Source organism: Melanerpes formicivorus, unplaced genomic scaffold (assembly GCF_026170545.1).
Source record: "Melanerpes formicivorus ecotype bairdi unplaced genomic scaffold, bMelFor1.0.p_v2 SCAF_4, whole genome shotgun sequence".
NCBI lineage: Eukaryota > Metazoa > Chordata > Aves > Piciformes > Picidae > Melanerpes > Melanerpes formicivorus.
The window spans coordinates 6,021,984-6,165,205 of NW_027142356.1; the positions used below are offsets into that span (position 1 = coordinate 6,021,984).

General features: G+C 45.2%; 4 protein-coding genes across 7 annotated transcripts; 1 reads left to right on the forward strand and 3 right to left on the reverse strand.

Moving 5' to 3' along the window:
* Positions 1-1,052: 1,052 nt before the first annotated feature.
* On the forward strand, positions 1,053-66,341 carry DAPP1 (dual adaptor of phosphotyrosine and 3-phosphoinositides 1). Of its 2 annotated transcripts, XM_068136813.1 has the most exons (11): positions 1,053-1,084; positions 2,921-3,049; positions 33,818-33,893; positions 50,698-50,820; positions 54,263-54,396; positions 57,320-57,450; positions 60,009-60,056; positions 60,200-60,262; positions 62,540-62,625; positions 63,191-63,278; positions 64,287-66,341. In XM_068136813.1, the coding sequence occupies exons 3-11, from the start codon at positions 33,844-33,846 to the stop codon at positions 64,335-64,337; spliced, it is 774 nt and encodes a 257-aa protein (XP_067992914.1). In that variant the 5' UTR covers positions 1,053-1,084; positions 2,921-3,049; positions 33,818-33,843; the 3' UTR covers positions 64,338-66,341. The 2 variants fall into 2 exon arrangements, with proteins under 2 accessions (XP_067992914.1, XP_067992913.1); XM_068136812.1 differs by lacking the exons at positions 1,053-1,084; positions 2,921-3,049; positions 33,818-33,893 and adding an exon at positions 42,079-42,178.
* Positions 66,342-66,820: 479 nt separating this feature from the next.
* Positions 66,821-73,396, reverse strand: LAMTOR3 (late endosomal/lysosomal adaptor, MAPK and MTOR activator 3). Of its 2 annotated transcripts, none has more exons than XM_068136816.1 (7): positions 73,304-73,396; positions 72,988-73,184; positions 72,704-72,738; positions 71,951-72,009; positions 70,473-70,606; positions 68,367-68,430; positions 66,821-67,694 (listed from the first exon to the last, which is right to left on the reverse strand). In XM_068136816.1, exons 2-7 carry the CDS (start codon positions 72,994-72,996, stop codon positions 67,621-67,623), a joined length of 375 nt encoding a protein of 124 aa, XP_067992917.1. In that variant the 5' UTR covers positions 72,997-73,184; positions 73,304-73,396; the 3' UTR covers positions 66,821-67,620. The 2 variants fall into 2 exon arrangements, with proteins under 2 accessions (XP_067992917.1, XP_067992916.1); XM_068136815.1 differs by having other exon boundaries at positions 72,988-73,032; positions 73,304-73,343.
* A 4,373-nt stretch (positions 73,397-77,769) lies between these two features.
* On the reverse strand, positions 77,770-109,921 carry DNAJB14 (DnaJ heat shock protein family (Hsp40) member B14). Of its 2 annotated transcripts, XM_068136811.1 has the most exons (8): positions 109,567-109,921; positions 103,174-103,348; positions 91,964-92,109; positions 88,109-88,294; positions 87,628-87,722; positions 86,862-86,971; positions 84,809-84,981; positions 77,770-79,970 (listed from the first exon to the last, which is right to left on the reverse strand). In XM_068136811.1, the coding sequence occupies exons 1-8, from the start codon at positions 109,697-109,699 to the stop codon at positions 79,846-79,848; spliced, it is 1,143 nt and encodes a 380-aa protein (XP_067992912.1). In that variant the 5' UTR covers positions 109,700-109,921; the 3' UTR covers positions 77,770-79,845. The 2 variants fall into 2 exon arrangements, 1 of the variants encoding a protein (XP_067992912.1); XR_010987180.1 differs by lacking the exons at positions 77,770-79,970; positions 84,809-84,981; positions 86,862-86,971; positions 87,628-87,722 and having other exon boundaries at positions 88,205-88,294; positions 90,583-92,109.
* A 1,277-nt stretch (positions 109,922-111,198) lies between these two features.
* On the reverse strand, positions 111,199-113,466 carry H2AZ1 (H2A.Z variant histone 1). Its single transcript, XM_068136817.1, has 5 exons — positions 113,278-113,466; positions 112,780-112,857; positions 112,280-112,393; positions 111,730-111,859; positions 111,199-111,595 (listed from the first exon to the last, which is right to left on the reverse strand). Exons 1-5 carry the CDS (start codon positions 113,278-113,280, stop codon positions 111,534-111,536), a joined length of 387 nt encoding a protein of 128 aa, XP_067992918.1. The 5' UTR covers positions 113,281-113,466; the 3' UTR covers positions 111,199-111,533.
* Between the last annotated feature and the right edge of the window lie 29,756 nt (positions 113,467-143,222).

A 143,222-nucleotide genomic window follows, 5' to 3' on the forward strand; every position in this document is an offset into this window, starting at 1 on the left:
ACAAACCTAAGTGGAAATAAAATGAGACTTCTGTAGCTTGCACTGAAATGGTCTTTCTTCTGGGATTAAGCAAGGGCCTGTCTGATAAGGTTCTAAGTAGAAAGCCACACTTGGATGGGTCAGTCCCTTCTTGCAGAGAGAAGACTATGCCAGCCAAGGGGATCTTTCCTTTTCTATCCTCTTGAGGAGATTGAAGGACTCTTCTGAACATTCAACCTGCAAATGTGAACCATATGCAGGCTACTTCCTGGCAAACCCCTCCCTTTTAGTGAACACCAGACCTTTCAAAGGAAAGAGTCTCTGGAGCTGGGTGGATTTCAAGACCCTAACCCAAGTGCTTGAGTTTGCAGGATTCAAAGGCTTTGGCATGGTTCGCTGAGTGGGAGGCCACCTTTCCTTCCAGGATAGGACAAGATCATCTGGCCATTGCCTCTCCCTCTACAGTGCATTCCCATGTAACTGAGCCCCTGCGAGAATCGATGGCTGAAATGTTTGTTAAATGACAAAAAAGAAAACAACTCGCAGCTCTCTCTGGCTCTCGCTATGAGCAGCTCTTGCTAGATGCCTTACAAGGTCTGCAGAAGATGCATATATTTTTAAAACAGACCCTCCCCCTTTCTACTACCCATCCTTCTCTTCCAGACCCCAAAATCTCATGCCAAAACAAACAGGCAGAAACATAATCTCAGAACGAGCTTAGATTTCTTTGGTACTTTTCAGTCGTGCTGCAAATGCAGTCCAGATATGAGTTCCTGTAGTTATCTGGGGAGTCTGCTGCTCAGATGAAATAAATGAAATACTTGTTGAATTTTGCTCATGTCAAATTAAACAGTGTCTACAATGTCAATGATACAAGGGAATACTCTGGTGGCTATTATAAATGTAGACAGCAATAGCACATGGAAACTGTGGGAACGTGTTGAATAAGACTATTTATAAACATTTTATTGCCTTTGTGAACATCCTGACAGGTGCTTGTCCAGCCTGCACTGACAAATTTCTGCTTGCAGAGACTTCATAGCATTCCCAAGCTGTCTCCCATGGTACCTGACAATCCATATACCATCAGAAACAGTGTCCTCAGGTCTATCTAACAACTCGTTGCTGTCACTGAATATGAGCCAGCAGTGTGCCCAGATGGCCAAGAAAGCCAATTGCATTTGGGCTTGTATTAGGAATGCTGTGTCCCAGCAGGAGTAGGGAGGTGATGGTCCCCTTGTACTCAGCTCTGGTGAGGCCACACCTCGAGTATTGTGTCCAGTTTTGGGCACCTGAATACAAGGGAGATGTGGAGGTGCTGGAGCCAGGGCAGAGGAGGACAGGGAAGCTGCGAAGGGCCTGGAGAATAAATCTTATGAAGAGCAACTGAAGGAGCTAGGGCTGTTTAGTTTGAAAAAGAGGAGGCTGAGGGGAGACTGCATTGTTATCTACAACTACCTGAAAGGACATTTTGGAGAGGCTGGTGCTGGTCTCTTCTCACAGGTAATTAGTGATAGAACAAGAGGGAACAGCCTCAAGCTGCAACTGGGTAGGATTAGACTGGACATTAGGAAACTTTTTCACAGAAAGATTGGTCAGGCATTGGAATGTGCTACCCAAGGAGGTGGTTGAGTCACCAACCCTGGATGTGTTTAAAGGTAGTTTGGATGTGGTGGTTGGGGACATAGTTTAAGGGTGACCCTTGTAGAGTAGGGTTCTGGGTTGGACTTGGTGATCCTGAGGGTCTTTTCCAACCTGAATGTTTCTGTAAGGACACTAGTTCTGCCAGAAATGGAAGAAGAGATGATTTCCCCTCTCTGTGCTGCAGATTTTCACATATCTAAGTGTGACCAGCATGTTCAGTTTGTTCTCTCTCTTTTCACTAGACCAACCAGCCCTAATTCACTTAACCCCTGGGACATACCTGGTAGAACTCCCATCACTGCTCTTCAGAATTCCTTTAGTACATCTGTATGTGCAGTGTGGCCACAAGACGGAAGGTGAAGCCTCATCTCTGGTGAGAGGAGAGGAGGTGTGACTGTCATGCTCATACACTTCTGAGTAACATTGGCCATTTCTGTGTTGGCATGACTGTGCCCTTCAGCTTGGGCCCTACTGTGAGCACACTTTCCATTCATGTTAGTTATTAATCTTTATTATCAGTTATTAATGAAAGTGCTACCCAAGCACAGCCATGCTAATCCCTACAAGTTCTCCACTAATATAGATCATGTGGTATATCTGTAACTGATCTTCTGAGCATGAGCCAAACAGTAATTTCTCACTCATAATTTCACCTGGACAGTGCTTCCCTAGCTGGCTCAAAGAGGAAAATCATGCTATAGCAGTACCAAATGCCATATCTGCTCTCTGCAAAGCCCATTGCCCTATTTTAGAAGGAATTTGGGTGGACTCATCAAGGATAGAGCTCATGTTGTCTGCTGTATGTTTGTTATCTTTGGGGCTGTACAGTCTGGAGAAGGCTCCAAGGAGACCTTGTGGCCTTCTGGTATCTGAAAGGGACCTACAAGAAAGCTGGGGAGAGACTTTTAGGGTGTCAGGTAGTGACAGAACTAGAGGGAATGGAACAAAAATAGAAATGGGTAGATTCAGATTGGATGTTAGGAAGAAGTACTTCACCATGAGGGTGGTGAGACACTGGAACAGGTTGCCCAGGGAGGTGGTGGAAGCCTCATCCCTGGAGGTTTTTAAGCCAGGCTGGATGTGGCGCTGGGCAACTTGATGTAGTGTGAGGTGTCCCTGCCCATGGCAGTGGGGTTGGAACTGGATGATCCTTGAGGTCCCTTCCAACCCTGACAATTCTATGATTCTATGATTCTATTCTATGATTCTGTTTTAAGGGCCTACAGATTTCACATTTATGCCCTCCAGGAAAGGAAGTTACACTAACTGATATCAACTTTATTGCTCCTTCCCCCAGGTCTCTCAAGATCTCTTCTCCACAGGCCACTTCTCCTAGGTTGCTGGGTCTGCTCAAGTCTCCTGTCACGGGCCTGCCTTTGGAAAGGAACTTTCCGTGGTGACCCTATTCTTTGTACAGTATTATCAGGTAACTTGAGAACCACAAATGTATCTGATTATTGGAACTGTGCAGATGATTGCCACAAAACCCGAAACCGTGACCTTTCCTTGAGATGCTATCAGCCAAGCTGGTGGGGGGACAAGAGAGCTGATTTATGACCATTCGTTAAAATCCCACGAAACGGATGATTTATAGAGGCAGGCTTGAGATGAAATTCCAATTACAAGAGGAGATTGGACGTGGCACTTGGGGCCATGGTCTAGTCATGGGGTCTGTGTTGATAGGTTGGACTCGATGATCCTCGAGGTCCTTTCCAACCTAAGTTATACTGTGATACTGTGATACTGTTCAGGCTTGAAAACTGCTGTCTTCACAATTCAGGGTGTTTGAACATGGGAAAACATCCCTTGAAGCAATGTGAATGTAACTGGATTGTATTTTATTATAAGAGATTCTTATTATGTTTTAAAATAAATTTCACAGTACATTAGAGGTTGGAAGGGACCTCAAGAGATCACTGAGTCCAAAGCCCCCCTGCCAAAGCAGGATCACCTAGGGTAGTCTGCACAGGAATGCATCCAGGTGGGTTTTGAAAGTCTTCAGAGAGGGACACTCCACAACCTCTCTGGGCAGCCTGTTCCAGTGCTCTGTCACCCTCACTGCAAAGAAGTTTCTCCTCATGTTGAGGTGAAACCTTCTATGTTCAAGTTTGTATCCATTGTTCCTTGTCTTATTAGTGTGCACCACTGAAAAGAGCTTGGCCCCCTCCACTTGACACCCACCCAGTTTAATTATTTCTGGTTATTCTAGTTAATAATTTTTATTAAGCTTTATATCTTGTTAGTTGATTAGTGCTGTGAATACATTTTGTTAAATCCATTTGTATTACTTTATTTAAAACAAATATTATCTATTTTTAACTGGCCAGTGGCTATCACACAAGAATAAAGTGGTACCAACGTTTCTCAGTTACTTTAGAATGTGAAAGACAAACAGCCAGGCTGGATAAATAGGATGATCCCACCCTTTTCCACAGCCAGCTGCTTCACAGAAGGGTTTTTGAATTCTGGCAACAATTTCTTGCTCCTACAGAGGAATAGAATAGAATAGAATAGAATAGAATAGACTAGAATAGAATAGAATAGAATAGAATAGAATAGAATAGAATAGACCAGGTTGGAAGAGACCTTTGAGATCATCGAGTCCAACCTATCATCCAACACTATCTAATCAACTAAACCATGGCACCAAGCACCCCATCAAGTCTCTTTCTAAACACCTCCAGTGATGGTGACTGCACCACCTCCCTGGGCAGCACATTCCAATGGCCAATCACTCTTTCTATGAAGAACTTCTTCCTAACATCCAGCCTAAAATGTGCACCCAAGCAGTAAACTGCAACTCTGGTAGTGTGAGACTGTAACATGAAATGGCCACGCTTTGGAGAGCGACTGCTGTTGGATTGGGACCCATTTGCTGGCAGCCTTCAATAAATAATGCTTGCAAGGCCGCATGAAAAGTGATCCCCTGCTTGTTATGCTCACCTCCCTGCCATGGGGCCTATGTTTAGTCACTGAGCTGAAGTTCGTGCAGCAAACGTCTTGGGGGTATTTCTCACTGGGCTTACAGTAAAAGCCAGCTAAAGTGCCTCCCACTGCCTGGCAGGGAGAAGGAGGATCAGGCAGCCCTCCAAGCGAAGCCTCTCTCTGGCTGGATCTGCTATATATAGGGGAGCTCAGTAAACACCATTATGAGCTGCCTGCCTGCAATTAAGGTCACACACATGTGCACTTCTGTCTGTGTTTCTCCACTGGCTTTGCTCAGCTTACAAATTTTAAGAATTACAGGTGTGAAGCTGGCTCCATATTGAGGAGTTACAAATCCAACCAGCTCCCATCCAACACATTAGTCAGTACCGGGGACAGCTGCGGCGGGGGGGAAAGTAAGAATGAGATTTTTAAACCCAGGTGTAAAATCCATTGTAAAGGTCAGGTTTATAAGAAGACCATCCCAAAATGCTAATGACATGACAGTTTTATGAGGCTGCAAAATGATAGCTTGGCTGAAGCTAAGCAATACTAGAGCAGGGGAGTTACTTAAATTGGGCCTTCTCTTTTAATTTTGAATTTTGTTCTTGAGCCTGCCCAACCTCACTGTGAGATGAGAAATCCCTGCTTGTGGAAGCAGCCCCCCACACTCAGCTGAACTGCTGAGATAAGGTTATTTATATAAGTATTTATTTATATTATATATATATATATATATATTTATATAAGGGGGGGGACCATGTGGCTCAGTTGGTAGCACATAAGACTCTTAATGGGAAGGTCATGAGTTCGAGCCTACAATGGGCAGCAGTGTCCTCCCTTTATTTTTTGGTGGACAAAAAGCTCAACATGAGCTCTCAGTGTGCACTTGCAGCCCGCAAAGCCAATCAGATCCTGGGCTGCATCAGGAGAAGTGTGGCTAGCAGGTCGAGGGAGGTGATCCTCCCCCTCTACTCAGCCCTGGTGAGACCCCACCTGGAGTACTGTGTCCAGTTCTGGAGCCCCTATTACAAGAGGGATGTGGAGGTGCTGGAACGTGTCCAGAGAAGGGCCACAAGGATGATCAGAGGGCTGGAGCACCTCTCCTATGAGGACAGACTGAAAGAGTTGGGGCTGTTCAGTCTGCAGAAGAGAAGGCTCCGAGGTGACCTAATTGTCGCCTTCCAGTATCTGAAAGGGGCCTACAGGAAGGCTGGGGAAGGACTTCTCAGGATCTCAGGTAGTGCTAGGACTAGGGGGAATGGAATGAAGCTGGAGGTGGGGAGATTCAGGCTGGATGTGAGGAGGAGGTTCTTCACCATGAGAGTGGTGAGACCCTGGAATGCGTTGTCCAGGGAGGTGGTCGAGGCGCCATCCCTGGGGGTGTTTAAGAGCAGGCTGGATGAGGCTCTGGCCAGCCTGATCTAGTGTGGGGTGTCCCTGCCCATGGCAGGGGTGTTGGAACTAGATGATCCTTGTGGTCCCTTCCAACCCTGAATGAAACTATGAAACTAAGTAAAGCATTATTCTGTAATTTTATCTTCCAAAAGTTTTTACATTTCTATAGTGTATATGTAATTGAAAGTTATGCAAATTTTCATGTCTGTACTTTGCAGGAAATAAATGAAACATCAATTGTTAACAGCTAGCCTCAGAAACAGAAAGAGCTGATACACAAACTTTAACTCAGTTTTAGATTTGAGAAACATAATTTCTTGATTCTTGTGCAGGAGGACAACCTGTCAAGAAGAGCTTACAGTCTGATCAACACTTCTAAAGAGATGCATACAAGCATAGCCTGCACAACCTCAGCGGTACACCCTAAGAACAGGTGCTTGTGCCTAACCAGAGCAAAAGTCCTTTCTCCTTTGTGACATAAAAATCTCATCTCAATACTGTTTCTTCAAAATCAATGTCAACACCTAGTCTAGTTTTTGTTTGTTTGTGTTCAACCTGGTCTAGTTTTGCTGGGTTTGTGGGGTTTTTTGCTTGTTTGGGTTTTGTTTGATTGTTTGTGGTTTGTTTTGTTTGCTGGCCTTTGTTTTTATTTTTCCCTCTGTGCAATTAATTTATTCAGCCTCTAGAAGACTGTAAGCCCCTGAACACATCCTTCATCAGCTGGGCAGTTCTTGTCATGCTGGAGCATAATGCAGTTTTCATTAAACTGCAGTTTCAAGCTTGGGCATAGCTATGTGAAATACAGCTATAGATATGCTATAGCATAATATCTCTAGTCATGTATAACTTAACATATTTAGCTATAGCTATGCTAAGTTTTTGCTTCTGAGTTTTCTACAGTTCCTTTTGCTTAGGAAAGAAAAGGAATGTTTTTAACATCAAAATTGTCTATTCTCTTTCCTTCAAACAGTTCAAGGCTCTCTGACTAGCTCTATCTACTATTTCCCCTTACCACAGCATTTTGAAAATGCAGGTAGTGTTTCCACAGCCAGGGTTGTGGGGTTTAGTAGGGCTTTCTGCATCAAGCATGCAGGCCTGCTCCTGCGAGGTGTTGAGGGCTTCCTAGGGAGTGATGAGCTCTCTGAAATCCCTGTGATTCAGATCCCTGGGCTAGGCAGGCACTGACCACGTCTTTCCCGATATCTTTCTGTGAGTCCTTCCCTCCACCAGGACATGCCGATATCTTCCAGTGTTGCCTCTGTGGAGGTTGTCAATTAATAAATTGCTCATCCCAGTAATGAGGCAAAGTGAATCTGGAGCAAATATTGGCTGCTATAGAGACCACTCTGCCAAAATGCTGTTTGTCCACTTTCCGACTAGAGTTCATTTGCACGTAGCTCCTGAGCAAAGAGGGTTGTCATGTAAACCCACTGGGGTGATGAGCTCCCTGACCAGCTCAGCTGGATGCTGCAGGGTGTTTTGCTTCCCCTAGCCCCAGAGCCCTAGGCCAAACAGATCTCTTCCTCCAAACAAGCCTCTTCTACTTAGAGGCTCTTGCAGTTCCCAGGGAGCTGCCTTTCACTTTTCTTGCACTGACACACCATGACCAGGGGAACACACAACTGAGAATGGATCATACTCTGCTTTGGGTAAGTCTCTAGGTTGAGAGAAATCAGAGGGAAGGACTTCTTACCACATTTGTGGGTGTTTTCCAAGCCTCACCATGAGTTGAGACAGAGAAAACAAAAGACCCCTCTGTTTCAGGAAATTTAAAATCTAACAACTGTTTCTCTTCCTCTTTCCCCAGTTTAAACTACTTGCCTAATTTAACCCAAATTGACTAATAGGACTGAAGCCTTCAGTAAATAAGTGACCAGCTGGGAATTTCATTTGCCCCTATTTTAGTAATTGTTTTCTTACCTATGCTATTAGTACAAGTCTAGGTGACAACAGATGGCCACACTGTGGCACAAGTAATGACTGCATGCATGATGCTTTACAAAGTTTTCAAACCAAAACTAAGACCAAAACTCCCCAACCAACTAACCAACAACAACAACAAAAAAACAACACAAAAGAGCCCCAAACAGCCTCTCTCTTTCTCTCTCTCTCTATATATATATAAAATTATTCCCCCCCCCAAAAAAAAAAGCTTTTTCTCACCTGCTGCTCTATGCTTTGGACAGTTTGAACACTGAGACTTAGATGAACTGAGTTTTATCCCTTTATGTATTTTCATTCTTGTTTCCTGAGCACACCAGCACTAGGCACAGATGGGAGAAGATGTTTCAAGAATAAATTTTTTCCCTAAACTTTAAAAAACAGAAACACCACCACCACCCCCAACCCAGAAACCTCTCCAATTCCCTAAATCCAAAACCACTTGATACAAACCAAACAGACAACATGCTCATAGAAATCTCCCAGCCTAAGTTTTAAGGCTGAAAAGACTCCATGGAGACTCCTTCACTTTAATGCTTCCCTGGCTAGATGCTGAGGTTCACCAATCTGTAATTCATCCTACTCCATACCAGGATCTTGGTCCAGATGTTCAGACCAGGAATGGAATCTGCTTGTATAGGCAGCAAAGGGGGCATTCAGTCCAGTTAAAGTCCCAGTTGCCCTGTCATTAGCCTGCAATAATTAACTTCTTACTACAGATGAGCCCATTTGAGGCATAAAAGCTTATAACACAAACTTCTCCATCTGGCCACAGCATAACTGCCTCCCTTTCCCTTTATGAGGAATAGCAAATGGACTGCTGCCTTGAGCTTTCTTTAGGTACATGATGTACAAGAAACCTGCTGGTGGGTTTCAGTGCAAAAGACCTGCTAGATAGGTAGCTCTAAACTGGGATCAATGGTCTTGCTGAGCCTATGCAGTTAATGGGACAGCAAATGGAAACCAGTTTGTGCTTTGGGCTGGTTTTGTGAGTGGTGTTAAACCATTTAAGCAAGATGGTGTGGGAAAAAGGTGCTGACACCTTGAATGGCACTGCAGTGACATATTTAGTTTAAATGAACTCCTCAGCCCTCCTTCAAATGCATTCAACTAGTGCGTGTTCCTCTCTGTGCTGGAAAAAAACAAAGATGGGTCCATGAAGGTCTTATTCTGATACACCAGCTAGTCGACTTTCCATTCACTGAGGCCTATGAAGTGAATATAAATCAGGCAGAGAACACAGACTAACAATTTGGTATCACTGACTGATACAAGAAGGCACATGCTGATTTTTTTGGACAAGTCACTGATCTCAGCTGAAACCTCCATACCTTCTGTGAATATGTTGAAGAGGGTGGGCACTTAAAGTGATCCAGGGTCAAGTCAAGCACCACTTAGCAATAAATCCCTAGTTAACATATATCCTGTGCAGGCTGCACAGTTGTTTTTAGTGATCAGATATTGTGAAAAGTGGCTATGGGGACACGATGGCAACTTGAGAAGAGCTGTGCAGTGATGCAGAGAGTAGAGCCCATCAGCTGAGCTGAGCAGACCAGTGCTGATCTCTACTGTACGTGGCCCTGCTCTCAGGTTACATGATTCAGCCTGTTGCTTACCAGAAGCGGTATAAACTTATCAGTTATGTTTAGGGCAAAGGCACAGTTTATCAGATCTTAACCAAGAGGTTCATGTTCTGTCTCTTTCCCTAGAAAAGATGGTCATCCAAGGTTACAGGAGTAATTAGCTGAGAGATCAGCATGCAAACCCTTCCATGGCAGCTGCCTTCGTCTGTTAGGCAGCCTTTCCTACCCTACAGCAGATGGCTTTGAAGCCAGCACAAAAGCCAAACAGGCAAGACGTAGATACACGTACAAAAGCTCTTGCACCCTTGCATGCATTAATGCCCTCTGAAGACAAGTCACACTGGGCTTTTGCAGAGAGGTCTCGGAGTGCCAGTGTGGAGAAAGTTCATTGCATTCTCCTTTATTAGCTAATCAGTTTGGATCCCAAGTTTTGTCACTGAGGAAACGATTGGGTAGCTGAGAGTTCAAGGCTGTCACAGCTGCTGCAGGAGATGAAGACATGCTTGTTCTCTAAGACATTCTGCAGAGGTTTTATTTTCAGATACCACGTTTATAAGTTTGAGTACTAGGAGTAGTGAGCAAATACTTAGTAGCAGCATATTGAAAATGCACCTGTGCTAAAACACAAAAAAAAAGGCATCTCAAAAAGGGAACACACAGAAAATCCAGGAAGCAGCTTTGTCTTTTGTGCTTTTCAGAGGATGATACCTGCGGTAGTTTTAGGCTGATGCCTAGGAAATTTTCCACAGATTGAGTAGGAAGTGGTAGAATATAAATAAATTGCCATTGGATGTAAAGGGAAAATAATTATAAGGTCTCAATAACAACCCCATTGGCCTGATACTGACCATAAAGCCAATTGTATAAGCTCTTTCCTTTTTTTTTGGCTTCTTCACTCTAGCAGATACTAGCTGGTGCTTTTGCTTAGCTGTTGCTGACCTTGGCTGTGTTCTTGTGGTGGCTATGTACTAACAAGCTCCTCAGCTTTTTCTTTTTTCCCTTTCTCTTTTGCCTTGTACAGAGGGGAAGGGTGGAGAAGGGGGAAGGGTGGAGAAGGGGGAAGCTGTTGGTAACCCCCTGCTTTTGTCCAGGGGGGTTCTTGTGTTGTTTATAAATTGTAAAAAGATGTAAATATTGTGTATTTTGTACATACTCATTGCATTTCATATTTTAGATTGTAGTTTTGCTTGTCAATATTTGCTTCTGTCTGAGCTGGTCTGGCAATTTTATTTTGGGGATAATTTTAACCCACCACAGTACCATATATGACCTAAGTCAAATAGTGTGGCTTTCTTTTAGGGGGGACCACCCCTCCTCTCATTAACAGTAAGTCAGGAGAGCTATTTGGATTCTTGATGATGCTTTACAAAGTTTTCAGCAACAGTTTGCTGCTGTTCCTGTGCAAAGTGTTAGAATAGAATAGAATAGAATAGACCAGGTTGGAAGAGACTTTCAAGATCATCGTGTCCAACCTATCATCCAACACCACCTAATCAACTAACCCATGTAACCAAGCACCCTCTCAAGTCTCCTCCTGAACACCTCCAGTGACGGCGACTCCACCACCTCCCCAGGCAGCCCATTCCAATGGGCAATCACTCTCTCTGTGTAAAATTTCCTCCTGATCTCCAGCCTGAACTTCCCCTGGCACAGCCTGAGACTGTGTCCTCTTGTTCTGGTGCTGGCTGCCTGCGAGAAGAGACCAACCTCTGCCTGTTTACAACCTCCCTTCAGGTAGTTGAAGGTAGTTCAGGTAGTGTTCCCCTGGATACAAGTATTGATATTCCCTGGATATCAGTACCCCTGAGAGAATAAGGCTATAATTTCCTGAATGATCAGCTGACCAGCAGCATATGGGTTATCTGATCTTCTTTAATACACATTAGTTGTCAGTCCTGTGTGGCTCTAACAGCCGGTCAGTGCAGCAGAACAGTAGAGCTGCTCATAAAAACGGGCATTTAGCATAACATACAATTGATTGTGTACACAGAAGTATAATGGAGAGAGAGAGAAGGCAATGTCCTTTTAGCAAAATGTTTGTCTCATTTTATATTTTCAGAACTAGAGAAATAAAACTAGGTCTTGGGCTCATATCAATGTCACTTGTTACTGACTGAGGGCCCCACCATCAGTATGAGGCGAACCTTCTCCCACTTTGACCAGAGGAGCAGCTGGACTGTTAACTTGACAGCATGCCTCCAGATTTACAACAGTGTGAAAGCAGAATCAAAGGCTCACTCTACCCGCTGAACAACCTCCAATGCTGCTGCAGTATTTTTACCAGGATGGAAATTCCTTCCCAGGTGGACACTATCTGACCTCCTTAAAGCATAAGAGGATTTCAACCTTCTAAACAAAAGACCACACCAGGCAGCATTTTAACAGCTTTCCTCAAGCTAATGTCTTGAACTGCAGCAATAACTCTCAGCAGCCCTGGTTAGCTGAACAGGACTAAAATGTGTCTCAGTAGAAGATAGGAAGGTGAAGTGAGACATTCTATTTTTTTTTTGCCTTAAGAACTTGCTGTCTTCTACAGACACAATTATATTTTTTTTTTAATTATTTTTTTTATCACACTAATGCTGACACAAGTGTTAAGGCTGCAATAGCTGCACTGGCTATTTATAGAGGCACTGTATAAAGACCAACAGATGTTTTCAGAATAGCCATGTCCTGCACTTCAGTGGTTACTTGCAAAAATTCAATGAGGCAAGCCAGAGTATTAAAAAAACAAACAAAAAACCATGCAAAACCTCAACAATAAAAGCCTTGAATTGTTGATGTTTTCAAGAGTATTTATCAGTCATTAGGCTAATCCATCATCTAGTCCAGCTGCTGTGGGCTGCTTTTGGTTTTGATCAGTACTGAGTTACAGAAACACAGAAATCATAGAAACATTTGGGCTGGAAAAGACCCTCAGGATCACCAAGTCCAACCATTAACCCTAGTCTACAAGGGTCACCCCTAAACCATATCCCCAAGCACCACATCCAAACTACCTTTAAACACATCCAGGGTTGGTGACTCAACCACCTCTTTGGGCAGCACATTCCAATGCCTGACCGCTCTTTCCCTGCATTTTTTTTCCCTAATGTCCAGTCACAGCTTGAGGCTGTTCCCTCTTGTTCGATCACTAATTACCTGGGAGAAGAGACCAGCACCAACTTCTCCACAATGTCCTTTCAGGTAGTTACCCAAGGTAACTTTCAGGTACTTACCCAAGGTAAGTTTCACTTAAGTCAGTGTGAAAGCATAATTATTTGGTTTATCTTTGAAGCTGGGTTTATTTTATCCAGTCCTGTTCAGCACCTACAGGTGCTAAAGGCACTTGCCCAATTTTCAAGGTGATTTGGCTAAGCAGTAAGTTCTTCCAGAGTGTTTTAAGCCACAGGGTAAGGCTATGCACAGTGTGTGTGAAAGCACAAGTAGTGCAGGCTGAGCAGTCACCAGGCATCTATAAGGGTCAAGGCTTTTTTGCAGCAACTAAGAGTGAAGAGTGAAAATTAACATCATTATCACTGCTAATGAAGGATGAGGAGCTCAAGCTAGCCATGTGGTAGAGCCATCAGGAAGGATGTCAAAAACTGGCTAATACAATCTAGTAAGTGTGAAGTTCATGTGACCTTTCCATATGGAAAGTGAGCTCTTTGCAGAGAGCATGCTCTCAGAGCTGCCAGATGGGAGGAAGTATTTGCTACAATACCTTCCCTGCTCTCAGTTTAGCATGTGGAGCAGAACAGAGCCTAATCTCTTGTTACATCTGACCAGCAGCTTAACCATCAGGGAGAATATTGTGACCTTCATGAGACATTCACAGAGCCCCAAGCTGGAATCGGCTAACTTCAGCATCTTGATAGAATTCACCTCCTGCACTTGAAGACAGCCTACAACATGATACTTGATTTCAGAATGTCAAGATTTCATTTGAAACACCTTCTAGGACTTGGGTAAGGAGTGGAATCTGAGAAGAGTTTTACTGCCACACTAAAGACACCCAACCAAAACCCTGGCTCCAAATAGCTCTGACTTTTGTGATGCCCAAAATGCAGATTTGGCATTTTGACAAACACCACATAGGCTTTTCTGTTCCTTTTTGTCCACACCTATTACAGGCTGTTGACCTGAATGGCAGTGCATCAAACTCATGTAGTGTCTCTGAACATCAGATAAGCAATTGGCAAGACAGCAGACCTTAAAAATTAAGCATCATAGCAGTTTTAAGCGGAATGGGTGCTCTGTTGTAGTTGTTCTTGCCCATACTGTGGTTCCTGCCAAAGGCTCCATTCAGCACAGGGTCCCAGCTGGGATAGCTGCTTTAAAGTCAGACTGCAAATCTCACAGAAGAGCTCCAGCAAAAGCTTTGAAGGGCTGAAACTGGGATAGCAAGGAGACAAAGTGGAGTGACTGGAGTAAACACATCCTGCTAGACTGCAGGTATCAAAGAGGTGGCTCTGAGGACATTTCACTTCAAATTTAGCTTCAATCTGTCTCACTCCATTCCTCCTTTTGTAATTTTTGATGAAGAAAGAAAGAAGTAGCACAGTTTTGTTTAAATCACAAAGGCCTGCAGTGACAGGACGAGGGGCAATGGCTTCAAACTAGAGAAGAGCAGATTTAGATTGGATGTTAGGAACAAGTTCTGCACCATGAGGGAGGTGGAACACTGGAACAGGTTGCCCAGGGAGGTGGTTGAGGCCCCATCTCTGGAGGTAGTCAAGGTGAGGGTCAACAAGGCTCTGGGCAGCCTGATATACTTGAGGATGTCCCTGCTTACTGCAGAGGGGTTTGGACTAGGTGACCTTTAGAGGTCTCTTCCAATTCCAACCATTCTATGATTCTGTGATCATCAAATCAAACCACTCACCCGGATCTTGCAGTCGCACCACTACTGCTAATCCACTACCACTTAACCATGGCCCTAAACACCACAATCACCTGTCTTTTAAATACCTCTGGGGAGGGTGGCTCCACTTCCCTGGGCAGCCCATTCCAACATTTGATAACCATTTCTGTGAGTAAATGTTTTCCTTATATCCAACCTGAACCTCCCTTGGCACAACTTGAAGTCATTTCCTTTTGTCCTGTCACTTATTACGTGTCAGAAGAGACTAACCCCTACTTCACTCCAACTTCCTTTGAGATAGTTTTAGAAGTTGGTTGGGGAGAAGGAGTCTTCTGCTTGTGCAGTAGCACAGAAGAGGGGTAGATGAAATGTTTCTAGCTGAAAGAGCTAGAGCTTTAATAACATCCATCAACCAGTGATTGCCCTTCTGCAGGGCTGGTCCTAAACTGGAGTAGTTTTCTTGTTTACTTTAAAACTTTCCATACAGTACAAAGAGACAGAAGACATAGTTTCCCACTGAAGAATTAGAACTGACTTTGACCAAAGTGTTGGCTTTTCTGGGTAAGGATGGCAGCTTTTCTGTTTTGCCTTTTCTGGGTAAGGATGGCAGCTTGCTTTATTTGATCTCTTTCAAACTGGTCTGATAACCCCATGGAAACTCACAGAGAAATTTGGGTTGTTGCCAATTTCTCCAACACCTTCTTCGCTCCCAGCTGTAACTTGCATCTTATGTTTGGTTTGCTTTTTACAGGCAAGTTCTTGCAATATTGCATGCTGTAACTAACCACAGATTTCTAGCTGTTCTTCAAGGTGGGGCCAGCGTCTTCAGGGAGCTTACAGAGTCCCTTGCTAAATGGCAACAAGGAAGATGTGCTTAGGGGCACCTAAGGGGCAATTGGCACCTGTGGGAGATCAGAGACATCTGTCGTGCCCATATTTTAGCAGCACTAATCCATGTCGGGAAGAGAAGGTTTGGAGTCCTTGGGGTTTAAGTCAGTCATATTGAAATGTGAAATGCCATGCACAAGAGGATCTGGGGCGGTAGGTATCTGATCGAGGCCTGGATGGGTCACGTTCATCCAGAGCAGGGGACATCTGGGAATTTTAAGGAGAGTTAAACCCTTGCCAGCCATGCCTTGCTGCCATAGGTGGCAAAGGGGAAGAGGCACAAGCTGCAGCTGTCTTGTCTCTGCACAGGAGCACAGGGTGCATGTACAGCTCTCAGGGAGCTATTTGAGAGGCTCTGGCTTTGCACATGGCAACAACGTGCATGACGAGAGGTGCTGAAGGACGCCCAGAACATGCCCATTCTATGCAAGGCACTCTAGGCTGGGACCCTCCCCCTTACAGATCCCTACATCTCATGACCTTGCTGTGCAGCAGCACAGACTTCAGAGGCAAGGACCCCAGCAGACTGCAACCACCTGTGTCTCAGCCAAGGCAGTTACACCCAGCACAGTGGTTTGGTGCAGTGGTTATATTGCTTCTGACTTCAGAGCCAGTTTATCTGGTGTTAACTTCAGTATCTCAACACCCTGCTCCTTTGCAAATGTGCTCTTCACTCATAGGAAACTGAATTTTCTGTCAGTGCAAACCAGCAGAGGCAGGCACACAAACACATCTAGTTAAGTAGCTTTTCTTCCTGCAGTCAGGAAACCATGCCACTTGCCTTCCACTTTCTTTCCTAAGGAACTCATAGTACCTGTATATTTCACAGAATCAACCAGGTTGGAAGAGACTTCCAAGATCATCAAGTCCAACCGATCACCCAACCCTATCTAATCAACCAGACCATGGCACTAAGTGCTTCATCCAGTCTCTTCTTAAGCACCTCTAGGGATGCTGACCCCACCACTTCCCTGGGCAGCCCATTCCAATGGGCTATCTCTCTTTCTATGAAGAATTTCTTTCTATTTCTTAACATGCCCCTGGTTGTTCACCAGGCCAGCCTAGCTGAGTAGATGCTACTATAATAACATTTAGTGCCTATTGTACAGAGTTGGTCACATGCGAGGGCACTTAGAAGCATTGAGTTTCTGCAGCTCTGGGGCAGGGACATTTATGAGGCTTTTAGCTCTGTGTCATAAGCAATTTTTGAATATGGTGAATTGTATGGTCAGAGGGCTGGAGCTCCTCTCCTGGGGAGACAGACTGAGAGAGTTGGGGCTATTCGGTCTGGAGAAGGGAAGGCTCTAAGGAGACCTTATTGTGGCCTTCAGGTATCTGAAAGGGGCCTACAAGAAAGCTGGGGAGGAACTTTTTAGTGTGTCAAGTAATGATAGGACTAGGGGGAATGGAACAAAACTAGAAGTGGGTAGATTCAGATTGGATGTTAGAAAGAAGCTCTTTACCATGAGGGTAGTGAGACACTGGAACAGGTTGCCCAGGGAGGTGGTAGAAGCCTCATCCCTGGAGGTTTTTAAGCCAGGCTGGATGTGGCTCTGAGCAACCTGCTGTAGTGTGAGGTGTCCCTGCCCATGGCAGGAGGGTTGGAACTGGATGATCCTTGTGGTCCCTTCTAACCCTGACAATTCTATGATTCTATGTAGAAAGGATTAAATACCAGGTTATGACTGCAAAGCCATTGGCACTGTGGGGAATGAGATAACACATAAAAGTCCTCTGAAAGTAACAGCACAGACCAGTTGTGACCATGATTTTGGGCAGAAGAGCTTGTATGTCTTTGTACGGACAAATCCTTCAGTGCTCTTAGAGAGGACAGATATGATCATGTTTCATTCATTTCCTTTATAGACCACTGGGTGGCAAAGATGGCTTAGTTCTCGGCTTCTGCACAGTGAGATGACAAGCTGGACAGCTAGGTCCTCAGCCTTGGATGTGCAGAGCCATAGGAAGCACTGACTGTGAGCAGAAACTGCAACTACAGCAACTTGTGCTCCATCCTTTGGCAGGTTATATCCCCGTCCTTTGGGAGGGGTGTGGAACAAGGAACAAAGATTCAGATGCTACAGCAGAAGGGCTCCAAGATCATATTGTGGCCTTCCAGTATCTGAAGGGAGCCTACAAGAAAGCTGGTTAGAGACTGTTTAGGGTGTCAGATAGTGAGGGGACTAGTGGGAGTGGAACAAAACTAGAAGTGGGTAGATTCAGAATAGATGTTGAGAAGAAATTCTTCATCATGAGGGTGGTGAGACACTGGAACAGGTTGCCCAGGGAGGTGGTGGCAGCCCCATCCCTGGAGGTTTGAAGGCCAGGCTGGATGTGGCTCTAAGCAACCTGATCTAGTGTGAGGAGTCCCTGCCCATGACAGGGGGTTGGGATTGGATGATCCTTGAGGTCCCTTCCAACCCTGACAATTCTATGATTTTAAGATGGGCTTCCAGATGGAGTCCATAAAAGGCCAGATCTTCATGTGTTGCAGAGCCTAACATGGACTGATGGCACTTCAAGGCCCCACTGATGATTCACGCTGCAAATGACCGTCAGCAGGCAGCAGGTGCCAGCACTCATCCGTGACCAGAGCACAATTGTTTTCTGGCAAAGAGAGTAATTTGAAAAGTATTTGTGCCCTCTTGCTAAAAACACAAACTGTGCCACGTTTATTTTTAGGTGCAGCTAGATATCCCTCTGGGATGAAAGCACAACCGGTTATGTCACCCATAATTCAGAGCTACCTGCTGATACCGTCACGGAGCTTATGACACTGCTGGTTTTTAATGGCTGGCTACCCGTATCCCAGGCTACATTCTGCTGGCCACACAGTGAGCTATGATGCACTGTTAGGTATCCAATACACATACAATATACATCCAGACTGCAATATACATCTCAACCAACCTGCTTTCTCAGGGAGCAAAATGCTCACTGGGATAGAGGTGCTGAGCTGCAGCCCCCTCCTCCTTGGCAAGTTTCTATGATGTGCTTTTGGGTCCCCAGGGAGTACATTGTGCTCCCTGATAGAATGTGACTTTTATTTATTTAAACATTTATCTTGTGAAGTGAACAGTACTGTGCAGAAGGAAGGGAAGTGATGTGCTGGCCCTGGGACTATCAAAGCATGCAATGCAGGGGCCATATTAGGGGTGTAGGTGGATGGATGCTTGCTCCTGATGCTGCAGCATTTCTGGGTAGTCACACAGCAGCTGGCCAAACAGGCAGCTCTTGTTAAATCTGCCACTGGAGTGGTACAAATGTCTTCACTGGGCTTGTCTGGATTACATCTTCTTGTTGCTCAGGTTAACTTTTCAGGTTTTGTTTTGCAGTCTGTTTTCAGGACAGCCCTGTGCTGAACCCTCTTCTGCTCCAATTGCCAGGCTCTGGCTCCTCAGCACACTGCATCAAACTGTGGACATTATTCATCCCTGGGACATGGATAGATTGGATCAATGGGCCAGTGTTAACAGGATGAGCTTCAGCAAGGCCAAATGGCAGGTCCGGCACTTGGATCACAACAACACCAAGCAACGCTACAGGCTTGGGGCAGTGTGGCTGGAAAGCTGTCTGGCAGAAAGGAACCTGGGGGTTCTAATGGACAAGCAGCTGAATATGAGCCAGCAGTGTGCCCACGTGGCCAAGAAAGCCAATAGCATCCTGGCTGGGTTTAGAAATACTGTGTCCCAGCAGGAGTAGGAAGGTGATTGTCTCCTTGTACTCAGCTCTGGTGAGGCCACACCTCGAGTATTGTGTCCAGTTTTAGGCACCTGAGTACAAGAGAGATGTGGAGGTGCTGGAGCCAGTGCAGAGGAGGGCAGGAAAGCTGGGAAGGGCCTGGAGAATAAATCTGATGAAGAGCAACTGAAGGAGCTGGGGATGGTTAGTTTGAAGAGGAGGCTGAGGAGGCTGTCTACAACTACCTGAAAGGACCTTTGGTTGGTGCTGGTCTCTTCTCACAGGTAATTAGTGATAAAACAAGAGAGACTGGCCTCAAGCTACAACTGGTTAGGCTTATACTGGACATTAGGAAACATTTTTTCACAGCAAGAGTGGTCAGGCATTGGAATGTGCTGCCCAAGGAGGTGGTGGAGTCACCAAGCCTGGATGTGTTTCAAAATGGTTTGGATGTGGTGCTTGGGGATATGGTTTAGGGATGAACCTTGTAGAGTAGGGTTCTGGGTTGGACTTGGTGATCCTGAGGGTCTTTCCCAACCTGAATATTTCTGTGATTCTGTGATCCTGCACAGCCCTGCTTCTCTACACACTAAGGCAACATGCTCCTTCAGGTATCAGCATCCCAGTCAGATTAATAGGATTCATAATGGATGGCAGAGTACAAGTCATAATACACACACAGAGACCCCCATACATTGCCTGTATCAGCATCAAAGCTGGTGCTACACAGCAAACACACAAGCCTTAGAAAAGGATGTGTGAATGTACTTACATAAAAATAGAGAAGGGTTATGTAAAAAAAAAAGAAGTTTCTGCCTGACTTCCTTAATAGTATTTTCTTGTTCTTCTTGTGCCAGACAGTACTGGTTATCCATTGTCTCACATTTCCTGTCTTTAAAGGTTGTTTGACCCTCACTGCTTTCCAAAGATAACCATATTATCCACAGTGCCAAGTTCTGCAATTGCACTTTCACTACTCTCACCAAAATAAAATGAAATTAATAAATAGCATTCTTCCACATCTTCTTCACTATTTGGAACATAAGGTCTGCAAATCCAGTGTGAACAAGCAGTATTTAACTCACTAAGGCAGTACATTTTCTGACTGCACAACTGATTTTGGATTATAGCATGTTTTGAATACTTAACCAAGAGATTAGATTCAAACCTGCACATCTCAGGGGCAATATAAGGGATTTGAAGTTCTGCTTTGATCCAAATGTTACTAGGAATTCAGAGTTAAGATCTCTGGTGTAAATTTGTCTTCTTGTTCCTCATAGTTTTTATCATCATTCTTGCTTTTTTTCTGGCTGCAGTAACTGCACTGATGAAAAGTGTTTTTCAAAACTCATATAAGAGCCCTTGATAGCTGCACAGATGGTGGACAAGAGCCTTATGGATGAAGGCTGGGCTAGATGATCTCCAGAGGCCTCTTGTGACTTTCTTTTCCTGCAATGTTTTAATGTGTATGCTTATATGCCAGCACTTAATACCACCCCTCTGTACTGCAGTTCATCCAAACAGAAATACCCACACAGAGCAGACAGACCTTGGAGGCTGAAATTCCTCTGCTAGATCACCTCCTGTGCCTTGCCAGACTGAGCTCTGAGGAAAGGTGATATGCTGCTCTCTGAATATCACACCAGCCCCATCCTTGGAGAGCTCAGCCGTAGTAGCTTCTGGGATAAGAGGCACATAGACCTGGGCAGCTATAGAATTGAAATGACCCATGGAGAGAGACAGTTCCTCCAGGCACTGAGCCTTACTTTCTCCTCACAGGACAAGGACCTTGGCTGAGGTGCTGCTGTGCATCATCACACCCATCTGCAATGGAATTCTCTGTTGTAGCTGAATGCTCAGGGTAAAAAGCATGGAGCAGGGTCTTGCCAGCCTGTTTTGTCCTCTTGTGCTCACCCTCTCTGCCTCTCTCACACCACAGCTGTCAGTGGCCTCCACACCATGCTTATAATAGAGCCTGAGTACCTCTGCCCCCCTCACATTTCTTTACCCTTAAATCAACAGAGACAAGCCATCTGTGCTTCATCTGCTGAGGAAAGTAAGAGCGCTGCTTCCATCTGTTAGGAGTGACTGTCCCTCTCTTACTTGCCCTTCTGTGGTGTGGCATGGAGAATGCTGAGCACCATTTCCTCATCCTGCCTCCCGGATGTGCAAGCAATAAAGCTTTGTGTAGTCCCTGTGTTTTCCCAAGGCATAATCCTTTTTGGACACAGAAACTCTAAAAATAGCAAATTCTCATGTTCCAAATGTCCACCAGCTTGCTACCCTGTGGCAGTTCTAGGCTGTGCCTGGAGAATTTTCCACTTGAACAGAAAGTGATAGAATGTAAATAAATCACTACTGGATGCAAATGGAAAATTATGATAAGGTCTAAAGTATCCCATTGGACAGATAGCTAACATGAAGTTAGTGTGTATAAATTAACTTTCTCTCTTTCTGCTTTCTCCGCTCTGGCTGGTGCTTCTGCTGGCTTTGCTGACCTTGGCTGCGTTGCTTTGTTGTGGCTAAGTACTAACAAATGACTCTCTCTGCTTCTCTCCTTTCCTCTCTTGTCCTGTGCACAAGGGGGATGGGAGCAGGGAGGGGAAAGCTATTAGTAGCCCCCTGTTTCTTGTGCTGTTTAAATTGTAAATATATTTATATGTTGTATATTTTGTACATAGTCATCACGTTCCATATCTCTAGATTGTAGTTTACCTTGTAAATACAGATTCATTTGCTTTCCAACTGAGCTGGTCAGGCAATTTTAGGTTGGCGGGGGGAATTTCAACACACCACATACCTGGGCAGGACTTAGGCACACCTTGCAGGCAGGCCTATACCTACATCAAACAGCTTCCACTGGCCTCTGCTTACTGGTGTTTCTCCACCACAGATTGTATACTGCTCTAGAGACTCAGTGTTAAGATTAAGGAGCTCTCTAATTTTAATTAAGCCTAAGATTTTTATTCTTATTCCAATAAAGAGATAACAGTCCTTACCACCATTCTGGAAATGGTAACACTAATTCCAACTCAAAACGAGAAGCAAATCCAGCTGATATTCTTAACATGTAGATTGCGTTAGGAACCCCTAGATTGACATGTGCTTACCAATTCCCATTTTGTTTTTCTCCTCAATGACACTAGGCTTGAGGAGGAGCAGGTGTTTATACCCTGACCCACAGATACTGAGAGCCATTTAAATATAGTCCACACAAAGTACTTGCTAGGACTACAACTAGGCTCCGGGCTTTCCTTTTTACTACCTGCCTGTCACCACTTCTGATTTTCTTCTTCTTCCATCACATCTTCAGTATTTTTAGTTCCTATCTACCCTTTCACTAGGTTGTCTGGCTCCTGCCCGTTTGCTTGCAAGTTTGACACTGCGTGTCCTATGCTGAAAGAAGACACCCAAGCCTTTCTTTGTCCCCATGTATCCAGGCTCCTCACAACCTGCTCCCAGCACCTGAGCCCAATAAGGGAGCTGGTGTGTCGCTTCAGTACCTGGGGCTGCTCTCATCTGTTTTCGTTCTGCTGGCATTACAGAAACACATCTCCAGAGCATCATTTCCACCTCTCACCTCAGAAAGCTTGAGTGACATAAAAGGCTCTTTCCCCATGTGGTATCTCCGTAGGCTTTTTACCCTAATGGTATCTCAAAGCACAAATCAATCACACATAATTTTTCTACCTAACAGTTTCAGAATTAGAGATATTTTATCTACCTTAAAGTAAGAAGGAACAAGATGCTTTTCTGATGCTTAGTTAAAGAAAACAAAAATCAAATGCCACTGCCTGCATGTCTTCTTTCAGCAACAATTTTTCTCCTTCACTAAGCCTTCAAATGAAAGTGGTAAAGGCATTTAAAGTACAGTGAAAGAGTTGGTTAAGAAGTTTAAAAAAGGTGGAAAAGGGAGTGTGTTTAGGAAACTATTATCTGTCCTCCACTCTTTCACTTCCTCTGATGCTGCTATTATTTTCTTAGTGCCACAGAAAGGCTTTGGTTTTGTTGTTTCATGCTTTGTATCTACAGAAGCTGAGGAGAACAGCTTATTCTTGGTTTCAAAAGGCCTGGACTGTCAAGAGGCAGTTGGTTTTTAAGACAGTGGAGCCCCATATGCAAGGCTGCAGACATCTGCAATGTTTGAATGAAGTGTGAACCCCCAGGGCAAAAGAACTAGTGGAAAAACATTTGGAATAAAGTATTTCAGTGTGAGAAGAATGTCTCCATATTTTTCAGCTGGGGGGAAACATTGCTTTTTAAAGCTAAAAGTAGAAGCTAGAAGAAGTAAGATGTTACCACCTTTTCAGAACATCAAAAAGATGTACTCTACTGGAAAATTGTGACTGAGCTAAAATGTCTTCTTGACTCCAGTTCCTCCTGCCCTTTCTCTCCAAACATGTGCTCCTTCAGCCAACTGACTCCACAGGACTGCAGGAGGAAACACTACTGGGTGCTATCTCTAGATGCCAACCTGTGCAGCCTTTAATGGGGAGCAAAGGCAGAGGGCTTCCATGAGCCTCTCTGACCCATGGGAAGCAATGTGGAGAATCCCACACTGGCACCCACTTGCTGCTTTTTCCTGGACACTCCTGAAATATCTGTCAGACACTTTCTTCTAAGAAAATAGCTGTCCCAGGAGGAAGGGAGGGGATTCAGAGCAATCACCTAGTGGAGCATCACCTGGAAAGCACAGAATCACAGAAATATTCAGGTTGGGAAAGACCCTCAGGATCACCAAGTCCAACCCAGAACCCTACTCTACAAGGGTCACCCCTAAACCATATCCTCAAGCACCACATCCAAACTACCTTGAAACACATCCAGGCTTGGTGACTCAACCACCTCCCTGGACAGAACATTGCAATTCCTGATCACTCTTGCTGTGGAAAAATTCTTCCTAATGCCCAGTCTAAACCTACTCAGTTGTAGCTTGAGGCCATTCCCTCTTGTTCTGTCACTAATTACATGTGAGAAGAGACCAGCACCAGCCTCTCCACAAAGTCCTTTCAGGTAGTTGTAGAGAGCAATGAGGTCTGCCCTCAGTCTCCTCTTTTCCAAACTAACCATCCCCAGCTCCTTCAGTTGCTCTTCATCAGATTTATTCTCCAGGCTCTTCCCCAGCTTCTTTGTCTTCCTCTGCACTGGCTCCAGCACCTCCACATCTCTCTTGTATTCAGGTGCCTAAAACTGGACACAATACTCGTGGTGTGGCCTCATCAGAGCTGAGTACAAGGGGACAATCACCTTCCTACTCCTGCTGGACACAGTATTTCTAAACCCAGCCAGGATGCCATTGGCTTTCTTGGCCACGTGGGCACACTGCTGGCTCATATTCAGCTGCTTGTCCATTAGAACCCCCAGGTTCCTTTCTGCTAGACAGCTTTCCAGCCACACTGCCCCAAGCCTGTAGCACTGCTTGGTGTTGTTGTGACCCAAGTGCAGGACTTGTTTCATGACTCTTTTATACTCTTCACAAAACCTGGAAACTGTTACTGCTACCTCTACTCCCATCTGCTCCTTCTAGACTTACTCTATTCCATACAACTATATTGAAATTATATTTACTCACCAAATTGTGCCTTCATTTGTACATACAGTGGTTGCCTTTCTCTTTAATGCTCAATTAAAAGGAACTCAGAGAGCAGAAATTGAAATACAGTTCTCTGGCTTGCCCCCACAGACACCTCAGTGCAAAACTAAATGGGTGGTCTACTCCTGCAGTTTTGCATTTGGCTTTGTGATTGTAGGACCAGGGAGAAAAAGTTGAGCTTTTTCAACACATAATCAGCTTCACTGAAAACTGCCTTGGTTTCTTTCTTGAACTGTGGAGTTCCTCAACTACATTAACAGAACCAATAAATTTTAGTGATGTTGGAGAGAAGAGTGTAAGACTTTTAGTCAATAAACCAGGAATCACCCTCCTGAATTCTTGTGTGTGACAGCTCTTCTATCCAAAATAGAACCAGTGTTTTATATCAGCCCTTCTTGGGGACACTTCTGGAGATCTAAAGCAGAACTGTGTGTTATTTCTTTTCCTCTAACTTTGTTATGTTTCACACATGTTTTCCTGTGTAGAGGAAGCCTCACATATATATCATCATGGAATAAGCTGGCACAGAAGTGGATGAGAAGCTCAGCACATGTGCAATGGGCCCATTACTCACTGAAACTTTCTTCTCATACTAATCTTTATATACCCTGAACCTATGAAGTACAAAAAACAGTGGACATGCAGCTAAAACCAGGGTACCCCTCTGTTTAAGCCACCTGCCCTGATCATCACTATCACCATTACCATCCAGCAGCCTGTGACATCCTTCCTGGGATGACTGTGACTAGATTCCCTGATAAACCCCAGATGTACACTTGCAAAAACAGAGGTGGATGGAGTAGGACTACCTCAAGCCTGCATTCTGCATCACCTGGAATGGAACAAATTTTGGCCAAGAAACAAAATAGCTATGTTACCAGGGCTATGAAACCCTGTGCCCTCCAGGAGTGCAAAGATGCTGTGGAAGCAGCAAGCCTTACAGTTCATGTCTACCATGACATAGCCCCAAATGATGCTGTCAGTCAGTAAGAAGAGATTTGCCCTAAGTTTATCCTAACTCCGCTCAGTGTAGATACAGACACAAAATCCCAAGGTGGGAATTCAGCAGTTCAAGGAGTTGTGTTGTCAGAAAGCAGCCCAAAACTCTCCCTTTTCCCCTTCACTGCTCTCCAACAGGTCAGTCCCCAACCTATGCTGATCCATGGGGTTGCTTTTTCCCAGGTGCAAGACTTTACACTTGCCTTTGCTGAACTTCATTAAACTTCTCCCTGCCCAACTCTCCAGCCTGTCTAGGTCCCACTGAATGGCAGCACAGCCCTCTGGTGTGTCAGACATTCCACCCAGTTTGGTGTCATTGGCAAACTTGCTGACAGTGCTCTATGTGACCTCATCCAGGTCATTGATGAATATATTGAAGAGCGCTGGTCCCAGTACTGACCCCTGAGGGACTCCACGAGATACAGAAACCCACTGCTAAATTGTATTTGTACTGTAGTCAGCCCTCTCAGTGATGAGAGTGGTATCCAGCTGTCCAGCAGTATTTATACCACGGCGACCACTGCAGTATCTGAGGAGCGCGGTATAAATACAGACCGAGCAATAGCCAGGGAAACCCAAAGAGTGGGCGAGGAGGGCGAGTGGCCAAAGCAGCTGAGAGACATGCTGATTCAGTGCATCTCCTTCAGCTGTCCTCAGCAATGCCTTGCCACGGAGTGGAGGTTGGGATGGTTAAAAGAACCATTTTTTCTGCCCCACTTTACCCCTTTAACAGCCTATATACACTTTGCTTGACCCCACGAGGTTCTTCATACGAGTATCCAACCACAGCATGGGGCATTATTGCATAAAGTATAATAAACCAGTAACTATATCTTCTAAAGTGATGATTTGGCTCATGCTTGCCAGCCTGTAGCACTTAGCAGATGAGGTCGGAGATGTCATCTGCCCTGGTTTAGGTCCAGCCAGGAACAAAGCCCCACACAGCTGCTCGCTCTCTCCTACCCCTCTGCCACAGGATGGGGAGGAGAAAATACAACAAAAGGCTTCAGGGTACAGTCAAAGAACAGAGAGAGATCATTCACCAGTTATGGGCATGGGCAGAAAATGGACTCGGGGAAACAAAATCAACTTGATTTAAACAAAGCTACCACCAATTCACTGGCTTGGTCAGAGTAGGACAGTGATAAATAGAAGTAGATCTTCAATACACCTTCTCCCTGATGTCCCTTCCTCATTCCTAAGCCTGGCTATGCTCACAATTTTCTACTTCCTCCCTGCAATCAGCACAGAGGTCAGGGGATGAGGGCTGCAGTCAGTTCCAGTTCATTCCATGTTGCTTCTGTTGCTTCTTCTACCTCACGGGCAAAACTGCTCATAGTACTCCTCTGCAGCAATGTGGCTCCCACAGAAGACAGCCTTCCACAAGCTTTCTCTACCAGTGTGGGTCACTTCTGCAGGCTGTGATCCTCCTAGCAATAGACTGCTCTAAAGCAGACCTCCTTCAGAGCCAAGGAAATCTTTCCTTGCTCCAGCGTGGGGTTCTCCACAGGCTGCAGATGGAGTTCTGACTCACCCTTGACCTCTAAGGCTTGCAAGGGCTCAGCCTGCCATCTCACCATGGCTGAAGGGGAAAGGTTGCTCTGGCTGCCTCCTTTGCTCCTTCTTCACTGATCTGAGTATCTGCACAGTTGTCTCTCATCCCACTTCTCTCAAAAAAACCAAAAGATCTCCCAAAACAGTTAAACTTTCCCAATAGACTTTCCCCTCTTAAACATGCTATCACAGGGGCACTGACTGGCTCAGCCTTGGCCAAAGGTGGGTCTGACTTGGAGCCATAGAAGCTTCTGGGAATTTCTTATAGGAGCCATGCCAGTAGCCCCCACTCCTGCTACCAAAACCCCATCAGGCACAAACCAAGATATCCTCTCTGTCTTATGGATGGGGAAATGCATGCCAAGAGAAACTGCTTTGCCCTAGCAGGCTCTTGGCTGTGCTGGAATTAGAGGTTCACATTCTCACCAAAAAGTCCAGTCACAGGTCTTCTAAGATGTCAGCTTGAAACATACTCCTGCTTAATGTGAGGGAAATGAAATAGTTGTTTAAGAAAAACTGCTGGATGTGCATCTCTCAGTTACATGTTTAGCTTCTCCATAACAGACATTACAGGACTGAACAGGACCTTTCAGCTGTGAAATCAGTAAGAATCTGAATTATCAGCTTTGCATGTTGACATCTTGCTTCTCTATAAATAAATGATAACTCTCTATGCCCAAATGAAATCTTTGAAACAGTGAATAAACCCTCATCCAAAGAGGGGCTTTGCAATCAGCTTTTGCAAGCACATTTAGGAATTAGGGTAGTCTAGAGCCTGGTCTAGCAATGTTTGAGTATCCCTCTTTTCTACAGAAGGAAGGGCACTTGGTCACTTTGTTCTGGTGGTTGTTTTTGACTTTGTTTAGTTTGGGTTTTTATTGTTGTTGTTGTTGTTGTGTTTGGTTGGGTTTGGTTTTGTTTTGTTTTGTTTTCTGCTCAGGAAAAGGGTAAGGGTGTAAAGGTGAGTGCCAAGAGGATGGAGTCAGGCTCTGCTCAGTGATGCCCAATGACAGGACAAGGGGCAATGAGTGAAAGTTGAGGCATAGGAAGTTCCATGGAAACGTGAAGATTTTTTTTCCCTGTGAGGATGACAGAACACTGGAACAGGCTGCCCAGGGTGGGTTGTGGAGTCTCCCTCTCTGGAGATGTTCAAGACTCTCCTGGATGCATTCCTGTGTGATCTGTTCTAGGTGATCCTGCTCTGGCAGGGGGGTTGGACTGGATGATCTTTTGAGGTCCCTTCCAGCCCCTAACATTCTGTGATACTGTTTTACTTGTGAAGAATTGTGATGGGTGCAGTAGCCTACCTACTTGCTGCTGTTCCCACAAGAACAATATTCTGACTCCACTTCTCTGCAGGGAGGTGGACTTCTCAGCAGCAGCCCAGCATGCAGATTAAATACTCAGTAACTACTTTCTGTCATGCCTTGGCTGCAAGGCTACAGTGAGCTGTTCGTGAGAATAGGATTGGATTTGGGAGGGTAAAATCATATTTGGGAGTGTCTTTTCCCCTGCTGCAGTGGAAATGGGACTGCATTTATGGTGCAAGCCTTCACAGAATTATTGCCATTTGATTAATTTAGGCCATTTCTGGCCTTACAAAAGAAACATTCAACTCTGGTATTACTGGAAAGTGCTGTAAGTACCACTCATTTCTGCAAGGCCATTCATTCAGAAGAGTATATGGACACTACTTTGGGTGAACAACATTTTTCTAGCTGTGCTTCCTGGCTGGATTCACTTAAAGGGACCTTCCCTCACTGCTCGTTTGTCACTCCAACTTCTTTAGTAGACTACCAGACAGGCAAAATCAAGTCCAACTTTTGTAAGGCCCTTGCTTCTCAACGCACAAACAGTGGGAGAGCTTTGGGGAGGTGCTGACCGATACCTTCCTAGCCCCCTTCTCTGTGTAAGGTGCCACTGCATCAGCTTGCTTTACCTTAGTCTGATTTACAATGCATGCTCAATAATATTATGCAAGTACAGTATATAATTCCAAAATATCACAGTCCTAGTCATCTTCTCCTCACTTTTATAGCAGGTTTCCAAGGCAAATCTCACAGCAATTTTTCTGTGCAAGTAAAAAAGAATAAATACAAGTACTAAGAAGAATGCATTTATCAGCCTGGCAAAACAAGGGTTCCCTGAATTCATGGGGTTTGATCATGAAAGATCTGATGCAGCCTCTATTTTCCTTGCAGTTTTCCTTGTGTACACTCTTGTAAATGAGGATCTGCTCTGTATGGGTCTGAAGGACCTGGCAGTGTCCACTGTAATAGGAATGTCCCAGCTCCTCTTGGATAAGATTTCCTCTTTCCTCCTCTGCTGCTTTACTACCAGTGGCATATATGCCTGTGCTTGGACATATGTGCTGCCCAGGGAAGTGGTTGAAAAACCAACCCTGGATGTGTTTAAAGGTGGTTTGGATATGGTGCTTGGGGATATGGTTTAGGTGTGAACATTGTAGAGTAGGGTTCTGGGTTGGACTTGGTAATCCTGAGGGTCTTTTCCAACCTGAATTTTTCTGTGATTCTGTGATCCCTGAGACAGCTCTCCATCAGTGTATTGTATTTCTAAGATCTCTGATGTTAAAGAAAAAAAACAAACAACAAAAAAAGGTGTTTTCTAGTGTCAGGCCATTTAATTTGCAAGGAGGTTATTTTAGACTCCCTGTGTAAACCAGCTACACTCCCTTTAGATCCTAATGGAAGCCTTCAATACTTAACTATGTGCTGGATACAACATAGCAGCCACAGTGTGAAGCAGTACAAAAGTTGTAAACAGACCCTACCAGTTGTAATCCCCAAAAAGCAGTTTTCACCTTGAATCTCAAACAAGTAAAAGTTGTTTTTCAAAGTGCTAGCAGGGGCTGCTGCTGCCAAGGTTATTTCTTGTAACCATGATAGCGGACAAAGAATCAAAGTGACATTTTCCTTCTTGGCATCGACTAAGCTGCCCCCACCTCTACCCCTGCATCTGACTCCACAGTTTTGTTGGGGTTTTTTTCTGGAGATGCTGAGTGTGATCCCTATTTGTGAGCTGGTGAGACATCTCCAAGGCATGCTGGATGTGCATCTGTTATTAAAATGGGAGTTTATCACTTGCAAAACATGCCCCAGATTAAATGCTGTCCAGCTTCTTGGGGCTATACTTTTTGTTACATTCAGATTGAATTGCTATAAATTATTTGTCTGTAGCTTTGCTGGAAACACTCTGACAGGGCTTGCAACTAATAAAGAAGCCAAAGTAATTCTCACTACTGGAAGGAGATAAACATTCTGCTCTGTTCTGAGATCTCCATGTTAATTCTGTGTCTCTTTATTCAGAGTGCTTTTGTTCAATGGCCTTTTTTTATTTACAGAGCTTCAATTTACTCATAAGCCTCCAGACTTCTATTAAACCTGCACTAAAACAACTATGAATTGTAGGAGCATTTCCTAAACTGAGCTTGATTTTCGCAGTTTAAAGATAGTTTAAAGCTTGTCAGTACTTACCACTGCCAGACCATTTCCTTCCCAGAAGCCAGTAATCTACAAACTTTCCTTAGCAATTCAGGAGGGGATTAGCTTGTATAAGCACATGGGTTCTGCTCCCAGCTGTGGTACAGGTTGCTTGTCTTTATCTGGAACTCTGACTATGTAGCTCCAATATCTGGTGCGATTTTGTGCAGAGTTTTGAATGATGCCACAAGTGTGAAAGCTCACACATCTCTGCCAGACACTGCCACACCCTGTGAAGCCCTCAGATGGCACATTTCTGGATCTATCAAGTGAAATAGCACCATTTGTTTGGCAAAGTGCTACGGGCCTCTGTGGCTCTGGCAAGAGCCCCTTCGATCCTTCATGTGTTTGTTGCTTGTATTATATACAGTCAGGCTCTCAGGTCTGCAAGGATGCTTTGCATGTGCAGGATCCTATGGTCTCTACAGAAATATGGCAGGTAGGTCTTCTGCTTAGTGTACGAAGCTCTTATGCTTTCTGTAGCGACTTGCATGTGTGCAATGTATTATTTTTATACATTTTAACATTCACAAAAAATAATGATTTTGAGAGCTAGCACCTTATGAACTTCTTGTCTCAAAATTAGGATTTCCTGGGAGTCCACTATAACCCACTCCAACCTGCGCCATGCACTAAGTGTGCAAATTGGAGAGACGCCCAGAAATAAAGGTAGCCAACAAGAGGTCCCAAATTCCAATTCCAGGTATTACACCTCAGAGTCTGTCAGGACTGGGAAAGAAAGCAGACTCTGCTAAATGAATACATGTGCAAACTCAGTGTCTGAGTTCAGAGAGGAGATTCTTAACTTCCTGAAACCAAATCAGGCCATAACAACAATGCAACCTTCATGCTTCCAACAGTCTCCTTCATTTTCTTTACAGTGTCAAGCCTATATCTCAGATCTCAATTTCCATAATGTGGTAGGTTTAGGCTGGTGCCTAGAAAATTTTCCACAGAACTTGAGCAAAACATGGTAGAATATAAATAAATTACCATTGGATGTAAAAAGGAATATAATGATAATGTCTAAAAATCCCATTGCTCTGAAAACCTACATAAAGTTAGTTGTGTAAGCTAACTCGCTCTCTTCATTTCCTTCACCCTAACTGGTGCTTCTGCAAGCCTGCTGACCTTGCTGTGTTCCTTTGTTGTGGATAAGTACTAGCAAGCTACTCTGCTCTTCTTTCTCTTGTCCCATGTAGAAGGGGTATGGGGGGAAGAGGAGGAAACTGTTGGTAACCCCCTGGTTTTGATCAGGGGGGTTCTTGTGATGTTTATAAGTTGTAAATATTGTATATTTTGTATGTATTCATTGCATTCCCTATTTCTAGATTCTAATTTTGCTTGTCAATACAGCTTCATAGAATCATAGAATTGTCAGGGTTGGAAGGGACCTCAAAGATCATGCAGTTCCAACCCCCCTGCCATGGGCAGGGACACCTCACACTACATCAGGTTGCGCAAAGCCACATCCAGCCTGGCCTTAAAAACCTCCAGGGATGAGGCTGCTACCACCTCCCTGGGCAACCTGTTCCAGGGTCCCACTGCCCTCATGGTGAAGAACTTCTTCCTAACATCCAATCTGAATCTACTAATTTCTATTCATTTGCTTCCATCTGAGGTAGTCTGGCAATTTTATTTTGGGGGGGTAATTTCAACCCACCACACATAATAACTCTTCTTCAATCATGAAAACTCTCACTGGTTTACTCTCAGATCACACACAAATCCTCCTATCCTCCTCTTGTTCAGTTATAGCTTCTATTTCAGTCATCTCTATTGCAGGCTACAACTGCCTTTTAATTAGTTTTGCCTGTCTGCAATGAAACTAGATCAGTGGCTATACTTGGAGCACATCCACAGTGTTGACAAGGTCTGAGCTACACCAGCTTTGCAACAGATAAACACAACCGAGCTCTGTTCTGCCGCAAGGTAATGTAACCGAAGACGACGTCTGCTAGCCTGCAAGCGCGCCATGCAGCATTCCTCCCTTGCACAGCTAAGTTGCCTTTGGGTTAGCCAAGAGGGAAAACATAGTTTTTTTTTGCTTGTGTGCAAAGTGAAACCACTCTGTGAAAGCTGCATTTCCTTCAAAAGGGAGCCAGCTTGCTGCACCAAAGTCATACTTGCAAGGACACATCGAAATGAAACCCCGCAGCCCCCTGCACTACCTTACTTGCTTGTGTCAATCAGTTTGGAGATTTTTAACATTGGAGTTATCTTTATCTGCATTGGTTTTCGAGGTTCTAATTTTAACATGTGAAGTGGGGGTGTATGGGGAGGAGATTGCTGCTATGAAAGTCGCAATATAAATATAAGAGGACTTGTTGGGCCGACTGATATGTTGGCACGGACCAGACATGTATGTCACGTGGAAGCCCAGTGCAGCTGTTGTAGTCCATGGTACAATAAATAGCTATGGAGAAGCAGCATAGTCATGGGGGGATTTTTTAATGCCACCTACTATGCTACATGGCTGAATGCACTCATCTTGAGGAAAAAAAAGGGGGGCAATATCTGCAGTTTAAACACAGAAAAGCAGCAGGCCTGGCCCAGCAAGGCTGGCGTGTTTCACATGCTCTGCAGAAGAACACAGCATGATTGCCTGCCTCCCCTGCTCTGTACTCACAGGATCACAGGATGTAAGGGGTTGGAAAGGACCTCTGGAAATCACTGAGTCCAAACCCCCTGCCAGAGCAGGACCAGAGAATCTAGTGTAGGCCACACAGGAACACTTCCAGTTAGGACTTGAAAGTCTCCAGAGAAGGAGACTCCACAACCTCCCTGAGGAGCCTGTTCAAGTGCTTTGTGACCCTCACAGCAAAGAAGTTCCTCCTCATATTGAGGTGGAACCTCCTGTGCTGTAGTTTATACCCATTGCCTTTTGTCCTGTCACAGAGTGCAACAGAGAAGAGCCTGTCCCCTCCCTCTTGACCCCCAGCCCTCAGATATTTATAAATATTTATTAAATCCCCTCTCAGTCTTCTCTTCTCCACACTAACCAGCCCCAGGTCTCTCAGCCTTTCCTCACAGGGCAGTGCTCCAGTCCCTTCATCATCCTGGTAGCCCTCCATTGGACTCTCTCAAGTAGGTCCCTGTTCCTCTGGAACTGGGGAGCAAAAATCTGGAGGCAATATTCCAGGTGGAGCCTACCCAGGGCAGAGTAGAGTCCTCTACAGACAATCCAAGCATGATTCCCCACTCAGCAAACACATCAGAGCACGTGGTTTAGCTTCTTTGAGCTGGGAGAGCACACCATGCATGATAACATGTTCAACCTCTCTTGTAGGAGAGATCCTCTGTGACCGCTCAGCAATGGGCATGCAAGGCTCATCCCTGGCAGCTCTTGCAGATGGATGTCTCAGGTAAGACTAGGCTTCTGGAGAGGATCTCTATTTATAACCTGGACCCCAATAGGTGGTTGATCTTGGGTGTTAATGTGACAAAGTATTGGTTTTTAGAGTCACTGAAATGCCTCAACACAGAATGGAAGATGAAACCACTGCTGGCTTGCAAGTGGTCATTCATGCCATGTGCTGTTAAGAGAAGCACATATCAATATTGGGTGTTCACAGCATGCTGAGCACTAATTAAACCAATCAGGGTCCATAAAATATTAATTAGAAAGCACCTGCACCCTAAGGTTAAGTTCTTATCTATTGGGGGGGGGGGGGGGGGGGAGGAGGGGGAAGAAAAAGCAAGTCCTACTGTAGCACGTTGAGTATCTTTAAATTAGCAACTGGCAATGAACTGAGCTTTTGACAAGGCTCTGGAAAATGCCTGGCATCCATAAGTCCAGCAAGATCCCTTCTGGGTTTCTATTACACAGATGTGAGCAGCATATTAACTCACATTTCCCCAGCAAGGAAAAGACACTACAACTTCAATCACTGTCCTTAGAAAGTGATTTACACTCCCTTTTTGACCCAGATTCTCAGTATCCTGCTTATCTCAGCCACAGAATGCAAAGTGATGTAACATTTTCCGAGCTACTGACATAATAATTGTACTTGGGTACAATATTTTTCTCTCTAGCTCCCTTCGACTCAACTTTGTCAGGTTCTGACAAACTCATATGAGTCATGACAAACTCATGAATTTTGTCCCTGTATCCATAAATAGTTGCAGAAAGTGGTAGGGGTATCAAATTTGACAGGGTATGGATACATTTCATGTGTTACACGAAGCCAGACTTTGAAGCTGCAAAAAACCCCAAAGTGGTAAATTTCATAATGAAAAAAAACCCCAGCACTTAAACAAAAAATGAAACAAAACAATCGCTTATGTAAATGTGCTGTAATAAGACAGAGCTATGGCTTGGCTTCACAAGGAGGCAGGAAAGGAGCAGGAACCCCTCTTTGGACTCTGAGTGTGAGGATGTTCAGGTCTACAAGTCTGATGCTGCTCCCAACAACAGATCGTTACAGCATGGACCCAGATTCAAGGGAGTCTGGAGAGCCACCACCTCCTCCTCTCTACATCTTTAATTACTGGGTAATCACAGTGCACAGACATACCAGAAAGGCACAATGCCTCCTGGACAGAGACCTGACCACCAGTAGGTCACTGAAGGAACCACATGGGCCACAAGAAGTGTTGCCTGACTCCATCTACACCCCTCACCCTGGCCTTTGACAACAAGACCTGCTCTCTACCTTTCCGTGCATGCTGCCATGAACAGCCACTGAATTTCTCATTTGCAAATAATTTCTATGTGTCTGGGCTTATTTTGTGAGATTATCTTGGGGTTTGGCTGGACAGCAAAAGCACTTGCAACATACACCATCTATTCAGAGAGAATGGCATCCCTTTAAGGTGCAAGTCTGAAAGAAACTTGGGCTGTGTCTGTGAAGAGACCTGAAAGACATGGTGTGGCAGTTTTAGGCTGTGCCTAGAAAATTTTCCACCCATCTTGAACAGGAAGTGGTAGAATGCAAATAAATTACCATTGGATGTAAAAGGGAAAATAATGATAAGGTCTAAATAATCCCATTGGCCTGGTAACTAACAAAGTTAGTTGTGTAAACTGACTCTGCTTCCTCGCTCTAGCAGACACTAGCTGGCTTTTGCTTAGCTGTTCCTGACCTTGGCTGCATTTCTCTGTTGTGGCTAAGCACTAACAAGCTCTGCTCTTCTCTTTCCCTTGTCCCATGTACAGGGGGGAAGGATGGGGGAGAGGGAGAAGCTGCTGGTAACCACCTGCTTGTGTGTGTGTGGGGTATGTGTTGTTGTGTGTGGGTGTTGTTTATAAATTGTAAATATATGTAAACATTGTATGTTTTGTGCATATTCATTGCTTTTCGTGTTTCTAGATTGCAGTTTTGCTTGTAAATGGAGCTTCATTTGCTTTCAACTGAACTGCTCTGGCAAATTGTATGGTGGGGGTAATTTCAACCTACCACACATGTTACAGTATCACAGTATCACTTAGGTTGGAAAGGACCTCGAGGATCATCGAGTCCAACCTATCAACACAGACCCCATGACTAGACCATGGCACCAAGTGCCACGTCCAATCTCCCCTTGAACGCCTCCAGGGTCGATGACTCAACCACCTCCCTGGGCAACCCGTTCCAATGACGAATGACTCGCTCGGTGAAGAACTTCCTCCTCACCTTGAGTCTAAACCTCCCCTGGCGCAGCTTGAGACTGTGTCCTCTTGTTCTGGTGCTGGTTGCCTGGGAGAAGAGGCCAAGCCCTTCCTGGCTACAACCACCCTTCAGGTAGTTGTAGAGGGCAATGAGGTCACCCCTGAGCCTCCTCTTCTCCAGGCTAAACAATCCCAGCTCCCTCAGCCTCTCCTCATAGGGCTTGTGTTCAAGGCCTCTCCCCAGCCTTGTTGCCCTTCTCTGGACACGTTCAAGTGTTTCGATGTCCTTCTTAAACTGAGGGGCCCAGAACTGGACACAGTACTCAAGGTGCGGCCTAACCAAAGCAGAGTACAGGGGCACTATGACCTCCCTGCTCCTGCTGGCCACACTATTCCTAATGCAGGCCAGGATGCTATTGGCTCTCCTGGCCACCTGGGCACACTGCTGACTCATATTCAGGTGGCTGTCGATCAGCACACCCAGGTCCCTCTCTGTTTGGGAGCTCTCCAGCCACTCCGACCCCAGCCTATAGCTCTGCATGTTGAAGACTTTGAGCATATAGGGACATTAAAAAGTGGACTAGGCAAGTTCCTAAAAAGTTTTCCTTGTAGAACTAAAACTGGGAAAGTGTAATCTTCATGTCATTATCCACATTATTAAATCTGTGAAAACTGGACCCTGTGTAACAACACAGCTGTTCTAACTAGAGGCATTTAATCTCTCACTATCATCTCAAAACACACATGATCCAGAGCTTGGTTATGTGCACAGCAAACAAGGACTAGTTAAAAAATGACAAACATAGAGGGAACAGTCATGTACTGATTTCCATGTCCCTTTTTAAGTTACAGATACAGAATTAACCAGGTTGGAAAAGACCTTCAAGATCAAGTCCAACCTATCACCCAGCACCATCTAATCAACTAAGCCACAGCACTAAGTGCCTCATCCAGTCTCCACCTCCCTGGGCAGCCCATTCCAAAGGCCACTCACTCTTTCTGTGAAGAGAGCAAATTCTTCTGCGAAGAAGGAAACTCTGCAGAGGCTTAGGAGGATGTGGCTGTCGCATCTTTTGGCATACCTAGGTGGAGATATGGTCATACTCTAGGTCTGGGGAATGAGCCTCCACAGTATCACAACTACCCAGCCCAGACTGTAGGATATAATAGGGCATCGTCAACTTGTCTTCAAGGCTCTTATACTTAAGAAGCTGGAAAATCAGGGCTACAAGGGTGGTGAAGGACTGGAGCCCTGCCCTGTGAGGAAAGGCTGAGAGACCTGGGGCTGTTCAGTCTGGAGAGGAGAAGACTAGGAGGGGATCTAACAAATGTCTATAAATGTCTGAGGGCTGGGTGTCAGGAAGGAAGAGGCAGCCTCTGTTCACTTGTGTCCTGTGATAGGACAAAGGGCAATGGATATAAACTGCACAGGAAGTTCCACCTCAACATGAGAAAGAGCTTCTTTACTGTAAGGGTCACAGAGCACTGGAACAGGCTCCCCAGAAAGGTTGTGGAGTCTCCTTCTCTGGAGACTTTCCAGACCCATCTGGACGAGATCCTGGGTGACCTGTGCTAGATGGTATGGTTGTGCTCTGTCAGGGGGGTTGGACCTTCAGAGGTCTCCAGAGGCCCTTTCCAATTCCTAATATTCTGTGATCCTGCAAGCTCATGTCTCTTTTCTCACCTCTGTTCTGCACTCCCTATCTGAAGAGATTGAAGACAATGTAAGGTGAGCTGGAATGTTTTAAAAATGTCTTGACTATGGAAATTTGGAACACATTAAATAAACATGCCTAATGCTCCTCAGAAATCCACACAAGAAGCCTATCACTATGCTGATAACAAGTATGTCAAGTGTTTTTCAACAACAAAATGTTTTCCATGAACACTCCAAGACAATCTGTGACACATTTAGAAGCCAAGAAACAAATAATTGCAGAAGGTGATATTAGCTTGTATTCTGTGTGCAAGAGTTCTGTAGTTGCCTTAGCGGGTTTCATAGTATCCCACACGATCACACTTGAGTGTAATAAGGATTAGATCTCTTGGACCCTGCAGAATTGTCAGATGCAATTACCTTAACAGGAAATTGATTGCAAACTGTGTTGTAAAGGAAACCTGTGCTCTGCAGGTGACCACTGTTCCTGGGAGCTTCTCCTGCTGACCAGAGTAAAGCTATAGGAGTTGCTAAAGGCTGTCTGACACAGCATGTTGCCTCACATCTGATGCTGCTCAGCTGTGTGACAAACCCCATTCTGCAGCTCCAAACTCAGTGTGCAACAGCTCCATCCCAAGCTGGCCCTCGTCCCAAGAATGTTAACAATGGTTTTGGGAGATTTCCATTCTGTACAGATTCATTAGGATGAAAACACTCCTTTTAGGGTTTGTTTGGGTGGTTCACAGCTGACTATAATCTATTTAGATTATTAGAAGGTGAAGTGAAATGGTAAAAGGAAAGAAGATTCAATTCCTGCAAAGTTCTGTCAATTTACTGGAGGAGAGTGATGAGTCTGGTGAAGGGGCTGGAGGGAAAGTCATATGAGGAAAGGCTGAGGGAGCTGGGGTCTGCAGCCTGGAGGAGACTTAGAGGGGACCTTATGACTCTACAACTACCTAAAAGGAAGTTGCAGTCAGGTGGGGGTTGGGCTCTTGTGACAGGACAAGAGGTCATGGTATGAAGCTGTGCCAGGCGAGGTTTAGCTTGGATATTAGGAAGCACTTCCTCACAGAAGGGCTGATTAGGCACTGGAATGGACTGCCCAGGGAGGAGGTGGAGACACCATCACTGGAAGTGTTTAAGAAAAGATTGGATGTGGCATGGTTTAGCTGATGTGGTGGTGTTAGAATAGAATAGTCATAGGCTGGGCTTGATGATCTCGGAGGCCTTTTCCAGCCTCAGTGATTCTGTGATTCTGAGTTATTTAGTTATATTTTTGTGGCAATCTTGTTTCTTCACCAAATTCATCAGCTGCCAAGGCTGTGTAAGACAAACTCTCCTTTATTACAGTAATATATCTTGAAACTCAAGTACAAAATTACAGTAATGTGGAAAAATTAAAACTTCCAGAAGGTTTGAAGCAGTTGCCCTGTAGAAACATGGAAGAACCATCATGATCTTGGGACCTGACCACTTGAGGGACATACAATATAACCTTGCTTAGACCTCTCACAATTTCAGCCCAGACCTAAGCACATCACCTCCAAATGCAGCGTCCTAAAAGGAAGCACCTGCTAGTTCTGAGAGACCTGGTAGCTGAATGTAAAGCATTTAGTGGAGTTTGAAGTCTGTAAGACAAGGAACAATTACATATGTTTCAATCATGCTTGGCCTTCTGCTCCTTATTTTGGTGGCCATAGTTTTCTTTCAGACCTGAAGTTAAAACTGTAGGGCTTGGGGTTTGCTTTTTGTTTGTCCTCAAAAGACAGGGTTGCTATGCAAGCAAGACTGCAAGATTCCAAGACTTTTTTCCTCCTCTCCTCTCCCTCTCCTCTCCCCTCCTTTTTGTGATGACTTACAGATATGAATAGGTGAGAAGAAAACTAAACTACCCACTGAATATCAAAAAGGCACCGTATGCTGCTGTTTCCTTCGAGGGTGCTTTGTGCTCAACAGCGCTGCGGGATGAGCAGCAAGCGCTAGAGCGCTGCTGCTATCTACAGGTCTGCTCTGTGCAGCGCTCAAAGCGGACACCGAGCCGAGTCCTGCAACGGCGATGCTCACACTTGGGAAACGACACAAAAAGGACCAAACTCCTGATGCTACAGTATGTTGGATTTCGGGAAATGCAAGCTGGCAATCTGTAGCCTTCCGGTCCTGGGCCTAATGTAAGTGAAACCCAAAAAAATTAAACAGTTCATTAAAGGGAAGGCTGATCCACGCTGCAGAAGAGCACAAATTCTGCTTCTAATTTAGTTCTGCACATGAAGAGGAAATGTTGCACTCTTAGGTGCAGAGTAAGAGGAAGCATCTGCTGCCAGATGGGAACCCTGTCCCACCACGACACACGGATGCACAAAACACACTGAGGTACAGAAGGGCTTGGAGACTTCAACACTGAACTTCCAAGACAATTTGTGATGTCATTAGAATTATTCACCAAAATGTACTTGTGGCTCTTTGTTGTTTGGAATTTATTTACTCTTTTTTTCTTTCTCTCTTTTTTCCTCTACAACCCAAAATTTTGAGAACTGCTTTCCTGCCTCTTTCAATAACACAGACAATCAAGAAAACCTGGAGTGGTGGATTCAGCATTGATGAAAACCAAAGCAGTTTCCAAGAGAACAATAATACATCTATCCAGCATACCCAAGTAAACCGTGGAGATGCCAAAAGTACCTATTTAACCAACGCTTGTAGATTTCGGGATCAGGTTGCAAACGACAGATCTCAATCTTTCAATAAGCAATAGAGGAAGCAGCAAACTCGAAAAGGGAGGGGAGGAAGGAACTAACAATTTTTTCCCTACTGAAAAAAAAATTAAATTACTTTTTCCTAACAGGGGAAAAAAAAATTATCTCAGCTTATTTGCAAAATATGTACCTACAAGGGAATGTTTGGCTGCCAAGATGAACAGCCAAGTACAGGAGCAGAACCCCTTACATCCAGGGAAAGCACAATCAGAAGGTCAAAAGGCAGGACACTTTGATCTGAAATATGGAAATTCAGTATCACAGTACAACTAAGGTTGGAAGAGACCTCAAGGATCATCGAGTCCAACCTATCAACACAGACCCCATGACTAGACCATGGCACCAAGTGCCACATCCAATCCCCTCTTGAATGCCTCCAGGGACGGGGACTCCACCACCTCTGTGAATCTTTTCCCATTGGGAAGGCTAGAAAAGCTCTTCCAAAATAGAATCCCTGAGAGCAAGTGTTTAATGAGCCTGTTCCAAACGATTGCTTGTGTGAAAATAAGTAGTTAAATACACACACACACTCCCCCCCCCCCCCCCCCCCCCTTTTTTTTTTTTTTCCCTGGAAACAACTTATTGTCAGGTGCCTGTTGAAAATTTCAATGTGTGTGCCTGGAAAATGACATTCTGCCATCTAGTTATTTTGCTACATCAGAGTCCTGTCTTTTCCTCAAAGAAGTTTAGCAAAGAATTAACCAGACCTGTAACTGCTGCCCATGAAATATTAGGGAATAGAAATAACCTCTAGTGTGCAGTAAAGCATCTGGAAGGACAGAGACTGGGTAATGCTCAGAAATTTCCTATCCACAGAGTTCAGTCCTTTGATACAACTCCATTCCCCCTTTGGTAGTACCTTTTCATCAGTCTTTTACATTATGTATTACTGTTTCTGAGAAATAGTCTGACCATTTTGAAGCCTCTATGGAGAGTGATGACGATGACCACAGAAATCAGTTTGGCGGGGTGCCAGGCACCACGGCGAAGCAGACCCTGGGCAGGCAGCAACCCGCTTCCCAGCCAAGCCCTGCAGCAGTACCACGTCCCAGAGTGCTGCGCTCGGAGGAGCAAGCACCAAGCTCCATGGTGCTCTTAGGGCTGGATGGCTACAGTAGCAAGCACCTAACACAGCATAAACACAAATTTCACCATAAACCGGAAGACTCCACGGATATTCTTACTGAGTACTTTCACAAACCCGGGAGAGGTGAGGGGCATCCACTGCAAGAGAAAAATGAACGTCCATGTAACGCCTCAGAACATGAACTTCTAGGATGTAAAGCTTAATTTGAACTATTAATTATTCCTGGAATAAACCAAATTAGTTCCACTACAGGAGAGCCGTAGCACACCATTGGCTACCCGGGGCGCTGTGGGCACTTCTGCTGAGAGTCTAGGGGCTGGAGGGCCCCCGAAAAGCCCCGAGGAAGGGTCGCTTCCTCGTCGTCGGGGCACTCGGCAGCGGCGAGGCGGGACCGTACCCGCCCGGAGTGCCGCCCTGCCGCCGCCGCCCCATCCGAACACTTCCTCAGTGGCCCGCGGAGACGGCCGCGGGCAGCCGTCGGCCCCCGGCGGCGGCGAGGCGATGACCCACAGTCAGGAGCCGGGTCGAGCCGCGCCGCTGGACGAGCAGCTGGAGGCACTGGGGTAAGCGGCCCCGGAGGAGGCTGGGGGATGCGGGGGTCCCGGCGCGAAGTGCAGCCTCGGATATGAGCTGCTGGTTCCTGCTGCTGAATTTGGTAACAAAGGGAGGAACAAGATAACCCTGGGGGTTGCTTTGAGGGGACCGCGGAAGGGCGCCGTGGGTGGTATGCAGCCTCGCAGAGAGCCCAGTGCCTGTACCCGCGGCTGGCTTCCCAGTACAGAGCTGGCGTGTGTGATGTTGGTGTGTGCAAGTGAGTGGGAGGCATAAACGAGAGCTAGTAAACCTTTACTGCAGGCAAAGGTTTCATGTACAGTGGAGAGCTAGAGATGGGGCTACAGCTTCATTCCGAGAAGGTCTGCGACGTTGAAACCTCCTCCGTGAGGAAGAGCTGGTTGTGCCATGTCACTTTCCTGCGTTTCAAGGGACCACCAAACCAAGGGCTTGTCCTCAGAGCTGCCTGTGCTCCTCCACTGCAGAGCTGCCCCATCCCTTTGGCCATCACCTTGTAGCTCAGCCTGTGCCCTAGCCAGGGAGATACCACCCCAGGTACCATGCCAGTTACTCCTTGATGTACCCTGGAGGCTGCCTCAGGGCCCTCAGGCTTTGGCAGTGAGAGCAATGGATGGTTCAGAGCCGTTACAAGGATGTCAGCCTCACTCACAAGCAAAACCCAAGGAGTGAAAAAGGCGGCCAAAGATTGCAACAGTCCTCGCTCCCTGTCTGATGCGACTTGCCCATCTTGTCTGCCAGTTAGTTTTGTTTTTTATGGGAGGAGGCTGTGGTTACTTTTTCACAGGGAGCATGGGCTGGAGGAGCAGCACTGGGGGACACAGGGAGGCCTGGGTGGGAAGAATTAGTGGCAGAAAAGTGAATAGGGAAGGGTAATTCAAATAAGGAACAGCTGTAAGATTCATATACTTTTGGAGGGGTGGGATTTGAAGCAGAACATTTTACAACTCTGCTTTACTACAGTAAAGCAAAGAAGTTAAAGGTGTGAAGAAGTACAAAGTGGTAGACTCCTTTTCTTTACTTCTCAGAGAAAGTAGAGTTGGTAAGGATATCCTCTTACTTTACCAGGTCAGCTGATCACCAACATGGAAAGTTGACAGCAATGTGGGTGAATATACAGCACAGGGCATATATTAACTCTCTGCTAGGTTTGGAGCACCTGGTACTTGCTGGGCTATTCTAGGTTATACTGAGAATGTGAGAGCTGGTGAGAGCAAGTTGTAGGTGGAGCTAATGCCTACTGAGAAGGTAGATCAAATCAGAACATGATAAAAACATGTTGCCTCTTTCATGAACTACTACGTTAAATCTACCCAAGTATTTAAGCATTGTGGGTAAATGAGAAGGAAACCAATACACTGAATTTTCTCTGATTATTTCTGGAGTCATGTCTTTTCCCAATCATAGACTCACAGAATGGTCTGGGCTGGAAGGAACCTCCAAAGGTCATCCAGTCTGACCTCCCCGCAGTCAGCAGGGACATCCCCAATTAGATCAGGCTGCCCAGGGCCTTGTCAAGCCTCACCTTGAATATTTCCAGGGACGGGTCCTCAACCACCTCCCTGGGCAACCTGTGCCAGTGTTCCACTACCCTCACAGTAAAGAACTTGTTCTTAACATCCAATCTAAATCTGCTCTTCTCTAGTTTGAAGCCGTTGCCCCTCATCCTGTCCCTGCAGGCCTTTGTAAACAGCTTCTGTCCATCCTTCTTGTAGGCCCCCTTCAGGTACTGGAAAGCTGCCATTAGTCCCCATTGTGTTACTGCTAAAGGGACCACCTTTGCAGCGCAGTCTGAAAGTCCTGTAGCTGATCACATCTGGTGTGAGTTTGGGGAATTCCCCACTGCAGTTCACATTGTTTGCGCAAGAGAGGAGAATGTGGAATATCTCGTCATCCGAGTCAGCACAGGCTGGTCCGGTAACACAGCTTCCATCCCAAGAGAGCACAGCTTTCATGACACTGTTTGCCTTTTATAGGTGAAAGGAATGGTGCAAGAGGAAGCATGTTTTTGTAACCTTTTTCCTTTTGCAGCCTGAGTGTTCTTTGTCATCCCTTGCAGCACAGCTTCTCACAGAATGCATCTGGTTGGAAGAAACCTCAAAGATCATCCAGTCCAGCCCTCCACCCAGCACTAAACCTTGTCCTTAAGTGTCAGATCCACATGCTGCTTAAACACCTTCAGGGATAGTGACTCCACCAGTGCCCTGGACAGACCATTCCAATATTTGAGAACCCTCTCTGTGTGGAAGTATTGCCTAGCATTCAGCCTGAACCTCCTCTGCTGCAGCTTGAAACCATTTCCTCTAGTCCTGTCACTTGCCACCAAGGAGAAGAGGCTGCCCTCTCCTCACTCCAGCCTCCCTTCAGGTAGTTGTAGAGAGTGATGATGTCTCCCCATAGCCTCCTCTTCTCCAGATTGAACAGCCCCAACTCCCTCAGATGCTCCTTGTAGGCCATGTGCTCCAGCCCCTTCACCAGCCTCATTGCCCTTCTCTGAACATGCTCCAGCACCTCAATGTCTCGCTTGTAGTGAGAGGCCCAGAACTGAACAGGTTTGACAATACCATGGCAGATTGCTATTTGATAAGATCACATGATACACTTCTTACTTAGTTTTAAAATGAGAAGATAAATTAGACCACAAGCTTAGATCAAACAAAATTGGAGGATGGAGGAACTTGTGTGACGGGAAGAGGGCAAATATGGTCATAAGAATTTTCCCTCTTCATCTATATTTCTGACCTAAACCACTTACAACAGCTGGAAACCAGGCAAAAGAAATTAGTGAGATTCAGAACAAAGACAGTTGAGAGGAGGAGGTGAGAAAATGGAAGTGAAAAGTAGAAGTTGAACTAGTGAAAGCTTACCATTAGAAGACGTGAACCTTCAGGCTGGATACACTGATGTTGCTTCTTCATATATATAGAGAAAATTATTTTTGCTATGAAATGGCACTCTTGTATTCCAACAAAGTGCTTCACATAGGTGTGTGATTAAGTGTTTCAGTGTGACACATTGAAAGGATATCTAATAAATAGCAGTTTTGGATGTATGCCACCTCTTAAGTACTGTCTTGCCACTCTCACCCTATCGTAGGTTCTCTAGACCCCTGTTAACTCCTGTGACATTACAAATGGTGCTACAACTTCACTTTTGCTGACATGAGGTACAGAGGGCCCTTCATGACTTTCATATGATAGATAAAACTTCTAAGGATTGATATTAGGAATAAAAGATAACAAAAAACAACCACCAATCAACCAAATTGGGAAAAAAAAACCCCACCACCACAACAAACAAACCCCAAATAAAACAAAACACCAGCCTAAAACCAACCAACCAAAAAGAAGCCAAAAAAACCTGCCAAACCTTCACAGATCTGATATGAAATCCAGTGTGCAGAGAGCAAAGAACTAGTGAGGCTATTTTGTAGAGTCATTTTTGGAGTACAGGAACACAAAGATCTAGTTGAAAGTGTCCCTGCTGTTAGGAAGAAGTTCTTCACAGAAAGAGTTATTTGCCATTGGAGTGGGATGCCCAGGGAGGTGGTGGAGTCACTGCCACTGGAGGTGTTTAAGGGGAGACTGCATGAGGCACTTAGTGCCATGGTTTAGTTGATAAGATGGTGTTGGGTGATCAGTTGGACTTGATGGTCCTGGAGATCTTTTCCAAACTGGTTAATCCTAACTTTATTCTAACTTGATGATCCTTGAGGTCCCTTCCAGCCCTGCCCATTCTGTGATTACATCCAGCCAAAGGGGATGTCAGTGCTTTCCCCCTCACTCCATCAAGCAGTACAGTGTGCTGCTTCTTTAAATTAAGAACAGAAATATGTCTTTGAGATCAATACATCATTTCAAATTGTAATAAAATTTAGCTCATTGTGGTAGAAGATTTTTATTCAATATGAAAATGGTGCAAAGCCTGACAACATCTACCACCACAGAAAAAATCCTTCATGATCAATAAGTGCCCTGGATAATATTGAAGGCCTACTGAGGGCACATCTGGACCCTATCTCCCTAATGTGGGTCTTCATTCCCTTTCAGAGGGGGACAAGAGATGAAATAGATTTGCTGTATTTCTGCTGGACTCCTGCAGCTTAGGCAGCCAAGGTCCTTTCCACAGGGGTGGTCACCCACTGAGGAACATGAGCGGTACTGCACCTTCTGCAGTAGGGGAGAGAAAGAGAGAGTGCTCCTGGGAAGGGAGCAGAGTGCCTCCTTCCAGCTTCAGAGAAGGAACTTTGAGTTGCCTGCCTCTACAAAACACACACACAGCTCCTAACTCAACACAGGCATGCTTATGCATGTGGGATATAGAGATTTTATGTAATTCAGGACAAAGTTAATGGAACAAGAGTGGGTAAATGGCAGCAATTTTAAATGATGAAATGGAGTGGAGCTAGTCTAACTGGAGATAAGGAACCCAAAAAAGGGGACCATGCAGGACTGGTTTTTACTATTAAAAGTGACATACTTCAAAAAGAAAAAATCATCCTTCCCTAAAGTATATGTTTGAGGCAGGAGGCCGTGCGAGGCCAGGGGCACCCAGCAGAAGTGGCTCTGAAGAAGGGAAGGACTTTCCTCTCTCTCCCTTGCGTTTCTTCAGTGAAACCTGAATCAGGAACCCCAGGCAATTTCTGCACTGGTGATTTTCAGTCTGACAAGCATCAAAGTAGGTGGTGTATTGCTCCTTATAAATTGGGTCAGATAAAGATGATTCTTGGGAAGGACTTTCAGAAAACAGCACCAGAACAAGAGGACACAGTCTCAAACTGCACCAGGGGAGGTTTAGGGTGGAGATTAGGAAGGCGTTCTACACAGAGAGAGTGTGGAATGGGCTGCCCAGGGAGGTGGTGGAGTCACCATCATTGGAGGTGTTCAGGAGACTTGATAGGGTATTTGGTTGCATGGTTTAGTTGATTAGGTGGTGTTGGATGATAGGTTGGACATGATGATCTTGAAGGTCTCTTCCAACCTGGTTTATTCCATTCTAAACAGCCCAATATACAACACATGCACCATAGTTCAAAATCAAAGAGCGAAGACAATACATTTTTGTGAAGGACTTCCTTTGGGTTTCAAGCAGATGGGTGTTTGTAAAGCCTTTTGACTTCCTTAATTCCTTGTTTTAAGGAGGCAAGAATGTACATATAGCATTAGATTTTCTATCAAGCTTCCTCCCCAGGGTAGGAGACAATTGAAGGGAGTGGAGCATCTTCCTTATGAGGAGAGACAGAAGGAGCTGGGGCTCTGTAGCTTGGAGAGGAGGAGACTGAGAGGTAACCTCATTCATGTTTATAAAGATATAAAGAATGAGTGCCAAGAGGATGGAGCCAGGATGCTCAGTGATGTCCAATGACAGGACAAGGGGCAATGGGTAGAAGCTGAGGAAGCTCCATGGAAGCAGAAGGGAAAAGTTATTCCCTGTGAGGGTGACAGAACATTGGAACAGGCTGCCCAGGGGGGTTGTGGAGTCTCCCTCTCTGGAGATATTCAAGACCTGCCTGGATATGTTCCTGTGTGATCTCATGTAGGTGATCCTGCTCTGGCAGGGGGGTTGGACTGGATGATCTTTTGAAGTCCCTCTCAGTCCCTAACTGCCTTGCCCTTTACATTGCCTTGCTGAATGAACCATGTCTCCCACCTTGAGCCACCTGCAAATTTCCAAGAACTGCCTAAAATATTTTCCCCCTAAATACATAGAAGGCTTCTGCCTCTGACAGAGACATAAATAGAGCTGAAAGATATCTGGTAGTGTCTAACCAGGGGGCTGGTTGGGTTTCTTTTTACTTCCATTTTCTTGTGTTTATGTCATCAGGCAAGCTTGATTGAGAGAGAACATTTTTCATAGGTGTCTATTAGAATAGAATAAACCAGGTTGGGAGAGACCTTCAAGATCATTATGTCCAACCTATTATCCAACCCATGCAATCAACTAAACCATGTATCCAAGCACCCTATCAAGTCTCCTCCTGAACACCTCTAATGATAGTGACTCCACCACCTCCCCAGGCAACCCATTCCAGTGGGCAATCACTCTCTCTGTGTAGAACTTCTTCCTAAACTCCAGCCTAAACCTCCCCTGGCACAGCTTGAGACTGTGTCCTCTTGTTCTGGTGCTGGTTGCCTGGAAGAAGAGACCAACCTCTGCTTGTCTACAACCTCCCTTCAGGTAGTTTTATTTATTTACCTTCCTGGTGGTCTGGATGCAAATGCTGCATTTCCCACAGCATTTTTGAATGTCACCTGTGTTCATGCATTCACAACAAATATGGAGTGAGCATTTTCACAGTGGAGTATCCAAATATCCTGGCAGTTGTTACTGATTGAATCATCTGTGACAGTCAGAAGTGGGAGAGAGGGGGAATGGGGGAGGGGAAGCAGCTATGTATAAGTCACTTTGGCACTAAGGTCTGCATTATTGTCTCACACCCGTATCTACTTTTTAAGGTGAGCAAGAGGAACACAGTAACATTTGAGGGATTTTTGTCTGAGACAGGATATTTAAGCAAGAGCAGTGCAGCCTTGTCAGCAAAGCTTTAAAACTGCACTTGAAAATTTTACTTTTCCATTTAAGTAGGTGGTTTGGTTCCCCCACCCCCCACCCCCCAAAGTGGTAAAATGTTATTAGTTACTGGCCTTTTATGTGTAAAGAGAGAATACATTTAAACACAATATTTATTTATTTATTAATCTTAAATGACTTCTGCTTTTAAAATCTTAGTAAAAGGCTTTTGGGAAGTGAGGTAGCAGCATGTCCACAAACTGAGTACTCCTCCTTTATGATAATCACTACTTACAGATTTTTCTCTCTGTTTCTTTTGCACAGATGTGAGAGAAATAGTGCTATGAAATTCCACCCAAAACAGAGTGATGTCTTCTCAGCTGTAGGCCTCGCCAACTGTGCATGCTGAGATGATCCTCACTGCATCAGGACAGATCTGACCTTTGACTGTTACTTACTTGGGCAGTTAATCCCCAAGGGAATTGTGGCTGACAGGTGTTTCAGAGGATAACACTTTGATCTTTAAATGTTCATTATTTTATTCTACTGTGGTGGACAGCCCACAGAGCACGTTCTAGAGCCAAAGCTGCAATACCCTGCCTGTATTGAGTTTCACATGGATCTTCCACAGGGTTAACAGTTGGGAGTCTCTCATAAAGCAGTTTATCAGCCAGCTGGCCTTCAAGATAGGCAGCCATCTAAATCCAGAGGAAAAACTTTGTGTGAGATGCCAAGTTCAATGGCAGCTTGCAGTGAACAAAAAAAAAAAGGGAAAGGGTATACAGTTACTGCACATTTCAGTTTGAAGGCTGCCATGATACAAATGCTGTGATCACACTTCTTCTTTCAGCCAAACTGAATTTCTCTGGCTGAAACAGTAATAGACTGATGCCAGTACTACAGGCAGGCACAGTTTTAAAGGAAGGGGAAAGTTAGTTGGCATTACTCCACATACACATAAGGGGACAAGCTTGCTCCCTGCACAGCTGTGCTCTGGGTACAGTATCCCTGCCTCCTTCCACATGAAAGGTTCGTCTCTATGACTATCATTGATAGTTATGATGCACCTTTACAGGATTGACACTCCAGCATTTTACAGCTGCATCTCCTTTTTGCGTTCAGTCTCACGTTCTTTTATAATGAGATCCATTTTTATGGAAAGAAATGAGATGTATTGTGAATTGTTCTGGGTGGAAATGAAGCTGTAAACAACATTTCATGATCCTTGCAGGATTATTCCCTTCCCCTCCCCCCCCCCCCACCCCCTTGTGGAACTTTTAATATTAAAAAACTAACGAAGTTAGTTTAAGTGAAGCTAATGAAGCAGGTGTTTAGATGTTTTCCTGCATTACTCAGAACAGATATGGCTGAGTGGCAGCAATGGTGAAATTTCCTCAGTTTCCACTTCAAATCCTGTCAGTTAATTGTGGTCCCTTCCTCTGTTCCTTCTTCCCAAAAGGTTACGCTTCAACTGAAAATGCTGAGCTTAGGCAAACGTTGCATTTCAGATCTTAGCAGTGAAGATGAACTGAGTTGTGGGAAATGCAGAATTTGGGAGGAGTTTAAGGGTTGCCTCTTTGCTGCAAAAGAGGAACTGTGCCAGGGTGTGTAGATACGTCAGGAAACAGAGAGTCTGAAAATAGACGAGGCATCCAGCATACCCCTCAAAATTGCTTTTACCTTGTCAGTATCAAGTATGGACCTGGGTAACTTGTTGCTCATGCAAGAAGAATTTGCAGGGGTGTTTTTGGAATCAGCAAACTGCCAGGTGTTGTGCACAACCTTGGAGTTAACAAAGAATAAAGAATTTTCTGAGCATGCCAAGAGGAGGCTGCTGAAAGGGGCATGGTTCTGGGCAACCTGTGTGTGACAGTGAGAACAGCAGCTCAAAATTGTAGTAGTGTTAGTGGCAGCCCTTCCCCTTTCTCTAGGCTGGGTAGCAGGCGGAGGCTGTCAGTTAAGAGCTGAGTGAGTGATGCTTTAACCCCTTGTGTCTTCCTAGGTGGTATCACGACAATCTTACCCGGCATGCAGCAGAAGCACTGCTGCTTTCCAACGGGCAGGATGGAAGCTATCTCTTGAGGAAAAGCAATGAAAGGGAAGATTTGTACTCACTCTCTGTAAGGTAAAGTATTGACAGATGGGAATTTATCTAATGTCACACAGATAGCAGTTTAAAAATAGAAAAAAATGTTCACCTACTCCCATGTTTGTTTGCATGCCTTGTGCATCAAGATAACCCTCAAGAAGATTTTTTTTCCCTTGGACACAAATTATTTTAATATACATTCCTGATAGTGCAAACCTGCTGAAGGACATTCTGTTTGAATTGTATTGAAAAATAGCTCTCATTTGTGAAAGCTGTGAGCTGGTGGGAAAACATTGTTCTATGGATAGGCTGTAGTCTTTCAAGCCTGCATGATAAAAATCAGTTACAAGCATTTAAGGAACAGCTGACGGGAGTAGAAGAGTTTTATGATGAAGACCGTAGTAACTAGGCACTAACTTTGCCAGTTTCTGGATCACTGTATGGGAGGGATGATCCAGTGTTTGACTGGATGGTTTTACTCCTCCATTTTGGGCTATGACTCAGTCTTAGCTAGTATTGCATGACTGATTTGACCAACATTCTGCAAGTGGTAGATGTCAGGCCCCTGAAGTCATCGGAATTACAGGCAATACAGAGCACAGGCAGCCTGGCCTGGGTATTTCACTACAGAATCACATTTAAAGAATCTACCAAAAATCAGAGAAGCCACAGTGTTTTAGAGAGGAAGGATGAGAGGCACATACATTAGACACCCAAGGTAGTCCCTGCATATCAGCTGCGTGGAGGTAACCAACCCTAAATGCATTCTTAGCCTCTGGCAACTACGATATATTGAGCCTTCACAGTGGAATTTTAAGCTGCTGTATCCAAGTTAATTTCTGCCCTGAATGAAACAATGAGAATGGTAAAATACTGAAACAGGTTGCCCAGGGATGTGGTTGAAGCTGCATCCCTGGAGACATTTGAGATCAGACTTGATGTGGCCCTGGGCAGCCTGATCTAGTCGGAGGTGTCCCTGTTGACTGCAGGGGGTTTGGACAAGATGACCTTTGAGGGTCCCTTCCAACTAGATGCAATGTGAAATCTGTGAAACCTCTGAACAAGGAGGAACCATGGCTCAGCTGAATCCCAGTAACTTTTCAAGCTAAAGTCACTTTGATGAGCATAATGATGCCAGTTATTCACAACCCTAAGAGACAGGAACCCAGCACATGCCCTTAAAAGCTTCCAGGGAGGTGGTAGAAGCCCTATGCCTTGAAAGATTTTAAAGCCAAACTGGATGTGGCTCTGAGCAACCTGATCTAGTCTGAGATGTTTGTGCCCATGGCAGGGGTTTTGGAACTACATGATCCTGAGGTCCCTTCCAACCCTGACAATTCTATGAAATCATGACTTTCTGTGTGTTCAGAGATGGAAGCTGCTAAAATTTCAAATTCTAATCACTTGGAAACCGAGGAAAGTGCAATTTGCACACACCCTGTTCCTGAGAGTTATAAAAGGCAAATGTGATTTGCTTTACTCATCTCTGACAACAGACCCAGGAGCAAGTGTGACTATATATACACTGCTGAAATTATTACCACTGCAGACAGGTGTTTGTACTAGGAGCTTGGAGGGAGTGCCTGACTGATCTGGAGGTGATGTGACAAAATGAGTGTTCAGTGTAGCAATGATTGAGTCGAATGCAAGTCTTGGGGAAAAGAATAGTAGCATTTATAAGTAACAGCTTTCTGTACCGAAAGAATGAATCTTAAAAGTAGTTTTAAAGGGCACTCAGGACAGAGCTTACTGTAATAAAATGACATTTTGATGGCTGTTTTTTTAACAGGAAAAAAAGGCTGGAGTGTTTATATTAATAAAGTTAAATTTACTGTTTTACCAAATTCTAGTCCTAGAAGACCTAGGAAAATCTGCTTCAAGCCAATTCCAATCTCTTGTTCAACTCTGCATGTAGGAACAAGAGTCACTTACTGCATTACCACATAGACTGAATATCTCATTCTGAAGTTTGATCTTTTGTTCTGTTGGTGTTTGGAGTTACAGATCCCTTGAAACACTGATTTTGATTTTTTAAATGTTTTAAACTTCTTTTTATTCCAAAAAAGTTTTCCTTCCAAGTTGTTTGACTTATATTAACAATTGATTTTAGACCAAGTAAATCCATTTTGTTGTGAAACATTTTTGTAGAAAGGATGATTTTAGCAGTTGTGTCTCTTTCTCTCCTAAAATGTCTTCTATAGCTTTTGTTTTACTTTCTGCCTCTACTTCACATGGAAGTTCAGCCATGATTATAGTTTGTTTTAAAAGGAAACAATGCTCAGACATCCCTCCAGGTTTTTATTGACAGCCCTTAGAGATCAGCGCTGATATTGCCTGAAATCTCCTCCCCCAGCTAAATTAGCCAACTTTAAAGAGGAGCTAGGAAGTAGAAATTGCTCTCCTTGCAACACTGTATTTCTTGTGAAATAAAATAAACAACTGAAAACCTTCTCACTGCAGTACACAGCAGCTGGTTGCTGCTGTGGGGCATCTGCACTTGGCTGGCACACATTGTGTGGCAGCTGAGTGTAGAGCAGAACCTGTGGGAGGCTAAGAGAGGCACATTCTACAGTACCACAAGTGCTGCTCAGAGGAAAGTATTTGTTTAAATATCTATTTCAAACTGTCATCTCCTGTGGAAGTGGCAATAAACAACAAAAGATGCTATAGATCCTTTTCTTCACTGTTTTCAGTATCTTGGCTACATAAGTTTTTCCTGAGAGAAAGTTTCCTCAGCACTATTTTGGATGCTAGTAACATTAACAGAAGTAACTGTTTGACAGGAAAGATACTTGCCCTAAGTGCTTCACTGACCTCTGAAGTCAAAATAATTGCCTATCCAGGAAGTGAAGCCTTGCACACTTCTCTAAATACCATCAGCTTTCATAAATGCTGTTAGTTCCCTGACATGGCTCTGGTTCATGTTTGACAGTGCTCAGCACAGAGAAACCATTTGCCTGAGTATGGAGACAAAGCAGAGCAGTTTTAAAGCCTTGGGTATCTAAAGATAGGTTATTAAATCCCTGTCTGGGTACAAAAAGGAAGGCAGTCTGTTTTGACAGGGCAATGAAAGACATTTTCAATGAGTTTGGGATGTTACCTGAAAAGTAAGACATACACCAAGTAGTGTAACAGGTAGACTTCGCAAGCCTATGAAGTGAAAGGATATCATCCCACTCGGAAGACTGGAAACCTCATTTAAGTGTCTCTTTTACTGATTGCTGCAGGAGTTAATTTAACTTGACCTCCCTAGGCTTTCATCATCTCTTACCTGTAAAGCAGCAATTTGATTCTTTGTAATAAGTCTGAGTGGCAGGTGATGCAGGACAGTAATGGCAGTAAGTATTACTGCTGGGACAGTGATTGTCAGTCTGTGATCTGGGCTAGATTTGCTGTAGTGGAAGCTACTATTCAGGGGTTGTATATGCCAAAGGCCTTTGACATTTATGCCTTGACAAATTTTCCTTTTTTGTTTTAGGGGGAAAGATTCTGTGAAACACTTCCACATTGAACACACAGGAACTTCTTTCAAATTTGGATTTAATGAATTTTTTGACTTGAAGGAATTGGTCATGCACTTTGCAAACCAGCCTTTAATTGGAAGTGAAACAGGTAAGGAGAGCCATGTGTTTGTATAAACATGTTTGTAGTCATGCTTCACACACAGGTCTGAGTAAAAGGAGCTTCCAACAGATCTATCTATTGCTGAAGTGTTCCTCTTCTGAAATTCATGCTCATATTAGGCTCAAGTATCTAAGATGTTCCTCTTCAAAAACTCTTTCAAGTACTCTGAAGCTACATGCAAGTTTACTGGGTTTTTGCTGACCAGGGGCATGAGCTGCTTTTGGTTTCTCAGAGAGAAGGAAGCATTTCAAAATACACATGTACTGTGGGGGGACAGAACCTTCTCAGAAAGGGCAAAACCAAAGCAGGGTGTTTAGAGAGGAAATAGATGTTCATCTGTGAAGCTGAAATCTCTCCATAAGAATAAACAGAAAAGAGACTTGAAATTGATTAGCTCCTCTACTCTTCATCCAAGGAAGAAGTCTACAGTACCTCTCCATTACTTTCGACCATAGATCAGCCTGCTGATGCCATCTCTCAGAGTGAGTTGTCTTGTTTTTAAGAAAGAGAAAAGCACAGGCTTCTTGAGCAGCCAACATGAATTAAGAGTGTCAAGATTAAACTCCATCCCTACAAGCTGAACACCCCAGACCAGAATCCCTGGAGAAGCAGATGCAGATTATCATTATGATGCCAGCTTTAGAGCTGGCTTCAAATATCAAAGTTGAAGATGTGTTAGTGCAAGATAGAACCAAAAAACTTCCACATCCTGTGTATGAAGTTTATGCAAATAAGTCATAGAGTAATGCTAATTATATATGCAAGTGACCAGTTAAATAATAGTTGGCACATACAATAACTGTAATATATCACACACTAAACAGGCAGCAGGTGCTCTGCAAATATTTTTTGCCCCCCCAAGAAATATGCAGTGGTACTCTCAATATGGCACTTCTGTCTTTCAGAGCATTCTATAATATTGCATCCAGTTTTTGGCTCTCCAGTTCAAGAGGGACAGGGATCTTCTTGAGAGAGTCCAACAGAGGGCTACAAGGATAATTAAGAGACTGGAGCACTGCCCTGTGAGGACAGTGCCCTGGGGCTGTTTAGTCTTGAGAAGAGAAGACTGAGAGGGGAATCTGGTCAATGTCTACCAATATATGAGGGGTGCAGGGGGCCAAGCTCTTTTTGGTAGTGTACAGTAATAAAACAATGAACAAGCTTGAACATAGAAGATTTAATCTCAACATGAGGAGAGCATTGGAACAGGCTGCCCAGAGAGAGGTTGTGGAGTCTCCTTCTCTGGAGACTTTCAAAACCCACCTGGATGCATTCCTGTGTGGACTACCCTGGGTGATCCTGCTTTTGGCAGGGGGGTTGGACTTGATCTCTGGAGGTCCCTTCACACCTCTAACATTCTGTGATTCTCTGTTCTCAATTTCTTTTTAAATGATAAAGCATTATTTTTCTGCAAAGCCAGAGGGAATTAAACTGATTCTGACTTTTCATCTACTGTAAGTTGGATAGATCACATTTGCATGCACTCCTGTGCCTGAAAACAGATTTCAGTTGGTTACTCAAAATACATTTTTCTTTCCACTTCCCCTTGTAGCCCTTCCTATTACAAACTATACTTCAAACTTTATTTCACTTTCAAATTACTCAATCACCTGTAGGTTTCAAGACTGAATTCTCACCAGTTCTAGCATCCCTTCTCTTTAAGCAGCATTTGGTAAGACATGGGATTATTTTTAAAGCATGACATTGGGGATGGGGGCAGCAGTTATTATTTTAATGTATTACAGTAGTGAAGAACCTCTTTAACTGTTGAGACTACAGCTTTTTGTAGAGAATGTGCACTAAGCATGACCTTATTTGGAGAACAAAGAAGGCCTACAATCAAAATGTTACTAAATAGAGCTGTGGCAAAACAGTTAAAGGCAATAGTGATGTGGGCTTACTGTTAGGAAGTCTGCATCCAAAGCTCTGACTGATTAGATGACTTAACACAGAGAGCAATGGGTTGTTGGCAAAACCAGGATGGCTGTTACAGCCTCTTATCTAGTCTAGCCTCCTGCCTACCCAGCCAGCCAGCCTCCTGTGCAGGAAGGGAATGTCATGTGCCAAGTGATTCCCTGCAGGCAGCAGTATATTTCAAGGTTTTATAAAAAAACCCAACACAACCCAAAACAAAAAGGCACCACGTATTTATAGTTTTCACCACAAACAGCTCTGAGGATCTCTGTAGTCAATCTGCCTGAACGCAGCAAAAGTGCAGGTCAGCATTTCAGCTGGAGCTATCAAATCTGTGTTTCAATTTATTCTGTATTACCCAGCTACACCCTGACTGCAAAGAGAGTTCAAGCAGGACAGGAGACTCCTGCCTTCGGTGGCTGTCTGATGGTTCTATTTCTGTTGCTGCCACTTACAGTGCATTGCAGAAGGAGCTCAGTTACCTACTGCTTAGAAAAAGTGAAGAAGGCTTTTGTCCTTGTTTTCAGAGAAGAAAAAAACAATTGACTCCTGCTATACAGGGATGAGGAAATTAATTTAGGCAAGGTCTGGGTGCTCTAGGTATTGAGGACTCTGAGCAGCACAACAGAGCCAAGAAATGGGCAAATGCCTCTCTGTAGTTTGCCGAGGTGTATTTTTTTGGTGGAAAACATGCTTCACAAAGTCTAAACTACTCAGATGATGCATGCTAGAAGTATTTGTCTAGTTTTATCAGTATGGGAGAATCATTTATAACATCTGATTGTTTTCTTACATGGCTATGGCCCAAGTCCTGCACCCTTCCAAGGAAAATCCCTTAGAGGGAGTGTCACAGAAGCCTTGGGGAGGTTATTAGCTCTTATGCCTGTTGAATTTTAGGACAAGGTGAAGTTAACCATTTCACAAATGGGCAGCTACTGTCAGTTGTTTTCTAAGATTGTCCTGCCAGGCAACTTACTCCTGCTCTTCATCTCTCCAGGAACCTTAATTGTACTGAAACACCCCTACCCAAGACAAGTGGAAGAACCTTCCATTTATGAGTCTGTCCGAGTTCACACAGCAATGCAGACGGGAAGGACAGAAAGTGATCTTGTTCCAAATGCTCCCTCAGTAAGTTGTATTCTGGTGAGGGGTTTGTGTGACTGCTGGAGCTAGGGAACAGCACCAGAGATTCATTCCTTTATAGGTTTGTAAATAGAGGAAGTCTTTGGCAACCAAGGCAGAACAAGCAGACTTGCTAAGTAGAGTCCCATGATAAATAAAGCCTTTTTACAATTGTTGTCACTGAGACTTTAAATGCTGTCCCTGGGAAAATACTGTCTGCAGCTGACCTAGGTGAGTCTAGCCACCCATAAAAAAATACTATAGGAAGGGTTTTCATTACCATTATCTTCCTTTTAGAATGCCATCTTATGAATAATACCAGGTATTAAAAAGTAAAACAAACACCCACTCCCCCCCCCCAGAAAAACCAAAACCAAAACCAAAGCACCAAAAACCACCACAAAACCCCACAGCACAGAAAATAAGCACAGCACTTCTCACACCTTTCTGACAAAACTCTTCAAGCTGCATGCTGCAATACCTATGTCAGGTTGCACAGTACAATTTCATTTTGCCAAGCATCCGCTACAGACTGGGGCAGACCTCTCTCCCTCCACAGATGAGGACAGGAATACACTAAATTGCAGACCCAAGTAACAGTCACATTTTGTTTCACTCAGTGAATATCAGATGACAGGAGGCAGACAGTAGTCCTGACAGACACAAAGTCCTTACAACTTATTATTTTTGCAGTCTTTGTTTGTTAGAATTATTTTTGCCCAGTTAGCAATAAAGAGCCTTCTCCCTAAGTGGGAGGAGGGAGAGAACATCTCTAAGTCAGTTAAAAAGTGACCTATTGAAAAAAAAAATATTCAAAGATAGGCAGAGAAAGGAAACCCCAAACTGAAGCACAGTACAGCCAAGTTAAGAGGATTATCCATTACTCAAAAGAGTTTTGTTGGGGTTTGTTGGCATTTTCACACTTGGATTTTATTATTTAGCATCACCTTGTCTTCAAGCAGGAAGACACCTTGCTATGTTCTCACACAGGCTTAATCACACAGCAGAGCAATATAACACAAGAGCTTCTTTCAGCCTTATTAATTTTGAGCACAGTAAAAAGCTGTATCAGATTGAAAACTATGTCAGGTAATGACAGGACTAGGGGGAATGGAGGAAAAAACAGAAGTGGGTAGATTCAGATTGCATGTTAGGAAGAAATTCTTCCCCATGAAGGTGGTAGAAGCCTCATCCCTGGAGGTTTTGAAGGCCAGGCTCGATGTGGATCTGAGCAACCTGATCTAGTGTGAGGTGTCTCCCAGGCAACCAGCACCAGAACAAGGGGACACAGTCTCAAGCTATGCCAGGGGAGGTTTAGACTTGAGGTGAGGAGAAAGTTCTTCACCGAGCGAGTTGTTTGTCATTGGAATGTGCTGCCCAGGGAGGTGGTGGAGTCACCGTCCCTGGAGATGTTCAAGAGGAGATTGGACGTGGCACTTGGTGCCGTGGTCTAGTCATGAGGTCTGTGGTGACAGGTTGGACTTGATGATCCTCAAGGTCTCTTCCAACCTTAGTTATACTGTGATACTGTGTCCCTGTCCATGGCAGGCAGGTTGGAACTGGATGATCTTTAAGGTCCCTTCCAACCCTGACAATTCTATGACTCTATGCCTTAGTGGTTTGAGAAACAAGGCAACAACTTCATATCCATTTGGGCCACCTGCTCTGACATCTGTGACTCACCTAGACAGTAATTAGGGACTTTAAATCCTTAGTAACTCAAATCCAGGTGAGACAGTTGGTTTCTCCAGAGCAGTATTACTCAGAACAGAGAGAAAAGTGTTTTAATACTATATTTATTGAGTGCTTTACTTACTATATAAAGAGAGAGAAAAAAAGAAAGACATTAATACAGATTAAACTGATAAAAGAACCACTTCTGATGTGTCTCACAAACCAGCTCTTCATGGTTGTGTTCCATTTTAACCTCCAAAAAACCCTGACTTCCTCATACAACCAATAGAATGTTTGTTTGGTGGGGGTTTTGATTGTTTATTTTTTCAAAAGCAGGTAGAAATGAACTTGGGAAGAATTCGGTTTTCAGGTTTGCAGTCTCACAACTGTGCTTGTACATAGAGTTTCAAAATCTGAGGAGTAATCAGTTCCTAGTGTCACTCATGGTGTCAGAGGAAACAGTTTAAACCCCCAGTTTTTTAATAAGTACACTGAATGTAAGAGATTTTTCCTTTTAAGCACGTGGCTGTTTGAGGGAAGAGAATGCCTAAGTAAAACAGCACTTTCCCTGCCACTTGCATTTCAAGAGTGACTTCTGTGGATAATTTCACTGTCAGCTAAGCCTCAGGGTACTTCTTACAACATGTACTGAGGCTACTATCTGCCTTTACTGAAGAAAATGTAACTGCAAATATTTTGCTGCGTTTACCCTAATGATGGATCCAGCAGTACAGAAGTGAGGATCTGTGGGTCTGCAAGTGGACAAATGACCCTTGGAAGTTCCCCCCAAGAACAGACTTCTCTTCCATCTTTCAGATGCAGGCAAAGAGAGTGAGGTAGGAAGCAGAGCTCAGTCTCTAACCCTGATCCTTTTCCTTGTTGCTTCACAGCTCGGTACAAAAGAAGGATATTTGATAAAACAAGGCAAAATAGTCAAGGTAAGGAAAACACTTTATTCCTTGCTTCCACCCTGCAATGAGCCACAGAAGCTAGAGACAGTGAGGACCTGAAACAAAGTTTTTGCTTTCCCAAGAAGCATTACACCAAATTCTCACCAGACATTTATCATCCCTTCTTTCAGAATTGGAAGACAAGGTGGTTTACACTGCACAGGAATGAACTTAAGTATTTCAAAGACCAGACAGTAAGTAGCAAACACCACTTCTACTCTTTAAACCTCTGAAGGTGCAACTGCAGCCTCACATATGTACCACAGCTCCCCAAGCTAAAGCTTCCCATCACAGTCAGAGGGGTCAGATCTTTCAAATAAAGTCAGAGTTTTGCTGATTACTTCAACAAGAGAAAATAGATTTTACAGCTGATAAACACTTACTGCGCTCTGTCAGCGCTGCCTACTAGCCAGAGCTGTTGTTTACAGTGCATATTTTGGCTGCTTTGTTCAGTGGATTTTAAGCTAGCAATAACACACAGCTTTTACTGGTAGCTTTCACAGAATCAACCAGGTTGGAAAAAGACTTCAGAGATCATTAAGTCCAACCTATTACCCAATACCTTACACCTCATGACAACTAAATCATGGCTCCAAGTGCCACATCCAATCCTTTTTTGAACACCTCCAGGGATGATGACTCCACTACCTCCCTGGTCAGCACATTCCAATGGCCAATTACTCTTTCTGTGAAGAACTCTCTCCTCACCTCCAGCCTAAGCTTCCCCTGGTGCTGCTTGAGACTGTGTCCTCTTGTTTTGACACAACAGACAGCAATGCTGTTAAAATACTGCTAGTAATCCTAGTAATATGTTTTTCATTCCTTGATTTCATCCTTTTCTTTCAAGTGGTCACACAGCACAAAGAGCAAACCATTCATTTAAAACCCTCTTCCTTCCTAGCACTGACATACATTAATCTGCTGCATCTGAGTAAAGCAGTGTGTCCCTCACAGCTTGCTGCTCCATATCTACCTCAAACTGTGCAAAACCAAGAAACACCTCAAAAGGTTATCCACCCTTACAATACCTCCAGTTCAGGTTCCTTCATAAACACAGCCAAACTGCTTACCTCCAATTTCAAGCATCAAAGAGATTTGAACACAACAGCAGGCACAACTGCCCTCACTCACCGAGCATTACCATTCCAGCTACACATGGAAGTTTCCCTTTCAGTTCAAGCCAGCTTGCATTAAGTTTCCAGAATAACACTTCAAAGGACAAATTGAATATTTGAGTAGCATTCATGACTTACGAGGTAGGAAGGTGTCTTTGTCAGGGGTATCTCCTCCTCACAAGCAGCAGCTCTGGTTTCTCCTGGCACTCCCATTCTTGCTGTGGTGTTGCAGATATGTGCAGGTGAGCAACTTGCTGTTGGCCCTGGGATGGCATTCTCTAGCCCAAGCTGCTTGCTTGTAGTGCAAGTATATAACTCATAGCCCCTGAGATAGGGGAAATGCAAGGAAAGGAGAGAAAGCAACAGATACCTCCACACCCCTGGTGAAGGCCATGGGAACGGCTAAGTGTAATAGCTAAAGGAGAGGTAACCCATGAAATGTTTAAGGATGTTGCTAGGTCACATGGGAAAAAAATTAGAGAGGCAGAAGCCCATTTGGAGCTTAGACTGGCCACTGCTGTGAAGGACAACAAAAAATGCTTTTATAAATATATTAATGGCAAAAGGAGGGGCAAGGACAACCTCCATTCCTTAGTGGACATGGAGGGGAGTATTGTAACAAAAGATGAGGAAGAGGCAGAGGTACTTAACATCTTCTTTGCCTCCATTTTCAATAGCAGGACAGGCTGTCTTCCAGACAACCAGCCTCCTGAGCTGGCAGATGGATTCAGGGAGCAGTACAGTTCCCCTGTGATCCAGGAGACAGGTTGTGGTTACACACATAGTCTATGTCCCTAAAGCTGAGCACTCCTGGGCCAGTCCCCAGGAACTCTCCCACACATGCTGCTCATACAACCAGACTCATCACTTTTGCTGCCAGCACTACTTCAGCCTCACTTCTACATTTCTCTGTACTCAGCTTCATCCTTTCAAAGCACTTAGGAATTAATTAAATCTCCAACAGCTGGCTAGGCCTGATAAGACCTGTAATTATTCCCCTATCACTCTAAACCTCAGCTGGAAGCAATAGCAGACTTACTGCTGTGTCAGTTACATTACAATGCATCAGCCAAACCCTCAGCAGTCTGTGTCTAGCTCAAACTCCCCTGCAGTAGAGATCTCCTCTGTTGTTGTCTGGATCTGAACTGACTGTCCTGGGTTTTATATATAGCTCAGTTTGTTTCATGTTAGCACTGATGTTGTTTGCTGGTTTGGGTAAATGGTGTCACAGCTATTGTGCCTGTAGCTGGTAAAACCTAGTGTGCCTGGAAAGATCTAGATGCACTGAGGGTGAGCCAAGCAAGCCTTAGCTTCTGTTCTCCTGTGTTCCCATTTTAAAGCCATTTTATTTTCAAGGCCACAGAACCAATTCGGGCGCTTGACTTAACTGAATGCTCAGCTGTGCAATTTGACTATTCCCAGGAAAGAGTCAATTGTTTCTGGTAAGTTGCTGTGCTTTTTCCACTTTGCTGGGAAGGCCAAAATAGCCAGGGAAGTTTGAAATGTAACTACTGTCTACTTCTGAAACTCCCTTGCCTGTTGTGACCTTACTTTTTCCTAACTCATGAGTCTGTTTCTGTCAGCCAGCATCTCTCAGTCCTGCATGGCTTTTGCCAAATTACCAAATCTGGCAAAAGGTTTGGTTTTTTTAATTGGCAAGGAGGAAGGCTGTAAGCTTGTGTGTTCTGGGCATTTCTTTTCCTAATGCTGTAAATGTGTGTAGCCATCACCTAGATCCGTGGAAATCAGGTGCAGTTCCCTATTCAGACATTGCTACAGGGCACACAATAACCATTTTTGTGGCCAGATGTGGGCCTTTTGTCCTTGTGGGCCTCAGGCAGCATCTTTCTGAGCTGTAAACGATCATTCTTGGCTAGGCCGAATGGGAGCGCAGCCTCCCTGCCCAGCTCTGTCTCAACAGCTGTGGGTGCAGGACAGCTAGGCTCTGTTTAAGGAAGAGCTCCCAGTTGTTCTAGCAATTTGAGAAATAGTTTTGTTTGCTTACAGTTTGGTGTTCCCACTAAGGACATACTACCTGTGTGCAAGAACTGGAATAGAAGCTGATGAGTGGATGAAAATCCTGCGCTGGAAACTGGTAAGGGGATGTGCAGCACTACCTGGCAGCATGCCGTGGGCAGCGCTGCCCTCGCTGCTGCCACCCTATGCCCCCCAGCACTGTGCCAGTTCTCCACATCTACAGGAAGAGAGGACTTGTTCTGGCTTCCAGGCCAACTAGCCTGGAAGCGGTAGTGCTTGCACAAAGTAGTTGCCTGCAAACTTGCTTTAGCATTTTTCTGGCCATGCTTTTAACACACCTGCTCATTAAGAAGAAGAAATTGCTTCCATCTGTAAGGATCTCATGGTGTAGGGTGGTGAACAGTACAGAGTGTCAGCACTGACCACATGTTGAGTCATGAAGGAAGCAATGAGAATCATAGAATCATAGAATTGTTAGAGTTGGAAGGGATCTCAAGGATCATATAGTTCCAACCCCCCTGCCATGGGCTCAGAGCCACATCCAACCTGGCCTTAAAAACCTCCAGGGAGAAGGCTTCCCTGGGCAACCTGTTCCAGTGTCTCATCACCCTCATGGAGAAGAATTTCTTCCTAACATCCAATCTGAATCTACCCATTTCTAGTTTTGCTCCATTCCCCCTAGTCCTATCACTACCTGACTCCCTAAAAAGTCCCTCCCCATCTTTTTTGGAGCCCCTTCAGATACTGGAAGGCCACAATTAGGTCTCCTTGAAGCCTTCCCTTCTCCAGACTGAACAGCCCCAACTCTCTGAGTCAGTCCTCATAGGAGAGCTGCTCCAGCCCTCTGATCATCCTCACAGCCCTTCTCTGGACATGCTGCAGCACCTCCAGATCCTTCCTGTAACAGGGGCTCCAGAACTGGATGCAGTACTCCAGATGGGGTCTCACCAGAGTGGAGTAGAGGGGGAGAATCACCTCCCTTGACCTGCTGGCTATGCTTCTCTTGATGCAGGCCAGGATGTGACAATGTAAAGGCTTGAAAGGCTTACTTCCTTAAAAATACCAGTATTTGGGTCACACACAACCACCTGCATGCAAACACTAATGGATGATCTTTCTGTTCCAGTCACAAATACGGAAGCAAATGGAGCAGCATAGCGCCACCCTCAGCTCCTAACCGCACCTCCAGGACTTTGCTCCATCAGCAGGAAATGCCTCTTTGCTAGGGGGAAGGCATGGACGACAAGAGGCTTCACATATCTCTGTGATTCACAGTGGGCACACAGGTGTGGCCTGCACCCAGCTCTGCACACACATGGTTGCAGAGCTGAGTGCTCTCAGGCTGCTGAGGCTGGAGTGGAGACAGCTGCAAAATCCGAATGTTGGTTTGATGTGCAGGGTCTGTGGTGCACACCCAACTCAAACATCTGCCAGCTAATCACAGAAGTAGCCACTCTTTAGGACTTCTGTGGTTATTCAGAGCACTCTCCATAATCTCTGGCAAGCTCCACCACAACTAACCCTTAGCAGCATATTCTGTAACCTTAAGCCAGGTATCTAAACCTAGTCCTTTCTGGAAAAATTAAGTATTTCTTTGTATTATCTGTTTAGGTTCTAAACCAACAGATAAATGAGAGAGGTAGTTGCATTGTTGTAAATAATATCTATATTACAATCCAGAGAATATTCCAAGGCACTTTTCAAGGTAATGGGAGCACAACAGTAGCTCTGGCCAAGTTTGGTTTTGTATGGTTTAGGTTTACTCTGCAGTGATGGCTGCAAGGGAATGCTGGTTTCAGGTGGCATCCAGAGGTGGGGGTGAGCAGCATCCTGCATGCACACTTGTTCACAAACTGGGGTTGTGAGGAACAGGCAGCTGGCTTGGCACAGGTGGGACAGAGCTGCCACAGCACCTGAGGATAGATGACAGGGCTCTGCAGCAGCTTTGCCGGTGGTAGGCATCACAGTATCACAGTATCACTTAGGTTGGAAAGGACCTCGAGGATCATCGAGTCCAACCTATCAACACAGACCCCATGCCTAGACCATGGCACCAAGTGCCACGTCCAATCTCCCCTTGAACGCCTCCAGGGTCGATGACTCAACCACCTCCCTGGGCAACCCGTTCCAATGACGAATGACTCGCTCGCTGAAGAACTTCCTCCTCACCTCGACCATCAGCACTGTTAGCAGCAAACAGGCTGGATTTCCCCCTCCCTCCCAAAAACTGAAAGCAAGGTTTTGTCCAGAACTGTTTAGAATGAAGCACTGTTTGTATTATTTTAAATAAAAAACACCACACAGTAAAAATCTGAATTTAAAAGAATGCATCTACACAACCTGATGTGAATCTCCACCTGTATTCTGAAGACCCCTACACATTTAACAGCCACAACTGTGACTACGTAGGAGTGGAAGCCTGGTACTTTGGTGCTGTAGTCACAGAATCACAGAATGTCAGGGGCTGGAAGGGACCTCCAAAGCTCATCCAATCCAACCCCCCTGCCAGAGCAGGATCACCTAGACCAGATGACGCAGGAACACATCCAGGCAGGACTTGAATGTGTCCAGAGGGAGAGCCTATTCCAGTGCTCCATTGCCCTCATAGTGAAAAAATTCCTGTTTCCATGGAACTTCCTATGCCTCAGCTTCCACTCACTGCCCCTTGTTCTGTTATTGGGTATCACGGATCAAATGAGCTGTTACATTTTGGAAACAAAGTTTGTCACACTGGAGGGTCCCAAGACTAGTTTGGCCTAACCTTGTAGCTGACCCAGCTGCAATACCTTATAAGCAACCCTGCTCCTCCTAGGGGGTGGAGGAAGGAGGGAAGCCCTCTCCCTGCACAACAGTCAAGTTTCTACTGAAACAGTGTGTGCAACCCTCTGCTGCTATGCAGATTCGGTGGCAGGGGGCTAAGTACTCATCCAGCAGGTTCAATAGATGCTTTCACTGTGAGAAGACTGAAGGCATGGAAAAACATACTGGAAGAATAAAGGAAATCTAGGTTTGAACGTAGGAATAACATTTTATTTCAACTTACAAATTCAAAAATATTTTTATACAGACTGTTTTCTGAATAAAATGTCATTATAAAACTACCAACCTCTGTATTCCTGTACTGCATTGTTAAAGCTTTGTTGCCCCTTTTCCCCTTAAAGAAGTAGTTTAATAAACTGGAATCTCCCATTTAGTTAAAAGCTTTGATGAGTCTGAGCAAGACAGGAGGCTGTGGAAGGGGAATTGAGAGACCATAGTCACCCACAGCACCACTGTTCTGGGAAAGCAGCTTGGAAATTAAGCTTGAAGTGTGACCACAACAGCAGCCTTCCCTTTTTCACAGGAACAGGCTGAGTTACTGAAGTGTTAGAAGCGAGTCCAGCACATGGTGTCACCAGCTGAAGCCAGTGACAACCCCTTTCCTGGCCTGAGGCAGACACCTGCCAGGTACTGTCTCCTGGACCAGCAGAACTTCTGCATCTCAACAGTGGCCCGGGACTGGATGTCCTTAGCTCCCCACTGAGAGGCATACTGTATCATTTTTGCCCTGTAAACTTCTGGATTTTGTACATTTGCAAATCTCTAAGAGACCTGTTCTCTCCACACAGAGGCTGATGTGCTGTAGTGAATTATGGTGTAACAGAAGAGTGGACCAGGCTCTGCCATTTAAAAATACTATATTTTATTTATACTTACTTACTTGGGAAATGCTAAAGGTAAATGAGCTCAGGGTCACCAACGATGAACCCACACAAAGACTATGAGACATGAAATCTTCACAACCATGTTACACACCCCCCCAACCCCCCCACCCCCCAAGAACCATGAAGTGAGATGTTCAGGTGCTTATATCTGTCCATCAGGAAAACCCCTAAAGCAACAGCTTTCATAGAAACAGCTTTCTTTTCAGTGGAAGCAGGATGCAGCTAGCATCCAGATTAGTAGCATTCCCTTGCCAAAGAATCACTCACATAAGAAAGCTGAGAGATTTATTGATTGTACCAACACACCACTGCTAGGAAACTTACTCTCCCAATATTCTTTCAACCACATCTCTGATAACACTGCACAACTGATCTGCTTTCCAACACGCAGTGGTACCTGGCCTGAGGACACACCCCACGGTGTGCCCAGTTCCCTGTAAAGCAAGAGATCTGTGGGTTGTGTGCTTGAGCCAACAGCATCATGCTGATCTGGCACAGCTGGCTGAGCTAAACTCCATGGGAGCTATTTTGGTGGTCTCCAGTACTGCACAATACAAGAAGCGTGGCCTAAAGTAACATCCACCTACAACACACTAGTAGATCGTTTCAGCTTCAGTACTATGTACAATTTACTCTTACTTAGTACACTAAGGAGCTGTGGTATTTCTTCTGAGACGTGTTATTTGACTGAGGATTATTGAATCTTCCTGTCCACTGGGCTGCAGAGGGATGCTGCACTCTGGCTATACCATCGAGTTAAGAAACTTCAACAACCTGCCTCAGTTCTTCAAACAGGGGTGTGAGCTCCTTCTCTAAACTTACAATCAGCCCTGGAAAGAGAGAAGAGACAAAACATCCCATCAAACAACCTAACAGAGAAGCCTCTCTCCAAACCGGGCAGCTCCCTCACCTCCCAGGTCACAGGCAGCGCTCTCCCAGACCTGAAACATTTCACTTGAGCTGCTCAGTCTCCATGGGAAGAGGGGGGAGCACCCCCAGGCAGGGTGCCTGCAGCCCCTGGCACTGACAGGAGCATGGCTGTGCAGCGCAGCCCTTCCTTGTGCTGCTGCTTCTGAGGCCCAAGCAGGTGTGCAAGAACTAAATCCCTTTATCTGGCCCTTTCATTATCCAATACCCTCAGGAGCAAGGCCAGGGGCCTGAAGGAGTTCCCCACCCCACAGAACTGAGAAGGCAAAGCCACAGGTTACTGCAGAATGTAAGTGGGAACTGACAAACTGAACAACTGGGCTGTAAGGTACAGTCCTTGCTGGTGCAGTGAACACTCACACAGCAGGAGTAAGGTCATTGCAAAAACCTGCTTCTAACAGAGTAACAACTTCAGCAAGTCACCTAAAGTCTACAAATGTTTCCCTTCTCCCCCTACACAACAGACAGGCCAAACGCAGAGCAAGAGCACAGTAAATCTGGGCAATACATTCTCAATTATTTGAGTGGCTGGGCCTTAAAACACTGCAGTATTTCAAGCCTGTGGGAAGACTTACCAGTATTGGCATTGCTGCTAGCAATGAAACTAACTACCAAAGGCAAGCGATTGAACTGTACCACCTGTAGGGAGAGAGAACAGCGTTCAGACAGCAGCTAACACAGAATCACAGATTTTTTGAGGCTGGAGAAGACCTCTGAGATCAAGTCCAGCCTATGGCCTAACACCACCACATCAGCTAAACCATGCCACCAAGTGCCACAACCAATCTTTTATTAAAGACCTCCAGCGATGGTCACTCCACCACCTCCCTGGGCAGTCCATCCCAGTGCCTAATCAGCCTTTCTGCGAGGAAGTTGGATGCCAAAGCTGTGCCACATAAATTCTTTCAGAAACAAGCAGCCTCCTCAGTTTTAAGAACAAGGAGGAGCAAAAGCCACAGAGCTGACACTTCTCAGTGTATATGTTTTGTAAGATCCATGGTTAAAAAGAAGATCAGCAGACCTCACATCACAATACAGGCAGCTGCAGGTGGGAGTCTGGTGTTTCCCTCCCTTCCATGCAGTGTTGTCCCCCTGAAATCTCACTCAGCTGCACATGCTGCAGACTGCACCATGGAGACCACACTCTCCACAGGCTACAAGAGGGCAGGCAGGTTCATTGCTCTAAAATACTGCTCTGTGTACAGCAGAATCTCTTCTTCCATTAATATGGAACTGGAGCTTTGAGCACAACAATAAGCCAGCAGCATTAAGAGAACCAAAGCAATGTGCTTCATGTGTACTCACCTATTTGTTCTCCAAACAAAGAATAGAGTAAACCAGGCTGGAAGAGACCTTTGAGATCATTGTGTCCAACCTATCATCTGACACCACCTAATCAACTAACCCATGGCACCAAGCACCCCATCAAGTCTCCTCTTAAACACCTCCAGTGATGCTGACTCCACCACCTCCCCGGGCAGCACATTCCAATGGCCAATCACTCTCTCTGAAGAATTTCTTCCTAACATCCAGCCTAAACCTCCCCTGGTGCAGCTTGAGACTGTGTCCTCTTGTTCTGGTGCTGGTTGCCTGGGAGAAGAGACCAGCAGGCAGAATACAAAGCTCCCAACACCACAAGATCTTGAGAAGGAGCAGAGACTTGATGGATTTGAGGACACAACCAGTTTGTAGAAAATGTGAGCAGCATCTCAGAACTTGCTTACCTCAGTCACACTGGCAGGAAGAGCAGCTATGAAGCAGGCTGCATGTGCTGCTTTAACTTTACATGTCCCTAACTATGAACAAACACCATTTACATTTACCCTTCATAGATTCTTGAGGCCACACGAGCAGCACCTGCAGCACATTGCCAACTGCTACCTGTTCAGAAAACTTCATTTTCAAAGAGTAAATCCCAGTTTTGAGACATATGAGGAAGCTTAATGAATAGGATTAAAGTTTAGCTTAGCCATTTAAACAGTGTGAGAAAATAAACCACAAATACTTCAACAGCAACCAAGCAGAGATCACAGAATCGTAGAATTGTCAGGGTTGGAAGGGACCTCAAGGATCATGCAGTTCCAACCCCCCTGCCATGGGCAGGGACACCTCACACTAGATCAGGTTGCTCACAGCCACATCCAGCCTGGCCTTAAAAACCTCCAGAGATGAGGGTTCTACCACCTGTTCCAGTGTCTCACCACCCACATGGTGAAGAATTTCTTCTTAACACCCAGTTTGCATCTAGACATTTCTACTTTTGCTCCATTCCCCCTAGTCCTATCACCCCGACACCCTAAAAAGTCCCTCCCCAGCTTTCTTGTAGGCCCCCTTCAGATACTGGAAGGCCACAATATGGTCTCCCCAGAGCCTATTCTCCCCAAATCTCTCAATCTGTCTCCATAGGAGAGGAGCTCCAGCCCTCTGATCACCCTTGGGGCCCTTCTCTGGACACATTCTAGCACCTCCAGATCCTTCCTGTAAGAGGGGCTCCAGAACTGGACACAGTACTCTAGGTGGGGTCTCACCAGAGTGGAGTAGAGGGGAAGAATCACCTCCCTTGACCTGCTGGCTATGCTTCTCTTGATGCTACCAGAGCTTGAAACACCCTCTCTCCCTTGCTCAGTGTAATGCAGGAAGAGCTCAGGTCACCAAGAACAGACTGTGCTGAGGTTACTTACCTGGTATGTGTTGTAATAGCAGATGATACTTTTGTTTTTAGAAAGTCCCAGTTTACTGCCCTGATCTGTGGCAAGGGCAAAGGTGGACAGAAAGCCAGGTCGCAGTGCGTGTTCTGGAGCATTATCATTGGCAACTGGAACAAAACAAGAACATTCTTATCTTTGTATGGCATCCACCACTGCATCACAACTTCTTACTCAACTCAGCGCTATGTCAAAAGCAGACCTGCTCTTGGGGAACACTTAGCACAGCTTACACACTTCCATAACAAGAACAGGACAACCTCCATGGCCAGCACATCATTTAATATGCTGTACAAGGCCAATGCTCACTACATCAGTGTCCACCACAGTATACATAAGAAACAGACTTTCCTTTTATGATGCACAGCCTGTGCTGATGTCACTTGGGTTCTGTGCCCCCAAAATCAGTTTGCACCAATTCCAGCTGATGACTGGCACACTTGAATGACAAGTGAGGACATGCAAGCTCTGCTAGGTATTTAAACACTTTTGGCTGGGGGATGTGTGGAAACAACACAGGAGTCTGCAACACTTGAATCTTTGTATTTTTGAGCAAGTGCACTTGCAATGTAAAACATCTTAAACAAGGACTGCAGAGGTAACAGCTACAGTACTAAAAGCAAACTGAATTAGATGATGTGCAAAAAGGGAGATGGCAGCTGTTTTGGGGCACATACCAGCCAAGTCAACACAATCATAGAATCACAGAATTGTCAGGGTTGGAAAGGACCTCAAGGATCATTTAGTTCCAACCCCCCTGCCATGGGCAGGGACACCTCACACTAAATCAGGTTGCTCACAGCCACATCCAGCCTGGCCTTAAAAACCTCCAGGAATGAGGCTTCCACCATCTCCCTGGGCAAGCTGTTCCAGTGTCTCACCACCCTCATGGTGCAAAACTTCTTCCTAACATCCCACCTGAATCTGCCCACTTCTAGTTTTGCTCCATTCCTCCTATCACTAGTCCTATCACTACCTGACACCTTAAAAAGTCCCTCCCCAGCTTTCTTGTAGGCCTCCTTAAGATACTGGAAAGCCACAACAAGGTCTCCTCGGAGCCTTCTCTTCTCCAGACTGAACAGCCCCAACTCTCTCAGTCTATCTCCATAGGAGGGGTGCTTCAGTCCTCTGATCATCCTCGTGCCCCTTCTTTGGGCATGTTCCAGCACTACCAATAAGTACTTTGGGATCTGTCAGTCTGTGACCTGAAGACACTAGAATCTTACAGCACTCCAACACTTTTTACTGAGGAAAAAATGTCTACAATTATTGAGGACACAAACAAAATGATAAACTTTTTAAGAGGCACATAACTGAACTTGAAGTCTAATTTAGTTTTTCAACTGTGAATATTCAGGTATGTGGGATAACCAGAGCAGATTCTGCTGTACATTTCCACCCCCTGCTGTTCAGTCAGGATTTCATTTGAGGGCGCAGTGAGAAGCTGAAGTTACCTTTGATAACAGGCACACCATCTCTGTCTGAGACTACAATAGCATGGAGACCTTCAACGCTGCCAAAAGTGAAGAAGAAACATAATTTTAAGAACAAAGTAATTAGTAGCAAAGGTCATTGTTCCTGAACAAATGTGCCCAGAAGGGGAAATTGTGGGGGAAAACGGTGCCTCCACTAATTTAGTATTCCCTTAAAAGTGAGTTGTTCCCTTTAGTACAAGTGGTAGTAGAGCAGTACAGAGCAAGATATGAAACAAACCTGTGCGTTTTTCAAAGCACAGAACTTTCAGCTTCAGAAAGAGGACTGATGCTACTGATGACACTTTGTCAGTGAGGCGAGGGCCTCTCTTCACCCTCCTCACTCTAGCAGTGCCAGTGTCACTTGTGTTTGCACATAACCTCGGACTGCAGCGGTTTAGTACTGTTGGTAGCCAGCAAATACCGAAAAGGGAGTTAGCAAGGATTAAGCAACCGAGTCAGGAGGAGTTCTTTTCCCACTCCTCATTACGACACAGTGAGCATACTTCCTATCAGGCGAACGAGGAAAAGGTTAAGCTGCCTCGGTTTTAAGGTACTTCCAGCTCGTTTAAACAACAAAGTAAAAGCGCCGACGGGGTTAGCTGACCCCCTGTACAGCGAGAGGACCTGGCAATTAACGTCTCCCAGCAGCCGGGCAATGTCCAGATTGTAATTTGAAAGAGCCTTCCCCGCCAGCCCAGACCGCACCCGGCCCGGGACCCCCGCGCCAGTTACCTCGGCAGCTTCTTGTACAGAAACCTCTTCAGGTCCTGGGGGCAGAGAGGAACCGCACGTCACTTATTTCCATAGGGCGCCGGCGGACGGAGCCCCCAGCGTCCCCTCCCCAGCAGGCCGCACCAGGGGGTATGCCCCTTCCCCCCCACAGGCCTCACCGCCCCCCCCGCCCTCCCAGCCGTACCTGGCCCACCGCTCGCCCCCTCCGCTTCCCACTGGCCTCCGGCCGTAGCCGCCGCCCGCACCCCAACCGCCGCCCAACCGCCCCACGGAGCCGCACTTACGTCGGCCATGGCTAGGAACCTGCCGGCGCTGCCACCTCCGCGGGCCTGCGAGACGAGAGGGCGCCCGGTCACTGCCCGGACACAGCGGGAGCGGCCCAGCCACCAAGGAGGGGAGCGGCGAACGGGCACGCTCCTTTCCCGAGGCCCAGCCGCCTCCCCCAGCGGCGCCGCGCGGGTGAAGGCCTCTCCTACCCGCCCTGGTAAAACAAAGCGGATGGGCACAGAAAGACCCTGGCGCTAGGGGGCGCGTATGTGTGCGGAGAGACGCTGCCCACCCGGCCCTACCTGTCGGCACTACCACCCCCTCGGCTCCCACCTGCACTACTCCGCCGCAGCTGCCGCTTCCCCTTTAAGCCTTTATCACATGAGAGCGCTTCACCCTGCTCAGCCCGGAAGCGCTTCGCCGCCGCCCCGCCCAAGCGCAGCGCCGCAGTGCTCCGCCGCTGGACCCGGCAGCCCGTGCGGTGTCGCCTGGAAGGATTCCCTTCGAGAATTACTGCGAGAGGCCTCGTCTCGCCTGCTCCGCGCACTCTCGACCGGCACGAAAACTTCGGAGCCGCTGTTTTTGCCCGTAGGGCTCGACCCCGCGCCCAGCGCCGCCGCCTCGGCCCGCTGTGGCAGGCAGAAGTCGCGGAGAGGCTGCCGCGGTGCCCTGCTGCGGACTCAGCCAGCCTGGGCTCTGGGCGGAAAGCGTTGCGGATGGCAAAAGCGTTCAAACCCGAGCGGGGGAGCCTTGTGGTGTTTTGTTTGGGTGTTTGTTTCCCCCCCCCCCCCCCCCATTTTTTTGTGATTTCACGCGGCTACGTGAGCCGCTCGGGCTTCCCCTCTGACAGGTGCGAGTTTTGGCTGGGTCAGTTTGGGGCCCCATTGCGAACGGCGGCACAATCTTGGAGTTAAACCCACACACACACGCACATAAAGAAGGGGTAAAAAAAAAATCCCCAAGAAACATCCATTTCTGCCAAGTACTGTCAACACTTGGTTTTACTGCTCCAGTGATGCTCGTTTCCCACTTTTTAAGATCCAGTACATCAATCCAGGAGCTGCAGGCTAATAATTTAACAGCCAAGGTGAATCAATAAGACATTCACCCAGTAGATGCCCATGGTGTAGGAACGGTAACTGTAGATCTGTTTTTAGTTTTAGCACTCCAGATAGTTCTCAGCCCCCTTTTTTTTACCCATAAAGAGCTGCTACATGCTGAGCACTGTTGACAGCTGAAGATCTTCCTTAGCTGTCAATACTGGATCTTATAACAGATAATGAGGTGCTCACCTGAAAATTGCTATTGTTTCTGAATATATAGGTCTGAAGAAGTTTTTAAAAAACCCCAAAGACCCAGAGATGAGCCACTCCCCCCCCCCCCCCCCCCCCCAAGTAACAGAGGTCATCCAAAAGGGCAAATTTATTTCAATACTGAGAATTGATACATGTTTCTCAATCCAAAGCATGCAGACATGCAGATTTATTAAGGACTTGGCCATACTCGAGATGTACTTCAAGAAACCACCATAAAAATGTGAGCTTCTGGTCGTAGATTGAAAATGCTACTTGGGACAACCATGACCCACTCATTATCTCAATAATCCCCTTTAGACACTAAAAAGGTTTGAAAATGCAGCTAGCTTTTTATGATTTGTAGGCATTAACTCTCCTCTTGTGAGACCCCCCACCTTGAATACTGTGTCCAGCTATGGTGTCCCCACCATAACTGGGACATGGATCTGTTGTAACAAGTCCAGAGGAGGGACACAAAGATGATCCAGGGGCTGAAACACCTCTGTAGGCTGTAGCCTATCCTTCACCTATGAGGATAGGCTAAGGGAACTGGGATTGTTCAGCTTGGAGAAGACTCCAGGGGAACTTTGTAACTGCCTTCTAATACCTGAAGAGAACCTACAGGAAGGCTGGAAAAGGACTTTTTACTAGAGTGTTCACTGACAGGACAAGGGAAATGGATTTTAATTGAAGGAAAATAGGTTTAGATTGAATCTTAGGAAAAAAGTCTTCACTAGGAGGGTGGCAAGACTCTCTAATGGATTGTCCAGAGAGGTTATGGATGCCCCCACCGTGGAGATGTCCAAGGCCAGGTTGGATGGGGCCTTGAGTAACCTAGTCTGGTTGGGAGGTGTCCCTGCCCATGGCAGGGAGGTTGGTTTAGATGATCTCTACACTCTTTTCCAGCCTAAGCTATTCTGTGATGCTTACTGGTCAATTTTAGTTGTTTTGCCTGTCACACTAATTATGACTGAAAGGTGTACAAAGGCATCTGTGAGATTGTTCCTGTGTCACCAGTATTAATGTTTCAAACACACAGTCTCAAGCTGTGTCGGGAGATTTAGGCTCGATGTTAGGAAGTTCTTCATAGAGTGATTTGCCATTGGAATGGGCTGCCCAGGGAGATGGTGGAGTCACCATCCCTGGAGGTGTTTAGGAAGAGACTGGATGGGGTGCTTGGTGCCATGATTTAGTTGATTAAATAGTGTTGGATGATAGGTTGGACTCGATGATCTGAAAGGTCTCTTCCAACCTGGTCTAATCTATTCCTATTCCTATTCCTATTCCATTCATAGAGCAAACCACTGCTGGCAGGAAAAGCATATTCTGCATGAAGGATAAGATAACCAAATAATATATTTTAATATTATTTCTAAAAATACAGAGAAATCTGACACTCAGTTCCTGCCAGAGTGAGAAGCCTCACAGTTATCCTGGAAAAGCTTGGGGAGGATGTGTTTATAATGTTTCTTTCCATCAAATATGGTACAAAATTGTTATATCTGCTATGTGGTACCTTTTCTTCAGGCTCTCCCCAGTGGGTTACAAAGGAGGGTGGGGAAAGCAGCACAGAGGCATTAGTGGTGCTTCTAAATTATAATGAATTGTTAGATGGGATTGTTAGATGTTAGATGCGCCAAGGGAGGTTCAGGTTGGATGTTAGGAAGAAGTTCTATACAGAAAGAGTGATTGCCCATTGGAATGGGCTGCCCAGGGAGGTGGTGGAGTCGCTGTCATTGGAGGTGTTCAGGAGGAGACTTGATGGGGTACTTGGTGCCATGGGTTAGCTGTTTGGGTGGGTTGGATTGGTTGATGGGTTGGACGCGACGATCTTGAAGGTCTCTTCCAACCTGGTTTGGTTTATTCTAAATAAATAAATGTTTATTCTAAATAAACGGGAGGGGCAGCACCAGGGCTTCTAACTGCTGGTCCCCATGAACCACTATGGCCAAGCTCCTTCTGGTAAAACTGGCTGCACTCCATTAACCTGAGTGAGGCAACCGAGAACCTAATACTATTTAAAGTTAGAGCTTTGGGAATTTATGTATTAACTGAATTTTTATTTTTTAAGCAAAAATGTTTGCTTTTACATTTCCCTTCTGCTCTCTTTGACAGATCTACTAGAAGACTAACAACTGCTTGGGGGATGAATTAAATTTATGGCACAACCAACCATAAAAAGTATTCCCATTTGAATCCTTTCACAGCATTAATTACAAAATTACATTAAAAATGCATGTAACTTACAAGTTGTCTCTGCTGCCTTTTAAAAATCCCTCTGTTTTAGTGACTATAATGTTCTACCTCTTCCTGGAAACTTGTAAAAGTATAAAGACTCTTTCAAATAGAAAATTAGAATTTCATCTTGTGTTACTTAGTTTGAGAACTTGTTGGGAAATGTTCATCAGATGTGAACACTGCACTCACTTGTGACTCAGGACGCTCCACAAATAAAACACATACTGATGCTGGGTTTCAGCAGATTCCTGCTATGCCAAAGAGCCATGCCAAGATTCTTCTCTTTTTGCAGGACTTTCCTACTTGCCCTTTTAAAGGAGAAATCAAGAACCACGCTCATGCCATCTTTAAGTTAGATACATGTAATTACTAAATAAAAAGAGAAAGGAGTTAATTCTAGGTAGCTAGAAAAGTTGAGGGAGTTTTAGGCAGGCTCTTCAAATCCAGTTTTGTTTTCCTCTTGCCAGTAACTTCCTAAAATAAGAACTTCACCTTCTAAAGAAAGGTCATCTGAAGAGATTCAAGCACTTCACCCTCTTCAATTACCATCTTGCTCATAAAGAAGATGTGTTCTGAATTCTCCAGCAGATTCCCTCAACAAAACCAGGCAAGACATTTCTGAATAAAAAAAAAAACAAGAAACCTTTGTATGTGGGGAAAGAAGTAACAATTATGAGGAGAGAAATGCCCACTTGGAATATTAAACAAATGTTTGCAGGCTGTATTTAGAGTAGGGTAATCTTTTAGGGTTTCCTGCCACAGGAAATTATAGCATCCTCCTGCATGTCACTCCGTCTTTCAAAGTGCGCAACTATTTAACCTGCTAAGCAGTGTAAACACATTAACTGTTTCCTTCTCTGAAAATGGCAGTTGCAATAGGTCATCCAGTGAAATGTGGCAGCCTAGGTCTCACCTCTAAACTGCTGGGATGTCTGGGTTGCCAGAGGACACGTCCACTGCATCATTTTGGTTGGTGAAGGTACCGACCTAACACAGTTTGACATCCATCCACTTCCCTGCTTAGCTGCAGCAGAAGGAACTGCAGGGCAGACATAACTCAGCTGATCATTACAGGCAGCTCTGCCACGACCATCTCTTCACTCTGACTTCACTGTTTGATACTAGACAAACACCATCACGCAGCCCTTTTTCCTTTTAGCCGCACCACCTGCGAACTCAGACTCCTTTGTGAACGGGAAGGCCCGAGTATTTGTCAAAGCCTTGGGAGCAGTTTTCTTCTATTAAGAAGACACAGGAGTACCAAGATGCACTTTGATAGTTTGTTTTCATTAGAATAATTACAATACATTCTTGGACAGTTACAAAATCCGGGGAATCACATTTTCGCCGGAAATTTCTATTGCAAACGTCAAACATTTGTGTGCCTGTCTCTTACTTCTGCACACTTCTCTTACCATCTTAGCAAGGACATCCAGTACAGCAACCCTTTGTTGTTGTTGTTCCAAGCAGCTTGTAGTTCTGCCCTGTGCCTTAGGCTTTGCTGTCCATCTTGAATGCTGGTTTAGCTGCTTAGCTAGAAGCCCGCAGCTACTCAACTCTCTCTCCTGTTACACCAATTCAATAGAGGACATCTTCAGTGGGACAGTTTAGAAAAGGTATCTATGCAAAATGATTTCTGGGTCACTTAGAGCAATAGCATTTAGCATATCTCTAAAGTAAAATCCTGCTCTAGATCAGAAGGAATGCCAATGAAGTCAGTCAAGTATTGTAGACTTTCAGCGCAGGAGGAGAATTTAGCTCCACAAAACCTGATAAGGTTGTTAGAAGACAGCAGTTTTCTCAAACAGAAAATACTGCCCTTATCAGGAGCCACTGGACGTCCCCCAGTACAAGAAACATTCTCCTGCATAGCACTGTTAAAATGTAAAAACATCAGCTACTGAACCGAAAAACATTTTCAACACAACTTTTGATAAAGTACTTTAAGTACACTGTACTTAGCTGCTTCAAAACACCTCTCTGCATCAGCAGGTGTGGCTACATAGAGCTTCCATGTACAGGCCACTGAGTTACAAGATCTCGTGTGCAGGCGCCAAAGGGTGTGTTTGCTCATATCTAGGAAGCCAGTCCCACAACATTCTGGTCCAGAAAAATGCATACTCTACCTCCTCCACCCTGGGACAACTGATATGGCTCTGATCATAGGAGCGTACTACAAACTAGCAAAACATTTAAATAGTTGGCAAAAGTGTTGAAAGGCACATAGCTTGTCCTTAGCAATATTTCCCTGTTCCATTTGTGGGGCCCAATGAGGAATCAGTGTTGGGACCTAGCCGAAATAAAAAAATAGTAAGAAAATGGAAGCCTGCCAGGAAAACCAAAAAACCACAAACCAAACCACAACAGGTTGCACCCCATCCCTCCCTCCCCCCTTTTTTATTATTTTGTTTTTAGCTTCTTTTTTTTTTCATATTGCATGGCTTCCTCTACCTTTCTAGTGAAAAGTAAGGAAGGTATGGATGCATGTTAACCGCACATACGGACTACTACTGGAATAACAAAGGGCAGAGCTGCTGTAAACTGCTGCAAGTACTACGAGCAATGCTTATCATGGTCTGTACAGCATTTGCCAATGTTTGCTTACGAAGAAGAGTGATTAAGTGGTAGCTCTTAAGTTTTCTCAGCATTGCTTAGAAATGCCAAAAAACTACAACAGCTAACTGCTACTCTACACCGGATCGAGATAGCCCAACAGATATTTAGGAATATATGCCATTCTATTTAAAAATAACAAGTTCCTCTAAGCTGGTAAACCTAGAAGATTTGTACATAGTGTTAAGAGAGAAAATAACAAAAGAAAAACAAAACCCAATTCTCATTTCAACTCCACACACTTGACATCTGAAGAGGAGTGATGTAATCATACTATTTATTCCATCGGTGAGACAAAATGTTGGATGGGAACTAAATTTCTGAGATTTCTTTTTTTTGTTTGTTTGTTTGTTTTAAATAGAAAGTCATTTAACTTATATATATATACACAAAGTGTTCTTTCCACAGATATTTACATGGCAAATATGTTAAGAGGAGAACCACTATAACTAAGTCTCTACAAGTACAGCATCCTTTCTGAGCTATTCTCTCTGCCGAAAGAATTCACGGAAGCTGGGAAGTAAAACCTAGACAAGTAAAGTTACTTATATTTCACAGTAGGTAAAAGAAGCCATTAAATGATATTTCAGCATAAGGTTTCTGGAAACAGCTACACAGTAGAGTTTTACATCCACCCCTCTTTTCCAGCATTCATGGTGAAACTCAATCTCTTCTCAATTTACAAGAGAGACAGCGGCGTACGTAAAGGTGCAGGCGTGCGTCTGCAGGTCACCCTCCTCGATAGAGGCTGGTCAGCCGCTCCAGCTCTTTGCAGTTGTCCATGGGCATGGAGTCTGCTTTCTTTCGGAGGCGCTCATCTCGATATACTTTTGCTGCATAAATTAAGTCTGTCTCTTTAAAGAAAAACAGAGAAAAACATTTCTCAGGTGAAAAAGGGAATATTTTTGCACATGATATGTTCCTTTCCAGAGCTGCACCTCTCCTGTCAGGACAGACTGAGGGAGTTGGGGCTGTTCAGTCTGGAGAAGAGAAGGCTTCAAGGAGACCCAATTGTGGCCTTCCAGTATCTGAAGGGGGCCTACAAGAAAGCTGGGGAGGGACTTTTTAGGGTGTCAGGTAGTGATAGGACTAAGGGGAATGGAAAAAAACCTACAAATGGGTAGATTCAGTTTGGATGTTAGAAAGTTCTTCCCCATGAGGGTGGGGAGACACTGGTACAGGTTGCCCAGGGAGGTGGTAGAAGCCTCATCCCTGGAGGTTTTTAAGGCCAGGCTGGATGTGGCTCTGAGCAATCTGATGTAGTGTGAGGTGTCCCTCCCCATGGCAGGGGGGTTGGAACTAGATGATCCTTGAGGTCCCTTCCAACTCTAACAATTCTGATTCTGTGATTCCAGAATTCCTCAGGTTTAATCATAGCCAGTAGGGACCTCCAAAGGTCATCCAGTCTGACCTTCCCACAGTCAGCAGGGACATCCCCAACTAGATCAGGTTACCCAGGGCTTCATCAAGCCTCACCTTGAATATCTCCAGGGAAGGGGCCTCAACCACCTCCCTAGGCAACCTGTTCCAGTGTTCCACCACTGGAACTTCTTCCTGATACCCATTCTAAATTTGCCCTTCTCCAGTTGGAAGCCATTGCAGTCCTGCTGCTGCAGGCCTTTGTAAACAGTCTCTCTCCATCCTTCCTGCAAGCCCCCTTCAGGTACTGCAAGGCTGCTATTGGGTCTCCCCGGAGCCTCCTCTTCTCCAGGCTGAACAACCCCAGCCCCCTCAGCCTGTCCTTGGACCAGAGGTGGAACCCCTGATCATTTTCATGGCCCTCCTCTGGACCCTCTTCACCAGTTCCTTGCAACCTTTTCCTTTTATCTATTCTAACTAACTACTGACGGCCCCTAGACAACACTGCTACAGCTTCCCTTTGCTGGATCTTCACAAGCACTTCATCTTTCTGAGCAGGAAAAGTGGCAACAGCCTTCCAGCACCCTCATATCTCACACAGCAGTACCTGATTAAAACCAACCAAACAAACAAATCCCCTGCTACTTCTGTATTAAAAATACAGGGCACGCTCAGTGATCTTGCATATTATTGACAGCTCCAGTGTCTTGTCTGGGCCCAAAAATCCATTCTGAATGCTAAGCATGTTACTTCAGCTCACGCTGCTTCAGACTGCCAGTGTTCAGAGGTATTAATAAAAGAGCTCTGTATTGTACTGGTGTTCAATAGCTTGACATTGCTCAGCATGTTAATTCTAGAAAATCTTTTTCATCCTTTCAGCTCTGATTTAGCAAGGTGTTCTTAAACGTCAATCAACGCTGGGAAGACTTTAACTGGCAAGGAGATCCAAGAGACAACTGGTATTTTAAATCCATAAACCCACAACATCATCTGTTTCTATAAATAGAGAATATCTATTAGGGGCTGCTTACTCAAAAATCAATCTGGTTAGTTTTCACAATCTGATAAATTGCAAATAGCAAACAACATGACAGTCACCACCTCCAGGTTATTTTCTGCTTTATACTAGGGTCATCACATTTTTTTCCCAGTAAATATGTGCAGACAGAAGCATGGGCCTCTTTGCTTTGGCCAAGAGTCTGTTCATGCTTAAAATAGGAAGCATGTCCTCCTCATCATAAGGAGGAACTTCTTCACTGTGAGGGTGACAGAGCACTGGAACATGCTGCTCAGAAAGTTGTGGAGTCTCCTTCTCTGGAGACTTTCAAGACCCATCTGGATGCATTCATGTGCAACCTTCACTAGATTCTGCTAGTTCCTGCTCTGGCAGAGGGGTTGGACTTGATGATCTCCTGAGGTCCCTTGTAATCCCTAACATCCTGTGATCCTGTGAGTAAAGGCTGAAAAATGGGAATGGTATTCTTTAACCTCTTTCCCTCCCCAGGTGGAAATTGCATATTAACTAAATCCTTTCAAAGATAATTTAGACAGTAAATATATTACAGGACACACAAATACAACATGCAAGTAAATCTAAGTGCAATGACTGGGACAATATAAGCAAACTATCCTTTAAGATCTACACTCTGGGGAAAAATCCCCACACAGATAACTTGCACTCTTTTTATTCTGCTGGATTATATCTTGTCTTTAATTTTCCATTAACAATTACCTCCCATTTTTGTAAACTATTTTGTTACAAGACTTCCAGTCATTCATTTAGCCACCACTTGCAGATGTAAAATTACTCATTTCATGAAGAGTGAACATACTCAAACATTTCAAGGTGACCAAAGGACAACTTACTTGGAAAAATGCATGAGGTTTTGAGAGCTGCTTAAGAATTATACTCAAAGTTTCTCTGATAACTTCCTGTATTTGAAAAACCTGGAAAAAATATTCTGATAGTATCTAGTAGTCTGGGCAGCAATATGAAAGTTTTCTTCCAAAGCACTGGTGTTTCTCTTGCATATGTGGGACCCATCTGCAGTTTTCTGCCCACAAGCCTTTCCTGTGGACAACTTGTAAAACCATGGAGGTTTGTTTATGCCTAAGCAATGTGTACTCATGAGTGAGGGGTATGAAGCCTCCAGGGATTATTGGGCCTGCTGTCCATTGGCAATGCAGCTTCTGCAAGCCAGCTCTAAAGCATGTATGCAGTCCTGCTCAGGCCTCTGACCAGCTGTGAAGCCAGGCTGTCTTTTACAACTGGGAGAAACTATGAGACCATCTCAGCTGAAAGGCTTGGCATCACTGGACTGCACAGAGAAAGGCTGTGCAGGAACACATGATTTCACTCAGAGAAGAGCATTCTGTTTGCTTCTGCTCAGTCTATTGACAGTTAATGAATGAATTATTTATCCAGCAAACTATTAGTCACGTTTACCAGCTGCTAAGTTGAAACCATCTGGCTTTGATACTGATGTTGTTTTAGCAGCACTGGTCTCACAGAACATGAAAGGTTCACAAAATGGTCACAGGTAATAGAGTAACAGGTTAAAACTGGCCACGATTTGGAGATAGAATCAGAGAATCAATAAGGTTGGAAAAGACCTCAGAGATCATCAAGTCCAACCTGTCACCCAACACCTCATGACTAACTGAATCATGGCTTCAAGTGCCATGTCCAGGCCCCTCTTGAATACCTCCAGGGATGGTGACTCCACCACCTCCCTGGGCAGCCCATTCCAATGGCAAATTACTCTTTCTGTGAAGAACTTTCTCCTCACCTCAAGCCTAAACTTCCTCTGGCACAGCTTGAGACTGTGTCCTCTTGTTCTAGTGCTGGTTGCCTGGGAGAAGAGACCAACCGCCACCTGTCTACAACCTCCCTTCAGGTAGTTGTAGAGAGCAATAAGGTCTCCCCTGAGCCTCCTCTTCTCCAGGCTAAACAACCCCAGCTCCCTCAGCCTCTCCTCATAGGGCTTATGCTCAAGGCCTCTCCCCAGCCTTGTTGCCCTTCTCTGGACATGCTCAAGTGTCTCAATATCCCTCTTAAAATGAGGGGCCCAGAACTGGACACAGTACTGAGATGGTCAATGCTATTCAGTTTTCTTATGCTTTAATACTGAATTCTATGCTTCTCAAAGAAAACAGCTTCTTGTATAATATTAAAATAGATTGTAAACTAAAAAACTCCTGGCTTTCAGGTCTAATATAGTCAAGTCCAGGGAGAAAAATTTTTAAGCACTGGCAGAAGATTAAGCACTGAATTTACATGCTGCATGTCCTTAGTATGTACTGTGGTCCAAGGCAGATTATTCTTTTCCTTCTCTGTAAACACCTATGGAGGGCTTTTGTTTTACATAAAAAGCACTTAAGGAAAAGATTGACAAGATAAACTAATGGGGAAGAAATTAGAATGCTTAGCATTCATCCTTAACTTAAGAGCAATTTCTTCCTTGTTAGCAATTCACTGTAGCCTTTTATTTTCTGAGAAATGGTCACAGATCACAGAATGTTAGGGGTTGGAGGGGACCTCAAAAGATCATCCAGTCCAACCCCCCTGCCAGAGCAGGAGCACCTAGAGCAGATCACACACGAAAGCATCCAAGTGGGTCTTAAATATCTCCAGAGAGGGAGACTCCACAACCCCCCTGGGCAGCCTGTTCCAGTGCTCTGTCACCCTCACAGGGAAAAAAAAAATTCTTTCCTCATGTTTCTATGGAACTTCCTATGCCTCAACTTCCACCCATTGTCCCTTGTCCTGTCATGGGGCATCACCCAGCAGAGCCTGGCTCCATCCTCTTGGCACTCACTCTTTACATCTTTATAAACACAAATGAAGTCACCTCTCAGGCTCCTCCTCTCCAATCTAAAGAGCCCCAGCTCTCTTAGTCTCTCCTCGTAAGGAAGATGTTCCACTCCCTTAATCATATTTGTGTCTCTGTGATGGAGTCTTTTCAATCAGTTCCCTGAGGTCCCTCTTGAACTGAAGGGCCCAGAACTGAACACAATATTCCAGATGTGGCCTCACCAGGACAGAGTAGAGGGGGAGGAGAACCAGCACATTGCTGGATAGGAAAACTGGAGGTAGTAAACCAGCTGGTTAAAATTGCTGCTGATTTGCAGATGGTTGTTAGGCCACTGAGTAAAACAGAAATTAAGTGATGCTGGGAACACTTGGAGAAGTTAGAAACAATAGAGAACTTTACCCTTGCTTTCTCACTCAGATATTTTAATAATGCAAACATTGCATTCTTGCCTGAGGCAATCTTTTTTTCCCCCACAGCAACACATGCTTTCAGGAAATGACACAAATTACCAAGCTTACTTTGTTGCCTCTCTTTCCAACAGTTGTTACGAATGTTGGACACATAATCCTCCTCCACACTCTTCTCCACTTTCTGTAGTGATGCTCCTTTGTATTCATTTCTAAAGTCCTTGTTGACATAATAAACGACATGCAAGTTTTCTGTCTGCATTTGTATGACTTGCCCTGTACTTCTGCAAGAAAGGAGAGAGAGGGGAGAGAGAAACTAGACATTGATTTCTGTTTCTTTTTTTCACACCACAAATACACTCAAAATAAAATATTGTTATTACAGAAGAACAGCACATTACTGAACTTTCAAGCCAGGTAATGAAGTGAATGGTTGTATAACCTGCCACAGAATTTACTACGTTCACCTGAGCATTAAATTTCTGCTGTTTACACCCTTGACCTTGAAAAAAAACAAAATCCCACTTTATTAAGACACATTTAGGAAAATACAAGGTTTGGTCATAGGAAATTACAAACTCAACAGAAAGAAAAACAGGTCACTATTCTGTAGTAACCTGGTACAGGCATCTCCAGTCTAAAGTGTTTTCTGCCAGCCCTGACAAATCCATTTTTCTGCTGGCATTCTGCAGATTAAGAAAAAAAAAAAATCAAAGATTGTGCTCAAACATTTTGGCATAGAGCTGCTTATAAGCATTGTGACAGCTTAGGGACTGCAGGAGGGAAAAACATCACACTCCATAAATAAGGAACTCTGAAAAATAAGAGAGGAGAGAAGAAACCTTTCTGTGGCGGGGATGAGAGCTCTGCAAGCAACTAAGCACCTTTAAAATAACTGTGGCAAGTAGGCTAAGTCTATGGGCTAGGTTGGCAAGCTTCATTAAATTTATTTATCTAAAGGAAAAAAGGTTTATCATTAAAAAGGAGAGGAGAGGAGACTCAAGGAGAGGAGACTCGAGGAGAGGGGAGAGGAGAGGAGACTCGAGGAGAGAAGACTCGCGGAGAGGAGACTCAAGGAGAGGAGAGGAGAGGAGACTCGAGGAGAGGAGAGGAGACTCGAGGAGAGGAGAGGAGACTCGAGGAGAGGAGAGGAGACTCGAGGAGAGGAGAGGAGACTCGAGGAGAGGAGAGGAGACTCAAGGAGAAGGAATTAACCAGGTTGGAAGAGACCTTTGAGATCGTGTCCAACCCATCATCCAACACCATCCAATCAACTAAATCATGGCACCAAGCATCCCATCAAGTCTCCTCCTAAACACCAGTGATGGCGACTCCACCACCTCCCTGGGCAGCCCATTCCAGTGGCCAATGTCCGTGGAGGTGGTGGAGTTGCCATCACTGGAGGTGTTTAGGAGGAGACTTGATGGGGTGCTTGGTGCCATGGTATCCCACTGTACAAAGTAGGTAAGTTTCACTAGTAGAATTCTTTGCAAGAAACTGAAATAATTTTACCATCACTTAGAATGAAGCCTGAAGAACAGACCATTTACCCATCCCTCATCTAGTTCAAAACTTAAGTAAGGAGGATAAAGTTGCTTTCAAGTAGTTCACTTACTGCAGGCACAGAAGGCCCCTAAAAGAATAATAAGCCTTAGTACATTCCACGATTTGATCAAATATGTTGGAGATGCAAACACCTTTGCAACCTGCTATGTTGCAAGGACCCACTGCCCTATATTAGAACACCTTCTAAACTCCAGGTAGTGCTGACCTCTTTTCTCCATTACATTCACACAGCAGGTTCTTAGTACCTAACTTCCAAGTTTTGTTCTTTGCCTACATATTTCTTCCCTCTCCTCACTTTGGGATATAGAATCGGAATGGTCTGGGTTGGAAGGGACCTCCGAAGGTCATCTAGTCCAACCCCCTCTGCAGTCAGCAGGGGCATCCTCTACTAGATCAGGCTTCCCAAAGGCCTGTTGAGCCTCACTTTGACTATCTCCAGGGATGGGGCCCCAACCACCTCCCTGGGCAACCTGTTCCAGTGTTCCACCACCCTCGTAGTAAAGAACTTGTTCCTAACAATCTAAATCTGCTCTTCTCTAGTTTGAAGTAATTGCTTCTTATCCTATCACTGCAGGCCTTTGCAAGCGGTGTTACTTACGATCTTGGGTATAAGGCGTAAGGAGGGTTAGATACCATCAACTGGCTCAACAAGGAGACAAGGATTAACACAATAATAGGCATCAGCTGAATGAACATAGAGAAACCTCCCTAAGGAAGAAAACAGATTCAGGTATTTCACAAAACAGCATCAAGTCAATAGCTTCATCTGACAAGATTGAAGACTAAGCATCAAAAGCTGCTAGGAATACTGAAACTACGAACCTGCAAACAGTGTGGTGTTACCTAAACTTTCCAATGCATACACAGCATTCAGAGTGTTCAAGCTGCAAGAGTTCATTCATGGGTTAGCATGTAGCCAGAAGTAATTTCTAAATGAATAGCTGGATTCATTTGTATTGTGTGCCATGATGTCACCTCATCTATACAGTCATATGTAATTGCAGAGATGTGCATATAATTCGTACAGATAAACAGCTTCAAATTCAATTCTTACCTAAGTCCAAACAGATTTTTATATGTAGACAAGGATTAGGGACCAGAGTTAATGGTGTATTTAAGCTAATACTACCAGCCACTAGTAAGATAGTGACATACAGTAACAGATTTACAAAAGCAGGTTATTATCTTCTCAAAGGTGCATGTCTATTTACTAATCAGTAAGGCTACCACCTGCCCAAGCTTTCAAATGTAGAACTAGCAATTATAAACCTTCCTCTAGAGTCAGGGGACTGTGTACAAACACAAAAGTGACTCTCAGCAAATTTCACAATCCATAGTTTAAACTAAATGGTGTACAAACATACATCACCCCTCTCCTCCTCCCTCTCATGTCCGCTCTGACGGTGCTGATTAGGATGACTGTAGCCAGCACGACCGTTAGAAAATGAATGTACACTACCTAGGGAAAGAAATACCCACATTTAAATCATGTAACCCCCCCCAACTATTTAGAGGTCAATAGAGAAGTCACAACAGAAAGCCTTTAAAATTACTGAACAATGACACATAACTTTAAGATACCTTACCAGTTCAAAGTTGTAAGTATTTTAAGCTCTAAACCAACTGACTTCATGTACCACAGAATCACCATTGTAACCCCAAAGAACTGAACTCACATTTTTGGGATTCAGCAGCACTCAGGGGAAAAATAAACTGATGCACATTAAAGAGTCAGGGTCAGAGGCAGGTTTGGGTAATTTCAGTGGTTTTATAACGTCACAAACTCTAATGCCACTTCAGGCAGTACTGCTGTATCCCAGTGGTTAAACTGATGTAAACAAATACCTGTTGGGAAGGCCCCTCCAAAAAACATGTTGAATAGATCCTCTGGAGTAATATCTGCCTCACAGCCTCTATGGAAGTTGAATCTCCCGTTGCTAGGGTGATTGCAGCTTTGCTCTTCACTGCCTGTAAGGTCATACTGCTTTCGCTTCTCTGGATTGCTCAGCACAGCATATGCATTTCCAATTTCTGAAGCAAGGAATAGAAGACAATTCCCATAAATGAAAGATAAGAACTACTCCAGCACAAAAAGTGCAATTTCAAAGTCAAGGACAGAGAGGCAGCAAATTATGTCCTTTACTACATGTTACAAATCAGCTATGGCAGAACAAGGGTCAGAAACACCTCTGCTTTTCTTAGCATAGCTTCCACAAAGTTTCCCACCAACACTATTAAAAGGCCTTTTATCCTGTTGAACCAGGCAGAAGGCAGGAGAGCTTGCTTTCTTTTTCTAGGAGAACACCTACACCTATGGCAATGTTCTCTTTCAGTGGAATAATCAAAAAAAACACCCAAAAGCAGGCAACATCACAATGGCAGCTTTCAAGTTGGCTAATTGCAAAATTCAGTCTGCCCTAGCAGCCTAGATTAAAAACATCACAGATTCAGTAGGGTTTGTTTTCATGTGATAAGTGGTGACCTCTTCAAATGCATGAATTCTACTGTCTACAAGAATGTGAAAGTATTTTTTCTATATGCTTTGTAAGATATTTTATGGTTTACATTAATAACATACATTTTGGCATGACTTAACATGAAGAGCACAACATGCATGCATGACAGGAGCATGTGTGTTCTTAAGGCCATCAAGATTACTTCAATGTTTGGAGTGCCTGGCCTGGGTGCTCGTCCCCTCTCAAGCTACATTATCACAAATGAATAACTTCAGTTTTGAGGGTAGAAAGGGAAAAAAAAGTTAGGTGAGCATGAAAAGAATCAGTGTGAAAAAAAAACACAAGCTCTGCTGACTTTACAAGTCTTAACCCTAGCTGCTGGGCAGACATACAGCTCTTCCAGACTGAAGGAAAATTTCTGTTAGCACTCGATGAACAATCTTCACTCAGTCATATCTGCATTAAATTCTTTCTGCTTTCCCTCCTCTCTCCTCCAGGCTTCCTTTGCAGCCAACTGACACAAGGCAGAGAGATGACGTTTTTCAGTGTTGAAAAGCCATCAGTCATCAAAGGTTTCTGACACTTGCAACATTATAACCTCAACACAGGCAAGTAAGGCTGTGGCTTTGCATAATTGATGTTTTCAACATTATCCAATCTAAAAAAACAAGTTAGTGAGTCTTAGCTATGTGCTTTTTAAGATGCCCTTAGAAACACCCATTAGCAATTCCTTTATGTGGAGGAGAAAAGGCAAAGAAACAAAGCCCTGTAATTTGCACTCAGAGCAGGACATACACTACTGACACCAAATACTGCTACAAGGTTCCTTTGTTATTCAGTGTGAGGGCAAAACTGATAGTGAAAATTTCGATTTTAACCAACAATTAAACATTTAGGGGAAACACTAATCAGACAATTGCACATAGAGAGAAGATGCCATAATGTCACAGGATGGTCATCAGACTTTGACTATTTGTTACTTGGTTTTGATTATTTGACGTTAATTCACAACAGATTTGATTCAAGTACAATTTCCTTTAAATAAAAGCCATAAAAAACCTGCTCAAAAGTTTCAAAGGGAAGATTTTTGATGAAGTTACTAAAAGAGATTCCAAGAGATTAGAAGTGATTACATTTGCATAAATTTTTTATTCCACAAATACCACCTCAGGGAGATTGCTCAATACAACAGAAGAGTTATACTGGGTAGCTCAAGATCTCAGTAAGTACCTTGCCTAATATCACCATCACATCTGAGGGCTGGAGCTCCTCTCCTATGGAAACAGACTGAGAGAGTTGGGGTTGTTCAGTCTGGAGAAGAGGAGGCTCTGAGGAGACCTTATTGTGGCCTTCCAGTATCTGAAGGGGGCCTACAAGAAATCTGGGGAGGGACTCTTTAGGGTATCAGGTAGTGATAGGACTAAGTGGAATAGTGCAAAACTAGAAGTGGGTAGATTCAGGTTGGATGTTAAGAAGAAGTTCTTTCCCATGAGGCTGGTGAGACACTGGAATAGATTGCCCAGGGAGGTGGAAACCTCATCCCTGGAGGTTTTTAAGGCCAGGCTGGATGTGGCTCTGAGCAATCTGATGTAGTATGAGGCATCCCTGCCCATGGCAGGGGGGTTGGAATTAAGAGGATCCTTGAGGTCCTTTCCAGCTTTAAAAAGCTTTTCCTCAACAATTTCTGTTGTGCAGGACTGATTTTGGCAGCCTTAGATCAGGTAAAATGAGACTGTAAATTTTACCCAAGAAATGGTCAGAGGCAACTATTAATAAGGGCCATGTCTGAAATCAAGTGGGTTTGTGTGCAAAAAGTAATAGAACTACCCCCCCTCCAAGGAATTCTACCGAAAAGATACTTACCATGGTTAAGTGATTCGGTAAAAACTCCATTTTGATACCAAGTATTTGTTTATTTCAAGCCATCCTCTGCTACCAAGAATGTGCTGGGTTGAGGCAGCCCCCTTCCCCACCACTGGCAACAATGAACACTCAGACAAACAGATTACAAAAGTGATGGAAAGTTTAAATAGAAAGCAGTGAACTTTTACAGAAAACCGAAAGTGCAGTGACAAAGAAAGATCCCAAAACAGACCCAGAGAGATCCCATCCCCACCTGAGGGTACACCCAAGACCCCCAGGGCTCCTTCTTCCCCCTCCCACTGCTAGGCTAGTCTCAGCTGGCCAGGTCTGAGACTGCCCACCCCCCCATGGCCTTGGGTCTAGCCAGGCCCAAAGCCAGGAGACATCTCCCCCAGTTACCAGATGATGGAGGAGGAAGAAAAAGAGATAGTGCTAGACTCCGCACTGCATCTTATAGTGGTGCAAAGAACTGTGGTAGGAAATACTACATAATTTCCTGTGTCCACCCCTCTGGGCTGGACTTCTAGACACAGGAAGTAAACATTGCAGGGGGCACACAGATCAAACTGCAACACAAGTATATAAAAGATCCAAGACAGCAAGATATCTTTGACTATATTAAGTCAACAACAGTTAAAAAAAAAGTGCAATTGGGTGTGACAGATCAAGTATTTGCACCCTATACCTGAAAAATCACAGTTAATCCTCTCAAACCAAATCCCACTGCAAAAGTCCACATTATTTATCTAGGCATAAATGAGGATAATAAGCTCAACAGAGGGCTACAAGGATGACTTAAGGGACTGGAGCACTGTCTTATGAGGAAAGACTGAGAGACCTGGGGCTGTTCAATCTGGAGAGGAGAAGAGGAAGAGAGGGGGGTCTAATGAATGCATGTAAATATCTGAGGGTTGGGTGTCAGGAAGGAAGGGACAGCTTCTTCTCACTTACACCCTGTGACAGGACAAGGGGCTGTGGATGTAAACTACAGGACAGGATGTTCCACCTCAACATGAGGAAGAAATTTTTTACTGTAAGGGTCACAGAGCACTGGAACAGACTCCCCAGAGAGGTTGTGGAGTCTCCTTCTCTGGAGGTTTTCCAGGCTCATCTGGATGCATTCCTGTGAGACCTGTGCTAGATTCTATGGTCCTGCTCTGTCAGGGGGAGTTGGACTGGAAGCTCTCCAGAGGTCCCTTCTGACCCCTAACATCCTGTGACCCTGCAAAATATTTTCCTGAATTAAAATGTCAGTTTCATATTAGCTGCAAAACACAACATTGACAAACGTGTAACAAGACAAGTGATCAATGATGATGAATGTCTTTAATCTGACAAAGTTTTACCATAAAATAAAATGCAAGGAAAAATGGAATTTTACTTTTAAAAGCCTCTGTTGCTCCAGGTGCATGGTTTTTATCTGGGTGGAATTTCAAAGCAAGTTTCCTATAAGCCTTCTTTAGGTCTTCTTCACCTGCATCCTTTGACACTCCAAGGACTTCATAATAATTTTGACATTTCTTTATACTGCAAAAGAAAATGAAGTAAAACGTAAACTGAATGTTTGAGGTAATACATTTCACTGGTGCAACAATACCTCTCTTGCTTTCAACATGAAGGATTAAAAAAAAATCCACTCTTTTTCACAATAAACTCACTCCTGAGAACAGTAAACTATTGTACTCCAAACTGGTTGACTACTTACATTTATTTCACTACTTCTGCTGTCGAACTACTGCAGCTGTAAGAAAAGGTTTCAGTTTGCAATTCCTGTAGTGTTTTATGAGTATCACTGTTAATAATGCATAAAATAAGGATTCCAAATTTGCTTTGCAGAGCTAGCAGGTGGGAAGTCCTGTTTGGACTGTCACCAGCACATGCGTTGGGGCATGCATGATAGGAAACAAACCAAAACATACCTCTGTTTCTCCAAACAGAAGTCCTAAGACCATTCAAGCATTCGCTTTTCAGGGAAATAAAGCCTGTGAAAATACCTCTGCTGCTGAGAATGCACCTAGATCCTAACTTTCTGTGAATGTTTATATAAATTCAGAGAAGCAGTAACAGCTCCAGCAATTACAGCTTCAGCTCATCTCACGTTCAATGTAGCATTGTTGAAAACTCAGAGGTATTCTTCATGTAGGGTAACAGTATCAAATTAAGCTTTTATTTGTAGAATTTGCTACCTCAGCATCCAATCTAAGTTCTTCTCTTCAATAATTCAGTATCTTAATTATCTGGTTGTGGAGCAGACTCTTCAGAATTTTGGTTGATGTAAAATTAGGTAGCGAGTCATCTATGTTTAGCAAAGTTGTTATTTAATTAGCATTAAAACTGTAGTGCTAAACACTTGTTCAAGTGTTTTTAAGCACCATGAACTCTCTACAACTTTTTCCCCTGATAGCATATGGTCATTTCTCATGGCAGTTAAAAATATGCTTAAGAAAAAACCCCATTACATTAACTTCTTTGCAGACTTGGTATGCATATATTTAACAACTCCAGTATGGAGAGAAGAGACAAACAGAAAAATAATCCAAAAGAACAATCCAAGAGATGCCAATCTGTTCTTCTAACACCCAAAACCTCACTTCAGAGTGATTTCCCATTCACAACCAGTGAATGTCCCACAGTGGGCAATTCTCATGGGAAAAGCAGGAACAGTGGTATCAGTCAGCAAATAGAATAGAATAGAATAGAATAGAGCAGACCACGTTGGAAGAGACCCTCAAGATCATTGCATCCAACCCATAATCCAACACCACCTAATCAACTAAACCATGCAACCAAGCACTCCATCAAATCTCCTCCTAAACACCTCCAATGATGGCTACTCCACCACCTCCCCAGGCAGCCCATTCCAATGGGCAATCACTCTCTCTATGAAGAATTTCTTCCTAACATCCAGTCTAAACATCTCCTGGCACAGCTTGAGACTGTGTCCTCTTGTTCTGGTGCTGGTCGCCTGAGAGAAGAGACCAGCCCCCACCTGTCTATAACCCCCCTTCAGGTAGCTGTAGAGAGCAATAAGGTCTCCCCTGAGCCTCCTTTTCTCCAGGCTAAGCAACCCCAGCTCCCTCAGCCTCTCCTCATAGGGCTTCTGTTCCAAACCCCTCACCAACCCTGTGAGGAGAGGCTGAGAGCCCTGGGGCTGTTTAGTCTGGAGAAGACTAAGAGAGGATTTAATAAATGTTTATAAATATCTGAGGGCTGGGTTTCAAGAGGGAGGGGACAGGCTTTGCTCAGTTGCACTCTGTGGTAGGACAAGGGGTAATGGATTTAAGCTACAGCACAGGAGGTTCCACCTCAACATGAGGAGGAACTTCTTCACTGTGAGGGTCACAGAACACTGGAACAGGCTCCCCAGGGACGTTGTGGAGTCTCCTTCTCTGGAGACTTCCCAGACCCATCTGCATGTGTTCTTGTGTGATGTGTGCCAGATTATATGGTCCTGTTCTGGCAGCAGGGTTGGACTCAATGACCTTCAGAGGTCCCTTCCAACCCCTAACATCCTGTGAGCCTGGGACATGCTCACAGCAACACTGCCTGCAGCAGACTTGCAACGAATCCTTCAGATTGTTTACACAGCCCTCCTTTCTACTGCACAGCATCAATGCTGAGACACATAACCCCTGTTCCCTGTTTAGCCCACTGTCATCTGAAGATCTCACCCAAGTCATTGCTGGCTTTTACAAACCTCAGCAACACACATAAGCTGCAAGCACTCTGGACAGCCTGAGAAGCAGAGCTGTGTACGACTTTGTGGTGAATCACGTGGAACACACATACACAGGGCAACTTTGCAGAGTTTAGCAGGGCTCTGGATTAGGCAGATCAGGCTTTACAGCTAAAATACATTAAACAATTGTATAAATGCACAGGGGAAAAGCACCACTTCTAAGAATGGAATTCTCAGCAATCAGCTTGTGCTGTGACACTCTTGCTACACTCTGCTATTAGACAACATTTTTATACCACTGCTTTGCCACTTCAAGCCAAAAAGCAGCTGGACTGTAAGCAGCTAGCATCTAGTACATGGAACTCTCCTACAGGGAGTCAGCAGCTTCTGCCAGGAGGTCTCTTACTGAGTATCAGTCAAGGTAGTTGTTGCAGACTAACAGCTTGGTTTTCCCTCCCTCTGCAAAACCCCCGTGAGTTTTGCACCAAAACCTGTGCTGCAGCAGCTTTGCACTGGGGATGTTAGGACAAGCTAAAGTGCTTTCAAACTAAACAAAAATATTAATGTTTGTGGTGTGCTCCTGACAGTCAAAACTTTCATGCATCACAAACTCAACCTGGTAAGTAAATTTATAGCAGGACAAACCATACAGGATCACCAAGACAACCTAACAGATGCTCAGGTCACACGTGTGCTGTCAAGCTGCTCGGCTTCTCAAACACTGTTGGGGTACACAGCCCATGCCAACAGGGCCTGACATGCCACATCCCTTCTCCACCTTAAAAGAGATAGGCATGATGGGCTTTTCACAGAGTCTCTCCAAGAGTCTTCCTCCAACCTGCCCCTATTGTGACAAGAAATTTCTCTCCAGCTGCTGGAAGCCATGGACAATCTGCTCCTCATTCCTCAGCAGAGGCAGGCCCTGTTTGGACACAGTCCTCAGCCCTTGATGCTGACAGTCCGATGCCTGACAATCCTCACTCTACCAGAATCCCTTTCTTGAAGCACCGAACTGTCCTGTGGTGATTTGTCACAGGAGGGCAGATGGACAGAAGGAACCAGCCCCTTCCACTTGTCTCCTATCACTGGCCACACAACATCAGCCAGTAGAGGCTGGGAAAAATTAACAGTAAATCAAGTAAAGGCTTTAGAAAGGACTGATTGCTGATGTAACTTTTAACCACATCTGAAACTCCCATCCTGCAGCACTCTCAGCATGAACAACTAACTTTCTGAAAGCTACATTTCAAATTGTGTGGTTGGGCTTGGGGCACTTCAGGCACTGTAGTCCGTAGCACTAATTTCCTTGCATATGGAAACCCCACAAAGATGTTCCTTTTGTAAACTGCAAATTACAGATCACTTGCTTATGGCCTACCCTTTTTGTACTGAATTGAGTTATTTTGTTGTTGTTTGTTTTGGACTTATTTGAATTCAGGTACTTTCACTTACTTTGGGAGTTTAGTTTCTTGGGAACTGCTTTTCTTGTGTTTTTTAATTCCTGACTGGATCACTTCTCTGTTTGAATTACTATCAAGTTATTTCTGTTGTTCAGCTTATTTCCGTCCTTGAATTGTTGGTCCTCTGCCAGCACCTTGGCAGAGTCTTCTAGCTACCAGATTTGCTGGCTGATTTGGGAGTGCATACTGCTGGATGCTCCTGCAATAATAACTGACTTTTAGAGAATACACCTCACAAAGAGCACGAGGGCAAATGAGAGCCTACATACATCCACACTCTGTTGACAGAGGTATCTTGTCAGGACTTGCACAGCTCCACTAGCCCAGCTAGCAGTTGTCAAGCTACCTGCAGTACAACTGGTCAGTCAGCTTCAAACTGCAGCAATTCTTCCTCCCATTGTGCTCCTCTATGCTCTGATGGCTAAAGGCAGAGGAAGCCTTTCAGGTCCTAAAATGTCTGCTCTCACCTGCAGAAATTCTGGGGCTATGACTACTACCTGTCCTGTAACTAGAAAATTACATGCTCCTACTGCTGTGCTAGGTTTCCCTTTTCTAATCTACAATTCAGATTAGGTCAGCATCAACAGCTGTTATCAGGTTAACAAAACCTATCAGAGACACTTGCATTTCTGTATCACATACCTGCCACCATCCATGGTGAAGTTTTAAGTATGACTAGGAATCTCAAAGAGCCTTTGAAAGCCTTTGTCTACATGTGCAGGGATAACCCAAAGGACAAATACTTTGACTGCAATCTCCAAAAGCATGCAACAGAAGCCACAGTTTTTTCTCCCACTAGTAACTTGAACTGAGCAGCCCAGTGAGCAGCAATGTGAACATTAGTGACAGAGAGCTGAGCAAGAGGAAGCCACACTGACTTCTGATCCCAGTTGGGTAGAAAAACACAGTAAAATTTAGACTAATTTCTGCATAGATCAAGTTTCCAATGATGCCAGAGGGTCTGATGCAAATGGCTTTTTGCAGCTGAATTGGGAATGTGCCAGTCAGTTTGGAAGACATAGGCATGGTCTGTGAAAAGCACTCTAGATTGGGAAGAGAAGGTCACAGAGTTGGTGAGGAACTCAAGCTGGTACCAGCTTAATTTCCTAAACAAATGCACCAAAAGCTTCACTGACAGATCCAACAACATGTTAGGGTGCTTGTCATAGTACCACATGAAATATTCAAGGCTGTGTTTACACCAGCATCCTTTTCTCCAGATTTTGTTTTGAGTTTTTACTTTAGCCACAAAAAGCATAGTCCAGCATATCTTCTGTGCCGCTTTCCCATGATGAGCTCCTATGACTGCAGTTTCCATCTTGACTTTCTCAACCATTCAACTGGATATTTTAACAATTCACAGTAGTTCTAGCAGCCTAATTAAAGGCATGCCCTGATTGCTTTGCTTTGTGGTGTGGGCTTTTTTTCCTTTTAATTCTTTTTTTCCATTTTAGTATATGTTGCTTGCTCTGATTATTCCACTTTCAGTTAATTATCTTCCTGACCCCATGTTAAAAAAGTAACACCACATCTCTTTTGCTGAATTTATACAACTCTCAGCAGGCCTGGAAAAAGTCAGCCACACAACTTTACATTCTTTCTAGTTCGACCCATGAAATGTAAAGGCATTTTTTTTGTTGGTTTACTCTGTGAATCTGAATCTAGCTACTGATTAGTTTTTAACCACTATTGGAGACCATTACATCCTACTTTGCAAGGATACTGCAGAACTCATGCCTTGATTAGTTTGTTTCAATCTAACTCACAGCACCAAATACAAAATGTCACTCTTGTGCTGGCTTACAATGGGCAGGAAAAGCAGTATTCCACCATGGTTTTCACACAACAGTAATCCAGCCTCAGCATAGTACTAATCATGGCAGTTATTTTTCAGATGACAGAAAGGTAATCTGGAATATATGCTATGGCTTATTTATTAAAACACAGACAGCAGGCACCACATGAATTTTAAAATCACTTGAGACTGTACAAAGTGCATGACCTAGCCACGTGTCCAGAGAAGGGCAACAAAGTTGGTGAGGGGCTTGGAATACAAGCCCTACAAGGAGAGGCTGAGGGAGCTGGGGTTGCTTAGCCTGGAGAAGAGGAGACTCAGGGGTGACCTTATTGCTCTCTACAACTACCTTAAGGGGGGCTGTAGACAGGCAGAGGTTGGTCTCTTCTCCCAGGCAACCAGTACCAGAACAAGAGGATACAGTCTCAGGCTGCACCAGGGGAGGTTTAGGCTGGAGGTTAGGAGGAAGTTTTACACAGAGAGAGTGATTGCCCATTGGAATGGTCTGCCCGAGGGGATGGCGGGGTCACCATCAGTGGAGGTGCTCAGGAGACTTGACAGGGTGCTTGGTTGCATGGTTTAGTTGATTAGGTGGTGTTGGATGATAGGTTGGACAGTATGATCTTGAAGGTCTCTTCCAACCTGGTCTGGTCTGGTCTATTCTATTCTATTCTATTCTATTCCATAACTATTTTATGGTCATATCATAGATAACAAACAAATAATACACATTTCACAGCATGAAAAGGGAAAGATTAAATCAAATTATCTTAAAACAACAACAACACCCCCCCCCAAACCAAACAAACATAAAAACCTTCATGATAGTTCCCAAAGGCTTTCCAAAAGGTCTGCGACACTTGGTATGGAGGTTTTTAAGGCCAGGCTGGATGTGGCTCTGAGCACCCTGAACCAGTGTGAGGCATCCCTGCCCAGGGTAGTGGGCTTGGAACTAGATGATCCTTGAGGTCCCTTCCAACCCTGACAATTCTGTCACTCTATAAGTAGGCACATATGATGAGCAGAACTTGTACTTAACAACTCTTTGATAAAACTCACCCTGCTCAGCACTTTTTTTGTTGTTGCTGCTTTTAGTGAACTAGGAGGGGGGAAAAAAAGTTTCCATTTTCTTTCTCACACAAATGCTTTATTTCTTCATCTCAGAAAAAAAACAACAGATCAAATAATGCACTTCAAACAGCAAAAGAACTGCTTTAAAGCAAAGACCACAGAATCCCAAAGCAAGTTTTTCCTTGTTTTGTGCGTGTGCACATGATTCTCCTGCATTTATCTCAAGCTAACATTGCTCAGACAGCTTTTGATTGCCTATAGACTTCCAGAGCAAGTCTACTGTGGATCCCAACATGTTTCTGCTTGTCTCCTGTCAGTTATCTCCAATATGCAGGTCACCTCCAGTGTTAAGGCAACTTTATACAGCCCCCAGTGACAAGATAAGCATTCATTAAGAAAAAGGTGCATGTGCTACAGACAGTATTTTCAGAGCATTTCAATTCAATAGGAACAAAGTGCTTTTAGATATCTCAAGCTTCAAACTGTCACACTGGAACAGTGATTGCAAAGAACAGCACATCACCCAGAGCTTATGCAATCAGTGAAAAATATTGCATCTTAATGCTTCTCCCTGTCCAGCAACTTGCTTGTAAGCTCTTGCAATGCTCTGCAGAAGTGTTATGGTAGCTTGGTAGCAATCAGTGTCCCTGTGGATGTGAGGGGAAAAAACAAAAACAGCACAGAGGTGCTTTGTTTGTACTCATACCTACCCACATTACTAGGGTAACCTTGATGAAAATTCATGCAGTTATATTAGTCATACTGCTCCAAGAATGTCTTCATTATGCTTCTTAAACACAATGTCACTATCAAATTCAAGACAGCTGGGCAACTTCACACTAATCAGTGACCCAAGTCAGTGAGCTCACAGTTACTCCCCCTCTCTGACTGCTCACTAAAGCTTATCAAAAAGGGTTGAAAGTGGCATTTGTAGTTAAATCAGGAATGCTCTCTCTCAGATTACATTCAATTACTAATACAGAATCAATAACCTCTAAAGGGAAGAATAGGATTGAGGATAATGACCACCCTTAAAATCATAAGTATACAAAATAACTTAGTTTGACAAATTTATAGCAGAATTCAGAATTTATTGAAAAATGAAGATATTGCTACCTTGTTGTCTAAAGAACTCTTTTCTTATGGACCCCCCCCCAACACACACATTTATAACCAAACATGAAACACTACTTAAAATCACTTATTTTGACATAGCATTTCTTTAACCAATTCAAAGGTCTGAAAAACCATTCCACTGTGGTATGGCAGAAGTATATGGTGATGACAAGCTCTGCTCTCCAAGGAACACCCTCCCCAGAGGGGTGCATTTCATATAATTGTAAAAGTCTGGGGCCTGACTGAAGCAATAACATATGCAGCCTGCTGTGCTTCCAACAAGAAAGCTCATTCTAACTGTGTTTTAAACATGAGCTTTCCCTCAGCCATCATCACTGAATGTGTTGTGTTTTTTCCATTAAGTTTTAGCCCACTGTTTATGAAACAGTGTTCTGTTCTCCTTGGCAAGGCACACACACATGGTCTTTAATTCTTAACCACAAATTTTCTAAGTGGTGTGTTGATGCCACTAACTGACAACATGACAAACTTCAAAACTTCCAACAAGAACTGGAGACTTGCATATTCACACAAAAATTCAGCCTCTCTCCAGAGATTTATCAACTGATACACTGATATGGTAGCATCAGGAAGGCTGGTGAAGGACTGTTTAGAGTGAGGGGCTTGTAGTGATAGGACAAGGGGCAATGGTTTTAAAATGGAGCAGAGCAGATTTAGATTGCACATAAGGAAGAAGTTCTTTACAATGAAAGTGGTAAAACACTGGAACAGGCTGCCCAGGGATATGGTTGAGGCCCCATCCCTGGAGGCATTCAAGATCAGACCTTAGGTGGCTCTGGGCAGTCTGTTCTAGTTAAAGATGTCCCTGCTCACTGCAGGGGGGTTGGACAAGATGACCTTCAAGGGTGCCTTTGAACAGGATGCAATCTATGAATCACTCAAGCTCAGGTCAAGATGTTGTCTCAACAGATGATTTTTGAAGTGGTATGTAAAATACAAACAAACAAACATGGCTTGTTCCACAAGCTATTACAATTCTTATTTGCAAAGACCAGGGGAGGGTTTTAAAACCTCAGATTTAATATTCACAAAACAGATGGTTGGAATAGGTACTAAGAAGAAATGTTACATGGAGATTATCTTTAGTGTGTTAACTTCCTTGAATACCTCTAACTCTGGTTCTGACCTCAACAAACTGGACTAATTTTATCTGGTATCTAGTGAACCCCTTCAAGGAAGCAATACTCAATACTAGGAAAGTGTAAGAGGGAGAAAGATCAGCTCTATATCATTTTACTCAAGACAAAGCAGGCAATACATTCTGGTAAAAAGAACAAAAACCTCAGAATTTGCAGGAAGCCTGATGTCAAAGCAGACTCAGCTCAGAAGGGAATGTCACGGGTGAGTGAATACTGGCAGTAATACAGCATTCCTGGTAGCAGCTTTCTGAAAATATGGTGCATGTCTTCATTTGATCCAAAACTTAGTTACTTCTTTTGAGATATTCTGTCTCACACATATGTGTGCACACACACACATTTTGAGTTAATTTTAACAGAATCACAGAATTGTCAGGGCTGGAAGGGACTTCAAGGTTCATCTAGTTCCAAGCCCCCTGCCATAGGCAGGGATCCCTCACACTACATCAGGTTGCTCAGAGCCTCATCCAGCTTGGCCTTAAAAACCTCCAGGGATGAGACTTCCACCACCTCCCTGGACAACCTGTTCCAGTTCTTACAACCCTCATGGTAAAGAACTTCTTCCTAACATCTAATCTACATCTCCCCTCCTCTAGCTTGGATCCATTCCCCCTAGTCCTATCACTACGTGACACCCTAAAAAGTCCCTCCCCAGCCTTCTTGTAGGCCCTTTTCAGATATTGGAAGGCCACAATAAGGTCACCCCAGAGCCTTCTCTTCTTCAGACTGAACAACCCCAACTCTCTCAGTCAGTCCTCACAGGAGAGGAGCTCCAGCCCTCCAATCATTCTCGTGGCCCTTCTCTGGACACATTCCAGCACTTGCATATCCTTATTGTAACAGGGGCTTCAGAACTGGATGCAGTACTCCAGGTGGGGTCTCACCAGAGTGGAGTAGAGGAACAGAATCACCTCCCTTGACCTGCTGGCCACACTTCTCTTGATGCAGCCCAGGATGTGATTGGCTTTCTGGGCTGCAAGTGCACACTGGTGGCTCATGCTGAGCTTCTCATCCACCAGCACCCCTAAGTCCTTTTCTTCAGGGCTGCTCTCAAGTCAGTCCCTGCCCAGCCTATATTGGTCCCTGGGATTGCCCTGACCCAGATGCAGGACCCTGCACTTGGTCTTGTTGAACCTAACAGCTACTATTTCAAGGTGGCCCAAAGTGTATGTGCTTATTCAGATTTCTCTTTATATGTATCATGAAGGGTGGTAACAATTAAGCAGAGATGATGGTACATGTAAAGCTCTACTAAATAGCAATACCAAGAGGGTAACCACGCAAGAGATGCTGCCATCCATCTATCTTAATGTAGAGCTGCTGTACCAAAAAGAAAAGCTACTTTTTCCTCACTGTTAGCACACCTGAACAGAATACTGAATTTCAGAAAGGGATTCCAAGATAGTATCAACAGCAACATACATTTCACACACAAACACCCCACCCCCCCCCAAATTTCTGTTTCTGACAACAGTTCATCCAATTTACAGAAAACAGGAGACAAGGAACACTTGATTTTCCTTCTTTGAGCTCTGTTGAAAATAGCTGGGCTAGGTTTATCTAAAAAAAAAAGAGGTGGGTTTCCAGGCATGCAATTTTAGAGTGGCTGTACCCATATTTCTTTAGCAGAAGTGGGGGCACGATCAAGCAATATTCTTTTCACTCCTACCACCAAAAAATGTGTAATAATAACATTACTTCACAACTGCTCTCCTCAGAAGGCCATTTTCATTGACCTCTGTTTCTGTTTGCACATCCTCCTTTCCTGACATTGCCCCATCTCAATACTATCACACTGCACGATGTTCAGAGATAGCTTATAACACAACTCAGACTATATGCTTCAGTGTTTCTCAGACAGCTGTACTTCCAGAACAAAATAGTATTAACATTGCTCTAAGACCAGTCTGTACAGCAAGCTTAGTTTGAAAATAAACTTTTAGGAGTAAGCTTGTATCTTGAGCATAAAAATATTTAAGAATAGAAACACTGTCCTGCAAGTTGTACTAAAGAATTTCATCACTACTTCAATTTATCAGGAGATCTACTCATTAACTATTTTAAATATAAAGTAACCTTGACAGCTTAAAAAGAGGAGTATCATTTCTCTCACAGAAAGCAACAGCATCTCATACTGTTTAAACACAGTGAGGCTCTCCCCTTCCTTTGAGGCAGTACAGTTTGGTACCCTCAGTTCAGTACCCCCCTCTCAGCTAACCTTGAACTTTCTGTTATATCTTTAGATGCCAGAGCTGAAAACATGAGTACATAACACACAGAATAAAAAGCAGTAATTAAGCAAGGCCATACCTGAATACTCCTTCCATTTGGTCTTTGGTGTAGCCTTTTCCACTTTCACCTGCAGCAGATGCAGTGCTCTCCTTCGTGCTATTGGGCTTACTTTGATCACTGTTACTGGCTGATTTTCGGCAGTAAGCGCCTCCCCCAGCAGTACTTCCATTCTTCATAATAGCTTCCAACAAAACTATAAACAACAGTATACCATCATAGCATCATTATAGGCATCAGTGATTAACTCAGGGCTCCCAAGTACCTTAAGTGGGAGCACCACCTTATAGAAGACTAGCTGCTACATCCTCCCTCCTTATTGACCATCACTTTGTACCACAAACGTTTCTGAAGCTGGTCATGGAACTCCTTTTCGTGGAAAAAACTATGGAAAAGTGTTTCAAGAATCAGTGACTGGACTCCCCCAACCTCTGCCAAAGTAATAATAGAGTCCTCAATTTCTGGATGGTTTTCAGAGGCACAGAATCCATGCTCTAGGGTGAAGACATCAGAGTACCTGAATCAGCAACATAGAAAACCAAAAGAGGAAGTAACTTAGCACTCCAAAGAACCAGTGAAGTGTTCCACACAAGAGAACAAGCCCATCTCCAGCACATTCCGGTTGCTACAGTGCATACCTATTTGTAATCAGAGCCACTGGCAGCCACATGCTGATGCTCTATACCCCTCCTCCAAGCAGTATTCAGTATCACTAAGGTTGGATCATCGAGTCCAACCTGTCACCACAGACCTCATGACTAGAGTAGAGAGGACGCTACTGCCCACTGCAGGCTTGAACTCACAACCTTCCCATTAAGGGTCTGATGCGCTACCAACTGAGCCACCTGAGGGGCTCTAAAAGTATAAAGCATGCAATACCAGCTGAAATTCAAACTATGGTTACAATGCCACAAATAAGCCAGAACCAGCCAACTACATCCAGCTCTTGAGACCTGAATCTTCAAAACCAGCATGCTTTTCCTAGATCTTGAAATCCTCTTTCCTTCTATGTTCCAACAGATCTCAAATTTAGCATTTTTAACACACCATGATGCTAAGCCTTCTTTTTCTTGCTGGATACAAATAATCTTGCATTCTGGGGGTACCTGTCTTACCAGCAAATCAGAAACAGTACCATTCTAACTTAAGGGACTGCATACAAAGCATGATGTAGATCAAAGATCACTAGATGAGCTGCATTCCCTGAAAAGAGATCCCTTCAGAGCAAACCTAGGCCAAATTTGTTTCATAACAACCAAGAGTTACTATCTGCATGAAAAAAAGCACTAACAAAAACTCCCTGCTAACAAAAATTCCCTTGCTAACAAAAATGTCCTACTTATTTTGAAAGCATGTCATAGCTTTATCATGGAAAAAAAAAAACATTTCCTTGTAGAATCTACTGAGAAGAATCATGAAGGACTTTCTTCTAATTAAAACATTCCTCCTCCAACTAGCATTGTCTCTCTTACAGCAGCAGAAAGCTGGGGTCCTACCCATCATAGCTGGTACCTCTCAGAAGCAAGAAAAGAGGAGAAAGCAGAGCTTTGTTTAAAAGAGATGAACTGCTTCCCCAAGGTGTCCTTCTTAAAAATCTCCAGCATTTGCTTTTACTTATTAATTCACTTATTACTCACTGGCCACAGCAGCCTGAAATACTGCAGATGAACAGCTACAGTCTGCCTGAACAAGCCATCTGACTTCAGTGCAAGTCCCATGGTCATGCCTGCTTCACCAAGACTTATCAGTTGATCTGATCAGGGTTTTTACTACAGAAATAAAGACACAACTAACATTGAGATGCTGACTAGTATACCAAGGGGGTGTTTTCACTACAAATGCAATGAGGTTCCTGAATATAGGAGTGCTACAGTTGAAATATATATAACTGAAGCACATACACAAATATTTGCAGTATTTATTCTAATACCACCCATTATGGCATTTACATTTCTGAGATAAATAAGTAATAACAACTCCAATGAGGCAACTATGTCCCTAGGCTAAAAACTAATCAGGAATAGATATTTGAACAGACAGTCCAGAAAATTAAGCACTGTCAGTCAAAATGTGCTCCAGACAAGTGTTAACAGAAAACAAAATGATTCTTTTTCTATCCTGTGATGCTTGATATTTAATAACAGTATCATGTGGGATCCTATCAAACACATGATCCTGACTTACCCTCTAGGAAAAAACACTTACTCAACAGCTTTGCAAATCCTGCCTTTATATTGGCACTGCTCTAGAAATGACCCATCCCTGCACTAATGCTTGTGCAAAATCAGTAGTAGCAGCAAAAATGGCAGAAATGCAGGTATAGACAATGATTTGGAATTTCAATGCCCAGTGTCTCTTCACAGCAAGTTTAGCTGGTAAGTCTTCTCATTAAATGGTTTGGCTGCACTGTGCTTTCAACATTACTAATTCCTAATCACTTTCTCAGATCTCCCATCCCCACAATGGAGCTGCATTGCTGAGAAGACAATGCAAAATGCTTGGGGAAAAAAACCCAACCAAACAACAAACCACCAAAAAACCCATCCCCCAAACCTCTATAAATCCCATAAGTGTTACATTCTTAAAATAGCAGGACACAGCATACACAAACATGCTATTGTCCTGTGTTGAAAAAGAAAGCTGTACAAAGGGTCTGGAGCCACTGCTTGCTTCAAATAAAAGATACAATTCAGATATTCAGAAACAACTTGGTCTCTTCCAAGAACTGCTGGCGCTAAAACAGGCTGTTAGAACTCTAGTACTAGCACTGCACTAAAGAAAACTTTCACTGTGCATCTAGATGTTTTAGAATAGGTCAAAGGAACCAAAGACTTATTTCTCTAGCAGGCAGGACAACAAATCTTATCTGCAGTTGTGTCTGAAGGCTCTCTTGTGTGTATTGTTGGCTGCTGCTGAATGGAAGATCCTTGCATTGCGTTTGATACTGTTGTGCACCGAACATGACCCCCACTTTCTCTAATGGAAGAACTTTTCAATTCAGAATCCCGACCCCCACTTTCTCTAATGGAAGAACTTTTCAATTCAGAATCCATACTAATGCAAGAGCCTAAAAAAATAAGCTTGGGTACTCCTGATCAGCTTCTTTTTAAAGGTAGAAATAGTGAAAAAAAAATATATATATATATTAAGAAGCTCTCACAAATAAAGCTGTCCTTAACAGAATTTTCTGGCTTCCACTCTTAACAGAGTATCACCTAAGTTTGAAAAGGAGATCTTGTCCTTTGTTATCTTTAAATCCACTCTTTCACATCTTTTCCAGACCAGTTTCCATTCAATTGCAAGACGAATCATTAGCAAAAATCATAATCCAACGGTATCTTGAACAGCTGAATTGTAAAACAACTTTATAGCAGAGAGCAACATCAACATTACTACTATGAAGTCATTAGCTAAGTACCATTAAATAAACACTGACCTTACATTTCACACTAGTAAAGCTTCAAAATAGCACTGCTGCAGTCAGCATATTTCAGGCAGAAGCTTTGTTTAGCATAACTAAACTTCACTGATGACTGAACGAGTGCTGAAAGCACTCCAAATGCAAATGTCACCAAACCCAAATCACACATAGCATTGTCTTAGAGACAAGAGTTAAAAACCTGCTAAGTCCTCCTCTTGGTGTTGTAGTGGATAGCTGGAGGAAGCTCCCATCCCTACAAGGTCCAGTGCTACCATTCTCATTGCTTTTATTACTGATGGAACATCATTTGTGAAATGGCAGACAAAACTTAGTATACACTAAGATACAATCTGTGAAGAATACATGACTTCAGTGAGAAACTGGTATGAGCTACCTGCTAATACCTAACCCCAAAGAGAAAATAAATGAGCATAATGGTAATTGGGGCTGCCTCATATTTTCCTATCACCATATAAACCAAACATATCATGACTGGAAAGTAACAATTTGTGTTAGAACTAAGAAAGTTCACAAAACCTTAACTGTTTCACTCTCTTCAGTATGGCACATTTTTAAGGATCTAATGAATTACTGCGCTGGTTTTTGCTGTCGGGGTTTTTGTTTTGGTTTGTTTTTTTGGTTGGTTTGTTTGGGGGTTTGTTGTTGTTGTGTTTCTGTGTTTGGTTTGTTTTTTTCCAAGTGGATCCCCCACTTTTTAATTTATCCAAAAGATGACAATGAGCTAATAAAGCAGTCATTTTATTGGGTCTTAGTGTAAATTGACAGTTCTAATTTCTTGCACACCTTCCAGTTCTGGTCCTGCCAGAAGGACATTCTGTGTCCTTGTAGCTTACTGCACTTTTAATAAGCTGTTTATATGCCTCAAAAGCTTAAAAAAAGTGTTCAATGAGTTGGTGTAGGTTTGGGAGGTAATGGGATACATTTAAAAGAATTACCCACCTCCACAGCTAGAAAACTGGGGCACAGAGATATTACAAGTTTACAGAGTTCCCTAATCACTAAGTACCTAGTTCAAATCAGGCCTAGGGCTTGCAATTCTCATTAGCTTCAGATGAAGCTTTAACTGCCCACCAGTTCCACAAATCAGGCCCTTGTTTCAAGTTGAATACCTGAAAAATGAAGCACAATTAGCCATCATTAATTGAAACGGAGTGAAGTGACTTACTTAACATCACAGAGAAATTCTGAGAAGCCTTTAGTTTCAGTCCACAGTTCCCAAGATGAAAGCCCACTACCATAACCACAAGACCATCTTCTTCTCCCTAGATCTGTACCTCATTTGTGACACACTTTCCTAATTTCCACAGAGAACAAAACAAGGGTCCTAACAGACCATAGCCTAATTAGGCATCTATTTCTTGCACTGAATACTTTACCATGGCAGTTACCTAGTGCCAGGCCTACTTAAACCAAACCCAAACACTCAAATCAACTGAAGATTTTCCACACACCCCCCCCGAAAGCTACCGTAATTTTTATCTTGGAGATATAAGGCAGTAAGGAACTATGGGAAGCAAATGAAGCTATTTAGTCTCTTTGGTGGAAGAAGCTGGATTGACATCCTCACCCTTTGTACCTCCTGACCAAGGCAACCTCCAAAAAAGCTGAAATCTTCTCAAGCCATATAAATTTAGATACATGTTTCTACTTGGTTTTATTTCAGAGAGGTACATAACCTGGCAGGAACATAAACAGTGCCACATTCTTGATCCAAAACAATTGCTGCCTTCTTCCAGGTACCTTACCAGCAACATCTATCCTGCTTGGTAGGAGAAAAAACACTGAACAGAATCTGCTCAGCTGACTTGAAGGCTTCACTGCAGAATAAAGCACAACACTCTTCCAGTTGGGATTTCACCCCAAATTCATTTACCAAAAATGTTAAACGCTGAGGCCTTTAAGTCAGTACAGAGCACCAAAGCCTTTCCTAAGTGAGAACCAAAGGAATGCAACAAGTCACTGTTGTGTTCAAAGGCATCTTAAGCTGACTTATGACAGTGACAGAAACTACTCCAAGACAGGTAATACCTCTACATACAGTGAAACTTTACTACTGTTCCTTTATAAAAATAACTTACAAACACTTGTTCCTAGTAAGATGATCATTATATATTACATATATATATATAAAGTTTTAGCACAGAAGTGTCTGAAGAGCCAGTTAAGTCACAGAGGAAGTGACCTATTTTGTTTTCTCTAGGAGAGCGAAGCCCATGTGCAATTCTGACGTAACTGCCGTACAACCAAAATGGAAACAAACCTGAGAAAACCCAAACCACAGGTAAATTAGAAGATGAAGACAGTACCCAGTCTGGAGCAGCAGCTCATATGACAAGCTATCAGTGAGGGGTAATTCAGTGACAGAAGAGAAGCCAACCCAGCTTGTCTCAGCTTGGGGCCTGAGGTCCTGCTGTTAATCGGGTCTAAGCCTAGTCTGCACGACTGCGTTCATACTGATGGCAAGGAGGAGGGAGGAAGACAAGGAGAAAGGGAGGCAGCAAATACAGGCGAGGAGCTGGGCTGGCTCAGGGGCAAAACCTTCGACGAGGAGGGAGATAACCCTACTCCCCCCACGGCCTGACACCAGAGCCACGCACTGACGGTGGAAATCCACCTGCCCTAAGTGCTCCTCCTGGACACCTCAGCATCGCTTCGGCCTTTTTTGGCAACCGAGCCCCGCATACTGCCGCAGGCTCCAGCCAGGCCGGTTTAGGGGCAGCGCTGTTCCCGCAAGGTGCGGAGAACGTAACCACTGGGCCCCCCTCGCTCTGCGCCTCAGCCCCTGGGGTCCTGCCGCGCAGGCTAACCGCCCCCGACGTGAGGAGACTCCCCCTGCCCGCACTCCTGCAAGCGCCACGGTCCCCTCAGTCCCGACGGAGCAGAGCAGCAGCCAAGCAAGACAGAGGAGGAGGAGGGGCGGCAGCAGCAACGCCGACGGGGCGCCGGGCACAGGGGAGGGGGCCGGGCTTCACCTCGGGCTGTCTCTGTCGGATAGAGCTTCTGGGCCTTGCCAAGGAAACGGAGGGCACGGTCGCAGTTGCCGGCCTCCAACGCCTCCCGAGCGATCCTGATGCACTTCTCGGCCTCATCCCGGTTCCCCTCCATGGGCTTCTCCTTCCGCCGCCTCCGCCCGCCGCAGCGCAGAGAGAAGGGGCCTGAAGCCAGAGCGGAGCCGGGCGAGACAGAGGGCCAGAGAGAGGAGAGGAGCGGGCAGCAGGGCGAGCAGGGTCTCCCTTCACTCCGCAGGGCTCATCCCGCCGCACGGCGCCGCCGGTACCCGCAGCCCCAGCCCGGCGCTCGGCCCCGGCAGCCAGCCCGGCTCGCCGCCTGCTTCCGGGGCACGGTCGCGCATGCGCCGCCGCCCGGGGCCGGGAGCGCCCCGCCCGCCCTGGGGTCTCCGCAACTGCCCCGGCGAGGGGTCGCGCCGCAGCCCCGGCGAGCTCGACCCGGCTGGGAGCGTTGCCCTGGTCCGCACGCCGCCGCCTAGCAGCAGCCCGAGGTAGCCGGCTGCGATGGAAAAGTACTGAGGGGGTGGCTGTGTGCTACCGCTGCACTGCGGCCCGGGGAGCACTGCACCCCCGCGGCTTGCCGCGGCAGTTCTGGGGCACACACAGGGGCGAAAGGATCCCATTGTCATTCCTTATAGTGCGTTGGCCACACTTTACGGTACTCGTTAGCACCTAGAGCTTGCTATAATTAGCTATATCAGTTAGAACCTGCCATGGACTGCCTTGCTGGGATGTTAGAGCTCAGGCACTGCAGAGGATGAGTGCCATTAAAGTAGGTCTAACCAGCACCTACCGTCTAGGTCATCACCTTCCAGCAACAGTGCTGCAGCAAATCACCTTAAGGTTATGAAAGTGTTAGAGCTCATTCAATGCAGAACAGTATTTCACTGCTGGAGGAGTTCTAGAAAGCAGCCCCTCGTAGTAGCACCAGAGTGGTTACCTTTACCACAGCACAAGCTGCCCAAGCCACCATTAAAAATGAGCTCACAAAGCCAGAAAAGCAGAGCTACATGTGACCAGAACCCTTTCTCCTGCTACTGACAATGTGACTGTATGTGCCTTCACCAGTCCATCCCTAAGCCCTAGTTACGTTGTTTGGCCTCATTGCTGTAGGACCTCAGACTAACTGAAAGCAAGTACCCTATGCTTCAGACCCCTGTTAGAGTCACAGCTTGCTACCACGGCAGCAAGTTTTAGACTATGAGCTCACACAGAGCCAGTGGAAGCTTCTGCAGGGCAGCCTCTCCCTGTTCTACAAGAGAAACATTAACAGCCTCAGATGTATATTTTCACCATCCCTTCAGCTTACCTTCCCTCCCCTGCGACAACAGACCCCTTTACTCGAAGACTCACATCAAATAAAACTGGCCTCACAGGTGACCCACCCAAGGCACCTGCCACACCACCACAGGCTTGGTTAGCAGAAATGTAGCTTGGCAGGATAAATGCCCTGTACTTGCTCACTGGGTGGCACTAAGCACAGCTTTCTAGGACTGTGGTTCCAGCTATGCCAAGCACAGCTGCATGGGCTTGGAATGACTCTGAGAGGTGCCTAGTCAAGGCCAAGTATTTCTCAATTAGTGGACAAGAGACAAATCAGTCTTGATATAACATTTATTGAATATTTCCACTCTAGTGGATGAAAAGTCTGTACAAAACCAAACATTTCCTTTACTTAAGCCAATCTAGAAACAGTCAGCTCAATCAAAACCCACTACAAATACAATAGCTTCTTTGAAGCCATGGTAACACTTAAATACGGTTAAGACTTCAATGCAGAAATTTGGTTTGTTAGAAAGCTCAAGGGAGCTTTAGCTTCTGAAAGTTACAAAAGGCAAAATTGTGTTTCACAGATACAGTCCACTGGAATCACCAACACTGGACAATTAAGTACTTAAGAGTCCTGAGATAACATGGAATCCTGGTATCCTTTAGACGGTTTTCTGCTGTCCTTTCTTTCCAATGAGAGACTTGTGGATATGCGGTATTACACCTACAAAAGAACAACAATAAGACCCCGTTATCTCTCTTCAATTCTTCTCAACTTTGCACTTCAAACAGAATGACAGCAGTAAGCAATACCTGGCCCGTTAAAGAGTTCTTACAGTTAGCAAGCAATTTACATACCACCACCAGCAATTGTTGCCTTAATGAGAGAATCCAATTCTTCATCTCCTCTAATTGCTAGCTGCAAGTGACGGGGAGTGATACGTTTCACCTTCAAGTCTTTGGATGCATTTCCTGCCAGCTCAAGAACCTGAGGACAAGACCATTTTTAGACTGAGATATATAAGCCAAGTAAGACCTTTTATATTTTATTCTCTATACTAAATATGGTGTTTGTGATACCAAGACAGCAAAAAATGCCTTTTTAGAATTTTATACTCTGCATTAATTTTTCTCTATAAAGAGTTTTCAAGCAGAAATGACACACTGTAGTAATATGTTTTATAGTTTCTGATACTTCAATCTTTTCTGTGATAGCCATTTGATCTGCACAAAATGCAGAGCAGGAGGTCCTGTGCATATTTCATAGCCTCCAAAAGATGCATGCACTTCAAACTGTCTCAAAATAAGGAAAGAATTTACAGCCCAGTCCAAACGAGCAAAAATGCAGTAGACTCTGGTCATTATACCCCTACAAACAACTTTCTTGTGACTCTTGCAGGAGCTTTACCTCAGCTGTTAAGTACTCCAGGATTGCAGCACTATACACAGCAGCTGTGGCTCCTACACGTCCATGGCTAGTAGTCCTAGACTTCAGATGCCTGTGGATACGGCCAACAGGGAACTGGAAAATAACACAAGTAGGAACAGGCTATGAGAACAGAAAAAAACGTCACTGGTGTAAACCATATGAAGAGCAGAGCATCAGGGGAATCAGTACAGACTACACGTCAACATCAAGGGCTAAGGACACTCTGTGGGAAATTCACATCGGCAACTTCACGATTCTAATCGCAAAGAGTAGCAAGAGCCACTGAGAAATTCTCTCGTGCAGAGATATGCAAAATGTCCAAACCCAGTCAAGCAGATATAAACACATTCAAGGATTAAACAGATCATTTACACGACAACAGGCAGATGGCAGACCGCGGAGGTTTCACAAAGTACAACCTGCCAAGATATTGAAGGCCAAGCCCACATCTATACACCCACGTCCCAGTCGTTGCTCACCTGCAATCCAGCCCGCTGAGAACGGGAAACCGCTTTAGTCTTGGTCTTTCCGGAGTCCTTCCCAGCTTTACCACCAGCCTGGTAAAGGGAAGAGTTGCAAGAGCTGCCGTGCCCGCCATACCCCCATCAGCGGCGCCGCCACTCCGCCGAACGGCGCCTGCAGGACACCGCCACCACCGCCCCGGCGCATGCGCCCGGCCTTTGCTCCACCCCCGCGCTGCCGACACGCGCCCAGCCAAGGCGCCTGCGCTCTTCCCACTGCCCACGGCGCCACAGGCCGCTGCCGGTGCGCATGCGCGCACGCCACTCCCTCTCCTCAGCGGTGCGACCCTCCCAACCCCCCTGTCCTTTTTCCTTTACCACAGGTAATGCGCCTAGCAGCGCCCGCCATCCGCGCTCCCCTCGCCCGTTCGCACTAACACCTTAGCCTTACTCTCATCTTAATCGCATCCGCACCCCGGCGATGCGCCCACCCGACTGTCCCCCCCAGCTCCTCACCATCGTGAGCCGGACCGCTGCGCCGCGCAGAGGCAAACGAAGAAAGAAAGGGTCCCTCACGCAACAGAGCCGGGGTGACAACACCGACCCGTCCCGACCCGCCGCGATTCAAACTGCGTCCGCTCCCGCCTTCCCTCGGCGCTTTATAACCGCCGAACGTGCCTGCATCCGGGAACTCCAGCCTCGCCCCTAGCCAATGGCTGCGGGCGGTGGCCGGCCGCTCTTCCCCAGCGACAACCAATGGCGAGGCGGGGTGGTGCCGGCCTTGCGATGCAGAGGGAAGGGGGAGAGGCCCCGCCCCTATTTAAAGGAACAGACACGGAATAGGGGAGCTGCTGTGACAGAGTGGCAGAGAGGGGAGAGTGAATTCTGGGCTGCAGCAGTGCCCAGCGCGGGAGAGTCCGCCTGCTTCGGTTGTTTTGGTCGCGGCCTGCCCGGGCACCACGGCTTTGCTTGGTGTCGCTAGGTCGAGCTGCTCTGCTGAGAGTTCCCCTCCCCACCCCCGCGTCGCCGTTATTTCACGGGACGGAGTCAGAGTGTCCCCTCGTCCCCGACTCGGGGACGCGCTCCAGTGTTGCTGGTGCTGCCTGGGGTGGCGCGGGAGGGGGCTGCTCTAAATCCGGGCAGGCTTTCGGTGTGCTTGCTTCTGCCGGGCTGGGGAGTCACTTCAGGAGTCACAGCGGCTTGTGCCCTCTGAGAATTAAAGTCTGACTGAAATTAAATAAATCCCAAGTGTAGTTGGGGGGGACTAGAAGCTGGCACAGCCGCCCCAGGGGCAACCGCCCGGTTGTCGCTACAGGCCGCGGGCGCCCCTACCCACAGAACCTGTTGCCGGCTCTACCAGCCGCACGCCCCTACGCGCCCACCGCCACTCACCCGCGGAGCCGCCCGCTGTCCAGTCGCCTCCCGTAAACCGCGGCGCGGGGGCTGGGCCCTGCTGGCCTCCCCGGGACCCCTTTCCCCGCTCTCTCGCCCCGAAATGGATCAAGGAAATGTAGGGACAAGCGCTGCCGCGGAGGCAGAGGGTGAGGCATCGGGACTCGGTGGATGCCTGAAGTCACCGAGCGCCCCAGCTTGTCTGATGGGGGTTAGTTATTGCTAGGGCTTATTCCCGTACCGAGCCCAGCTCTGTGTCGCTTTTCACTCAAGTGCCTTTGGGTCTGCCCCGCTTCTGGGTGAATCCTTTTCTGATGAAGTTAATCGATTTAGTCCACCCTTGCACACTGCAGAAGCAGCCTCAGAACGTTACGTCTTGGGATGAGGAGCTGTTACATTGCATTACTGAGGCTGCTCAGTGCCATTTGAATGAGGATGAAGTTGCATCTACTCTTCATGATGCTGGGGGGCAGGGAACTGCCGGCATGGCCATTAACTCCACACACGTGCACTACTTTGGATTTTTATCTCCATATTCTGCAAGAGACGGATGATTACCAAGGGCACTCCTGCTTCAGATCCATTTTGCTTCTCTGGGTATTATTTCACAAACCGTGCTCGAAAACTTCTTATCATGAATTTCGTTCCAAGTGTAAAATTCAATTAATGCAGTGCAGGTGTTTTCAGCACTTCAAATCCCTGTGCTTATTTCCTTGAAATGAAGTCTTAGCTTTGTATCTATGTGTGTGTGTATATATATATATACACACATACATATATATATATATAAAATTCCTCCCCTGCCCAGGGGCCATTTTCAATACACAATCATTATTTTTGCTTCACCACCATTTAACCTCTCAGCTCAGATGGGCTTGTTCTCAGTTAATCTACCTCCTTCAACTCCAAAACAGTTGCGCTCTTTAGAGCACCGGGAATCTGTTATCTTGAAAGATGCTCTGTTCATCAGTGAGAAACTCTGGCCCTTCAATGGCTGAATAGCTCATTAGATGGGAGATTAGCTTAATCTGTCATGCTCTTCACTAATCTAACCACATAAACACCTCTTCAGTAGGTGTTAATATATGTATTTTCTCTACCTTTATGTTGAAGTATCCCAAGCACACTATGCTTACAGACAGATGTTTAACGGGAGATAGAGCTGATGGTTTAAAGTTGTTGTGAAGGTATCCCTACTCACCATAACTTTTCCACTTTAAGACTACAACAAGCAAAATTCTCGGAACTCTTTAAGATCTGCTGATTCCTAGAGCTCCACTTCAAGGTATTTCCACCTGGTCACTAAAATTAAAACTTTGTGACTCTCCTGCTCCTACGGCTGACCTGAAATACTTCTCCCCCTGTTGATAGGGGCTGCCAGAAGACAGCCTAAGGTCACATCATCATTGCCTTCAACACCCGAATTTCAGTATTTTTGTACCAGCTGCTCTCGCTTCGGGGTGGGAAGACCTACTTCCAGGCAGATGCACAGAGAGGCAGGACTCAACTGAGAGCAGACACTCCTACATGCAGGAATCTGGCAGTTTGTTTTATGTAACTGTCTGGTGCCTCTGTCTGTTTGAAGCAATGTTGTTTATGCTGTCCTTCAGAAAGCAAGAAGATCAGAAGGTTTGAGGGATTTTTAAAGTTTACAAACAAATTTTACAGAAGTCTACAGAGGTTAAGATTTCATCCAACTTACTATCTAAAAAATATTTTTTGTCCAAAGTGCCTACAACAAAGATGCATTTGCCCTTTCCCATACAGAGAAGTCGAGCTGCAGGGCATAAGGCCCTCTGGGAATGATATTTGAAATATAGCATGAAAAAAAAATAGTGTTTTTACCCTAGTTTCTGTACACAGAAGTGCTAGGAAGTGGAAAAAAAAGGTCCTTCTACCAGATGGAGGTAGTTCCTACCACAGACATTCCCCATTTCCCACATAAGCATCTCTCATGGTTTGCTTCGGCTGCACGCTTTCAGCCATTTGGGGTTCCTTACATCTGGGATTACACAGGCAAGGCAGCCTAACGCTGAAGGGTAAGCTAATGCAAGGATGTGTATTTACCAAATAGATCAGGCTTAGGGTCGTGCCAGGTGGAGGACATGAGACTAGGCTCCGATCACTCTATGCTAGCTCTAACAAACACAAAGCCTCTCTAACAAACACAATCTGAGCTGCCCCCCCCCCCCCCCCCCCCCCCCGCCAACCCTCCGATATTTAAAGAGAGAAATTAAAAGTAATTTAGGTACACCAGGAACGACCCCATTGATGAGCACATGTCACTCAACCTCAGTCCCACAGTAGCCAAACCTACTCCTTCAAGTGTTTTACCAGTTTTTGTAATATGCCCAGCTCACAAGAAAGAAGGGAGATGTTACCAGTTAAGGGACTAGTTATAAATGATTTTTTTTCCCCAGAAAATTCCAGTCCACTGGGATGGATGAAATTTTCAAGGGGCTGAACATAATATATATATACAAAAAGATAAATTTATTCCGTTTTGTTGGTTCTGCAAATTCCTGTATAGTTTGGGAACACTATAGAGTGTGTTCTTCCTCTTCTCCTGTTTCCCCCTCTTTTGCTACTTTTCTGGCCTTTGCCTTTGTCTTTCTACTGTGCTGATGGATTGTTTAGTGATTGGTAAGGAAATTGGCTGGGACAAGAGGGAGGTAACCTAGCTGGTACACAGCCCTCTGGGCTTTGTCCAGGAAAGAGGTGTGGGCTTCTTTTTTACAGAATCAGAGAATGGTCCAGGCTGGAAGGGACCTCCAAAGCTCATCCAGTCCAACCTCCCCACAGTCAGCAGGGACACTCCCAGCTAGCTCAGGTTGCCCAGGGCCTCATGGAGCCTCGCTATGAATATTTCCGGGGAAGAGGCCTCAGCCACCACCCTGGGCAACCCGTTCCAGTGTTTCACCACCCTCATAGTGAAGAACTTCTTCGTGATGCCCTTCTACAGTTTGAAGTTGCCCCTTGTCCTGTCACTGCAGGCCTTTGTAAACAGTCTCTCTCTGTCCTTTCTGTAGCCTTCTTCAGGTACTGGAAAGCTGCTGTTAAGTCTCCCTGGAGCCTGCTCTTGTCCAGGCAAACACCCCCAGCTCCCTCAGCCTATCCTCGTAGCAGAGGGGCTTCAACCCCTTGATCGTTTTCATGGCCCGCCTCTGTACCCTCTCCATCTCCATTTTGTGTACAAGGGGGTCTGTACAGGGCTTTAGCTGGACTATTGTCTAGTTTTATATGTAAATATGTTTTTTAATGTGTTTATTACCTTCTATGCTTTTGTATTTAGTGGAGTTATTTTTTTGTATTTAGCTTTGCTTTTTGTAAATCATAATTTCATTTTACTTCCAAATTCTGTGGAGTGTGGTAATTTACTTCTTCAGGTAAATTCCATATTCTGTGTGGTGTAAAGCCACTACAGGAGATATGCTTAAAGGGGGACAGGAATTGGCTTTTATTGGTCCAAGTAACCTTAGTAGGTCCCTTGAAGAAGGTAAAAAATCCCCCTGAAAGGGAAGGCTATGGGTAATCTGGTGAGGAAAAATGCAGTCATGCAGTGGGTCTGGAAAGGGAATTGCTGGTAGTTGTGTTTGTGTGACAGTAGTCTTATCCTGTGGTCCTGGTGGTAAAGTGTGCTTTGTTATCTATTTTATCGCTGAGAGCCCCAGCGTTGAAGGGCTTTGCATCATTTATCCAGCCCTTGTACCATTGCTTTATTAGTGTGAAGTTTTTCCTACGGTTCACATTCAAGATGTTGTATTTGCACTAAGTCATAGTCTGCATTAGGTATCCTTTTGTTGCAGTATGTTGTGCACAGTCCATCAGACAGGATGATAAGGTATCCTGAACTGTAGCCACTTCACACCTACACTGTGAGGCCAGTTGGTTTGCTTGCTGACCAAGCTCTGTGTCCTGTCTTAGCAGGCTTCCTGCATGTCCTTCTGAGAGGCAGTCAGCCTTGCATCTTGAACTGCCAGGTAAAGTTCCCCTCCCCTTTGGTGGCAGAGCTGTAGCTGAGGGTCATTCAATCACCTGGCTGTGTTCTCAGAGCACATTTTTCAGCCTGTCTTAGAAGAGCTGGGGTATAGTATTGCTTTTCTTTCTGCTCTACTACTTAACATGATTTCCTTGGAGACTTCACACTCATTTTCATTTGCCTCCAAAATATAGAGGTGTTCTCTAAAGCGGGAATCACTTTTGACCCCTCACTAAATATTAGACTATGAACATGGTGTTATTTGGACTCTCTTCTGTTTCTTTACAGGGTTTTAGTTTCTGCAGAAGTAGTGGAGATCATCTTCCTATATATAGCTCTTTGTATCACATCCTTCAGGGAAATTTGCAGTTTCTGGATCCTGAATGAGTCTATATGGGAGATACATGCCTAGGTGCTCAGTCCTTCTTTACTATTCCTGGGATACAAGTTCAAGTATCTGGAAAACTTCAAAGCCACACAAGAGGTGGTGTTTGAAGCATTACATTTTTTTTAGGTGACAGCTAGACAGAGCATAATTTTTAGTATACAGTTTTTAATCAGAGGTTTCAGTATGCCTAGCTTTGACCTAACTCCTCCTTAGGTGAATAATTCAGTTTTGGTGGTTTTTTTAATTTTCTTTTTTATTTTTTCCTCCTTTCTTTTTCCTTTTCCTTTTCTGTACCCACCACTTATACTCATTTAGGCTCTGATTTTGTGGTGAGATCTATTACAGTGTGGCTTGTATTTGCCCCTGGGTTCTCCCCCCACCCCCTTTCAGGGGGCTTCTCTGCTGCCCTTTTGCAGGACCTCTATCAAATAACAGGGTTCTGCTCACTTGGGTCTCTGCCAGCTGCTGTATTTGGGTTCAGGAAAATCACATCCTCTCCAGTTGCACTCTTGTGTTGTGCATAGTGATGAATGGATGCAACTGTTTGGTTTAACAGATACATTTATTAATCTGGTATTTGGAAACAGCTCCATGGATCTTCGTAATAGATCTGCAGATAAGACTTGCATACTGATTTCAGAGAGACTTGAACTGCCCTTTTATCTATGCTGGTGTTCATCATACACTCTTGTATCTGCTATTAATAGTGTCATAATGACTAGTCTAAATAGATCTTGTTCTTGTTTAGCCAGCTGTGAAAGGAAGTGGTAGCTAGTTAGGCAAAATGAAGCAGGAGTCTGTCAGAGATGGTGCCAGCCTGGAGTCCTTACCCTCACCCTTCCCATCATCTTACACAGAAACTTACCCTCCCCCACTCAGCATGCCTTGGTCCTCCCCCACTCTGCATGCCTTGGTCCTCCCCCTTACCTGCAGCTGAGCTTTGTTCATTATGGTATCTGAAGTAATATTTACACAGGTTTTTTTTGTTGAGCTATAAAGCTATGTGTAAGTACCTACTCCAACTCTGTTCAAGCTGAGGAACTCTTAGAGTAGATGTAATTTGCCTTGTGGACAATGTAATTAAATAGTTTGGTACTGGTTGTAGCAATTTGGTTATAACTATTTCTTTTCCTAGGAAAGTGACCTGGAAAAATATTTTGGGGCTAATTGCCGCTTCTTGTTTAATCCACCTTTACTCCTAGGCTAAGCCTAGATTGTACACAGTCTGTGTCTGAGGTGGTGAAGCCACTGTGTTTGTTTTGAACTGGTAGTGTGCTATGAACATGTCCTTTTTTGGTTCATTCTTTCAATAATATGTATTGTATAATTCTTTCACTCGTGTTGTGTTTCTTCAATCAATCTGCTTACTAAAAGGTTTCAGTTAATTTGGAACAAAGAGGAGCAAACATCAGAAACCAAATGAGAAAGGTTGAACACAGTGTTTCACGTCTGGCTTTCAGTGCAATCCTTTGAAAAGAAAATCCTTTCTTTTCTCTGTGGGACTTCAGTCTAGTCACCAGCTCTCCCAAATTTCTCTACAAACTCTACTCTCACAGCCATTTGTTATTCTTCCAGTACTTGATATCTACCTTTCAGCTGGAGTATCTGAGTGCTTTTAGGCCTGGCCATGCCAATACAGCAAGGAGGGAAAGAGAAAACGTGTGATTAGAAAAATCCTTTCTGTAGAAAAGAAACAGGAAGATTCCAAGTGGCTGATTCCAAGTTTTCAGTCAAAGCAGGGAATCATTCTTCTGAAGATGAAAGGGAAAATAGAAATGCCACCTGCCCCTTGGAGGACCAGGCAGAAAATTCACTGTGGGGCTTGCCCTTTCCTTGGCAAAGTTGTTGCATGTAGAAACAATCCAATTCCTCTTTGGTGGCAGGAGGCAGATACTGCAGCCATCATTTGTTTCTAGACTGACAACCTGGAATGAGACCCTGTACCACACCTGGCTCATAACACAGATAGCACAGCCTTCACTGAAGAATGAATCATTAGGAATAAAGTGTTCTCATTCATGTTCATCTGCAACAAAGAACTGTAAGCCCCAGAATCTGTTTTACACTCAGACACACACATAGAGCTGGGTGGGGTGTCAGACAGACCATAACTACTACCAATAAGCCTTTACAAATAACGATAAGAATAACTCTGCCAAAATCTGGGGTGGCAGCTGTAGGATGGCTCATTCCAAAATGTCTCCCTGAGAGGATGTGTGGTTTTGTTTGTACCTTTAAATTCTAAACATTTAGGGAAAAAAAAAAACAAACAACCCAAACAACAAAACCAACCCCCTAAATATTAGTTTGCTTAAAATCTTTCTTCTCTTCCCTGCTCTGCACTGCAGTGAAGATCCTTCTGCTCTAGACTCGTTTTAGAAATTTCTGTATTGTTTCAGTTTCCTGAATGCAGAGGATCGCACTTGGAAGCCATTGATCCTGCGGTATGGCTGTTAACGTCCAATTAAGTCTGATACATTGTGAAAATGGTTCACACTTTGGCCAGGGGCATAAAGGTGGAGGTCTTAACCCTAACGAGGCTGGGACTGAGCAAATTAAATTGGCCCAATGGTGGCAGCATAGCCTAAGAAATAAGATACAAAAGTATGAAGGGTTTCCTCTTCAGTAAGGTTTTTAGGCTGTGTCACTACCGCCAAAAAGGTTCCCTTGTTCTCTGAGGCTGACTTTAAAGCCAAAGCACAGCACTTATTATTGGAAAGGAAAACAGTGTTATTTTTTTACTGTCAGGCAACCAGGCAAGGTCAGCACTTTGCATGACATGGGCCTTGCCTGATAGCCCTCTGGTTAAGGTCCTCCAGAGTGGGAAGGCTAAGGTTGCATCAGGGATCTTGTGTTAAAAAGAGAGGTTTTCTTAAAATGTGAAGCCTAAAGGTAATTCAGTGTCTGAAAGTCACTAAGTGGAGTTACTGAAGATGAATAGAGGCATAAGTGTACAGCTATAAAAATATTGCCTTTAACAAGTAAGCTCCTTTCTAGCTTAAAAAATATAAAATCCCATCTTGTTGAATTTTGGAGGGAGAGTGGGATCATCTGTTCTGATCATTTCCTGATTATTCCCACATTGCACTGTTTCTGATTTTCTCATCTGGGGCTGGGCCTGCATGTTCTTGGATTTACCTCAAATTCAACATGTCAGACCTCACGTGCCCATGGAGCCATGCAATTGAAATAACAAGATACTGAACATTTGCAGCAGTGGGGGCAATATCATTGGTGGTGAAACGCTTAGCTTTTCCTGTGAAAAGCAGGAAGAACATCATCAAGTTTGTCAGATCAACGTTTTACTGGTAGGGGCTTGCAACACCTGGGATCAGTTTGAGGGAAGAGGATTATGCAGTGCGGAGAGACTCTTTGAGAGGTTATGTATCCTTCTCACTTATCTTAGCGAAGCAGCTGGGCTACTGCTACTATAAATCAGGAGCAAAACTAAGGGCAGCGATGGGACTTATGCCAGGGTGGTGACGGTGCCCAGGGCAACAGGGAGCAGACCAGGTTAAAATGAGGCGCTCAGACCTTCTGCAGGAGGGAGTAATGAGGGACATGAAGCCTGCAGCATGGCGGCGACGGGAAGGGAAGGGCAGTGCCGATATCTGCCGGACAAATCCTTCTCCAGGGGGTGGGAACCTCCCTGTCTTGGCATGGAGCAGGTGGGAGGTAAGCAAGGGGATGGGCTCAGGGTGGGAGTGCTGGCACCAGGTAACTGGCTTGATGGCTGCACCCAAAGAGTGGCTGTCCATGGCTCCATGTCCCAGTGGAGACCAGTGACAAGCGGAGTCCCTCAGGGATCAGTCCTGGGACCTGTCTTATTCAACATCTTTGTGGGTGACATGGACAGTGGCATTGAGTGCACCCTCAGCAAGTTTGCTGATGACACCAAGCTGTGTGGTGCAGCAGACACGCTGGAGGGAAGGGAGGCCATCCAGAGGGACCTTGACAGGCTGGAGAGGTGGGCACAAGCCAACCTCATGAAGTTCAATAAGAGCAAGTGCAGGGTCCTGCATCTGGGTGGAGGCAATCCCAGGCACAAATACAGGCTGGGCAGTGACTGGCTGGAAAGTAGCCCTGAAGAGAGAGACTTGGGGGTGCTGGTGGACAAAAAGCTCAACAGGAGCTCTCAATGTGCACTTGCAGCCCGCAAAGCCAATCAGATCCTGGGCTGCATCAGGAGAAGTGTGGCTAGCAGGTCGAGGGAGCTGATCCTCCCCCTCTACTCAGCCCTGGTGAGACCCCACCTGGAGTACTGTGTCCAGTTCTGGAGCCCCTATTACAAGAGGGATGTGGAGGTGCTGGAAGGTGTCCAGAGAAGGGCCACAAGGATGATCAGAGGGCTGGAGCACCTCTCCTATGAGGACAGACTGAAGGAGTTGGGGCTGTTCAGTCTGCAGAAGAGAAGGCTCCGAGGTGACCTAATTGTGGCCTTCCAGTATCTGAAGGGGGCTACAGGAAGGCTGGGGAAGGACTTCTTAAGATCTCAGGTAGTGATAGGACTAGGGGGAATGGAATGAAGCTGAAGGTGGGGAGATTCAGGCTGGAGGTGAGGAGGAAGTTCTTCACCATGAGAGTGGTGAAACCCTGGAATGTATTGTCCAGGGAGGTGGTCGAGGCCTCGTCCCTGGGGGTGTTTAAGAGCAGGCTGGATGAGGCTCTGTCCAGCCTGATCTAGTGTGGGGTGTCCCTGCCCATGGCAGGGGGGTTGGAACTAGATGATCCTTGTGGTCCCTTCCAACCCTGAATGAAACTATGAAACTATATGATACCTTGGACCTCATAGCCAGCTGGGCATGTCAGCAAACAATGCCAGCCCCAGGAAGCCACTGGTGGGTCAAAGCCATGGGGAGTCTTTCCTCCCATTACTCCATAGAGAATAGCTTTGGGAGGTTTCAGAACTCAGATGAAATATTTGCTGTAGCTGCTCATTGTTTTCTTTTTCTTCTTGTGTCATGACTACTGTTTGTTTTTACAGTTGACAGCTGTAATCACTGCTGGCCTCCTCCTGCTCTACATTCTGCTGTGCTACGAGGACTTCCATTTCCATGTGGCTCATGTGTATGCTCGCCTGGGGTACTCCAATGCCCAGCACATCCTAGGACAGAGGTATTTGCAAGGTAACATTTCTCCAGACCATGGCTAACTTGCTGACAATGTACGTGTGGACGGAAGCCAGAAACAGAAATGGGGCTCAGTGATATCTGGTACACCACCACACTGCTGGATTTTTTGACACTATTTTATTTCCTATCTATGACTTTGCTACCTTATCTCTCACCCAGGAGCTGGAGTGGAAAAAAATGAGGACATGGCCATGCACTGGTTCAGGTGAGGGGGAGGTAAGGGGGCGGGGGGCGCAGGGAAAGCCAACTCATACCATGGGAGATTGCCCTCTCCTGGGGAATAGCTACTCTGGCTTGGGAGGAGGAGAAAGAGCTGGCAGTGCTTTGGGAGAAGAGATGTGCTGAGCTACAACTTTCTACAACCACCTGAAAGGATATTGTAGTGAGTCGGGGATTGGTCTCTTCTCCCTAGTATCAAGTGATAAGAGTGCGAGGAAGTGGCCTCAAATTGTGCCAGGGAGGTTTAGATTGTATATCAGGAACAATTCTTTACTTTCTTTACTGAAGGAGTAGTAAAACATTGAAGGAGGTTGCCCAGGGAGGTGATGGAGTCACTGTCACAGAATCACAGAATGTTAGGGGCTGGAAGAGACCTCAAAAGGTCATCCAGTCCAACTGCCCTGCCAGAGCAGGATCACCTAGGCCAGATCACACAGGAACACAACCAGGCCAGTCTTGAACATCTCCAGAGAGGGAGACTCCACAACCCCCCTGGGCAGCCTGTTCCAGTGTTCTGTCACCCTTACAGGGAATAAATTCTTCCTCATGTTTCCATGGAACTTCCTATGCTTCAACTTCCACCCATTGCCCCTTAACCTGTCATTGGACATTACTGAGCAGAGCCTGGCTCTATCCTCTAGGCACTCACCCTTTACATCTTTATAAACATGAATGAGGTCACCTCTCAGTCTCCTCCAAGCTGAAGAGCTCCAGCTCCCTCAGTCTCTCCTCCTAAGGAAGATGTTTACTCCCTTTGTCATCTTTGTGGCTCTGTGCTGGATTCTCTCTAGTAGCTCCCTGTCCCTGAAAATGTGCAAAAAATATGTAGACATGGCACCTCAGGACATGTTTTAATGGCCATGGGGGTGTTTGGGTGGTGGTTGGACTCGATGGACTTAGACATCTTTTCCATCTGAAACAATTCTATGATTTTATATTGTGTCAGTGGGAGGGAGGTGCAGGGCCAGCAGCATGGAGGCCAGGGGTATCCAGCTTCTCATGGTGGTTTGGATGCTTTGCTCTGCTCTCTCCACTTGCTATTGCTATTTTTTTAAATCAGTGAGAGGCAGGTGTCTCAACAGTGAGAGTGCAGAGGGATGCTGGCACTGCTGTCTGGCCTTTTGGGGAGGTTTGAGCTGCAGGTGAGCAGTGGTAAAAATACATAGGCACAGGAGGGGAGAGGGCTGGGAGCTGCTAAGGCAATAGAAAATGAAGTTAAGGCAGCATATTAATTTTTGCTCTCAGCACATTCTCCCAAAAGGTTTCTGATGTGTAAGTCAGGCAGTTGTGCCCAGTGTGCACATTTGCTGTGGTATCCACAGTGGTTACTCCCATGGTGGGAGCCTGGGCTGCATCCCCCCAAACCCTCCCAGTCCAGCAGAGAAATGAAAAGGATGAGGAAAGTTACTGTGCTACCCAAAATGCAAGGCAAGAAGTGGGGCATGTTAGATGTTTCCTCTTTGTTTATGCTTAAGGCATAGAACAACATCAAGCTGCAGGATTTTTAGGGCTGTAATAACTGTGCCTTTGACAACAGAGGTTGTGAACCAAGAAGAACATCTGTACTTAAAGAAACACTGGAGCCTTGGCTTCAATAAAAGACCCTGAATAAGGATGTTTCCCAAATTAGGGCTTGGAAATTTTAAAGGGGTCATATTTCCAGACAGTGATTTATACATACCTTTCCCCTTCTTTGCTCTTACCTCACTTTAAAACATTCAAACTTGGGTTTTTTTTCTTTTTTTATACTTTCTTTTGTCACTTTCTTTGCTTTTCTCTTCCCCACTGTAGGCAGGCTGCGGGGCAGGGCCATCCCCACTCCTCCTTCAACCTGGCGGTGGGGACACTCAGAAATATGACAGTGGCACTTGAAGAAGGGTAACCTGAGCTATTCCTCTTCCTTTCCATTACAGCTGCATTCCCAGCTCTTCCTGGGGACAGGGGTGGGGAACCTGGTGCTGTAGATACTCCATGCGTGAAGCTGCTCCAGCGTTTCTAATGTGCTCTCCTTGTATTACCAATAGTGCAGCTCCACTTGTGGCAAGGGAACTGAAAAACAAAGTTAGCCCAATGAGATTTTACAAATCAGGTGACACAGCAGCTGAAATGCCTGTGGTCTGATTACATATGTATTCCCATCAATGATTTTCTAGTCAAGGCAATGGACAAGGCACATACTGGTATACAAAGAGCTATTGAAGCAACATGGGGATCTTCTGCTACAAAGAAGGGGCTTCTCTTTGGAGGATCCCCCTTTTCACTCTCCTTCCTGTCCAGCAAGGTCAGTGAGAAGTTTTCTGGTCTCTGCCCAAAGGCTGGTTTGAAACCATCAGGGGCATGTCTTCCTCTTTCAGTGTGCCTTCATACACTGCACACCAGTGTTCCCAGCAAGACCCACGGCCAAAGAAAACTTGCCTCGTGCTTTTTAGTGACCTGTCCTGGGGCTAAGTGAAACTAAAACAGCTGATGAGTTCCCCACCCCCCCCCAAAACTTGGCCATTCGTTTTTTCCCCCCTAATTATTATTACTGTTCATTTTTTCTTTTTTACATTTACTCCAAGTCTGAAAATTAAAAATGAGGTTGAAGAGAACAGTCTTAAAGTAAACGAAACTGAAAAAGCAGTATTTGGGCAAACCCTATGAGCTGAAGCCAGTACATTCATTTCAGTCTCTGTTGCATGTCAAGTGATCTGGCAGACTCACGTAGTCAGTGGTAAAAGGAGTATGTATTTCAAGAGCTCCAAATCCATTTCTACTTCAATCCATTTAAGACAAGAAAATCACCAAACTCAAAACATATTTCTTCAGACCACAGAGAAAAGCAGACAGAAAAGCAGATAGTTTTCCAAATATTGGAGTCTTAACTTCATAGGTGCTTTCAGATCCAGTAGCTGTGGTCCTCTTGTAAAAGCCTGGAGAAATAAAATTTAGCTAGAAATTAATTAAAGCTTCTCCTAGATTTTCCTGATGAGAGTTTTCTGTCCTTCAGGGAAGCAGAGAAACTCCTGAGCATAGCAGCAGCCCACGGGCTCCGAGAAGCTCAGCAACTTCTGGAAAAGATTCTCAAGAGCAGAAGCCATCCCTGAATGACCACTGCAACACTGGTGCTTGCCCAACCTTGCTGCCTTCTGCACTTAGCCAGCCCACTTCCTCCTTGGCAAGTCTTTAAGCATTTGAATCATTCATTGGGCATTACATTTGCTTTGCACTGCAGCTCTACAGTCAGATCTATGGCAGTGATGCATTGCTGTTCCTTCTCCCTTTGCTTCCTGGCTCACCACTCCCGAACTGCGCTGAAAACACGGCATGGAGAAGGAGGCAAATAGCCCTCAGGGCTACATAATGATGGGTGTATGAATGTTACTGAAAAAGTGTTGTACCAGCTGATCCACTAAGTTAGATCCAAATATTGATCTGGGCTTGGTGCAGTGCTGCTTGTGCATTTGTGCTGTGTGGATGCCGCATTGTGCTTACACATTGCAATAAATGGTCAGGACCGCAGCTGGTGGATGAGAAGCTCAAGATGAGCCACCAGTGTGCACTTGCAGCCCAGAAAGCAAATCACATCCTGGGCTGCATCAAGAGAAGTATAGCCAGCAGGTCAAGGGAGGTGATACCTCTATTCCACTATGGTGAAAGCCCACTTGGAGTACTGCATCCAGTTCTGGAGCCCCTATTACAGGAAGGATCTGGATGTGCTGGAACATGTCTAGAGAAGGGCCATGAGGATGATCAGAGGGCTGGAGCACCTCTCTATGAAGACTAACTGAGAGAGTCGGTGCTGTTCAGTCTGGAGAAGAGAAGGCTCTGAGGAGACCTTATTGTGGCCTTCCAGTATCTGAAGGGGGCTGCAAGAAAGCTGGGGAGGGACTTCTTAGGGTGTCAGGTAGTGATAGGACTAGAGGGAATGGAGCAAAACTAGAAATGGGTAGATTCAGATTGGATGTTAGGAAGAAGTTCTTCCCCATGAGAGTGGTGAGACACTGGAACAGGTTGCCCAGGGAGGTGGCAGAAGCCCCATCTGTGGAGGATAAGGCCAGACTGGATGTGGCTCTGAGCAACCTGATCTGGTGTCCCTGCTCATGGCAGGGGGTTTGGAACTAGATAATCCTTGAGGTCCCTTCCAACCTTGACAATTCTGTGATTCATCACTGTAAATCAGCATGAGGTACCTGCATGATACCATTTGTGATAGGAATAACAGGGATTGAACAGAAAATATAAATAATGCCCTCACTTAATAGCTACCATTCCTTATCAATGTTGTCATTGCCAGTTTCAGGGAAAAGTAATTCAACTTAATGGAAACCGCCTTCATTTGCAGGGTGGTCTCTGCTTAAAACCACAGTGGGAGCAATTGCATTTCATGGGAAGTGCACTCACTAAGCAAAAAACCCACAGCATTTTGCTAGCAATAAAATTGTTTCCCAGGGCTGCCTTTGTTGGTGTGCAATCTTTTTTTTTTCTCTTCTTTTTCCTCTACCATGATTATCCAGCTCACTTGTTGCATTACACAAGGTCCTACACTCCCCCCAGGTGCCTGAGGCCACACTGCTGAACCCAGGAGCTGTCACAGAGGGAGCAAATGGGACAGCAAGCCCATGGCAGAGGCCAGGATTTGGTTTGAGGATTACTTTTGCCCTCTGACTCATAGGCAAAGGTGTGAAGGTTTTTGCCCAGGCTCCCATTTCCCCATGGGAAATGGGTGCAAGCCTCAGTGTCTTTCTAGGGTGATGCCAGCAACAGCTGGAGGGCATCTCCCAGGCACAATGTGCTGACACTCAGTGTAAAGGGGACTGGTGTCCACACATTAAGCAAGGGATGGCTGGGGTCTGCCTCTGTTCAGCCTGTTCATCTTGCTCCTAGGAGCAAAGGACAGAGTGGAGAAGATCTGAAGCCTGGCTGTCCTTCTGCCTCTCCAGCTCATCCCTGGCAGCACCTGCTGCAGGCCTGCTCCTCCAGCCCACTCCTCTCCTTTCCCTTTCCCTTATGCTCCCTCCCACACATCCCTTTATTAAATCTGGTAACACAAAACCCGCAGCAGTGCAGATCAGAGCACCAGGCGAGTTTCTCTCTTCCCTCCCCCTCAAAGCAGAAAAGCAAGACAGCATTTGCCAACTCAAAAAAGACCTTATTTTCACGGCCTCTGCAGTGGCTGCAGACCAGGGCTTTGAGCCAGGACTCTTCAAAGGCAGGGGAATATTTCTCTTGACATGAGGCTAGCGCTGCATTGTATCTCATACCAGCTTCTTTTTTTTCATACAGTAAACATGCATGAGTTGTAGCTCCTGACTGGGAAGCTACATGTCTTGTATGTTGTATGTACCAGTTAAATGCAACAGGCATCCTTCTGAAGCCTATGGTACCCTCATTTTTGTGCCTGTAAGCAGGAAAACCTTGTATTTGTCCTTGCAAAACAGCATACGCCAGCTGAATAGTGTGAGGACCTGTGTCAAAAGCCCTGCTGGAACCTGGACCTATGGACCTATGGAGTTGGCTGCCTCTCCTCTGCACTCCAACTCATCCTCCTTGTTTTTTCCACCTTCCCTAACCACAGCACCTAATGTCAAAGGGACATTCAAGCATAGTCTGGGAGAGTGAAGCTCTCCTCACCCACTGGTGATGGCCAAATTCACATCCATTTCATATCTTATCCCACTGGGACTGGGATGATGATGCCAGCAACACAGGTTTGGCATATGGTAATACCTCTTTGAGCACCAGGCATACTAACCTGGGGATTTGAATAACAAATATGCCAAGGGCCTGGTGGGCAGGGGCATTGCATTTTGCAGGACTTAAGAAACCTTTTTCTGTCCCCTAGTCAAAGTGAGCTAGCAGGTTTTTGCATGCTGATCCGTTTTTTTGATGGATCTGAACTGTGGCATTGCCAAGCACCAAAACCAACATTAACACCGTCCCCCAGATTCTGTAGCTACTGGGCAGCAAATCAGACCTGAGGTTCACACAGCCTTCCCTTTGGTGGCTGTTGCTCTTTTGCTCACCTTCTAAAAAAAGCTGCTTTGAAAGAGGATATTTTCCCTTTATCTCAACTGTAGTTTCCCCCTTGTACACGTGGCTGTGCACAATGAGCCAGCGACTTATCATCCAGTGCTTTCCAGGTGGCCTCTTTTTTAGTAACTAGTTAGAGCTAGACAATAAATCACAAGCAACCTTGCATTTCAACAGAAAAAAAAATAATAAAATAAAACCAACAGGAAAAACCCAAACCAACCAAACTGTTGATTTAATAAAGCCAGCAAGTTGTCAAACAGCAGCAGGAGGCTGTTGGAACTCAATGCAGTGCTGAGACTTCACAAAGAAACGTTCACTGGGTTCATGCATTTTGCAGGACACCTGCACCACCTTCCCTGAGACATGAGTGTCTCCCACTCCAATTGTGATTTCCTCCTAGATTTTCTTTCAATCCAGTCCCACAGAGCACTGTTTGGCAGTTGCTGGCCAAGGTTGCACACATTCATGTTCGTCTTACCTTTTCCCAGCCTGCCTTGCTGGGGCTGCACTGGCTTTTGGTGGGGTGGACACCCTATTACCCCACCCAGGGAATGGCCCCTGGTTGTGGGGTGCTTGTCCTGTGTGGTGCCAGCTGGACATCCCCTTCAGCTGCCAGCCCTCTCCTCCTTGGCACTGCCTGTACACAGGCAATTAGAAAGATTTTCTTTCCCAAAACACAGCTCTAATTATAATCTAATTCAGCTTATTTGAAGTACATTTTGGTAGCATTTCCATTATGCAAATACCAATTTATTATCCTCACATTATGTTTTGACTGCAGTTGTGTTGCTAATTAGAGGCAATTTAACTGCTTTAAAAAAAAAACCCCATCCTTTCCTCTCCATGCACCCTTACTTCCTTGCAAACCACACAGAACATTTAGCATGGAGTCAGTGATGAAAACCTGCAGTTATCAGCTCAGTTTTCATCGCTCTAATTGACGTTCATTATGTTAGAAAGCACTTAGAGTTTTCTGATCTTATTTGGGTTTGGGGATGGAGGTGTGAAAGAGAGGAGGGCAACTTACTGCAACTGCATTTCTAACATTTTTTCTGCCCAAACTGTCAGGTGGGTTTGGTGTGGCTGCCCACCTGCAGTAACTGTCCATGTTATCGCCTTTAGCTGTAGGGTAAAAATTATAGTCATCATAATGCTGGTCTGGGCAAGATGACACATTTCTGTGATAAGAGGGAGTAAAGCTGACCTCAGGGATTTAGGCTAAGAATCTTCTAAGAGACCTAGATGTGGCAGACGTATTTGTGTGCTTGCCCCCACCAGCAGAGGTACCCAGGACCCAGGGCATAACCCCATGAAAGCAGCAATTCCCATCTGCCCTGGTTGTGTGCAGCAGAAGGACTGCAGGCTTTGGTCAGGAAGGTGGGCAGAGGAGATTTTTCTTTGGGGGGGGGCAGGGGGGGAGGGGGTGAAAGCAAGGCAGCCATGGGGAGGTGTGTGTGGGAACAGGGACTAGCTGGTGAGAATTTATGGAGGAGTGAGCACCTATCAATCTGTCACCAACATCCTTCAACTGACTTCACCAAGGTTATTCCTCCCAGCACCTTCTACAACGGTTGTGGCTCCTAAACACTTTTCTTTGACAAGCTTTTCTGTTGGGCCTGTTAGATGTGTCTGCTACCAGGGCTTGGGGCAAGAAGACATCCTACATGTTACATGGGTGGCACAACAATTTCTGACCCACAAAGCAGTCTCTGGGGACATCCTCATTTGATGCAGCTGGCATGATTTCTGACTACAGAAGTATTGTCTCATCCAGAGTTTTGAAGAGCTCTGGGAGCTTCCCAGAAAGGTGACTTTTAGCAGGGGAAGGGAGTGCTATTGCCCTTAATAAAAGCCCCTTGGAATGATTAAACCCATAGATGGCTGAAAGAGTTGTGCAGGTCTGGCTTTGAAGCAGCTGAACATTAGGGGTCCCCAGTGGACTTTCAAAAGCTTTGCAGGAAGGAACAAAAAAAAAAAAGGAGGAAAAAAACCCCAAACAAAACACCAAACCAAACCCCACCATACTGAAGCCTCCCTGGATTTCTCTACAATATAAATCCCAATACTTCACCCACCTACCAGGCAGGCTCTGCCGATACCAGGAGCAAAACAACAGCCTTAATGCTCTGACGTAAAGCAAAGATAGCAGCCACTGTGCAGTGCCTACAGAAACCCCAGGCTCTCAATGAGGGCCTTTTCATCCTGCCCAAAGTCAAGCTTCAGAGCTTTCTGCTCTGTTTTGTTCTTAATTGCAAGTGCTATTGCAGTGCAAAGGGTTCTCTTTTTTCCTTGTTTTGCTGCTATTTCTCCCTTTCCCCTGCCCTTTTTGATTTATTTTCTTCAGGGTATTTTGTCTTTCATTTGTGGAGTGAATTCAGTGTTCCTCTAATGGAGACTCAGAGGCTGTGGGCAGGCTCAGGGGAAGCCCTGCTGAGGTACCACCACACTGTGCCACATGTCCTCCAGCCGGCAAGGAGCTTTTGCCACGGAGAAGAGCTGGCCGCTTGTTGTCACTTGTCACATCCATCAGATGTCCTAAGTATGTGGAACACCTCTGGCCGTCTTCCATCCTGCTCTCCTGGCCTGTGAAACACCCCAGGTTCCTCACTGGTACTGCAATGGGAGCACAGCTCGACCTCGGGGTTGGCTGGGCACAAGGAGAGGCCATGGCTGATGCATCATAGAATCAACCAGGTTGGAAAAGACCCCAAAGATCATGAAGTCCAACCTATTACCCAATACCTAACACCTCCTGACAACTAAACCACAGCTTCAAGTGCCACATCCAATCCTTTTCTGAACACCTCCAAGGACAGGGCCTCCACCACCTCCCTGGGCAGCACATTCCAATGGCCAGTTACTCTTTCTGTGAAGAACTTTCTCCTCACCTCGAGCCTAAACTTCCCTTGGCACAGTTTGAGACTGTGTCCTCTTGTTCTGTCACTGGTTGCATGGGAGAAGAGGCCAACCTCCACTTGGCTACAACCTCACTTGAGGAAGCTATAGAGAGCAATAAGGTGTCCCCTGAGCCTCCTACTCTCCAGGCTAAACACCCCCAGCTCCCTCAGCCTCTCCTCATAGAGCTTGTGCTCGAGGCCTTCCACCAGCCCCATCACTTGATGGAACACAGTAAGGCTCTTTCCAGTCCAGCTTGGCACAGGTAGAGCTGGGCACAGTAGTCTCTCTTTCCTCACCACTCTGGCAAGTCCCAGAAAATCTCACTACTGCCTGAGGCCTAGTACCAGAGTGGGCAGGAGGTGAGGGGTGGCATGATTTGGCCAACAGGAGGGAGATAGAGACCTAAGCAGGTCTTGCACAAGCACCAGGTGATCACAGAGCATTGCATGCAGGTCCTCCAGGATACAGCTTTCTGTGGAAGGCACAGAGCCTGCCTCCCTGCATAGTATAGTGGTGTTGTGATTGACCTTTGCAAGGGGGTTTGACCTACAGCATAGGTAACTTCAAGAAAGCTATTTTATTATGTACCCCAATTACCGAATAGCAGTACTTTAAATTAAGGAGCTCCCCAGAAAAGGAAGATGTGGAGATTTGTCTTCCTGAGGCTACAACGAGTGTTTTCAATACAAGTGTTCAGCAAGAGCCTGACAGCATTTCAAAGGGCTGGCAGTTCAGTGTCCTGCAGCTGACAGCTCTGTAATCCAGCTCTCAGCCGCTATCACATACGATAACCCACATCACTTCCCCTCGCAGATTAGAAAGGGACAAATACCATAGTGCTGTATCTTTAGTATTTCATAAATAATTCATGCAGGATGAGCACTGCATTTCTGCTTGGTCAGTGTTCTGTGGGGGGGGCTTTCCAGGAGCTGCTCCCAGCAGGATTTAGGACCTTCTGCAAACACCATCTTTGCCATACTGGATCCTACCAAAACAGGTCTGTGGTGGGTTGAACTTGCTCACACAGCATAAAATTGCCAGACCCAGCTCAGCTGGAAGCAAATCTACAATCTAGAAATAGGAAATGCAATGAATATGTACAAAATAAACAATATTTACATCTATTTACAATTTATGCAAGAGCCCCCCTGGGCAAAAGCAGGGGTTTCATAGTTTCATTCAGGGTTGGAAGGGACCACAAGGATCATCTAGTTCCAACCCCCCTGCCATGGGCCCGGACACCCCACACTAGATCAGGCTGGACAGAGCCTCATCCAGCCTGCTCTTAAACACCTCCAGGGACAGGGCCTCGACCACCTCCCTGGACAACACATTCCAGGGTTTCACCACTCTCATGGTGAAGAACCTCCTCCTCACATCCAGCCTGAATCTCCCCACCTCCAGCTTTATTCTATTTACCAATAGATTCTTTTCCTCCCCTTCCCCCTGTACACAGGACAAGAAAAAGAAGAGCAAAGGGTAGTTTGTTAGTATTTAGCCACAACAAGAATGCATTCAAGCTCAGCAGCAGCTAAGCAAGAGCCAGCTAGTATCTGCCAGAGCAAAGAAAGTTGAAAAGAGAGAGTTAGTTTACCAAACTAATTTTATGTTGGTAATCAGACCAATAGGATTATTTAGTCCTTATCATTATTTTCCTTTTTATATCCAACAGTAATTTATTTACATTCTGCCACATTCTGCTCAAGATCTAGGCATCAGCCTAAAGCTACCACAGGGTCTCAGCGACCCTCCCCTTTCCATTTGCAAACCCATTCTTTGATGGTGAAAGTGACAAAGCTCTCAAACTACTTAAAGTTATCTGAAGACTGGATGGGGCAGTTAAAGCTGGGTACCTGTCCTTGTGGCCTCCCTGGGAATAACCCTTGGCACAAGGCTGATCAGTGCTATGGTGCAGGGGATGCTGTGGTGCTGGGGATGCTGTTAGCCCCGGTGCAGTGTTGCATCCCCACAACACCATCCAGCCTTACAGGGAGAGATGAAGGTCTCTCTGGCCTCATGCCCTGACCTGGATGCACAGGGAAAAAAAACCAGTATGTTACACAAGCCAGGCTGCATGGAAATATCCATCATTAAATGAACCATGAACATTTTCAGGTGTGTCAGTTACCCTGATGCTATTGATGTGCCTCAGAGGGAATTCTTCTTCTGCCCCACCCTGTAACAGGAGGTTACCAGAAAATCACAGAATTGTCAGGGTTGGAAGAGACCTCAAGGATCATCCAGTTCCAACCCCCCTGCCATGGGCAGGGACACCTCACACTAGACCAGGTTGCTCAGAGCCACATGCAGCCTGGTCTTCAAAACCTCCAGGGATGGGGCTTCTACCACCTCCCTGGGCAAGCTGTTCCAGTGTCTCACCACCCTCATGGGGAAGAACTTCTTCCTAACATCCAATCTGAATCTACCCATTTCTAGTTTTGTTCCATTCCTCCATAGGCCTCTACAGAGGCTCTATAAAGGCTCTAGAGAGGCTCTTTAGAGGCTCCATAGGGGTCTATAGAGGCTCCAGAGGGCTACTTAGGTTTCTATAGAAGCTCCATAGGGCTTCATAGTGCTCTATAGAGGCTCCTTGGGGCTCTATAGAGGGTCTAAAGTGGCTCCATAGGGATCTATAGAAGTTCTTTAGGGCACGGTAGAGGCTCCATAGGGCTCTATAGAGGCTCCACAGTATTCCATAGGGCTACATAGAGGCTCCATGGGGCTCCATAGGGTATGATAGAGGCTGCATTGAGGCTCCATGGGGGCTCCATGGGGTATTATAGAGGCTGCATTGAGGCTCCATAGGGCTCTATAGAGGATTCATAGGGCTCTGAGGCCAGAGCCTCATCCAGCCTGGTCTTAAACACCTCCAGGGACAGGGTCTCAACCACCTCCCTGGATAACCCATTCCAGGGCTTCACCACTCTCATGGTGAAGAACTTCCTCCTCACCTCCAGCCTGAATCTCCCCACCTCCAGCTTCATTCCATTCCCCCTAGTCCTATCACTACCTGAGATCCTGAGAAGTCCTTCCCCAGCCTTCTTGTAGCCCCCTTCAGATACTGGAAGGCCACAATTAGGTCACCTCGGAGCCTTCTCTTCTCCAGACTGAACAGCCCCAACTCTTTCAGTCTGTCCTCAGGATGGTTGATGCTTTCCTGTGTAGCCTCATGTGTACCACAGAGCCCACCAGCTCTGAAAGCTGAACTGCCTTTGTACTGAATTGAGATGCAGTTCTACCTTGCCAGAAAAAGGTGGTGATCCACACCTGGGAGACAGAATTTGTCACTGGACAGTAAAATAAATGATGGCTACTAACACCAAATGCAATTATCCTTGCAGTATTCCCAAAGACAGTGAAAGCAGCTGTGATTCTCTGAGTCTGTGAACTTTATTACCACCAGGTGTGTCAGTACGTACTCCTGAGTGTTCAAAGCCACAGCCTGTTTGGGAATATGTCTCAAAGCACAGTCAGAATAAACATCTTCCAGTGCTGTATCTCTCAACAGGGTCTTACTGAAAACCTGGAAATACAACATCCTCAAGCTTGAAGCTCTGAACTGGGCACCATCTTTTCAAACCCGTTTCTGAGTGGCTAGTGCCTTCAGTCACAAGCCAGGGAGCAGGGCACAATCCTAGCTGCGAGCTTTACTTTGCCCCAGTAAACAAAGATTCACCACTGGCTTTTCCAAGCTTGAGATGTTGGGAAGGAGGGGCATGGTGCTTTCCCACCCAAGCCTCCTTTAGCACTGCAGATAATTGACATCTGTTTTCTAGTTTGCTCCTGATTAGGCAGAGGGATTAGATAAGAACTCACTGCATGCTGCCCAGGGTGGCTGGAAAACACCTACCTACAACAGGTCACTGATACCTATCAGCTGTGATCTACTGCCTCCTTTCTGGGATGGGATGAAGGCAACAGCTTTTCAGCTGAAACCTTCCCCCCCCAATTCACCCCTCTCTGCTCTGAGTGCCCCTGGTGTGTATCCTTTGATTGGGTCTGGGAGGGGTAACAATGGCCTTGGGAATAAATACACTGCAGCAAAAGAAAAAGTTCCAAAGTGGGATTTTCAGGAGCTTTAAGAAATTCCTGTTGCTTTCTGGAAGGCTTGGGTTCAGATGGTCTCTGAGAGATTCCTGGAGCTTGCTTTGGTCATGTGCTGCTGTAGAGTGCCAGGGAAGATGGATAACTGTGGCTGGGAAATCTTAGGCATAGCCACAGCTTTAAAGAAAGGTGGTGACAAACAGCACAGCAGTTTGTACAATCAGCAGTCCCCCTTACAAATAGGCAGTGTTAGCACCTACTTTGCCATTGGCAGCCATCCAAATATATATATACACACACACATATGTATAGATGTCCAGCCTCAAGGGTGCCATGAAGGTGAGATGGGCAGGAAGGAATGGGAGGAGATGGAGGGAGCCTTGTCAGGAGCTGTGTGGTAGAGGCAGAACCACAGCTGCAGACTGGTCATGAGACCATAGACCTTTACCTGGCCATCTTTGCAGAAGAGCTGAGGGGACATGATCACAAAACCCCAAGGGAGAACTTCACCAGGCTAAAAAGGTGGGACCCAAGCAACATATTAGATGTGGCAGCAAGGCAAATATCAGATGCTGAGGAAGGGGACAGGTTGCAATAATATGAATTGCTCCCCAAGAGTGACATGACATTGAAGTTTTCTGCAAGACAACCTCTATATCTATAAGCTACAAAGCTCTAAGTGTTGTAATGACACAGTTGGTGTAAAGATGGTACCCTAGAATTTTGGCTGTTTTCATCAGCATTGATTTTCCATATTTGAGTCAATCAGAACTTACTTATTATGTAAAACAGGATTACATCCCTGTAGTGGCTTCTAATTCCTGTGAAATGTTTCCCAATTACCTAAAACCATAATAAGGCAAATACTCAATGCATGTAAAAGTCATTACCCAAATACAGGCAATCCTGGTCCTCATCCTCCACTGACATGTAGTCAAAACACTACCAATTTCACTGGCCAAGAAAGAATCATAGAATGGTCCAAGGCCAGAAGGGATCTCCAAAGGTCATCCACTCTGACCTCCCCACAGTCAGCAGGGACATCCCCAACTAGATCAGGCTGCCCAGGGGCTCATCAAGCCTCACCTTGAATATTTCCAGGGAAGGAGCCTCAACCACCTCCCTGGGCAACCTGTGCCAGTGTTCCACTAATCAAATCAAAGAGAATGAAAGAGGAGCAGCTATATTAAGAGGTGACCTACAACACAGGAAATGTCTCATAGGTTGATCCAAACGTGTCTCTATCCTGCTTTTCAGTGGACTATGTCAGTATTTCATGGAACATAAACATAAATCCTTACAAAAAGCCTTACTGCCATTTTTCTGCCTGAAGTCAAACAAGAGGAGAGACAGGAGCAGCAATAAAAATGAGACCCTATACAAGAGCTGTGCAGCAGCAAGGCACCACTGTAAAGCAAGACTGTGCTGCACCTTGCAGTCAGAGCCTCTCTTTTGTAAAGTCTTACAGGGCTGGAACAGAGGCAAAACAGCAAGCGTGGAAAGTAAGAGCAATATAAACCACGATGGTCACAAGAACTGAGCTGCTTTCTGCACTGTATCAATCACTGCTTTGGCAAGATGTCTCCAGGTGAGAGAGTATGCTACCAGTAATGCAGCCAAGATAAATGATGTTGGTAATACCACAGAAACAAACAGATTGGAAGAGACCTCCAAGATCATCTAGTTCAACCAATCACCCAACCCTAACTAATCAACTAGACCATGGCACTAAGTGCCTCATCCAGACTGTTCTTAAACACCTCCAGGGACCTCAATCCCACCACCTCCCTGGGCAGCCCATTCCAGTGGCAATCACTTCTTCTGTGAAGAAGCCAAATATGAGATCCAGTATAGCTCTGAGTGTTCTCTGTGTAACTCACCTGTCACTGCAGGCCCAACATCCTTGCATATAACTCTTCTGGCTTCAGCACCGCTTGATCTGCCATGGACCACCCTGAAAATCTGGTTTTCCATCCCCAAAATCATCCTAAATCATCCAGATGTCAGCAAGAGGCAGTGGTTGCTCATGCCAATGTCGACAGCAGCTATGGCAATGGGATGAACTGCATTCACTGCCTGCAGGTACATCTCACATGTGCAGGCAGGTGCACACAACTTATGGCTTGAAGTTTCGCCTGGGCAGATCCTTTTCCCTGGAGCAGAGAGACTTGCATGGGAAACCTTCAGTTCCTGTCACCGTCCCATGTGAACTGATGGAAACTGAGCACTGCTGACCTGCAAAATCCAACCTGTGCAGGAAGCCAATGCCACCTTCTCAGTGCACCAGCTTGTTCTATGCCATTAAGGGAGTCAGCTTCAGGATTTTCCAGTTAACCATTTTTCCTGGTAACCTCGTCCACAGAGGCAACTCCAGTCCTGCCCTGTCAGATTTTCACTCCCAGCCCCAGAGATGACTTTCCGAAACGTTGCTTTTAGGTCATGTTGACCCAGCATTGCATTTTAGCAGTACAAAGATACAAACAATTGTATTTCTCACAAGTCTGAGGTTTATATCCATCCTTTTGGAAAAGCACTGTGAGACATGGGCTGCTAGGTTGAGACCCAGAGACAGCCCCAGGCAGGAGAAGGAAACAAGACCTTCAGTAAGGAAAAATGTAAACTGTAGCTCTTTCCACTTATCTTTGCTATGCTCACCTTCAATATGGTGTCAACCAGAGGCATTAAAATATCCCAAAATAACTCCAGGACAGGAATTAAGTTGTCCCTTAGGAAAAGGTAAATGTATGAGTGCTGTCTGAAAACTAGAAGCAAAATTATTAGAATAATTAGAATAAACCAAACCAGGTTGGAAGAGACCTTCAAGATCATCGTGTCCAACCCATCAACCAATCCAACCCACCCAAACAGCTAACCCATGGCACCAAGCACCCCATCAAGTCTCCTTCTGAACACCTTCAATGACGGTGACTCCACCACCTCCCCGGGCAGCCCATTCCAATGGGCAATCACTCTCTCTGTATAGAACTTCTTCGTAACATCCAACCTGAACCCCCCCTGGCGCAGCCTGAGACTGTGTCCTCTTGTTCTGGTACTGGGTGCCTGGGAGAAGAGACCATCATCAGCCTGTCTACAACCTCCCTTCAGGTAGTTGTAGAGAGTGATAAGGTCACCCCTGAGTCTCCTCCAGGCTAAGCAACCCCAGCTCCCTCAGCCTCTCCTCACAGGGCTTGTGTTCCAAGCCCCTCACTAACTTTGTTGCCCTTCTCTGGACTCATTCCAGCAACTCAACATCCTTCCTAAACTGAGGGGCCCAGAACTGGACACAGTACTCGAGGTGTGGCCTAACCAGTGCAGTATACAGGGGCAGAATGACCTCCCTGCTCCTGCTGGCCACACTGTTCTTGATACAGGCCAGGATGCCATTGGCCCTCTTGGCTGCCTGGGCACACTGCAGGCTCATGTTCAGCCTACCATCAACCAGCACCCCCAGGTCCCTCTCTGCCTGGCTGCTCTCCAGCCACTCTGACCCCAGCCTGTAGCATATGCTCCATATGCTGGGGTACCACAGCCCCCTCCCCCCCTTCCCACTGTGGCTGCTCAAGGAAGGATAGGTAGATTTTGGGAGAAGAGCCTTTCAGAGGTGGAAAATGCTTTCTCAGCATTCAGAAAAAAATAATAGTGAATTGGGATGACAAATTCCACCTTTTGCTACCACACAGCTGATACTTCTCCTCCTACCCATAAAACGACCGTTTAATTAAGGAGTCAGCACAACAAAATTAGAGTAAATGCTGCCAGAGCTTTACACTGACCAGATCCCTTTTACTGACAATTTTCCTCCAAAATTAATAGCTGCCCATCACAATCTCTGCCATGGCTGGCTCTTGCTTGGCTCTCCTCCATTTGCCACTGGCATTGCCATGGCTGACTGCCTTAAAAACAGCAAAACCAGCCAGTTCCGCTCCCCCCTCCCCATCTCCAGTATAACTCATCCAAGCACAGTGCTGACTGATCCTCATTTGTTTCCCCAAATGCCTCTGTGCTTGTATCCAAGTTATCACCAACATGATTTTAATGAAATACTTTAAGCAAAATGCCAGTGGCTTTGCCCAAGCTCTGATAAATATCTGCTTGAGATGAACTGAATCCAGGAGGTTTTGCTCCAAAGTCCCAGTTCAACAATGCACTTAAGTCTGTGTTTCAATTAGTCTCTATTGAATTATATTAAGCTATTTTATAAAGCAAGGTGAGCAATCTAATTGTGACCTTGGATCTCACACCTGTTCAGTAGTTGCCAGGCTATTTGTCCAAAGCTTGTTCACAAAACACCAGCAACAAATGTAATAGAAATCACTTTTTCAGAGATGGTGGTGCTAAAAACCTTCTTACATGATGCAAGAACCATACCAGTAAGTAGGTTTTTTGAAGCCATTTGCAAGATATGATTTAAGATTTTTTTCTTTATAGACATATATAAAATGGCTGAAAACCTGTAGATTTAACAGCCTCTTGTGAATGCTCCAGCATTTAGATAAAGCCAACTAAAATGTATTCCCACCAGCCAAAGGATGAATGCTTGGCCTGGGGAACATGCAGAGGGGTGTGGGAGAGGATCTGTGGCCACCAAGGACTGAGCACAGCATTGTCAGAGCCAGCAAAGTCAGCCCAGCAGGTGCTTTCCTGAGTACCTTTCAGCTGGCTGTATATGAGGGGAAACAGGTTTTGTGAGCAAACTCCATGTTCACAACCTGCCAGCTGTGCAGTCTGGTGCTCTGTAAGTCCCATGCAACAGCTAATAAAATTCAGAATCCTGTTAAGTAAATACAGAGCTGTGGCTCCATGTTTCCATATAAACTTTGCTGGAGTGCTGACAAGCTGTCACTCAGACATGAGAAGAAAGCTCTCCAGACCCCAGGGTTTCTTGCCCATGTAGAAGGACAGTGCCTGCCTTTGCTATCCTCATTTCACTTACAGAAACGACTTGCCTGGAAGTTATAGAATGATAGAACTGTTTTAGTTTCAAAGGACTTCTGAGTCCATTCATTGACTTAACCCCGCCACGGCTATTAAACCACATCTCAAAGTTAGAATCATAGAATTGTTAGGGCCAAAGGACCTCAAGGACCATCTAGTTCCAATCCCCTACCATGGACAGGACACCTCACACTGCATCAGGTTACTCAGAGCCACATCCAGCCTGGCCTTAAAAACCTCCAGGCGTGAGGCTTCTACCATCTCCCTGGGCAACCTGTGCCAGTGTCTCACCACCCTCATGGGGAAGAACTTCTTCCTAATATCCAATATGAATCTACCTATTTCTAGTTTTGCTCCATTCACCCCAGTCCTATCACTACCTGACACCCTAAACAGTCCCTCCCCAGCTTTCTTGTAGGCCCCCATAAAGATACCGGAAGGCCACAATGAGGTCTCCTCAGAGCTTTCTCTTTTCCAGGTGGAACAGCCCCAATTCTCTCAGCCTGTCCTAATAGGAGAAGAGCTCCAGCCCTCTGACCATCCTCATGGCCCTTCTCTGGACACCTTCCAGCACCTCCAGATCTTTCTTGTAACAGGGGCTCCAGAACTGGACACAGTACTCCAGATGGGGTCTCACTAGAGTCTTTAGCCACAGAATTGTTAGGGTTGGAAGGGACCTCAAGGATCATCTAATTCCAACCCCCCCTGCCATGGGTAGAGACATCTCACATTAGATCACATCCAGCCTGGCCTTAAAAACCTCCATGGATGGGGCCTCCACCACCTCCATGAATAAACCTTTATTAGAATAAACCAAACCAGGTTGGAAGAGACCTTCAAGATCATCGTGTCCAACCCATCAACCAATCCAACCCACCTAAACAGCTAACCCATGGCACCAAGCACCCCATCAAGTCTCCTTCTGAACACCTTCAATGACGGCGACTCCACCACCTCCCCGGGCAACCCATTCCAATGGGCAATCACTCTTTCTGTATAGAACTTCTTCCTAACATCCAACCTGAACCTCCCCTGGTGCAGCCTGAGACTGTGTCCTCTTGTTCTGGTACTGGGTGCCTGGGAGAAGAGACCATCATCATCCTGTCTACAACCTCCCTTCAGGTAGTTGTAGAGAGTGATAAGGTCACCCCTGAGTCTCCTCTTCTCCAGGCTGAGCAACCCCAGCTCCCTCAGCCTCTCCTCATAGGGCTTGTGGAACAGCAACCTATTCCAGTGTCTCACCACTCTCATAGGGAAGAACTTTGTCTTAACATAGACAAGTACATTTCTTGCATCTCAGGGTAGAGCTATGCCAGCAAGCAACTCTCATCATGAAAGTAGAAAGATGAGGGTGGCAGAGGAGGCTAAGAACACATGACAGTGAAGGAGATCCAACCTCTGCAAGTGATACCACACTTGAAGACATTGCTTGACATTAAAATCATCATGAGTGCAAAAC

Bases quoted from the DNA above. Each gene is read 5' to 3' on its own strand.
- DAPP1 (XM_068136812.1), top strand. From the start codon at position 42,117: ATGACCCACAGTCAGGAGCCGGGTCGAGCCGCGCCGCTGGACGAGCAG. The intron at 54,397-57,319 runs GTAAGGAGAGCC...TCATCTCTCCAG, and splicing joins TTTAATTGGAAGTGAAACAG to GAACCTTAATTGTACTGAAA. The intron at 62,626-63,190 runs GTAAGTTGCTGT...GTTTGCTTACAG, and splicing joins GAAAGAGTCAATTGTTTCTG to TTTGGTGTTCCCACTAAGGA.
- LAMTOR3 (XM_068136816.1), bottom strand. The intron at 70,607-71,950 runs GTAACTTCAGCT...GTTTTGTTCCAG, and splicing joins TGGTGTGCCTGTTATCAAAG to TTGCCAATGATAATGCTCCA. The intron at 68,431-70,472 runs GTAAGTAACCTC...CTCTCCCTACAG, and splicing joins GCTATTACAACACATACCAG to GTGGTACAGTTCAATCGCTT.
- DNAJB14 (XM_068136811.1), bottom strand. From the start codon at position 109,699: ATGGAGGGGAACCGGGATGAGGCCGAGAAGTGCATCAGGATCGCTCGG. The intron at 87,723-88,108 runs GTATTTGTTTAC...TTCTTTCCCTAG, and splicing joins TGGAGGGGCCTTCCCAACAG to GTAGTGTACATTCATTTTCT. The intron at 79,971-84,808 runs GTAAGCTTGGTA...TTTTCTTTAAAG, and splicing joins TTGGAAAGAGAGGCAACAAA to AGACAGACTTAATTTATGCA.
- H2AZ1 (XM_068136817.1), bottom strand. The intron at 111,860-112,279 runs GTAAAGCTCCTG...TCTTGTCCTCAG, and splicing joins TGGAGTACTTAACAGCTGAG to GTTCTTGAGCTGGCAGGAAA. The intron at 111,596-111,729 runs GTATGTAAATTG...GTTCTTTTGTAG, and splicing joins GGCAACAATTGCTGGTGGTG to GTGTAATACCGCATATCCAC.